Genomic DNA, 144,179 nt, shown 5'->3' with positions numbered 1-144,179 from the left:
ACAGGGGGCAATTGTGATAAAGAACCTTTTTCATCGTAGTTCCGATCACTACAAGTCGTTCAAGTAAGTTAGAACTCTTCATGTGGACTACATTTATTGCCATGGTTTGCTGCCTAACAGTACCGTAATTCTGTAAATACCGTAAGTCAAATACCACATTAATCCTATAATTTATAATTCTAAATTACTGAAATTTGTTAACTATATGCTTCCAACTGTCCCTGGCTTTTTAGTGCTAAGTATATTATGTACAAATCAAAATCTCTCGCCTTTTTCCAATGTGACCCAGGTAAACTAAGAGGTTGGACACACCTACTTTACAGAGCATTTTATAAATTACTCCTTTCTTATGGGATGAGTGTATCAAGTCACTCTTCCATTCTTTTGGGATTTTCCACGTTTTCCAGACTCCTCATACTATTCTGTGAATTTTTGGGGCTGTATTTTTGTGGTCCAATTTTCATAATTATGCAATAATTGTAACTTCGTCACGTGTTCTATTGTTTTTCAAAGATCTCATTCCCTTCACTGTTTATTCACGTGGAGGTTGACTCGAATAAGAATTAAGTGCTGGCTCTGAATATCAGAGTTGTTCAGATGGCAGTTGGCAGTTGAGGAGCTTACTGAAATACACTCCTGGAAATTGAAATAAGAACACCGTGAATTCATTGTCCCAGGAAGGGGAAACTTTATTGACACATTCCTGGGGTCAGATACATCACATGATCACACTGACAGAACCACAGGCACATAGACACAGGCAACAGAGCACGCACAATGTCGGCACTAGTACAGTGTATATCCACCTTTCGCAGCAATGCAGGCTGCTATTCTCCCATGGAGACGATCGTAGAGATGCTGGATGTAGTCCTGTGGAACGGCTTGCCATGCCATTTCCACCTGACGCCTCAGTTGGACCAGCGTTCGTGCTGGACGTGCAGACCGCATGAGACGACGCTACATCCAGTCCCAAACATGCTCAATGGGGGACAGATCCGGAGATCTTGCTGGCCAGGGTAGTTGACTTACACCTTCTAGAGCACGTTGGGTGGCACGGGATACATGCGGACGTGCATTGTCCTGTTGGAACAGCAAGTTCCCTTACCGGTCTAGGAATGGTAGAACTATGGGTTCGATGACGGTTTGGATGTACCGTGCACTATTCAGTGTCCCCTCGACGATCACCAGTGGTGTACGGCCGGTGTAGGAGATCGCTCCCCACACCATGATGCCGGGTGTTGGCCCTGTGTGCCTCGGTCGTATGCAGTCCTGATTGTGGCGCTCACCTGCACGGCGCCAAACATGCATACGACCATCACTGGCACCAAGGCAGAAGCGACTCTCATCGCTGAAGACGACACGTCTCCATTCGTCCCTCCATTCACGCCTGTCGCGACACCACTGGAGGCGGGCTGCACGATGTTGGGGCGTGAGCGGAAGACGGCCTAACGGTGTGCGGGACCGTAGCCCAGCTTCATGGAGACGGTTGCGAATGGTCCTCGCCGATACCCCAGGAGCAACAGTGTCCCTAATTTGCTGGGAAGTGGCGGTGCGGGCCCCTACGGTACTGCGTAGGATCCTACGGTCTTGGCGTGAATCCGTGCGTCGCTGCGGTCCGGTCCCAGGTCGATGGACACGTGCAGCTTCCGCCGACCACTGGCGACAACATCGATGTACTGTGGAGACCTCACGCCCCACGTGTTGAGCAATTCGGCGGTACGTCCACCCGGCCTCCCGCATGCCCACTATACGCCCTCGCTCAAAGTCCGTCAACTGCACATACGGTTCACGTCCACGCTGTCGCGGCATGCTACCAGTGTTAAAGACTGCGATGGAGCTCCGTATGCCACGGCAAACTGGCTGACACTGACGGCGGCGGTGCACAAATGCTGCGCAGCTAGCGCCATTCGACGGCCAACACCGCGGTTCCTGGTGTGTCCGCTGTGCAGTGCGTGTGATCATTGCTTGTACAGCCCTCTCGCAGTGTCCGGAGCAAGTATGGTGGGTCTGACACACCTGTGTCAATGTGTTCTTTTTTCCATTTCCAGGAGTGTATTTCGTTAGAATTTCACGGTTACTTTTAGTATTAGTTTTCAAGGATCTTCGAGTCGTTGGATCCAGAGGCTAGAAGGTTGGTGCCCAGTTAAATTTTCTGTGAAGATGCAAACATTTCGGGTTTGTTCTTGGTAATCTTCTGTTCTGATCCGTTCATGCTGTTATCGTCGCAATTGCTTTTTCCTCGCCGAATAATTTTTGAGACGTTTTAAGGTACCTCTACGAATTTGGTCTCTTTTCTGTTGTTGTATGACTGCTGGAATTATTTCATGATGTAATCAAATATTCAACAGCTTCATCGCATGCGATGTTACACCGCCTATGTTCTCATTTTTTTTTTTTTTGTGGTTAACCTAATTTTACTATATGCTTCAGTTTCTCCACGAGTTCAGACCAGTTTGTGGTATCCACCATACGGACTTCATCAATGATGCTCTTCTTCTCGAGTGCTACGTGTTCGGAATCAGTTCGGAAAATCTGGCTTACTCTTGTTCTTTACCTGTTGGGCTGAAATTGTACCATGATTGCGATATCTGGTGGTGTGACTCTCCTGGTGTTTACGTTGAGAACTTCTTTCGGCTGTTCCTCTATATATACCTCAAGAGGCTGTAGAGGGGACTTACTAGATCAAGTTTTACGTAGAAATCAATGTCCGGAAACGTCATCCGACGATGCTAAAGAGTGTCAAAGCTATAGTCGCCGGCGCCTGTAACGAAGTATGTACACACAGGGTGATTCCGTGATGATGTTACAAACTTTCTAGGATGATGGAGATGGATAAATGTATCAATTTGAGGTAGGTGTCGTTGTTTAGGAAACGAACGAGTCGAAAGTTGTAAGTGAAAACTGCTCTGATACCTCTGTCAGAGGAACACTTGTACCGGTTCTGTTGTTGCTGAGATCGCAGAGTAGGCAACTTTAAGAGGTGGCTGTATGGACCAAAACAAGGAAATAATGTCCAATAAAAATGGGCTTTAAAATGCGTACCTGAGGAGCTATGAGCACTGGTTAATCTTCGTTACTGTGAAGCACGTCTCCTCCAGTAACGAAGGATTAGTTGCCGAAGTCGGCGCCCAATCGTGAGTCATTATGACACACAGAAGCAACAACGAAGCTCTACAAAGGAATGAATCATTTGGAACATCGTATCTTTTCTTGCTTGTTTTCAGAGCTGAAGTGCTTGTTGTACAACCGACACCAGTCACCATGTTTTAAGTGTCTAATGTGAATTGTGGTCTAGGCAGTAAAAGTTTTTGTATAACTTTTCCGAATTTTAATATATTAAGTTAAGAAGTTAAGAAGTTAAGAAGTTTGTGGCACAACTTGACCAGAAGAAGGGATCGGTTGGTGGGACATGTTCTGAGGCATCAAGGGATCACCAATTTAGTATTGGAGGGCAGCGTGGAGGGTAAAAATCGTAGAGGGAGACCAAGAGATGAATACACTAAGCAGATTCAGAAGGATGTAGGTTGCAGTAGGTACTGGGAGATGAAAAAGCTTGCACAGGATAGAGTAGCATGGAGAGCTGCATCAAACCAGTCTCAGGACTGAAGACCACAACAACAACAAGTTAAGACCGCTGTCTCCCTTCCTGATAATGTCAGCCATCGCAAATGAAATACTGTTAGCTCCAAAGCTGCCCACCTAACCTTTCAGATTGGCTTCATAGCCTCATGTGGCAACAGAGTAACTTGGAGCCGACAGTAGCGCGACACAGGAAATGCCGAGATCGCTCCGGGATATACGGCTGCCTACTCAGGTGAGATAACGATGTGGAGAGCTGCCTGTTTCGGAATCCAGACAATTACCCCTTATCGCTGATAACACCGAAGTCAACTGCTATGATATGTGCACGAAGGTCGACTGATGAGCAGTGGTATCAAGATATGATGAGAGACTTCTGATTTCTTCAGCCGGTTACTACCTTCTTGCTTTGTGAGGCTCTCGCGGGACGGTTTGTAAGTAACTTTAAGCGTCTGCAGATTCTTCAGCGTCTTCATAGCGCTCTCCAGTCGGTAAAACAAACCTGTGTCACTTCATACTGCTCTTCGTTGCATTCGTTCAGTATTCCATGCAACTTCTGTTTAATACAGGTCCCATGCAGTTGGACTATACTCTAGGATGGATCGTGCTTGTATAAGCAATATCGTTTGTAGTCATATTGCATTTTCGCTGTATCCTAGCAACGAACGGAAGTCTGCCACCTGATTTATCTACGACGGTGCCTATGTGATTGTTCCATTTCATACCCCTATAAAGTGTTACCTCAAGGTATTTTTATTACTTCACTGCATCTAATAGTAGCTACACATTTTTATATTTCTTGAAGTGCTCCATTTTACAGTTTCGAACATTTAAAGTATGTTGCCAATTGGCAGGTTTTGCACTACTTAGAAATCTTATCAACATATAATTGTATATTTCCACAGTTTTTTCATATAATTCTCCATTACAGCCAATCAAATCATCTGCGAAAAGTCGGAGGATACTATTAAGCGGAGTAATATATAAAATGTACGAAAGTGTCCCATCACACTTCCCTTGGGCCAACCAAAAGTTACATCAATATCTACCTATGACTTCCCTTTCACTTCGGCAATGACGAAGAGGATTTGTACATCAAAGGAGGTCCACAGGACATCAGCTGTAATACATGAAATGTAATACATTAGTCATAAAACAAGTGTAATAGATCAAGTGTAATAATCAAGTGTAACACTTCTTGTGTAATACAACTGTAATGCAACAAGTATAATAGATCAAGTTTAATACTGCAATTGTAATACAAAAGTAAAACAGCACGTGTAATATAACAAGTGTACCATGATCAAGTGTAATACACTCCTGGAAATTGAAATAAGAACACCGTGAATTCATTGTCCCAGGAAGGGGAAACTTTATTGACACATTCCTGGGGTCAGATACATCACATGATCACACTGACAGAACCACAGGCACATAGACACAGGCAACAGAACATGCACAATGTCGGCACTAGTACAGTGTATATCCACCTTTCGCAGCAATGCAGGCTCCTGTTCTCCCATGGAGACGATCGTAGAGATGCTGGATGTAGTCCTGTGGAACGACTTGCCATGCCATTTCCACCTGGTGCCTCAGTTGGACCAGCGCTCGTGCTGGACGTGCAGACCGCGTGAGACGACGCTTCATCCAGTCCCAAACATGCTCAATGGGGGACAGATCCGGAGATCTTGCTGGCCAGGGTAGTTGACTTACACCTTCTAGAGCACGTTGGGTGGCACGGGATACATGCGGACGTGCATTGTCCTGTTGGAACAGCAAGTTCCCTTACCGGTCTAGGAATGGTAGAACGATGGGTTCGATGACGGTTTGGATGTACCGTGAACTATTCAGTGTCCCCTCGACGATCACCAGTGGTGTACGGCCAGTGTAGGAGATCGCTCCCCACACCATGATGCCGGGTGTTGGCCCTGTGTGCCTCGGTCGTATGCAGTCCTGATTGTGGCGCTCACCTGCACGGCGCCAAACACGCATACGACCATCATTGGCACCAAGGCAGAAGCGACTCTCATCGCTGAAGACGACACGTCTCCATTCGTCCCTCCATTCACGCCTGTCGCGACACCACTGCAGGCGGGCTGCACGATGTTGGGGCGTGAGCGGAAGACGGCATAACGGTGTGCGGGACCGTAGCCCAGCTTCATGGAGACGGTTGCGAATGGTCCTCGCCGATACCCCAGGAACAACAGTGTCCCTAATTTGCTGGGAAGTGGCGGTGCGGTCCCCTACGGCACTGCGTAGGATCCTACGGTCTTGGCGTGCATCCGTGCGTCGCTGCGGTCCGGTCCCAGGTCGACGGGCACGTGCACCTTCCGCCGACCACTGGCGACAACATCGATGTACTGTGGAGACCTCACGCCCCACGTGTTGAGCAATTCGGCGGTACGTCCACCCGGCCTCCCGCATGCCCACTATACGCCCTCGCTCAAAGTCCGTCAACTGCACATACAGTTCACGTCCACGCTGTCGCGGCATGCTACCAGTGTTAAAGACTGCGATGGAGCTCCGTATGCCACGGCAAACTGGCTGACACTGACGGCGGCGGCGGCGGTGCACAAATGCTGCGCAGCTAGCGCCATTCGACGGCTGTGCCGTGCGTGTGATCATTGCTTGTACAGCCCTCTCGCAGTGTCCGGAGCAAGTATGGTGGGTCTGACGCACCGGTGTCAATGTGTTCTTTTTTCCATTTCCAGGAGTGTATATCGGTCAAACTGGCCGTTGTTTTAAAATAAGATTCAGGGAGCGTTTGGAGGCACATAACAAAACTGCTTTGCAAATGCATTTAGCATAAAATGGCTACATTATTGGAAATATTTAGAACTGTATGCATATTATACAGAGGGCAGAGAAGGGTCGCGCTCTCGACTTGTTGGAAATTTAGGAAGCCAATAAGCATGTGCTCACCAAGATACTCAAAGACAAAGAGATTTTGTGCCAAACGCCTTCTTTGCTCTAATAACATACTACGATAAGCACTTAATGCCTCGCTTATTTATATCTAGCCTTGTTGCTGATTTATGTATGCATTTATGTATGCATTTGACTCACTTCCATACATTCGTCGCTCTAATCCAGTAACTGATTATACCCTACCTATTCATGGATTGTATGGCCAGACTGTATAATTTTATTGACTGTTAGTAAGTTGCATAAACCTTTTCTGTGAGAGACATGTCATGATGTATGAAAAGCCCTCTAGTGGTTAAGTTACATGATCGCTGCACGCCTACGAAAAATCCTGGCGGTCGAGCCAACAGAGGGCACTGATCATTGATCTGTCTTTTCTTCAGTTATTTCGTCATACAGCATTTTATCTATCATAGGTAATTTATCGGTTGCTATAGGCAGTGTAGAAGTATATTTTATTTTTGATGGTAAATTCACCACAAAAGTGTCAGATCTATTATCTTTATATATTTCCTTTTAAAAATTTTATATGGTTAACTGTATTCGTCTTTTATTTTGTCACAGTTGGTTTGTATAATAGTTATCAAAATTTAAAAGCCTATTCTGAAACTCCTCTATGGTCGGACATGAGGATTAGGCCCTTCAACTATCCTACATACCTATAAGTCCCTCATCTACTCCATCCTATGTTATACCCACCCCACTTGAATCTCCGCCCCCCCCCCCCCCACCTACTACAAATCCCTCCAAATCTTGCGCACCATGCACTCCGCCTCGCTTATCACATCTGTCTCCCGTCCCCACGTGGATCCTTTATGATCTGATTCACTTCCCTCATAGCCTCCTATTCCTTGAACTAATACAGATCCTCTACATCTCCTGCAAACTGGATCCCCCCCCCCTCTCCCACCCTAGCCTGCTGCCGCACCTGTGTCCTGCCTGGGCTCCATCTCCACACGCTCCAAACCCTCGCCCAAGGTGAAGCACCAACTCCCCCTCTCGGATGATGTCCTCATGCCTTCCATCTACCCCTCCTACCAGATCTAATCCCTCCTTCTTCCCCCCCCCCCCTCCTCAGGGCTCCCTCTCCCCCTCCCCCTTCCCTTCTTCCTCCTTTTCCCCTGCCGACCACCTTCTTTCTCCTTTACACCCTCCCCCGGGCTTCCGGCTCCTTTCCTTCTCTCCTCCACTGCCCCCCTCCTACCCCCCTCCTGGTTTCCCCCTACCGTCTCTCCCTCCTCCCTTTTCTTCCCCCCCCCCCCGTCCACCATTCACCCAGTGGTAGGTCCTCTTTGGTGCAGTGATTTTTTTTTCCTTGTGGTGTCAGTACGTCGCCAAGTCTCACTCATCTGTGTTCCCACTGTGGTGTTTCCTTGTTTTCGTGTCGACTCACAGTGTTCATTCTCTGCATGTGTGTGTGGCTCTCGTCTATGTTGCTTTTAAATCTACCATTTATGCTCTTTTATTTTTGTTCTTGTTTATTCATCAATTTATACAATTCTATGTTATGTGTTTTTTTCTCATTTGACTATGTTATTTTTTAACTCTCTTGGCTGAAGAGTGGCATGCTGTGCTGCTGCCAGCCTGCCCCATTTTGGGGGAGTGAAATAACAATAAAGGAAAAAAATAAAAGTCTGCTACATGTATTCTGCCTAATGTGTTTTTATCAGATTATGTTTCATACGCAAATGATGAATACATCTAAGCCCACAGTAGCAACGTCTATGAAGCATATAGGCAGATATATTCCTGGTAGCTATTGCACTTCAGTAACGTTTTGTACAGTAACGCCCGCTGCAGATTGACTGTGTGGACGATGTGGCCTATTTTACACCATATTTTAGTTCTACATGACGATGCTTTGCTGATTGTATTTATATGTTTTGACGAAACCATTATGGCTTTATCACATTGGGACATGGTGTAGAACAGATACAATTTACCTTATTTTATCTGTACATTTCCCCAGTTCGTATGAGAGTATATAGTGATATGAAATGCTGTACTGTTTTGAAATATAGACTGCCCACTAGGTGTACATTTTTTATATTGTAGATGGTCATTACTGACTGAAACCGGTCATCGTCGAAGGACTTTATGTTCTGATCAAAGACTGCAATAAAAAAAAAAAAAAAAAAAACATTTCATATAAATACCTATCCCTCCATATAGGAGTACTGTAGCAACATCATTGGGAACTCTAAACACACTAATACCTACTTATGAGTCACAAGTTGCATCCTAGCCAACAAAAACGCTGGAAATACATCGTATATTTTTTCTGAATGTAGTGCTCATTATCTTCCTTGGACATGGAATCTGAAGACGAAAACACTGACCCGTCACCTCCAGTTTAATCCAGCGTCACTTACTGAGTGTACTGTGTACATGAAGAGCCAGCCAGCCGGAACTTTTCTTTTGAGTGGCGCTCGCGACAGCCTCAAGCAGCGGCCTCGGACGCCGACCCCTCGTGCCCGCTCCTGCTGCCGGCCACGCCGCAATGCGAGAACAGCTGGCGCGACTTGAACTAACTGCAGTTCCACTCTTCACATACACTCCTCAGTTTAAAAACTCCACTTTACCCAATACAAAATGGGGGTGCTTTTTTTCCAATACACCTCACTTTCTTACGCGAAACGCAGATTTCTCCCCATGCGTTGTCACATTTCTACAGTATCATTGTTGTTGTTGTTGTTGTTGTTGTCTTCAGTCCTGACACTGGTTTGATGCACTCTCCATGCTACTCTATCCTGTGCAAGCTTCTTCATCTCCCAGTATTTACTGCAACCTACATCCTTCTGAATCTGCTTACTGTATTCATCTCTTGGTCTCCCTCTATGATTTTTACCCTCCACGCTGCCCTCCAGTGCTAAATTTGTGATTCGTTGATGCCTCGGAACATGTCCTACCAACCGATCCCTTCTTCTAGTCAAGTTGTGCCACAAACTCCTCTTCTCCCCAATTCTGTTCAATACCTCCTCATTACTTATGTGATCTACCCATCTAATCTTCAGCATTCTTCTCTAGCACCACATTTCGAAAGCTTCTATTCTCTTCTTGTCCAAACTATTTATCGTCCATGTTTCACTTCCATACATGGCTATACTCCATACAAATACTTTCAGAAACGACTTCCTCACACTTAAATCTATACCCGATGTTAACAAATGTCTCTTCTTCAGAAACGCTTTCCTTGCCATTGCCAGTCTACATTTTATATCCTCTCTACTTCGACCACATCAGTTATTTTGCTCCCCAAATAAGAAAACTCCTTTACTACTTTAAGTGTCTCATTTCTTAATCTCATTCCTTCAGCATCACCCGACCTAATTCGACTACATTCCATTATCCTCGTTTTGCTTTTGTTGATGTTCATCTTATATCCTCCTTTCAAGACACTGTCCATTCCGTTCAACAGCTCTTCCAAGTCCTTTGCTGTCTCTGACAGAATTACAATGTCGTCGGCGAGCCTCAAAGTTTTTATTTGTTCTCCATGGACTTTGGGAATACCTACTCCGAATTTTTCTTTTGTTCCCTTTACTGCTTGCTCAATATACAGATTGAATAACATCGGGGACAGGCTACAACCATGTCTCACTCCCTTCTCAACCACTGCTTCCCTTTCATCCCCCTCAACTCATAACTGCCATCTGGTTTCTGTACAAATTGTAAATAGCTTTTCGCTCCCCGTATTTTACCCCTGCCACCTTTAGAATTTGAAAGAGAGCATTCCTGTCAATATTGTCAAAAGCTTTCTCTAAGCCTACAAATGCCAGAAATGTAACTTTGCCTTTCTAAGATAAGTCGTAGGGTCAGTATTGCCTCACGTGTTCCAACATTTCTACGGAATCCAAACTGATCTTCGCCGAGGTCGGCTTCTACCAGTTTTTCCATTCGTCTGTAAAGAATTCGCGTTAGTATTTTGCAGCTGTGACTTATTAAACTGATAGTTCGGTAATTTTCACATCTGTCAACACCTGCATTCTTTGGGATTGGAATTATTATATTCTTCTTGAAGTCTGAGGGTATTTCGCCTGTCTCATACATCTTGCTCACCAGATGGTAGAGTTTTGTCAGGACTGGCTTTCCCAAGGCTGTCAGTAGTTCTAATGGAATGTTGTCTACTCCGGGGGCCCTTTTCGACTCAGGTCTTTCAGTGCTCTCTCAAACTCTTCACGCAGTATCGTATCTCCCATTTCATCTTCGTCTACATCGTCTTCCATTTCCATAATATTGTCCTCAAGTACATCGTCCTTGTATAGACCCTCTATATACTCCTTCCACCTTTCTGCTTTCCCTTCTTTGCTTAGAACTGGGTTTCCATGTGAGCTCTTGATATTCCTACAAGTGGCTCTCTTTTCTCCAAAGGTCTCTTTAATTTTCCTTTAGGCAGTATCTATTTTACCTCTAGTGAGATAAGCCTCTACATCCTTACATTTGTCCTCTAGCCATCCCTGCTTAACCATTTTACACTTCCTGTCGATCTCATTTTTGAGACGTTTGTATTCATTTTTGCCTGCTTCATTTACTGCATTTTTATATTTTCTCCTTTCATCAACTAAATTCAATAGTTCTTCTGTTACCCAAGGATTTCTACTAGTCCTCGTCTTTTTACCTACTTGAGCCTCTGCTGCCTTCACTACTTCATCCCTCAGAGCTACCCATTCTTCTTCTGCTGTATTTCTTTCCTCCATTCCTGTCAATTGTTCCCTTATGCTCTCCCTGAAACTCTGTACAACCTCTGGTTTAGTCAGTTTATCCAGGTCCCATCTCCTTATATTCCCACCTTTTTGCAGTTTCTTCAGTTTTAATCTACAGTTCATGACCAATAGATTGTGGTCAGAGTCCACATCTGCCCCTGGAAATGTATTACAATTTAAAACCTGGTTCCTAAATCCCTGTCTTACCATTATATATTATATCTGAAACCTTTTAGTATCTCCAGGGTTCTTCCATATATACAACCTTCTTTCATGATTCTTGAACCAAGTGTTAGCTATGATTAAGTTATGCTCTGTGCAAAACTCTACCAGGCGGCTTCCTCTTTCATTTCTCTCCGCCAATCCATATTCACCCACTATGTTTCCTTCTCTCCCTTTTCCTACTCTCGAATTCCAGTCACCCATGACTATTAAATTTTCGTCTCTCTTGACTACCTGAATAATTTCTTTTATCTCATCATACATTTCATCAATTTCTTCATCATCTGCAGAGCTAGTTGGCATATAAACTTGTACTACTGTAGTAGGCATGGGCTTCGTGTCTATCTTGGCCACAATAATGCGTTCACTATGCTGTTGGTCGTAGCTTACCCGCGCTCCTATTTTTTTATTCATTATTAAACCTACTCCTGCATTACCCCTATTTGATTTTGTGTTTATAACCCTGTATTCACCTGACCAAAAGTCTTGTTCCTCCTGCCACCTAACTTCACTAATTCCCACTATATCTAACTTTAACCTATCCATTTCCCTTTTTAAATTTTCTAACCTATCTGTCCGATTAAGGGACATGACATTCCACGCTCCGATCCGTAGAACGCCAGTGTTCTTTCTCCTGATAACGACGTCCTCTTGAGTACTCCCCGCCCCGAGATCCGAATGGGGGATTATTTTACCTCCGGAATATTTTATCCAAGAGGACGCCATCATCATTTAACCATACAGTAAAGCTGCATGCCCTCGGGAAAAATTACGGCCGTAGTTTCCCCTTGCTTTCAGCCGTTCGCAGTACCAACACAGCAATGCCGTTTTGGTTAGTATTGCAAGGCCAGATCAGTCAATCATCCAGACTGTTGCCCCTGCAACTACTGAAAAGGCTGCTGCCCCTCTTCAGGAACCACACATTTCTCTGGCCTCTCAACAGATTCCCCTCCGTTGTGGTTGCACCTACGGTACGGCCATCTGTATCGCTGAGGCACGCAAGCCTCGTATCGTTACGTATTGTGAAAATCCTTTAACAGTGTGACATAGGCTACATTTCCTGTAAGTATTTTCTCATCAGGTAAAGAAAAACTGTTCTAATCAGCTTAACATGTGTTACGTCCTGCATCAAAGGACTAAAATATGAAACTCATTTTTGGCTCATGACGGAGTGCTGAGATCTACCTAAATACTGCATTTATACTGCATACCACTTTATAAATTAGGTAATACAGGTGATTTTATTACGACGATCATCTCTCCCTGTGTAGGTAGGAGATTGAATTTCGTTAAAAGATATCACCAGAACGGAAAAGCGCCTGATCCCCTCCCCAACTCTTGAATCACATCAATCGTACCCTAGCCCTAGCTTCCACCCGCCAGGTGGCACGTCATTGATATCAAATTGATAGGCCAATTAATTAAATTGATCATGAGAGAGACTTTGCACAGCCAGTAATATTTTTCAGCAGTCTTGAATCGTATCCATGGTGCCCTAGCCCTCACTTCCACCCACCACGTTGTACGTAATTTATATCAAATTGATGGCCTAATCAATTAAATTTATCATGAGAGTCACTTTGCATCACGAGTAGTTTTTCTTCAGTGGTCGAATTACACTCCCCAAGTAGCTCAGACAGGAGTCCCTGGAGGGAAGACGACGTCCTTTCGAGAAACGCTGTTGAGATACAGCATCTGAAGCTGTCTCCAGAAGGACTCTACTGCTGCCAACATACATTCTGCACACAGACCACGAAGATAACCTAAGAGAAATTAGCGTTCATACAGTAGCATATAGACAATCTTTTTGTTCCTCACTCTATTTGCGACTGGAATACGAAAGGAAATGACTAATAGACATGCAGGGTACCATCCACCACGCACCATGCCATAACTTGCGGGACTCGCATATTAGCATTTAGATGTAGATGTAAATTTACTCTACTTATTAAGATGTCACTCCATCCATTTACAGGCACACAAAACTCTTGGAAGTATGCTGTCTCTTCAGAATGAGATTTTCACTCTGCATCGGAGTGTGCGCTGATATGAAACTTCCAGACAGATTAAAACTGTGTGCCGGACCGAGACTCGAACTCGAGACCATTGCCTTTCGCGGGCAAGTGCTCTACAGGTTTGGAAGGTAGGAGACGAGGTACTGGCAGAAGTAAAGCTGTGAGGACGGGGCGTGAGTCGTGCTTGGGTAGCTCAGTCGGCAGAGCACTTGGCCGCGAAAGGCAAAGGTCCCCAGTTCGAGTCTCGGTCCGGCACACAATTCTAATTTGCCTGGAAGTTTCTATGCTGTCCCTTATTTATCGAGAAAACAAAAGACAGTATTTCTGCTACTGATTATCTCTCTGTAGAAACCTTCATATTACCCGCTAATTTTCTCACTGCAGCCACTTCTTGAGATGTATGTGAGATGTTGTAATATGTTTGCCCACAACACTTAGACGATGTGGTATAGAGTTCAACTTCCCTTTCATTAGAATATCGCTTACCTGCCGTGTTCTCACGAATCCTTGTCCATATGATTTCGATGAGATGTCCCCCATCAAGTTACAGCCCCCTGCTAATTATCCCGAAATACCATCATTTTCTGACAGCACTGTTCCATTTGTTAGAAAGCCAGTAGTGTTGCTGTTTCATAAGCAGCTTCATACATCAGTTTTTGCTGTAACACATCCAAGCAGTGTTTGACTACAGCTGTGTACACTGCCATACATTTTGTTTTTCTACCATCACTTCGAAGTCTGTGGCAGGTGCTAAACTGATGTTAACACATTTCGATCTGTTGGCTGTCACAGAAAGCTTGACACTGCACAGTGTACACTAAGCTGCTCCCACAAAACACAGCATGGTAGAAATAAAAGACAAAGTCCATGTTTCTTATTGAAAAAAATAGGGAAGACATCGCAGCACATGGAAACAGGAAGAGTTTTCAGCTTTGTGAAGAGTTTCCAAACAGCTGTTTGAAGGTGATAAACTCTACAGTTAATCTCGTCTTCCACACTGATGGAGTAGCAGGTGTCTCAGTGTTGCAATTTCGATTAGACCCAGAGCATTGATTTTTCACGTTGGTTGGGCATATTTCACCCAGGTAAATGATCGCTGTTTTGGTGTCCTAGATGGTAGTCATCCTGACCTCTAAGTCTTTCATTTTTAAGATGTATAATGCATAAACATGTTTGGCACAAGGGGGTATTCTGCTGAACTTAAACCCATAGAGCACAGATAGTATGCATCATCAGTTGTCAATTCCACCAGAGGAGGAATGGAATGATTTTTACAAACCCATGTAAGTGCCCTCATCCCTCAACATTTTTGTTGCATTTTCATCACTTTTGCATATTCTCCACCTATTTTGCAATTTTACCAGGTTTTTCATAATTTCAAATTTTACGAAATTACTCAAGATCCTAACCAGTTCCTTACTGGTGTAAAGTGTTTTGGGGATGTAATAGACAATTAAGAAGAAGAAGAAATGTATGGTACATGCATGATTGAGCTCCTGACAGAAGCGGTTTGAAATATTTTACATAAATCACTTGTGCTATCAATTCTGTAGTGTTGTTGTAGAGTTTCAATTCTACACAAGAAGGTACTGGGAAGAGAGAAATAATCGTAGAACATATATAATTCTATACCGAAGGAAAAAAATATAGATTCTTTGTGATGTATGCACTACATAGCTTTCCAGAGGTGAATAGAGCCCACTGTTCCATCTGATTACGATTCGGAAATTGTACTACGCTCACATCACTACTATCAAATGATAATCAGCAACGGAAAATGCATGAAACAATTAAATCTTTTGAGGAAATGGACAAAAGCGTAGCAGCTGTGTTTGACATTTGAAAGTACATGCCATGCCTCTCTAATTCTGTGAACAGAAGACAGTCTCTTCCATACACATTACTCAAGCAAATGTGTACACAGGGACACAGCACCTCACAAATCCTTGTCACTAACTTAGAATCACCGCAATTATGAAACTGAAGACTCTATTTATGTCCAAGATGCGGCAGGGGAATGAAGTACGTCACATAAATCTTTATTCATCTGGAGGAGGGAGGCGAAAGAGGTGTTCCTTCGATTTGGTGGCTATGATTCAGCACAGATGCGTTTGAAGTCCTCTGCTGACTGTGGTCTGTGGTATGGAGAGGTTTGCTGCTATTGATCACAGGTAGATAGCGCTCTAAGTCACACACAGAACACGTAGTTGTATACGTATCGAACGCAGGTTATATCACACAACTGACGCAGCCCGTGAGAACAACGGGAAAAATGGTTAAATTTGTGATAAATGACCTGCTACAGACCTCCCTTTCTCTAGGATGGATCATCAGTCCACCATTAAATCATACCTCATTACAGCTCTCGTCAGGCAATTACTCTACTTTCTATCATTCTTTAATGCAGATCCATGTCGATTTAGTGGCAGATGGTTCTCTTTTCCAGGAGATCATCAAAGACAGCAGTCAACTTGCATGTATCCCTACTACCACAATAGACATACAGCAGAAAAACAATGCATCAGACTGCTTATGAAACAACAATACAGGAACCCTCTCTTGTAATCGATAATCTGTGGGATAATATGTTCCTACAGTATGGGTGACGAAACTTTACAAGCGACTTCGATCGCCGGCCGCGGTGGTCTAGCGGTTCTAGGCGCTCAGTCCGGAACCGCGCGACTGCTACGGTCGCAGGTTCGAATCCTGCCTCGGGCATGGATGTGTGTGATGTCCTTAGGTTAGTTAGATTTAAGTAGTTCTAAGTTCTAGGGGACTGATGACCACAGATGTTAAGTCCCATAGTGCTCAGAGCCATTTGAACCATTCGACTTCGATCACTGGTCACATGTTCCAATATTTATTAGGATCGCCTCATATGCTCAATGTCAGCACACAGACAATATTAGTTTTAGATATATCAGAAGAAAGGGACTAGGTAATATCTTATCGATTTGTCTACCGGGTGATGTTGGTGAAGTTTTTGTAGTTCGGAGTTTTTCTCTGTTGGATGGTACAAAATAACGAGGGGGCAGAGAGAGAGAGACCGTGAAGGAAGTCTCTGACACTATTACAAAGTCGTATTTTTAAGGTAGTAATCATAGGAACACTATAATGGAGATCAGAACACGTAGAGAGTGACATTTATAGACCATAATTCGATATCAATGAGTTATAGGTGTCATGCTTTTGTATTTCTTTGTGCAGTCTGCATATTCTGTGCATAGTTGTGAATTTCCTCCAGTGTGTTAGTGTATTTTTCTCATTGTGATAGCTCTCTACCTAGTCAGTGAAGAGCAGAAGACTAGACATGCTTCTAACTAATGGAACAGTGCTATCAGAATTTCATGGAAAGACTGGGAGATTCGGAGAATATGGCTGGTAAGCGATACTCGGACGAAAGGGGAGCTAAGAGTTGAGATCTATACTGCTTCTTCTAAGTGTTTTGGCCAAACATGTTACAACTTCTCACATTCGTCTCGCAAAGTGACTGCAGTGAGAAAATTAGGGGCTAATATGAAGATTTTTACCAACAGACAATCAGCAGCAGAAGTTCCGTCTTCTGTTTTCTCGACATATAAGAGACAACATTCTTCTGAGATTTGTATGCCTATAAATGGATGGAATGACATCTTACTACGTAGACCAAATTTACATCTACATCTAAATGCTAATATGCGAACCTCGAAAGCCATTGTATGTATGGTGTGTGGTGGAGGGTATCATGTCATTCTCTTTCCTATTCCGTTCACAAACAGAGTGAGGGAAAAGACCTCCCTATGAGCGCTAATTTCTGTTATTTTGTCTTCACGCTCCTTTTACGAAATGTCTTTTGGCAGAGGGAGAATACTTCCGTCATCAGCTTCCGATATTGGTTCTTAATAGTGTTTCTCGAATAGAAGATTGTCTTTCCTCCAGGGTCTCCTATTTTAGCTACCTGGCGAGTTAATCCGACTGCTGGAAAAAATTATTTGTCCTGCAAAGTGATTTTCATGATAAATTTAATTAATTAGGCTATAAATTTGATATCAGTGATGTCACCTGGCGGGTGGAAGCGAGGGCTAGGGTACCGTGGATATGTTTCAAGAGTTGGAAAGGTAATCAGAACTTTTTTCGTTGTGGCGATATCTTTTGACAAAATTTCAATCTCCCACCTACACAGGGAGAGAAGACCATCGTAATGAAGTCATAAAGTGATACATAGTATAAACCCGGTATTTACAACTTCACTGTGCTGTTACCTTAAGAAACTTCTTACGTGGCGAAGAGTTTTGTTAATTTAAGGGCGTTTGAAAATGAGGAGGCATCCTATAGAGCTTAGGATTCCGTCATAACCCACAAATGAGTTTGATATTCTAGTTCTGTGATGTAGGATGTGACAGATATTAAGCTGATTAGAACGATTTTTTACTTGGTGAGATAATACTTAGAGTAAATGCAGCTTGTATCATACTGTTAAAGTATTCTCACAAGAAGTAATGATTCCTTAGCGATATGAAGACGCGCACATGTCCTCATTTTTTCTTTCTTCGAAAAAAACATATAAAAGGGAGAAATCTACATTTCGTGTGAGAAATTCGAGGTGTATGATCAACAACATCCCTGTCTCAGATTGGGTAAAGTGAATTTTTTAAACTGTGGGGCGGGGGGGGGGGGGGGGGTATGTCGGGTTGGAAGTGGTTAGAACTACTGTACACATCCAGGCTACAGCTGTTTGTGTCACAATGCGCCGCGACCGGCGGCATGAGTGGTAACGAGGCATCGGCAACCGGAAGCCACGGATTAGCTTGGCCTGTGACATGCTGTTAGGTACAAAGAATGCGCCAACCTGTCCGCTCTTGCCCGCAGCAGGAGGATCTAGGGAAGTGACCGGTGTGCTGGGCAAGCAGAAACAGAAGCTGGAAGATTATTCCCCTCTATGTAAATTAATCGGTTGTCGCTTGGTGACAGTGTCTCCAATCTCTGAGTGTTCGGTTGGGCTGGCATGCGGATGCCAGGGGATGGGCGTGCAGCTGCTAGCATGGTCGATATGTGTGTGGCTGTCACCTCAATGTCACCATGAGACAACGTTCTGACCCGTGAGGAGGTGGATGGAGCAACTGCAGTTCCCAGCAGCTGGCGGACAGAGCACTCTCCACAATCGCTAGTGTGTGTGATTGGTTGGATTTTTTTCACTGGATTTGTTTACTGGAAATGTTGTGGTGGAGGAGGATACCTGTGTTCTCAAATGTCAGTGAATATAAGACCTTAGATATTGTAAGTGTCTATTTGCGGCGTAAATTTAATTACCTGATATGCAAAATGCTTGTGTGTTATACTCAAATGTTGAAAATATGTTTTTATTATGAAGAAGGATTATTATAAGTTAAAGTTGAGTGTTTTAATTTATCTATTTGTCTCCTGTAAATTGTTGAACAATTAATTTGATAGGTTAGTGCAAATGGAATATTTCTCTTTTTTATATATAACGATCTTGCGTCAGCTCTCCCTCTGTCTCCAGCATTAGCCAGCAGGAACACAATATTCTGAATGGAGATGGAAACCTCCGTCTGCATGCTTGGAGACGTTGGCTCACACAACAAACCGGAAATAGCCTCTTAAGAGAGACAGAGACACGAAGCCAGTCTTGAATCTCCCGATCAACGGGATGCCGCTACTTGTTCCTTTGTTTGAGCCGCAAGATGTAAGGACCGTGATATCCAGTCTTTGGTCATTCAGAGAAGCAAACACGTAATTTTTAATTTATTAACTACTTGGCTCAATTTGTTTTTTTAAATTCCAGACGACTGTACAAACTATTCAACTAAAGTTGTAGAGAATTTAATTTTGGAAAAATGATGTAAATAACATTAACTGAAACTGTATGAATGTGTCAGATAATGTGCTTTTATTAATATCATAGCACACGTGAATTCATGTTAAACCGGAAAAAACAAAGGTTAGTGTTAAGGAAGATGTACAGTGTACATACAGTTTCACAATACGTTCACAATAAATGTTCAAAAATGTCTCCACCGAGTTCAATGCATTTAGCTGCACGTCTTTACGTCTATTGTCCCTGTCCTCAAAACTATGTATTTCATCCATCCCCACACACAAAAATCCATTGGTGTTAAATCAGACGATCTGGGTGGCCACAGCTGTGTAGCACCACAACCAATCCATTTCTGGGGAAAATGTTCATTTTAATGTGTAGTATTGTAAGCGTAATAACTGTAATTATAGTTGTAGTAACTGTTGTTATTATGTTACTTCACTGAACAATGCAGAAAACTAACTCGTTTCAAGATTAGGAGACGACTGAAACAAGTCACTAACGGTTGCCAACAATGACATAAACGTTTGTAATGGAAAGTAAACAAATGTTCTTGTATAATAATCTTTGCTTCTGAGACGCCCGCTGGGCAGAACAGGTGATTAGGATTGTGGAAAGGGCCAAATAAGGCTGGGGTCAGTTTCACCTTAAAACTGTAATTTATTGTAATTTAATGACGTACTTACAACCAAAGCGACACATAGCCGAACTTTTACAACTACGAGTTTCAAACTCCAAATCTTTCACGGTTGAAGGCCTCCAAACAAGAAATCTTAAAAATCAACGAGGTAAATTTCAAGTGACTCAAAACAGGCAGTTACAATTACCAATAAAATAATTAAAATATACACTCCTGGAAATTGAAATAAGAACACCGTGAATTCATTGTCCCAGGAAGGGGAAACTTTATTGACACATTCCTGGGGTCAGATACATCACATGATCACACTGACAGAACCACAGGCACATAGACACAGGCAACAGAGCATGCACAATGTCGGCACTAGTACAGTGTATATCCACCTTTCGCAGCAATGCAGGCTGCTATTCTCCCATGGAGACGATCGTAGAGATGCTGGATGTAGTCCTGTGGAACGGCTTGCCATGCCATTTCCACCTGGCGCCTCAGTTGGACCAGCGTTCGTGCTGGACGTGCAGACCGCGTGAGACGACGCTTCATCCAGTCCCAAACATGCTCAATGGGGGACAGATCCGGAGATCTTGCTGGCCAGGGTAGTTGACTTACACCTTCTAGAGCACGTTGGGTGGCACGGGATACATGCGGACGTGCATTGTCCTGTTGGAACAGCAAGTTCCCTTGCCGGTCTAGGAATGGTAGAACGATGGGTTCGATGACGGTTTGGATGTACCGTGCACTATTCAGTGTCCCCTCGACGATCACCAGTGGTGTACGGCCATTGTAGGAGATCGCTCCCCACACCATGATGCCGGGTGTTGGCCGTGTGCCTCGGTCGTATGCAGTCCTGATTGTGGCGCTCACCTGCACGGCGCCAAACACGCATACGACCATCATTGGCACCAAGGCAGAAGCGACTCTCATCGCTGAAGACGACACGTCTCCATTCGTCCCTCCATTCACGCCTGTCGCGACACCACTGGAGGCGGGCTGCACGATGTTGGGGCGTGAGCGGAAGACGGCCTAACGGTGTGCGGGACTGTAGCCCAGCTACATGGAGACGGTTGCGAATGGTCCTCGCCGATACCCCAGGAGCAACAGTGTCCCTAATTTGCTGGGAAGTGGCGGTGCGGTCCCCTACGGCACTGCGTAGGATCCTACGGTCTTGGCATGCATACGTTCGTCGCTGCGGTCCGGTCCCAGGTCGACGGGCACGTGCACCTTCCGCCGACCACTGGCGACAACATCGATGTACTGTGGAGACCTCACGCCCCACGTGTTGAGCAACTCGGCGGTACGTCCACCCGGCCTCCCGCATGCCCACTATACGCCCTCGCTCAAAGTCCGTCAACTGCACATACGGTTCACGTCCACGCTGTCACGGCATGCTACCAGTGTTAAAGACTGCGATGGAGCTCCGTATGCCACAGCAAACTGGCTGACACTGACGGCGGCGGTGCACAAATGCTGCGCAGCTAGCGCCATTCGACGGCCAACACCGCGGTTCCTGGTGTGTCCGCTGTGCCGTGCGTGTGATCATTGCTTGTACAGCCCTCTCGCAGTGTCCGGAGCAAGTATGGTGGGTCTGACACACCGGTGTCAATGTGTTCTTTTTTCCATTTCCAGGAGTATATATATCATAGCTAGGCTGAAAGCCTCAAGGCAAGTGTTGATAGACAAACATAAACAAGATGCAATACAAACGGCTGAAGGCCCACAGTAAAATTTTCAAGATTTTAAAATAAATTACCAAAACTTTTAAAAGGCAGAAGGCCGCAATGTTTAAGCTTGAAAGGAAGTTTCCAAGCCGCAATGTTTAAGCTTGAAAGGTAATTTTAAGAATACAGTTGCAAGGCTGAAGGCCCACAATTAATTTTAAAAAATTTTTAAAAAAATATAACCATAAGTCTTAAGTTTTAAGTAGCTGAAACCGGACTAAAAGAAAAGACAACACAACGGCAATAACCTTTCAGCAAATATCCACTTGCCGGAAATCAAACTTACTTCCATAAAACACAGTAAAACCAAGAAGTTTTTTTATCACTGGCTATGATAGTTTTTAAACAGACAGTTTAACACCGTTGAGAAAGACAGTAAAGAGGGGATATATCGATACGCGCTGCTAGCGCCGCTGACGGTCAGGCAAAGTAGCAACTCAGTGACAGTAGTAATTTAAATTAACGTCGTGAGGTGGAAGTACGTTAAAAAAAAAAGGGTGTAAAATACATGATGGCGGGAACACCAGCCACGCACGGCTCAGCTTCTCTGGATGTTCTGGAAAACTGCTGCAGATATACTTCTGCGAGATGTTTTATTAGATTCACGAGACCAATAACAACAAAATAAATGGAAATCGTGCTTTACTTTAACCTCGTACAGTTTAGCGATGGCTTCATATTAGCGAAGTTGCTGTATTTCAAACAAAATCTTTTATTAGCCGTAACTCCATAACTAAACATTTGCGGGCCAACCTTTATGTGAACTTTTTTCTTTAGTTTTGCTTATAGAGTAATGTATTAAAATATTTGCATATCTTCGCGAATCTCCCTTTATGCAGACTGAAGTGATGAATGAGAATTTTTAGCGAGGCCTGGATTTGAATCCAGGCTTCCTGCTTGGTAGGCAGATGCGCTAACTGCTGCACATCCTGGCGCAATGGCTTTGCATGGACTATCCTAACCCGTCTCCCTCCTCCATAAATTCCAATACACGCCTCAGCACACTTGGTATTCCCCCTAAACTCGAACAGCATTGTAGGACACCTGGGCTCGAATTCCAGTCTTGATACAAATTTTCATTCATCTCTTTGGTTTCCATACATAGGCCATAGGTGTTTGAGACTTGTAAAGATCTCTGGATCCATTTTATTGAAATACCTTTGTCTGGGACTCAGGCAGGATTCCCTATTTCTTTCAATGCTGAGATGCTATTACAATATAGATGGACAGCCTCTGCGATGCTATTCGAAAGAAGGAGGAATGCCAAGTGGGCTGAGGTGTGAATAGGCATTTGGGCTTGGGAGAGAGGCGTGCTACGGTAGTCCATGAAGTTGTGCTACGGTAGTCTGTGAAGTTGTGCTACGGTAGTCCGTGAAGTTGTGCTACGGTAGTCCGTGAAGTATTGCTACGGTAGTCCGTGAAGCTGTGCTACGGTAGTCCGTGAAGTTGTGCTACGGTAGTCCGTGAAGTTGTGCTACGGTAGTCCGTGAAGTTGTGCTACGGTAGTCCGTGAAGTTGTGCGACGGCAGTCCGTGAAGTTGTGCTACGGCAGTCCCTGAAGTTGTGCTATGGCAGTCCGTGAAGTTGTGCTACGGCAGTCCGTGAAGTTGTGCTACGGTAGTCCGTGAAGTTGTGCTACGGCAGTCCGTGCAGTTGTGCTACGGCAGTCCGTGAAGTTGTGCTACGGTAGTCCGTGAAGTTGTGCTATGGTAGTCCGTGAAGTTGTGCTACGGTAGTCTGTGAAGTCCATGAAGTTGCGCTATGGTAGTCCGTGAAGTTGCACTACGGTAGTCCGTGATGTTGCGCTACGGTAGTCCGTGAACTTGTGCTACGGTAGTCCGTGAAGTTGTGCTACGGTAGTCCGTGAAGTTGTGCTACGGTAGTCCGTGAAGTTGCGCTACGGTAGTCCGTGAAGTTGCGCTACGGTAGTCCGTGAAGTTGTGCTACGGTAGATCGTGAAGTTGCGCTACGGTAGTCCGTGAAGTTGCACTACGGTAGTCCGTTAAGTTCTGCTATGGTAGTCCGTGAAGTTGTGCTACGGTAGTCCATGAAGTTGTGCTAAGGTAGTCCGTGAAGTTGTGCTATGGTAGTCCGTGAAGTTGTGCTACGGTAGTCCATGAAGTTGTGCTACGGTAGTCCGTGAAGTTGTGCTACGGTAGTCCGTGAAGTTGTGCATTGCAAGCCACTGAGCCAGTGTAGCATTTATCTAGTGAGCAGGAGACACGGATTCATATCCCAAATTTCCATTTGTCTTTTCGTCTGCATATAAACATTAGTGAAATACTTAGTAATGTTTCCCATGATGTGTATAACACATTAATAGACGTACTAACTTGATGCACCAAGGATACCCAGTTTTTAAAATAGTTCTTTACAATGGACTCGACTGTTGCCTCTGCAGTTTGGAAATGGTGTCCATACATTTTGCCCTTTATCCCCAGAAAAGAATCTCATAGTTACAAACTGAAGGTACTTAGAAGTAGTATGTCACAACGAGACTTTGACTGTTCTTTTCGCCAGTATCTTTGAGTGTTCATGCCATTTTAGTGAACAATCAATATTCATCCTAAAGCACATGTGTTTGTTACATAATCTGTAGCTTTATCATTCATGTTTAATGCAGCAGAGTTTTTATCGTTCTTTACGCTGAAATGGGTGTTGTTTGGTTTCTTTATATTCAATGTTAATTTATTGCACGCTTCCCTATTGTAAGCATACTTGACGGTTTCCTCTGCGTTTTCTAATAGGAGATTCGGCGTTTTATCAATGTCTTAGATGTTGCCGTCATCGACAAAGGGAACTTTTGCCCCATGTCTTACACTGCATGGAAAGTCATTGGCACGTATTAAGAACACAACTGGAGTCAATGCACTGCCCGAGGCATATCTACGTTTACATGTTTTTTGTCTGACTATTGTTTTACCAAAAATGTAGCACCGGTAGAGCGTACACTGTCTGTACCCTTTGGTTTCTGTTTTCTAAGTTCGATAGAACTACTGTTTTGATATTTCTCTCACACCCAGTGCTTCTAGCGAACTTAGTAGTATTTATATAAACAACTGTGTCGCAAGCCTTGGGCAACTCTAAGAGCATGTCTGTAACACAGTCATCCTTGTCAAGAGTTACAGGCACAATTTTGGTGAGCACGGTAATGGTCTGTATTGTGTCTCTCTCAGTTTAGAAACTAAAATAAAAAGATTGCATTTACACTGATGGACCAAAGCGTTATGACCACCTACTTAACAGCTTGTTTGTCCATCTCTGGAACGAAATACATCACTGATGTTGCGTATCAGGGATCCGAGACAGTCTGTTGACAAGTATGTGGACGTATGTGGTATTAGATGTCGACGTACAGGACAATTAATTTGCGTAAATAACGGGCCGCTGATTTGCATACACGGTGAGGACGCCCGATAGCGACCCAGAAGGATTCCACGCGATTTACATCAGGCGAATTTGGTCGAAAAGACTTCATCTTGATTTGATGTCTCAAACCACTGTAGGACGGTTCTGGTTCCCAGACACGCACAATTATACTGCTGAAAGATGACATCGTTGTTGGGGTAGATACACTATGTGATCAAAAGTATCAAGACACCTGGCTGAAAATGACTTACAAGTTCGTGGCGCCCTCCATCGGTTTTGCTCGAATTCAGTGTGGTGTTGGCCCACACTTAGCCTTCATGACAGCTTCCACCCTCGCGGGCATACGTTCGATCAGATGCTGGAAGGTTTCTTGTGGAATGGCAGTCCATTCTTCACGGAGTGCTGCACTGACGAGAGGTATCGATGTCGGTCGGCGTTCCAAAACATCCCAAAGCTGCTCTGTAGGATTCAGATCAGGTCTCCGTGCAGCCCAGTCCATTACAGGGGTGTTAATGGCGTGTAACCACTCTCCTACAGGCGTGCATTATGGACAGGTGCTCGATCGCGTTAAAAGATGCAATCGCCATCCCCAAATTGCTCTTCAACAGTGGGAAGGAAGAAGTTCCTTAAAACATCAATTAAACCCTGTGCTGTGATAGTTCCATGCAAAACAACAAGGGATTGAAGCCCCCTCCATGAAAAACACGACCACACTATAACACCACCACTTCCGAATTTTACTGTTAGCACTAAACACGCTAGTAGATGACGTTCACTGGGTATTCGGCATACTCACACACTGCTATCAGATCGTCACATTCTGTGCCGTGATTCGTCACTCCACACAACGTTTTTCCTCTGTTCAATCGTCCAATGTTTACGCTCCTTACACCATGCGAGGCGTCGTTTGCCATTTACCAGCGTGATGTGTGGTCTATTAGCAGCCGCTCGACCATGAAATCCAAGTTTTTTCACCTTCCGCCTAACTGTTGCAGTTCTTGCAGTGGATACTGATGCAGTTTGGAATTCCTGTGTGATGGTCTGTATAGATATCTGCCTATTACACACTATGACCATCTTCAACTGTGGGCGGTCTCTGCCAGTCAACAGACTTGGTCGGCCTGTATGCTTTTGTGCTGTACATGTCCCTTCAGGTTTCCAATTCACTATCACGTCGGAAACAGTGGACCTAGGGATGTTTAGGACTGTGATAATCTCGTGTACAGACGTATGACACAAGTGACACCCAATCACATGACCAAGTTCGAAGTCCAAGAGTTCTGTGGAGCGCCCCATTCTGCTCTAATGACTACTGAGGTCGCTGATATGGAGTACCTGGCAGCAGGTGGCTGCACAATGCACCTAATATGAAAAACGTATGTTTTTGGGGGTGTCCAGATACTTTTCATCACATAGTGTTATCAAGCATGAAGGGTTTCAGGTGATTTGCAGTTCCCATGGTGTCTTTGATTACTACCCCAGGTCCCATGCACGTGTAGCAGAATTTCAGTAGTGGGGCATAGCCAGTTGCAGCACAGTTTGTTAGTGCAGGGGAAGCACACATTCAGGGGCAAACTTAACCTAATGTTCTGCTAAGTGGTTTATGACCTCCTAAGGGTTGATTTATGACTCCCTGTGGATAATCTGTCCTTCTGACAAACTTCCCACACCTCCCCTCCCCATCCTTCTCCCCCATATCTCTAGGAAATCCCCAACCCATCTATCTCTCTCTCCCCCTCACCAATACTTGCACACTTTTGATATCAAATTAATTGACTAATTAATTAAATCGTTAAATTAATTAACTGCTCCCAATCTGGGAAATCCCCCAGCCCTCCTCTCCCACCCCACACTCCCTCTCCCATCCCCCATCTGGAAATTTGCAGGAAAAGGACTCAGATTATGCTAGAGAGGAAGGATGTCATGATACAAAATTCAAGACAATGTCAATAATTTACTGATGCAGATTCTTTATTTAATCAGTTTGCAGGAGGCAGGGCTCCCCCATCTCTGTAGTGCTCACTTCTTGAACTCCTTGAACATAATAACTGTAAGCACTGAGAAATGGAATGAAGTGCAGTATAGAAACCACTGTTTGGGGGTCTCCTGTGTGTGTGTCTATCGTCCAGGCATCACCACAGAGGTCAAAAATCACGCAGTGCCCTAATTACACATCACAATACTAAATACCACCGACCACAGACCGGTTATCAGCTCCCAATGACCTTGGTGCAGTAACCGAATCAGTTCCTGTTGCAGTGACTTGGGAATGACTAATTGTGAGCAATCCAACTCCACCCCCTTTCTGTACGGAAAGAGCATGTCGGAATTTAAAGTAATGACGAACCAAAGCATTTGGAATTGTCTTGACAGATCTGGGCGAACCAGTGCAGATATACAGCAGTAAAACTTGCAAATCTTGAACCGCTGTTGTTGCCTGGGCGACTTCGTGGTGCATAATTGGGGACTGTTGAAGTGTTGCTACTTCCTCAGCATCCGAAAAGAAACATGGCTCTTCTGATTGGACAAATACTGGAACAGTCCCAAAAGGAAGTCGTGACAATGTGCATTTGAGTGCTCGCTTGTTCAACAGTACAAAATCTCGTAATTATAATTTGACAAAATGAGCGACCAGTGCTGCAGTCTGTGGAATGGAGTGGGATGGGCTGAGCAAAGATGTCAACGCCCTATGATCTGTCAATAGGAAGAACTTGCGCCATACACACACAGGTAAAGGCGAACGCTTCTTTCTCGAGTAGCGAGTATTGTGCTGAGTCTTGTCTAATAGTTTCGACGAAAAAACGATCAATCGACTGGCACCTTTGAAGTGGGAAGACAGAACAGCCCCAATCCTGTAGGAGGAAGCATCGACCGCCAAAATGACAGATTTTGATGTTCTTGAAGGATAATGCACATTCTTTTGACCACACATTCGTAACGTTCCTCCGGTGGAGGCGATGCAGGGGAGTTGTGATCTGATCAGCATATGGAATAAATCAATATAGCTTTTCAGTTTGCCTAACGCAGCCTCTAGTTCCCAAGCATTGTGCGGCTCTGGCAAATCACGTATAGCGCTGAGATGTGCCTGTGCTGGATGAATGCCTTGCATGCTGATTGTATGTCTCAAATAGACAATCTCGGTTTTAAAGAAAGCTCACTTCCTCTTGTCGCAAATTAGACCTTCTGAGCATAGCACCTTAAGCAAGGTACGCAAATTGACAAACTGTCCCGAAACCACTATGTCGTCCAAGTAATTGGAACACGATAGTTCATTGGCCGTTAGCTCTTCCGAGTACTGTTGAAAAATGGTAGGCGCCGAGGCACTGCCGAAAGGTAAATGCAGAAATCTGAATAGACCCACGTGCTTATTTGTGACAAGAAACTGCTGTGACTGCTTGTTTAAGGAGATATGCAGATAGGCGTCTTGCAACTCTATCTTGGAAACATATCTATCAGAATTGAGTCTGTCCACGAGCTCCTCTGGCCTGTGCGTGCGGTGGCCGAGAGGTTCTAGGCGCTTCAGTCTGGAACCGCGCGACTGCTACGGTCGCAGGTTCGAATCCTGCCTCGGGCATGGATGTGTGTGATGTCCTTAGGTTAGTTAGGTTTAAGTAGTTCTAAGTTCTAGGGGACTGATGACCTCAGATGTTAAGTCCCACAGTGCTCAGAGCCATGTCAACCATTTGAACCATTTGGAACTCCGAAAGCCTTTTCATAGCATCCACAAGCTGTTGGATCTGTTGTGCCAGAAACTGAGCGACTTATGTAAGTACTCAGATACAAGTAAACGCGCAGGCGATGACTAATTTTAAGGTAAAGTGAGAGCGATGCGCTGCACAACAACAAAACACACTATATACACTGAAAAAAAAAAAAAAAAAAAAAAAAAAAAAAAAAAAAGAGAGAGTTCAAATGTGTGTGAAATCTTATGGGACTTAACTGCTAAGGTCATCAGTCCCTAAGCTTACACACTACTTAAACTAAATTATCCTAAGTACAAACACACACACAGACACACCCATGCCCGAGGGAGGACTCGAAGCTCCGCCGGGACCAGCCGCACAGTCCATGGCTGCAGCGCCCTAGACCGCTCGACTAATCCCGCGCGGCATACACTGCCACAATTCTGTAAACAAGAACACGTTACTACAACTAAATACTGGTCGGCAACAGCCAGATATCAAACAGACACAAATTCTCTCAAGTTAAACAGCATCCCCAAAATTTCTCTTCACTCTTCAGTTCCAGACGAATGTGTCCGAGTGGTGGACGTGCGTACAAGATACAGTTCTGTTGTGGAAGGTCCACGGCACCTGAAGCATTAATCAAACATGGAATGAATAACCAGCATCACTGTAAACTACACTGAAGAGCGAAAGAAACTGGTACAGGTATGCATATTCAAATACAGAGATATGTATACAGGCAGAATACGGCGCTACGGTCGACAACGCCTATGTAAAACAACAAGTGTCTGGCGTTGCTGTTAGATCGGTTACTGCTGCTACAATGGCAGGTTATGAAGATTTAAGTGAACTTGGTGTTATAGTCGGCGCACGACCGATGGAACAGAGCATCTTGGAGGTAGCGATGAAGTGAGGATTTTCCTGTACGACCATTTCACAAGTGCACTGTGAATGTCAGGAATCCGGTAAAACATCAAATCTCCGACATCGCTGCGGCCGGGAGAAGATCCTGCAAGAACGGGGCCAACGACGACTGAAGAGAATCGGTCGACGTGACAGAAATGCAACCCGTCCGCAAATTGCTGCAGATTTCAATGCTGGGCCGTAAACAAGTGTCCGCGTGGGAACCATACAATGAAACTTCATCAATATGGATTTCGGTGCTGAAAGCCCATTCGTGTACCCTTGATGACTGCACGACACAAATATTTACGCCTCGCCTGAGCCCGTCAACACCGACATTGGACTGTTGATGACTGGAAACATGTTGCCTGGTCAGAGGAGTCTTGTTTGAAATTGCATCCAGTGGATGGACTTGTACAACCCCATGAATCCGTGGACCCTGCACTTCAGCAGGAGACTATTCAAGCAGGTAGAGGCTCTGTAATGGTGGGGGAGTGTGCAGTTGGAGTGGTAGGGGACCCCTGAGACTCCTATATACGACCCTGGCAGGTGACACGTATGTAAGCATCCTGTCTGATCACTTGCATCCGTTCATGTCCATTGTGCATTCCGACGGACTTGGGCAATTCCAGCAGGACGATGGGACACCCCACACGTCCATAATTGCTACAAAGTGGCTCCAGGATCACTCTTACAAGTTTAAACGCTTCCACTGGCCGCCAAACTCCCCATTATTGAGCATATCTGAGATGCCTTGCAGCATGCAGATCAGAAGAGACCTCCACCACCTCTTACTCTTACGGATTTATGGACAGCACTGCAGGATTCATGGTGTCAGTTTCCTGCAGCACTACTTCAGACAGTAGTCGAGTCCATGGGATGTCGTGTTGCGGCACTTCTGCATGCTCGCGGTATCCCTACACAATATTAGGCAGGTTTGCAGTTTCTTTGGCTCTTCAGTGTAGATATAATACGAATACTCAACTGATACACTAAGATGTAGCACAAAGTCGTTTCCCTATTGATGGCGTTGTCGTGGACAGTTGTAAGTCTCTGTACGCCAGTTCTGTTGTGTCTGACTGAAGTTCCACGAACCTTTCACAGTGTAAAAACAATGTAAAGATCTCATTTTAAAAAAAATTAACACTAGAGAATTTCTTTTCGGATTGTGATAGATGTTCTTCTGATTGAAATTGTAATCAGATTTCTAACGTTACTTGTATTGTATTGTATTGTATTTTTATTGGTCCTGTTGTCTACATAGCAGCTTATGCATAAGACATTGGACAAGTCAAGTTATAAATATATAGGCTGAAAGTCATTACAAGGCATACATATTTAAGGTTACAATAATACACTTTACACATAAGTATTTATGTAACACATTTCATAAATTTAAATATTCTTTAATGGAGTAAAAGCACTGATGCTGTAAATATGACTTTAGAGATTTTCCAAATGTATTGACCTCAATGATAGATTTTATGTTTTCAGGAAGTTTGTTATAAAGCTTAACTCCCATGTGAAAAGTACCTTTTTGGCACAGTGCTGTGCTGATTTGAGTCATATGTAAGTTTCTGTTTTGTCTGGTAAAGTGCTCATGTATATCACAGTTTTTTTGCAGTCTCCGGTCCTTGCCTATTACATTTAATTTAAAGAACAACAGGGTTTCCATAATGCATACACATGGTAATGGAGGAATACCAGATTTCTTAAACAGGGGTTTACAAGAGTCTCTAGGCTTGCACCCAAACAAGATTCTAAAGGCCCTTTTTTGTAGTTTAAAAGTGCTATTAGCTGTTTTAGAGTTTCCCCAGAAGGTGACCCCATATCTAAGACAAGACGCATGATATGCATTCAATACTGTTTTCTCACTACAGCATGATTTTAATTAACAAAGAAGGTAACATGTTTTGCTCAGTTCTGCATTGAGATATTCAATATGCTTATTCCATCTGATGTTACTCTGCAGTCAAAGTCCTAAGAATTTGGTTTCAGTATTGTTACCAACTGGTTCGTCGTTGATAGAGCCTGATGAGATAAACATGTCCTTGCTAGGAACATTGTGGAATTTTAGAGCAATTGTTTTCTTACTGTTTATTACAAGCTGATTACTCTGTGCCCAGCTGCTAAGTTGTTTCATAACTGTGTTTACTGTCTGCTGTAACTGTTCATCGTCATCTCCTTTTAGTAGAATCATGGTGTCATCTGCAAATATGATTGTTTTGTGTGCATCAATATTTAAGCTTAGATCATTTATGTACAGAAGAAACAGAAGGGGTCCCAATACTGATCATTGGGGTACATCACATTTAATTTGTTTATAGTCAGATAAGTGATTAGATAGAGTTTTTAGTTCAATATTTGTGTGCTTGATGCACACTGCCTGCATACGATTAGTCAGGAAGGAACTGATCCACTTGTTGGACAGACCTTGAATACCATATCTTTCTAGCTTTGATAGCAGAATTTTATGGTCCACCATGTCAAAAGCTTTTGACAAGTCGATAAAGACTCCTATTGTTTCCTGTTTTTTGTCCATCAGGTTTAGGATGGAATTGATGCACTCATAGACAGCAGCTGACGTTGACCTCTTGTTTCTGAATCCATGTTGTTCATTACATAGGATGTTGTTTTTATTTATAAATTTCATAAGTTTCTCATACATAACTTTTTCCAGTACTTTAGAGATGCAGGAGGAAATTGTGATGGGTCTGTAGTTATTTACATTGGCTTTATCCCCTTTTTTATATACAGGAATAACTTTTGATGTTTTCAACACATCGGGGAAAGTGCCTGCCTGAAGTGAGCAGTCACATAAGTGTGTGAGTACTTCAGTTAGGTTTGATGCGCTCTTCTTTAACATTGTTGCAGGTATACCATCAATACCTGCCGATTTGGAATTTTTAGTCCTTTTATTGCTTTAGCTACTTCATTTTGTGAAACAGAACTAATGTACATTGATCCTCTGCATGCATTTATTTTATATTCATTTGCCTCGGTGCTCTTAAAGTTTGATTGTAACATATTATCAGTAACACCTGTGAAAAAGTTATTAAATGTGTTGGCTACTTCTAAGGGGTTTGTTACTTTTTTATTTTTATGTGATAGTGTTATATTTTTGCAAGGTTGTCTGTATTCTCCACATTCTTTTTTTATAACACTCCACATAGCCTTTGATTTATTAGCTGAATTATAAATGATTTCATCATTATGCATTATTTTTGCTGCTTTTATTACTTTTCTTAATATTTTGGAGTATTTTTTATAGTGTGCATGTACTGCAGGTGAGGAATGTTTTGAGTTACGTATTTCATGAAGTAGTCTTTTCTTCTGGCATGAAAACCTTATTCCCTTTGTGATCCAGCTGTTATATAGTCGAGTGTATGTTCTTGTGGTCATAGGATGTATATTTGTGGAAATAACCATTTGTTAAACAGGAAAGCATCACAATAACAGACAGTAAGACATAAAGAGTTTCCACACACAAGGCTCTTCGGAGCCTACTTAATCAGGTAGCCCAATTAAGGTCTGACAATAATTAATTGCTGAATCAATTATCCGAGTGTAGGTTGACATCTAGTGCAACCCCTCCCATACTAGATTCATCAGCAGCCTCTGGCAAACCAAGCAATGATATAGAAGCATTTTTTGCCGATTTGTTAGCAGCTACTAAAGTTGGTTCCTGGTCAGATGAAGAAATGTTGCAAATTGCAATGTTACGGTTAATTACGGAACGTTAATGGTAACATACCAGTTGTCAGCCGATAAGTATATTCTATGAGAAGCAGAGACTAGGGCCTTAGATACTTTTTGTGAGGATTGCCACCTGAAACATCAAGCTGTGTTAGGGCAGAATTTCTGAAGAACTGAATTGATGCAATGAACATTGCTACAGCATTAGAGGAAATAGATGGCGTGACAAGATTCAAAGAAAGAAAGAGTGTATTTTCCACAGGGGTTCGTTGCTTCAGATGCAGTCAGCAGGGACACATAGCAAAAAACTATCACTAACCACAGTGTACAAATTGTCGAAGGGTGCACCATACATATCATGAGGGTAGCAGTATTGGGAAATTCGCAAACAGGGGTCTGTTAAACAGGAATGGAAACCCCAGAAGTGCCACCAAGTGTTCCCATTAAAATTCCATGCTATTAGAACGCATGCAAAGGTGGAGTCCTCATTACCTGTGTAATGGGACACCCTCCTCTAACATTGCCTTTTTTTTGTAATAGAAATAGTGGATACCTGTGGTATTTTCGAATGTTGTATAGGCGAACATTATCTCAGCTGTTTAACTAAATGAATTTCATTTGATTTTGTATATGATGTATTATATTTCAGGGTGAAATGTATAAAAAGAAATTAATTTGTTACAATCAATATGTACTAACCCTGTATGTAGGGTTAAAATTACTCTTCTTTTAGAAATATTTGAAATTACGAAATATCTGGCATACTTAAAATTCATATTATTAATTGCAAAATCTCATGCTAATTATTAAATTTATTTCTGGACTCATTTATAATTGTGAAGATTCTTGGTGAAGAAAGTTTGTAAACACTTTTTGTTTTGTAAACTCTTTGGAACATTGTTATCATAGCAGAAAGAGTTAGGAGTAGTAGCGATGGCTCTGAAGGAATTGGATGGTTTTTTTCTTTTTAACTTGGCAGAAACAATGTGAATTTGTGTTTTAAAGTGGCGATTGTTAAGTCAGTGTGATATAGAAGAATGTGACATAATAAAAAACAAAAGGTGCAATCAGAAATCATGCAACAGTCTTACTGACAATTTATCTAGTCATCTGGAACTCATAAAGTTGAAAAATTTCAGCTTGAAGAATGTACCACTAGACGTGACAAACTGCAGCCAACAATGAGATAATAAAGACAAGTAACAAAATTATTTCTACATCTCACTCCTCTCGAAATGCTTGAAACAAAGCAATTAATCTTTTTGAGAGGACTGAAAAACTACTGGTGATTTGTGGAACGGTAAGATTATAATTGTGGGTGTCATCCAGGATCAGTTGACTAATAATGAAGCTTTGTTGTTGCACAAGAAGAAGTGACAGTGATATGTGTCATTTGCAGTTTTTGTATGCAAATGAAGTCCCGATCATGCAAAGAGAGAAGAACTGAGGACTGACCAACAAAGTTATATTAAAAGTGACTAGATACTACCAACAGTGACAGACTGGATGAATTGAAAGAGGACTTTACAACTATGATCAGGGACATCAGAAAGGAAAGATAAGTACAAATTATTTGTGAAATTAATTTGTTTGTGGACTCTTGTGATTGTTAGAAAAGTGAATAGAGAAGAGGTTAGTGGTGATTTAGAACTCAAAGCTGTAGGACCCAGCCAGGACATGTTTGAACCAAGTGAAAGCATAGTCAGCAAAGAAACAGTAGAAACTGATATTTTGCAGTTAATTTTGCCAAAACTAAAGGAAATGAAGACAGATAACAATAACAAATTTAGTGCAGTTAATGATCAGTTCACTGAAAAATATGCTTCACTCCACGGGCAATTAAATGACACAAAAACTGAAAACAATATTAAAATGGACAGGGTAAATACCTGACAGACCAACTTAGAAATCAGGTCTCAGAACTAAAAAATGGGTTGTCAGATGGGTTAAAACATATGAACAAAAAAGTCTATGTATTAGAAAATAAATTTACTGTTTTGGAAAATGAGTTAGTTGCACAGTCTGCAAATCAGGAGAAGAATGTTAATGACATCAGTGTTCGGCAGAAGGCCATAGAGGAAAAAAATGGAACAGAACTTTAGTAGTTTGGATGAAAACAAATTAAATGCTGAAAACAGTATACCAACTAATGTAAATGTTTTGCATCAAAAACTTTCAGCAGTTCAGGAAATTGTATTCACAAAATTCTTTATTTGAAGAATGGTATCGTGTGGTCCAACAATCCAGTCAAAAGTTTTCCATCAGACAATTGACATTGAGTGGATTTTCTACACGATTGTGATGACCAAAAGATTAAATTTGTTAAAAGATGTCTCAAAGGCAAAGATTTGTTTTGAGTAAATCTAAATTTAAGTCAGTGGGAGACATATCAAAGTTTTGAAAAAAGTTTTTTAAAATAAATTTTCTGAATAGTCCAAATTATAGGAATAGAGATGAGACACTGAAAGAGTTTTGTAAGAATCAGCTTAAGAAATTAACACATCTTGACAAATCATTTGACGAAATTGATGCAATAAAAAGAAGATTACCAGGGAGATTGCAGTGGGATTTAGTAGATGGATCGAATTATTGTCTTGAACAATTTTTACGATATGTTGACAGGCTGGATAGAGCAGTAGAAAGAAGCATGTACCATAATCATCAAAATGATAGAGATCACAACAGTAATTACTACAGAAACAGAGATAGTTGTAACTTCAATCAGGGTCAAAATGGTAATAGAGACGGAAATTTTGATCATCAGCACAGTAGGAATAATTGGGATAACCATGGAAAAATTAACAGGAGAAACAATCATAGAAGTAACTATTTGGGAAACAGCAGTCTGCCTTAATGAAGGTCCACAGTTTTGGGGCGAGGAAACACAACAAGTATAGGAACCCCAATATACACTTACAATCAGACAATAATAACAGTGTTAATAATGTGGCACGGATATCTGAAGTTGAACAGAAAGAATATCAGATTTCTCATTTATGTTTTGATCAAAAGTTTTGGGATACTATATTTAATTATAGTAATGTAGGTACTGAACACAAACCAGAATATGAGAGTAATGAGAATTTTGATGCAGTATATACTAATGATTTCTTCTCTTGGTCAGAAAACAGTGTTGATATATGTAAAACAGATGATGACTGTATTGGATCTGAACTAGGTGGTGTTTTTTATGTAGATGTGAATGAGAGCTGTGAAATAACTGGGGTTGGTGAGTCTGAGACTGGTAGCTTATTGTAAATGAATGTACATGTGGTGTGTGAATTTGTTGGGGATGAGACTTGTATTGTTAATGATGTTGTTGATGAAATAGTTTTGGAAGAGTATGATGATGATGATGGATCAGGTATTTGTGGAGTTTAAGAGTAATGAAGTTTCAGAATTATTTGTGAATAGAGGTAAGGTAAGTGATGTACGTGATGATGTAACTGAGAGTCATGGGAAACCAGTCCACTCAAAGCAGTTCATCATTAAGGTCATGCAGAGTAATGATCCAAACTGTAAAGGTGAGTTATCTGTAAGCCTAGAGAATAAAGGTGAAAAATTTTTGAAATTTGTTTGGGACCAAATTGATTAATAATAATAATAATAATAATAATAATAATAATAATAATAATAATAGCTTTATTCAACATCGAATGGTACACTGCACATGTACAAAGAAACAGTAATGATTAAAGTTATTTGTACAATACACAAGACACACTCTTCTGAATACGTCATTAATTTACAACAAAATTACAATAAGGTGTTTACTTATTTCTGTTCACATAATTTCACAAAGCATTTATTGTTCTTCTTATAAGTATGGTACTCTTCTAATGTGTAGAAAAGGATGTTTTACTAAAAATTTCTTAAGCTGATGTTTCAGTTTAATTGTAGGAAGAGCCATGACTGCTCTAGGCAGTGCATTAGCTAATTTTATACCTGCATACTGAGACCCCTTTTCGTAAAGTGCTGTTCTGTGGCTGCAAATGTAAAATCTTTCTTTATTTCTAGTATTGTACTGGTGGAAATCTGAATAAGTGTTTGGGTGCAGTCTTTTCACAAGCAATATGGCTTTTAGAATGTGTGTGCTTATAACAGTTAACACCTCTGTTTTTGGAAACAAGTTGCGACAAGATTCCCTATATTTTGCTCCACAGATTATTTTCACACCCCTTTTTTGAAGAATGAGTAGCTTATCTAGATTATCTTTGGTTGTTGCCCCCCAAATTTCGATACCATAGTTCAAGTGAGAGGAGAAAAGAGCATGGTATGCAGTCTTTAGGACTACGATGTCTCTCAGAACTTGCTAATAGTACTGATTGCAAATATATTTTTTGACAACTTAGTTGCTAGAGAGTCAATATGTGTGTCCCATTTCAGGTTGCTTTGGAGTGTTACGCCAAGGAATTTTACACTAGACTCTTTCTTTACCAATTCATTGCCCATGTATAATTTAATTTCATTATTCAAACTACTTTAGTTAAACTCCATCAAACATGTTTTACTGGTGCTTACATTTAAGTGGCTTTCATTAAAAAACTGATCAATTTCTTTTGTCACATTATTACACTCGGCCTCTAGTTCATTACATGATCCCTTTTTACATACAATAGATGTGTCATCGGCATACAGAACAATTTTGGAATTTATAGTACAGTATTTAATATCATTTACATAGATCAAGAACAGAAGGGGGCTCAATACCGAGCCCTGGGGCACCCCATATTTTATGCAAGTGATCTCTGATTTGTAGACACCACTTTCCGTTTTAAGTAGAACAAACTGCTTTCTATTGCTCATATAACACTTTATTAGGTCATAAGCAGCACCTCTAATTCCCATGTTCCATAGCTTGTCTAATAGGATGTCAACGTTCACACAATCAAAGGCTTTTTCCAGGTCTAGGTATACACCTGCCACATGTTCCTTGCTTTCAATTCCCCCTAACACCACTTCAATTAGTTGAGCAGCTGCAGTGCTAGTTGATTTACCTTTTATGAATCCATTTTGATTTTCGAACATCAGGTTGTGTTTGTTAAGAAAGTTTATAATTCTGTTGTATATAACTTTCTCAACTATTTTGGACAAGACAGGAAGGATTGGGACTGGTCTGTAGTTTTCTATTTTGTTGTTGTCACCTTTCTTAAAAATGGGTGTTACCTGTGCTATTTTGAGTCTGTCTGGAAAGGTGCCTGATTCTATTATATTGTTGACTGCTGCAGACAGAGGTACAGAGACATTTTGGCTACAGGCTTTTAAAACATTAGTATTTAGGCCATCATGCCCAGCTGAATTAGAGGGTTTTAGAGAGCTAATGATTCCCATTATTTCTGCACAGTTTGTGGGGGCTAGATATATACTATGGTCACATGTATTATCTTTAAAACTGTAGTGCATGTTTTTATGTTTGTCATTTATGGCTTCCCCTACAGAAGAAAAATATTCATTAAAAATATTTGCAATTTCCAGTTGGTCTTTTATGAGCATGCCATTGTGGTTAATAGTAAAGTCCATACAGGATTTGTCATTGCTGGTTCTATAACTGTTTATGACTGCCCAGATGCCAGTAGTTATGTTGTATGAGTTTTGAAGCTTATTTGCAACATAGTTGCTCCTGGTCTGTGTAAGTAAGTCCTTATAGTGTGCTTGATATATTTTGAAGGATTCCTTTAGCTCAGGAATCTCTCTATTATTCAGCATTGCACTGTGGAGTAGTTTTAATTTTTCCCTCGCTTCAGTGACATTACTATTTACCCAAATATTTTTGTTTATATTTTTTGTTTGTTTCATTTTTGTGATTACAACTGGGCATGTGGTATCAAAGCAGTAATAGAAGTCAGCAGCAAAGTTATCATATGAGAAGCTATTATTTTCAAACCATTTTATTTGTGCTAGCATCCAGTTTAGTCTATTTATGTTGTCATTCTACACTATTCTTTTAGTTACAAACTGTTGCTTTGTGGTGACAGTGGGGGCCTCATGGCGTTCCAATTTAAGCTGTACTGCATGGTGATCTGAGATGGCTAGTTTTAAAACCGATGCACTGTGGGATAGGTGGGTCATGTTTGTTATTATGTTGCCAAGACATGTTTTACTATTGCCAATATCTCTAGTGGGTTCCCAAATGAGTGGGGTCAGGTTAAATTCATCACACAGACGATGTAGCTTTTTGGTGCTGACATCATTTGTTAATAAATCTATATTTATATCCCCTGTAACTATAATATTTACATGACCATTTGGCCCAGAAAATGTTGTGTCTACATATACAAGCAAGTCAGAAAGATTTACAAAAAAGGCGTCTGTATTTGCTGCAGGTGGCCTGTAAACACCAATAACTGCTATGTTATCTCTACCCCATTTCAGATTTATTGCAGCAAATCCTGAGACTTCTTCCAAGCAGAAGGTACTCACATCAATAACATTAAAATTACTTTCATTTACAGTGAAAATTGCTACACCTCCCCCAGTCTTGTCTTTTCTACGGAAGGCTGTGCAGAATTTCATACACAGTGGTTGACTAATGCTAATCAGAGCTTCATTGTACCAATGTTCAGTTACAACTAATATATCGGGTTTGTCAATCCATGAAATTACATCTAGATCATTATGATTATTTCTAAGACTACCAAGATTCTGGTGTATGATTTTAAAGCTGAGTTTTACCTGCTGGACCTTAGAGGATAATTTTGGACTAGCAATGAGGCATAGTTTAATGTGTATTCTGGTAAGTTAGCTGTGGTTAGTCAAAATTTGTATCCAAATTGGTGGAATGAAGTGAAAGAAGATCTAAGTGCAAGTGTAATGTTGGCAGTAATATATTTTGTGTTCCTTCTGTAATAAATGATATTAGTAGTGCTATGGAATCAATTTGGTGTATTCAATCTGTGCCTGAGAACAAGAATAACCAAAGTAATGCTTTGATACCAGTAAAGTTGATAAAACTCTGCAAAAACAGTGTGAATGTAGCATTTGATAAAATTGAAAGTGATCTTTTATGTGAAGTGTCTAATAACAGAGATGATGATTCAGATTTTGGTTGTTCTTACACTAAAACTAAGATTGATCAGTGTGAAGGGAACTGTTTGATTGATAGAGGTAGCCCAGTTTGTGGCATATCTGAAAAAATTTAGAGACAAGATAAAGTATAGTAAGAATTTTGTGGAAATGCCCATTGTAGGTGTAAAGATAACAGGAGCTACAGGTAAGCAACACAAATTGGTAAAATCTCAGATACTTTTAACATTTAGTATAGAAGATGAAACCTTTGAATATGGATGCTTTGTGATCCCTAGCCTGGAAGAAATTTGAAATTCTTGGGCATAATATATAGATAGCAGGCTCAACTGGGAACAGCACATCAACCAAACCCTTAAATGGCTCGGCTCAGCTCAGCAACATTTGCCATTCAGATAATTGCCAAAATTGGAGACACCAATGCCTCAATATCTGCTTACTTTGGCTACTTTCATTCACTTATATTTTATGGAATAATCTTCTGGGGCAATTCACCACTATCAAAAAAGGTTTTAGGAAATCAGAAAAAGGTTTTACGAATTTTGTGTGGAGTGCCTCCAAGAATCTTATGTTGCAGTCTTTTTAAACAAATAGGGATCCTAACCACTACTTCACAATATATCTTTTCAATCATGACATTCATGCTTCACAATCTTTCTCAGTATGAAACAAATGAAATGTACTATCACCATAACACGAGGAGGAAATGTGACACTGCACTGTGACCTCAAAAATCTGTCCGTGGTGCAAAAAGGTGTGAAATAAACAAGCACAAAAATCTTCAATGCACTTCCAAGCAATATAAAGTGTCTATGAGATAAAAAAGTACTGTTTAAAAATAAGCTAAAGGAGTTCTTGCTTGAAAAAACTTTCTATTCTCTAAAAGAATTCTATAGCAGAGATAGTTAATTTTATTTCCCAAATATTATTGTACAGTCTTGCCTCAATATATTTTTCTCAGTTAATCAGATTAATTGGTGATCTGTAAAAAACTGTTTGGACAAAATCAAGAATCAAGAATTTTATTCACCGTAAATCATTTTACAATGATATTGGCTTTGTCATACAAGATGTACTAGTACATACAGAATAATAAAATAAACTTCTGCCAATAAATTATAGAATACATTTGAAGCATGGCAGTGTACCAAATTACAAAGGATAGCTTTTAAAAGTTAACGCAACAAGCTATCTTATAATCTAATATAATATGGAATTTTATTGTTTGTAGTATAAACTTTGTAATTACACACGATTAACCACAGCATTTTATTGTTTATAGTATAAACTTTGTAATTACACATTGTTAACCACAGCACAAAATAATATGTTTAACTACAGACAACTTTTAAGTGCTTATATTCTCCTCAGGCATCTCAAAGAATTCTTTAATGTCATAGAATGGATGATCTGACAGCCAGCTGTACCACTTAATTTTAAAAGAATTTGTATCCATAGACTGAATATGAATTGGCAGTTCATTGAACATTTTGAATGGGTTAACTTTGTGGGAATTTCCTGTTCTCGCTAATCTGTGGCGCGGTATGTCTAAATTACCGTTAGCCCTGGTGTTGTGTTCGTGTATTTCCCTTCTGGCAATAAATTCTGAAATATTATTTTTAATATAGAGTACAGACACATAGATGTATAGATTTATAATTGTAAGTATTCTGAGTCTGGAAAAAAGAGGACGACAGTGCTCCCTATGACCTCTTTTACATATTATACGTATGACTTTTTTTTGTAATTTCAATACGTTTTTGATGTGAGGGGAGTGCCTCCATATAATCAGACCATATGAAATATGTGACTGGAATAGCCCAAAGTATGTCACCCTGAGGTACTCCAAGTTCACTACCTCCCTTAGTTTCAAGAGAAGGTATGCCACCCGAGATATCTTTTCACATACATGATTGGCATGTTCCTCCCAATATAGTTTTGAGTCAATGTGAATACCTAAGAGTTTTACCGACTTATTGCCTACTTCATTTGATGTTCCCATTAAAAATAGTGTTTTGTCAGGGTTGCATAGGAGCTTATTGGCTGCAAACCAGTCCAGGGCCTTATCTAGTATTTCTTTTGTTAGGTTATTCAGATCTGAAATGTTCTGATGTGTGGTAAGTAGTGTTGTATCGTCAGTATAACACACAACAGGGTGAGCTATATTTTTAGGTAAATCATTAATAGTGACAATGAAGAAGAAGGGTCCAAGGATAGACCCTTGTGGTACACCTGTGCTGATTTCCATGATGGAAGAATTTAAATTTCTGACTGAAACGAATTGTTTTCGGTTACTTAAATAAGAATTTATCACAGATAAAGTGCTCCCTCTCACCCCATAAAACTCTAGTTTCCCCAGTAGTATGTCAGCAGGAATGCAATTGAAAGCTTTGCTTAGGTCACATAATACCAGTGATACCATGTTATTATTTTCAAAAGCTGTTAAGGTTTAGTCAATGATTTCCAAGATGGCCCCTGTTGTGTTCTTCCCCTTTCGAAAGCCAAACTGATCGTTACATAGGATATTGTATTTTTCAAAGAAGTTGCTTATTTGTGTGTGTATCAGCGCCTCAAATACCTTTGAGAATATTGGAACAATGGAGACTGGTCTGTAGCTTTGGGGGAGATGTTTGTCTCCTTTTTTAAAAAATGGGACAACTTTTGATACCTTGAGTGCATCCGGAAAAACTCCAAACGCTACACATTTATTAAAAATATAAGCTAATGGTCTGGTGATTGAGTGTATTGTCTTTTTAATTATGTTATTTGATAACCAATAATAGTCCATACTTTTAGAACCTGAAAATTTGGATACAGCTTTTATAACATCAGCAGGTGTGACAGCCCTCCATTGAAATGCCAGGTTAACAGGCAGTGGTGTTCCAACAAGGTTCATTGCAGATGAATTTGTTGCTTTGATACTGTTACTTATTTCTTTAACTGAGTCTAAAAAGTACTCATTTAATTCTTCAGGATCAAGCAGAGTTGTTTCTGTGCGTTTCAGTGTATTCTCTTGTTTTATTATTTGCCAGGCTGCCTTGCATTTATTGGGAGCTCTTTTTATATAGTTCTCCACTGCTTGCTTTTTTGCCAGAAGAAGTTTAGCTTTATAGTATTTTTTGCATTTCAGATATGACCTATGAATGTTCACACTCTGTTCTGCCCCTTGGTCAGAGGCTTGTTTATGCATCTGGTACAGCATATGCAAGTTTCCTCTAATTTCTACTAGCTCTTATGTGAACCAGTTCAGTCTTTCCTTTTTCGTTTCATTTGGATATCTAATTTTTTTTACTGGTGAGCAAGAATACCATAAATCTGTATACTTTTTAAAGAAGTTACCAAAGCTAATTTCAGCTTCCCTTTTTCCAGATTGACAATTATATATAAAGTCCCAATCTGCACTTCCTAATCCATCAACAAACATATTTATGTACTCTTCCTTCTGTCTTCGTACCGCTACTACTTTAGATTCTTCAGTTTTAACTGGCTGCCTCTTACAGAGTGTAAGGAGTAATGTTGTCTATACAGGCATTCTTACGTGTGGCACAGTTATTTGTAAATAGAGGTCTACTGATCTTAGCATATTCAAAAATGTCCTAGCAACTGGTCTCTGTGTGTTGACCATTTCTATGTTGAAATAACCACATATAGCAATTCTCGTTTTACTCTTCAATATTTTTTTAATTATTAATTCACATTTTTCAATAAACAAATTTACATCACCATCTGGCGACCTATATAGACTAACTACCACTATATTTTCATTCATTAGTTTTACACAACTAAACTCCCCAGCTAGCTCTGAGGAGTATGTAGATACATCAATTCTGGAAAACATTATTCCTTCTTTGACAAAAATTCCCGCCCCACCATTCTTTCTCTGTTTTCTACATATCATGTTTCCCACAACATACCCTTGGGGAATGAACATATTTACTTGTTCTTGTGTTAACCAGTGCTCAGATACACATATAACATCTACATGCTCAGTGTTACATAAATGTTCTAATTCTAAAATTTTATTTCTAATACAACATATGTTAACTTGTAGAAAAGTAAGTAGTTTGTCTTTGTCTGTATTCCTCTGAGAGCAATTTGACTTTATATTTGAAGTTGTAGGTTCCGTTAATGTCTTTAATCTTGATGCACTGTGATCATATGTGTTATGATAGTCACATACCTGTTCATCCACTTGATGACTCACTTTGTTAATTGCTTTCGTCTGTGAAACCACTGGTGATCCCACCAAAAATCCTGGTCCCTTGGTTGTGGTTTCTTTTTTCGGGTTGACTGCCGAACTCCACGGTATTCTCATCCCTTGAGCTTGATTTGCTGTTCTTCTTTTTGCAAGTAGGTCTCTCTTCTTATATGGTGCCTTCTTTCCTGCCACCTCATTTGCTGCTTCTTCAAACTTTTGCACTGTCCTCTTGGGTAAGCTTATTGCTTGAGTAATTGTCCTCTCCACACACAGTTCACTTTTAAGGATTCTGTTGTTATTTGTGCTGGAGTTGTGTCAGTAACAATTCTCACTGATTCTTTATCTGAGATTCTGTTTTCCTTTACCTTAGAGATCATCAATCTTTCTCTCTCAAGCCATATAATATACCATTTTCAATAAGGAAAGATGTAGGGAAAGAAATTCAGAAAATGGAAACGTGGTGTAATTGAGTGAAGTCAGAGTGCTTACAATAATCCTTTAGTTGTGCTAAGTTAAAGAAATGGCGGAGTGATAATTATTTTGGACTCTAGACATCTTAATTAATTTCTTATCAGAGAGAATGACCATCCTGAGAACATGGATGAGCTGTTACACGAAGTTGATTATGTAAAATACATGAGTAGTTTGGATTTGACCTCTAAATTTCACCAGATCCCACTTGAAATTTATTCTAGAAAGTATACAGCATTTTTGTGTGGAGGTAAGTGTTTCCGATATTGTGTGGTGCCATTTGGGCTAAGTGTATCTGTGGCTGAACTCATAAGAACTCTGGATTCTGTCTTGAGCTTAAAATTAATTGTGTATGTTGATGACATTCTGGTTACAGAAAAGACTTGGGAACAACCTGTGTATCTGTTAAGAGATGTGTTTTCAAAATTAGAATCAGGAGGTATGACTTTGAAAATAGGTAAGTGTACATTTGGTGTTGAACAAGTTAAATTTTTAGGAGAAAGGAATTGCACCTCATAAAGAGAAACTTGATGCTATTGATAATTTTTTACTCCTCACAAAAAGAACAGCTTAAATCACTTTTTGGGTTAACTGGATTTTATAGAAAATTTTGCAGCAACCAAGCTTTGAATCCTCCATGCTTGTGTGAACTTTTGGGGAAGAATAGCATTTGGGATTGGAATCAGGAGTGTCAGGATGCTTTCGATGAGATCAAACAACAGTTGTGTCAAAGTCAGATATTGTCCAGACCAAATTTGTCTCTTCCTTTTTGTATTATGACAGACAGAAGTGTTGTTGGTTTGGGTGCTCATTTATTTCAGGAGGTTGAAGTTGATGGTGTTATTGAACATAGATCTCTTACATTTCCTAGTACAGTATTGCAGAAACATTAAAAGATATACACTTTAAGTGAGAAAGAACTTTTGGCTGTACATTGGGCATTCGACAAGTTTAAACATTATTTACTAGGTCACAAAGTCATCATCTATATTGATCACAAAATATTATGTTATCTTCAGGTGTGTAAGCTGTACCATAATAGAATTACTCATTGGCCCTAGTTTTTACAGCAGTTCAGTTATGAAATCAGATACATTAAGGGCACAATGTAGTTACTGACACTTCATCTAGATTACCTTTAGAGAGTGTATCATCTAACAGTCTTGAGGAAGGGGAGAATGAGTTTAAAACTACGTAGTTGAAAGGTGTGAAACAGGAAAAAGAGACCTTAAAAATTTGCAGACATCTGCAGGTATCAAAATCATGATTAAATTTGGAAATTGGTTAATAGCATGTTGGGTAAGAAAGGAGAAGAAAAGACAGAACAGTATTATAAGGTATACAGGGGTATTTAGAATTTGATACATATATGCCATGAGACTAAACGAGTAGATTCTTTTACAATTTTGCAATGGGACACTGTTCATAATTTGTACTGTGAAAATGAGGAATAGTATCTTAGTAATCCTCTGTGTATCACCTTGTTAGTTAATTTTTTTTCATTGCATTTTACTCTTTTTATTAATGTTTCATATGTGAACACGTTTTAATCACACCTGTCACATATCCCATATAACTGACTTTGAAAAATTAATAGGAAGAGCATATCTAGTGTGATGTGAAGAAGGTATTTTATGTGAATGCTAGATGTTTTATGTGAATGCTAGACAGGTAGTTACCTATCCACTGAAGCGTGTGATGAGAACTCTAGGGAGGAAACTGAAAGATGTGAGTGGATCCACACCCCACACTGCTCTATGGCTGTATCCTGCTGTAACAGTCAACTTACAAGAGATCATAGGTGCCGAGTAATGTACTCAAGCATCTGTTAACTACATCAGTGTTGTGAGTGAGATTTGTAAACTGTTAGCCAAGACTGCTAAAGACAGTGTTATTCGGCATAAATTCATGTTTTTTTTTTTTTTTTCAAGTAAGAGGATTGACTTTACAATACATTATGAAACTTTAAATCAGTATGTATTTTTTTTTATCAATTGTGAATGGATCTCCTAGGTCTCTATGTACATAGATTAATTTGCCTGGACAGTTAGAAAACATTGTGGGGTGAGGCTAGATGCTTCTTACAATTATTCTTTGCATATGATTGAACTTATTAATATGATTATGAGCTTTATTCATTTTGCTGCCTCAAAACATTTTTTGCTTGTTTGTACTCAGTGTGGTTTGGGTTCATAGGTTGGTCCCCACACCATAAACTCAGGCCCTAATATTTTTTTCATTATTTTGTCCTTTTGTGAGTCAACATATCCCTAAATACTCTGGTTTATGTGGCTGCTTGATTCCCAATCATGACTGAGTATATTCTTCTGGTCTGTACCCATCATTGTGAGTTTTTCAAGTAGGCTCACTTGTCATACACTTAGGCTCTGAAATTTTTTCTCTTCTTTTTTGAAGATTTTGAAGGTTTGATTTTGTGGATGTAAGCTTACAATTTGTAATTCAATTAACTTACATTGTCTCTGTATTCATTTCTATAGTTTAGTGTTGCAATCTGAAAATCTGAATGCCATATCCTGGTAAATGAATAAATAATGACTTGTATAGTAGATATTTTTCTTATGTTTCCTGTAATACGTTATGTATCAGATACTTCTGATATCAATATAATGGAAGGAAACATTCCACGTGGGAAAAATTATATATAAAAACAAAGATGAGGTGACTTACCGAACAAAAGCGCTGGCAGGTCGATAGACACACAAACAAACACAAACATACACACAAAATTCAAGCTTTCGCAACAAACTGTTGCCTCATCAGGAAAGAGGGAAGGAGAGGGGAAGATGAAAGGAAGTGGGTTTTAATGGAGAGGGTAAGGAGTCATTCCAATCCCGGGAGCGGAAAGACTTACCTTAGGGGGAAAAAAGGACAGGTATACACTCGCACACAAGCACATATCCATCCACACATACAGACACAAGCAGACATATTTAAATATGTCTGCTTGTGTCTGTATGTGTGGATGGATATGTGCTTGTGTGCGAGTGTATACCTGTCCTTTTTTCCCCCTAAGGTAAGTCTTTCCGCTCCCGGGATTGGAATGACTCCTTACCCTCTCCATTAAAACCCACTTCCTTTCGTCTTCCCCTCTCCTTCCCTCTTTCCTGATGAGGCAACAGTTTGTTGCGAAAGCTTGAATTTTGTGTGTATGTTTGTGTTTGTTTGTGTGTCTATCGACCTGCCAGCGCTTTTGTTCGGTAAGTCACCTCATCTTTGTTTTTATATATAATAGTATCAGATACTTCTATACATATGTATTCTAACTTTTGGCATCATTTTGTACACCAGCAGATTTGCTGGTCTGACCCAGGCGTACATGCCTGATGTGTTCATTGTGGCACTGTGAGATGCAATGCTGGGTCTGTCCTATATACTGCATCCCACATTCACATCCGATCTTGTACACACCAGCTGCCATCAGAACTAGTGGATACTTGGTTGAACAGAGTAGGTCTTTGATTCTTCCCACTGCACAGAAAACGGTCTTCACTTTATGTTTCTTGAGAATTCTCGCAATCTTGGCTGTTGGGGGACCTGCGTATGGCAAGAATGCACAATCTTGCCTCGTCTTCATCCGGTCTCTCTTCTCTCTTCTTGTGGTCGGTCTTCAGAGGTCTCCTTATTTGGTCTCACTGTATTCATTTTTCTTAAAGGTGTCCTTGAGGTGTTGCAATTCTCCTGGCAAATCTGCCTTATCGCAGATGGACCTGGTCCTGTGCACTAAGGCGTTGAGTACAGAATTGTGTCGCACAGGGTGGTGGCAGCTGTTGGCATTAAGATAGAGGTCCGTGTGTGTTTTCTTTCTGTACACTGCATGTCCTACTGTGCTGTCCATGTTTCTTGTGATCAGGATATCCAGAGAGGGCAAGCATCTGTTCTCTTCTATCTCCATGGTAAATTTGATATTTCCATTGAGGTGTTGATGGAACTCCAGCAGTTTGTCCCTGTCATGTGGCCAAACTACAAAAGTGTCATCAACATACCTGTAGAAGGCTTTTGGCTTGTGTTTAGCAGTGTCCAGTGCTAGCTTTTCAAAGTTCTCCATGTATAGGTTGGCTACACCTGGTGCTGGGGGGGAGCCCATAGCTACACCATCTATCTGTTTGTAGAACTGCCCACCACATTTGAAATAGGTGGTGGTTAGCACATGGCGAAAGAGCTTGATGATATCCTCCTCAAAGTGTTTCGAGTAAAGCCAGGGAGTCTTCTATTAACTTGCTGACATATGTTATTGCTAAGCATTTATCACATATGCTAAAACCCTTGGTGGGTTATGGTCCACACCATGTGAAAAACTTGGCTGAGTTTGTGAAGGTACTACAGGGCATGTGGCTGGAAAATAAAGACCTACTAGTCATCTTCGATGTGACATCCTTATTCACATGAGTACCAATAGAAGACTCCTTGGCTTTACTCGAAGAACACTTTGAGGAGGATATCATCAAGCTCTTTCGCCATGTGCTAACCACCACCTATTTCAAATGTGGTGGGCAGTTCTACGAACAGATACATGGTGTAGCTATGGGCTCCCTCCGCATAGCCAACCTATACATGGAGAACTTTGAAAAGCTAGCACTGGACACTGCTAAACACTAGTCAAAAACCTTCTACAGGTATATTGATGATACTTTTGTAGTTTGGCCACATAGCAGGGACAAACTGCTAGAGTCCCATCAACACCTCAATGGTATACATGGAAATATCAAATTCACCGCGGAGATAAAAGAGAACAGAAGCTTGCCCTCTCTGGAGATCCTGAACACAAGAAACATGGATGGCATGCTGGGACATACAGTGTACAGAAAGAAACATACACGGACCTCTATCTTAATGCCAACAGCTGCCACCACCCTGTGCAACACAATTCTGTACTCAACACCTTAGTGCACAGGGCCAGGTCCATCTGTAATAAGGCAAGTCTGCCAGGAGAATTGCAACACCTGAAGGACACCTTCAAGAAAATGAATACAGTGAGACACAAATAAGAAGAGCTCTGAACACCAACCACAAGAAGAGAGAAGAGAGACCAGATGAAGATGAAGAAATGGGCTGTGCGTTCTTGCCATTCGCGGGTCCCCCAATGGCCAAGATTGCAAGAATTCTCAAGAAACATTAAGTGAAGACCGTTTCCCGCGCAGGGGGAAAAATCAAAGACCTACTCGGTTCAACCAAGGATCCACTAGTTCTGATGGCACCTGGTGTGTACAAGATCGGATGAAAATGTGGGATGCAATATATAGGACAGACGCAGTGTTGCATCTCACAGCGCTGCAATGTACGCTTGGGTCAGACCAACAAATCTGCTGTGGCAGAATATAGTATAGACGAGAAGCACACTTTCGATTTTGAGGACACAAAGAAAATATGTAGTACAAATGGATTTTGGGACTCAGTAATCAAAGAGTCCATAGAAATATGGTTACACGACAACCTGATCATCTGCAACAATGGCTACTATCTCAGCACAGCCTGGGAGCCTGCAATCAAGAAAATCAGAGAAGTATGTTCCGTTCCACCAAGGGCCACAGACGGAGCAGGCAGAGACAGACACTGGGACACAAACCCCGCACACGTGTCCCACCCAACCGGCCGCTCCAGGCTCATCGGGCGATTTCGCGGGTGCATGATTGGCCAGTGGCGGGAAGCGGAGAGCGGTCCAGCAGAGATATCAGCCTGTGACCGACAATATCCCGACACTTTGCCTTAAGATGATGGAGATGCATTCCATCAAAACGTTTTTACGAGATGATGATGCTACTTGGCTGACAACCTATGAAGACTTCATATATGAAATTCACCAAGAAAGCCTGCACTCACTTAATGAAACATTGTCTCGATTAGGTGACATAGCTACCAAGGACACTCTGTCACAAGATCCCTCTCCCCAGAAAGAAGAATCAACTAAACTGTTACCTTGAAGGCAGATTTCAGATATAAAATACCATTTGGTACAGAAAAAGTACTTTGGGCAAACATTAATGCTGCTTTACCCACAAACACACTATGCATAGTGGAACCTTTAGAGGAAAATGATGAATTAGACACAGCATATTGTTTTTTTTGTGCTGCAACAATTGGGGTACAGAACATACTGCTACATATAGATAATTTTGGGACAAACGACAAGGAGTTACAAAAGGGAATGTTATTAGCTAACAGGAGAAACATATCAGAATTGGGCTGTATTTTCGGGTTTAAGAACCTTGCAGAATGCCACCCATGACTGCCTGCTAACAGAAGAATTTTTTATTTCATGCCTCCATTCGTCTTTTCCAATTTATTTTTGTACTCATACTATCCTCACCAGCTGAGTTTTGTTGATTTTTTGCATTTTTTATCGAATAATCACCTATTAAAAACTGTAGATTTTCATTTTGATGTGTTTCGCTGGATTGTTTACATATTTTGATCACTGTTTTGTTCCCCATTGCACCTGTAATTTTGCACTGTTCATTGTACTAATTTTTCTGGATAACCAGTTCAAGTTCACTAACTTAAGATTCCAATGTTTTGAGTTTCTTCAAAAGGTCACAGTTTTCTTTTTTAAGTACATCTATATTTTTTTTTTAAATCAAAATCTCACACTATAATTGCACACTGTTGTCTGATACACATTCATTACAGTACAATCCTGCTTTGTTTTCACTCTTGTAGCAATTGGACTTACATTTTTTTTAGTTTAATGCAGATGCACTGCAAGCACTTACACCTTTTCGACACAACTTTTTGCACCTTACGTGCAAGATACTTGCACTTACACAGTCTTTTGTACATAATTTACAGACTGTATTTTACTTGTCACCATCTTGGATCAGAGAAAATGTCTGAAATGTGGTGTTCTTGGTACTCTGTTAACAATGTGGATCTCGGAATATGCAATTTCCTAACTATTTCTGAAATGTAGTGTCCCCTGCATCTAGCCTCAACTACTATTCTGCATTAAAAGTCAATTAATTCCTGTCATGCAGCCATAATGACATCAGATGACATTTCACATGAATCATCTGAGCACAAATGGTTTCTCCACCAATGTACTGTCACTTTACACCTAGTGTACGCTATACTATGACCATCTGTTTATGTGCATATCATTATCTGATGACTTTTGTCACCTGAGTGTATAATGTTTTAAGGAAACTGTAGCATTTTCTTTTGTGACAAATTAAGGAGACATTATTTCCTTACCTGTAATATGGTTCTACTCAGGATATAACTACTGAAGGCCTTCTTAGACAGAGAAAAAGCATATGACAGTGCATGTAGAAACAAGCTTTGGAAGTCCCTTGGGAACAGGGGAGTAGAAAAGCAGACTACATTAAGCATAAGAGAAATGTATGTATAGTGGGAATGTGAGATGCCTGAAATTTAGAGACAGATCAGAACCAAAGAATGACTTGAAGCAGGGAAGTGTTTTCTCAAAATTGCTCTCATCATTGTGGGGGTGGCTAACGTAATGCCTGGCAGGGCACAAGGAATTGGTGAAGGTAAGATGACTTGATGATTTGGGGAAACAAGAAGTAGGAATTGTGGAACCATTTCAAAGTATGGCAACAAATAGACAAAATAGGGCATGGGATGAAATGTAGTGTAAGTATCCGAGAGTATTTAGAGTCGCAACTGGAACAACAGTTTATGGGAAATGAATGACAGACACAAAGAATTTTAAGTATGTGGGTAGCTTAATACAGGAGAATGGAATAAATGACAGAAATAAATGAGCAGGGGAGGCAATCAGAAACATTCTAGAAGTGTGTTAGAAGCCTGATATGGAGCAAAGATATCCCTCAAGACAGTGTACAGTGTTCCAATTCTGATGTGTACCTTTGAGACCAGGTAATGAAAGGAAGAAGGAGAAGCAAAATAGAAGCCAGCGAGATGAAATTCTTGAGAAGCAGTACTGAGTGACAAATAGGGACAGGTTAAGGAATAAGAGGATCAGGGAGTTTGTGAAGGAGAAATCATTAAAGGATAGGATGAAGGGCTCAAGGCTTAGATGTGGTCAGGTCAAGCAAATGTAGGTGAAGAGGATACTCAGAAAGGTACATCAGCTTAAAGGGAAGACAAAAAGACCAAGTGGAAGACCAAGAAACAGGTGGCTGGAAGGAGAGAAGGACTGCATATGAAAGAGAGAAGACTGGATTGAGGTGGAGATGGAAAGTTTGTGAGAAGGCAGATGGTGATGGAGAGACACCTGTTCCAAACAGACCCAGGCAGCAGTTTAAACTGTACAAGATGATGATGATGATAAATTTGGCTTTTTCTCTGGAGTGGATTTACAGCAAAGTAACTGGAAAATCATAAAATTTCAAATTTTGTCTGAATTTGCCTTGTTCGTATGGTCTTATTTGTATAATACATCTTGTTCTTGTATTATCCATACATAGCAGAAAATAACAACATACTTCATTCTATTTTTTATGATTATTCATATTATTTATTGTGTCCATGGAAAATTAAGAAATAGCTTAAAATGTGTACATCAAATACTTAAGGAAATAAAATTAACATGTCATTAAACTACAAATATTTCTTCAAATAAAACATGTCCATCTCTGATGCTGCTGTGAGGAGGTTCTTCTTGGTGGATGTGTCAGTACAAAATCTCAAAAACATTGAATAGGTTATCTGTGGTCTGGACTTCTCAACACTCCTACAGAATAGATCCCACACCAATGGTGTGCTTCTTGAACTCTCAGGGGCTAAGCTAAGCATTCGTTTTGTGGGTGTGGGCTTGGCAACCCTGGCGTTCCTGAGCTGGGGACTGGTGAGTGCCACCAGTCCTCTGTCGCCACAAGCTCTGGGCATGCTTCAGCGAGTACTGTGTGTGGCACAGTGGTGGAACATGTGTGGGGAAAAAAAAAAAAAAAAAAAAAAAAAAAAAAAAAAAAAAAACACTAATCTCTCTAGGTGTGCTGTGTGATGATAAGATACATGGCTCTTGAGATGGAACAGTCATTAGTGGACAACCTATGTGGAACCTGCCACACTTCAGTTGAATGTGGAGCTCTGTCTAGGTGGACTTTTATTTCCTTAGCTGCTCGCAGGACTGGGATGGAGTGTTCAAAATTTTCTCTTCCTCCTCCCATTAGAGAAGATGGGCCACTGGTAGGCACCAACAGCCAATCAAACAAGAGGTCTCTTGTAGCCAGGTCTCCAGAACATCCAGAAAGCTCACTGCCTTGGGGAGTATGCAATAGAAGGTGAAGTGCACAACAGCCTTGAACTATAGCAAAGGAGTTGTGACTTGCAGGAATCTGGTTGACATTTCCTGGGATGGACTGAAAGCTTGAGTGATCTCAGGAAGGCATTGTTGATGTGCAATACATAATGAAAAGGGTGGATGGTGATCTTGTAGAATCGGACTCATTTATATTGATTTTTAGCAGCACAAAACCTCCAGAGCATATTAAGGTTGGTTTCCTTTGCCTCAGCATGCAGCTTTGTGTTCCGAAGCCAGAATAAGGCTCTCCATGAAGGTGTCGGTTGTTCATCTCATCCAAAGTGTGTAAATTTCTCTGGAGATTACACTGTGTGAGGTAGGGACTGCAGTGTCTTCCTTAAAGGAAGTACAAAAACAATTAACTGTCTCTCATATGGTGAGGCCAAAATGATCTATAAGGCTATGCAGACCTTCAAGCTTGCTATCTCCTTTGCATGTGTTCTTAATCAGCCTGTTCAGAAGACTGATGCTGCTACACAAACAGAAGTTGCTATTGTCAGCACTAATACTTGCGTATGCCAGTGCAGTTGTGCTGCTGTAGTTACTTCAGAGCCTACACCTCCTCCCAGAGCATCAGACATGGCTGTGGTCATTAACACTGTGAAGCTCCCTGCTCCTCCAAAGGTTCAGCATGGTACACCCTCCAGTGCTGCCACTATCGATGCCATGATTCAGGCTCTGAAGCCTACCCAGGGCAAAAAAAATCGGTACCACCAAAGGAGTTGAGAATTAAACAGTTCAACAATGTCGACATAATCCTATCTGATGTCTCTTGATTTTTCTGAAGAGTTAATGCACCTCGATATCAGACTGGGGCAATCATCTCACCGCAAGACTGAGCCTCCATCCATTATGCCCCCCCCCCTCCCCCTGCCCCAAATGGAAAGACAGGGTGATGTGCAACCCTCCTGATATATGGCTCCCATATTACAGTGGAACATTAATGGCTTCAGGACTCATGTGGAGGAACTGAAACTGCTAGCACAGGGATGCCTCCTGTGGCTGTGTTTATGAGAAACACATTTCAAAGTCATTGACACCCCTGTACTACACCGAAGATATCAAAGGGCCTACCTGACTGGGTGTGGCGTCGCAACTAGTGCGTGATCGCCCATTTGTCTATTAAAAGCTTTACTTCAGAATGTATGTGGGCTGCAATGTAAGCCGGTAGAGTATTATACAGTCAGTAATGGACGAGTTGTGTCCTGCAGACTGACATCACAACCATCTGTTGCAGCTGTGCATGTGAAAGCAGTGGAGTAGTGCTGGCAGGCCACTTACATTATACGAAATTAAAAATATTAATAACTAATAAAGGAATAACCTGAGGAATGTCATATTTGATGTACATCCTTCTGTTGTGAAAACAAACAATATGTCAAAGTCTGAGATCAAAAATGGTTGTATTTTAGAAGTTAGTAAAAAAAAAAAAAAAAAAAAAAAAAAAAAAAAAAAAAAAAAAAAAAAACCGTAATTTTCCGACAGTCGAGAATTTAAATAAATACAGTGATGTAATAGTTCACCTTCAGTGACTATGTACAATGATCTGATAACACTTTCAGTGTTCATATATAAATTTGGAAAGTTTTTAGTTTCAGAAAACCTCTGTGACTTTCTATAATAATAATTTCAAGAATTCTAAGTAAATGTGTGTATTGTGTGTTAGGGTGCATGTGAATGAGAATGCGTGCATGAGAGTATGTGGGACATTCGGCATTATTAAAAATCATTCATGTAATTCTCTACAGGAACTGGCAAGTGTTCCAACTCTGTAACATGGGAACCAATCCACTAGTGGTTCCCCTACTAGTGAATGTCGGATGTCCAAGTATGTATGTTTATGTATAAGAAAGCCAGAACATTCGCGACTACATAATAAATTTCCAGATGTAGAGTAAAGCTTATAGTTCATTTTGTTTTGTTTATTTAATTAGAGAGTTTTGTGTTACTTAATTTGATGACGTCAATGAGCCTAGAGAAGTGGTTGGTGCTTGCTAGCTTTTGGGGCAAGCCGTGCCCTAGAAGTGAGTTCTCATTGGTCGTAAGTTCTGACAGCCAATGAGAAGTGAGATGGTTGGCCGCCTAGCGAGGAGAGATAGAGTTTTGAGTGTGGGAGAGTGGGAAGAGAGTCGCGAGCTAGCTTTGATTGGAGGCGGTAATGCTGGATGTGACTTTTCGCATTATGTGTAAGATGAAGTCTTGGGATGACTTCTGCATTATGGTCCAGTGTTAATGGTATCTGGTAGTGACCAGAAACTGTTTATGAAAACTTTAGAGTGTTGTGATAATTCGTTCTGACAAAAATTGCGAGTGAACTTTGAATTATATAGCTTGGCAGTACTGAGTATATTCTTACTGTGTATTTTATGGTGAGCATAAACTTTAACTAAAGATAACCACTGAATATCATGTGCAGAAGTAATTGGCCGATCATTGACTGTATTACAAGTAATTGGTTTTGGAATTTGGGAAGGTAAAAGTTCTGGCTGTTTTAGGTATGGTGATAACTGTGAGCAGAAACTTTAGTAATTTTTGTAAATGTGGGCTGATGATCTTGCTCAACGGCAATAAAGATCTATTGAAGGTTTAAATTTGAACTCATGTTTAAAGTACGAGTGACATCCCCTTTCCAAATCATTTCTTTAAAGTACATAGACAATTTTCAGCAAATTTTACTTATAGTGGCCTCTGGCTTGTAGCTATGAGGATACAGTTTCCTCAAGACTGCTTTTCTGTGATCTCTTAAGTAGCTGCAGTCAGGAGTTTACGTGCGAAGATCTACCACTGTAAAGAGGTAGGTGAACAAAAATTATAAAAGAAATTGCATTGCAGCAGCAGCAACATATAATCTGTCGCAATCGGTGCATTGCACGCATGCACGTAAAAATCCGTCGCATGGGGCAGAGCCAAGGGAGGGGTTGCTATGAGTATCAATAACCCGCATCGCTCCTCTACTCCCCCCCCCCCCCCCCGCCCCCCCCTGACTACTGACCTTCAAGCAGTTGCCGTTGAAGTTCATGTGTGTCAGAGGATCACTGTTTTTTCACTTGTAACAGAGTCTGAGGATCTGACAGACCTTATTGGACAACTCCCATGACTATTTCTCATACTGTGCTCATTATGTCTTGTGGAACTCGAGCTCTACTTACCTGTAGGGTTTAGGTTTTGGGGAGCCTCATGACATCTTATGAGCTGTGAATCCTCAACACAGACACCTACACTCATTTCTGTGCTGCTACTGGGTCATATTCAGCCATCAACCTCTCTTTCTGCTCTCCAGTCCTTGTAGACTCTGTTCAATGGTAGGTCACTGATGACCTTCATTCCAGTGACCACTTCCCACTAACATTCACCTACTATATGGAGCATTCCCTGAAGGAAGCCACCAAAAAGGATGGTGAACAGGGTGAACTGGATGCTGTTAAGTGAGCTAGCAGTGTTTGAAAACCGTGACAGTGCCCAGAATAAGTGGACTACATTACAAAACTGATAGATCATGCCACTGACTTATACATCCCAAAGTCCTCACATCTTCTTAGGAGGCATCCTGTACCTTGGCAGACTGAAGAGTGCCACTAAGCAATGTGGATCAGGTGTGCTGCAGTTCGTCACTTTAAGTACTACCCATCAACAGAGAACCTCACAGCTTTTTGGGTTGCAAGAGCCAAAGCTCGACAAATAATTAACGAGAGCAAGGAAAGGTCATGGCAAGTCTTCCTGAACTCCATCAGTTGTTCCACTTGTTCTACAAAAGTATGGGAAGCCATCAGGAGCATTTCTGGTAAACACTGTCGTTCACCAGTAGCAGCAGTGCTGAAACAGGGGTGTCTCCAGAGACATTGCACAGACACTGGCAGAGCAATTTGCAAAAACTACTGCCAATTCCAGCCAGGATGTGGTGTTTACTATGTGAATGTAATGAGGGGAGAGCTGGACCTCAGATACAACAATTCTGAGTTGTACAAATACCCTCTCTCCATGTGGCAACTGGAATTGCACTGTCTAAGACTCATGATACTGTACCCATTTACAACTAAATCTGGTACTGCATGCTTTGACATTTGTCAGTAGTGTCAAAAGAAATCCCCCTTGACTGTCCTAATTTGATATGGCAGACAAGTCACTTCCCCAACTTATGGAGAGAGGCAATACTGATACCTCATCTCAAACAAGGATAGGACTGCACATGTCCCAGTAGTTACCAGAGTATTGCCTTGAAGAGCAGTGTAAAAAGACCCTGAAAGGAATGGTTAACTGTCATCTGGTCTAGTTGTCAGAGACAAGGCAACTCCTTACCAGCTCTTAGTGTGGTTGTGGTTTCTGAATTCATTCCACTGTCAACAACCTGACTCTGCTAGAGGTGGCTATTAAGCTGGCTTTCCTACATGAACATCACTGTACTGGCATATTCTTTGATGTCAGTAAGGCATATGATGCTACTTAGACACACAATATTCTTGCAAAACTGCATCAGTGGCTCTTTCATGTCATATGGTCTTTCCTGTCTCAGCAGTTTTTTAGGTCCCAAATTGGTCAGATCATTTTCAGCAGGAGAATGGTGTCCCTGAGGGCAGTGTTTTAAGTATTACCTTCTTTGCTATAGCCATCAATGGTATCATGTCTATCGTACAGAGTCCTGTACAATGCTTCTAACTTGTGGATGATTTTTCTGTTTCCTGTTCCTTCTCCAGTGTTGCAACAGCAACTGATCAGTTGAAATTTACATTATGGAGGTTATAGCAGTGGGCTATGAAGACAGGTTTTTAGTTTTCTATAGGTAAGTGTGTGTTTGTTCATTTTAAATTTTCTCATAATTTTTTAAACTTCCCTGACTTGCATATGAGGGACACCATTCTACTTTTTAAAGACTCAGTGAGGCTTTTGGGCCTAACTTTTTACTCCAAACTGCCGTGGTTACCACAGCTGAGAGACCTGAAATCCAGAACCTGGAAGGCACTGAATATTATAAAATGCTGCAGCCACAGGTCTTGGGCAGCAGACAGGGCCATTGGTGCAGTTTTATAGGTCTTTTGTGCGTTCATGGCTAGGCTATTGATGTGCAGTGCACAGGTCAATAAGGCATTCTTATCTGAAGATTATTGATGCCGCTGTCCACCACGAGGGGATTTTGCTGGCCACAGGGCCAGCCCCATACCCAGTATCTGTGCTGAGGCTGGGGAACCACCGCAGCTCCTCATGGCACATTAGGACTGTAAGTTCATTGCAGCTCCAAATTCATCTCCATACCATACTGTTTCTTGTCTGTCTCTCGAATGCTTTTTCTCCCATTGTCCATGAGCAACAGTGCTGTTTGGGATTAGGGCTCAGCATGTGCTGGACTCACTTTGTATGGAGTACATCCAACAACAAATCCAGGGATTTATCTGACTGCCACCATTGTTACTAGAGAGGCCCAAGGTAATTTTAGATTTAGTGCAGTACAGGAGAGATTTCACTCCCTAATATGTTTTTAATACTTTATTTTATGACATATTGAATGACCACAATGATTTGACAGTGGTCTCTATGGATGAGTCAAAATAAGCGGATTCCATTGGTTGCTCTGTGATTTTTCCTGATTGTGTTCTCAATGTCTGACTACCTCGAGACTTTATTATCATTGACACCAAACTGTATGTGATTTTTTGGGCACTGGAGTAAATGAGATGTGCATCAAGTGCTAAATTCCTTGTCTGTTCTGATTCTCCAAGTGCCCTTCAGTCTCTACAACACTTGTACCCAGCAGATAAAATAGTCCACTATATCCAGGACACCCTCCTCCAACTACAACAGCTGGGCAAGGAGGTGTTTTTCTGGTGGGTACCAACGCCCATGGGTATTGTGAAGAATGAAAGAGCAGATGTAGCAGTCAAGGATATGTGTTGTGATCCTCAGTTAGTTCAGTGAGTCATTCCTTTGTACACTGTCTCCTCACTGTTAAGGTACAGAATCGTGCCTCGATGGGAAGATGAGTGGCTGAAGTGACAGATAATAAGCTGCATATAGTAAAGTGCACTATGTGGCCACGTCATACATCCTTCCAGCCGTGAAGATAGGATGAGGTCCTCCTTACTTGTCTTTGCATAGATCACAGTTCTGCGACACATGGCTTCTTGATCCAGTGTGAAGAAACTCCAATGTGTCGGGCTTGTGGCGTACAGATAACAGTGCCCCACATTTTACTAGGCTGTGTTTCATTTTTGCGTCAGAGGGCAGTGGCAGATTTGCTGGTGGATCTGCCCTCTATTTTAAGTGACAATGAAAGAAATGTGGCTACAGTTTTAAGGTTTTGTGACATGTTCAACTGGTTTTTGCAAATTCTAGAGAGATCTTAATGTGCTAACAGGGTAACTGGCTCACTCATGTTCTTTTGTAAGTGATCATCCAGTAACATTTCCCTGTGGCTTTCTTTTTAGTTTTTCTGTGGTTTTACTTCTGTTTTAATGCCAGGTATACCACATTTCACCCTTCTTCATTGTATTAAAGTTGGTGAGCAGAGTGATTGTGTGGGTCAGTGCGAGAGAGGTGGGATTGAGTGAATGAATGCCATTTTATAGGTTTCCTTCTCACTCTGTGACAACAATTTTAGTCATTTTATCCACATTTGTTCCTTTTAGTATGTGTAATAGTGCTGATAACCTTGATGTTGAGTGCACACACACACACACACACACACACACACACACACACACACACACACACACACACACACACACACCTACCTCCAGTTCTTGAGACTAACTCTGTGTTTTTATGATGCTGAAATGAAATCTATAAAGGATCTTGCCAATTAAATAATGTTATTTTCATGTAGGAAGAAGTTCTTCATGTAATATCACCCACTGATAAAGATAATGAGCCATAGCTTGTCACATTTCGAGTCCAGCCTGCACCCGTGCTTTTTTCTTTATTTATTTTTTTAATTTTTTTTTTATTAAGTGTCTACTGGTCTAAGGAAACTGTTTCTTGATTTAAACCATCAGCATTAGGAGGTGCTGGTCTGGGGATGTCTGTGCTGTGGTGGTTTTTTTTTTTTTTTTTTTTTTTGGCAGCCTGTGGCAATCTGTCATATGCAAGAATTTTTGGAGATGTGGCTATTCATTGCAAAAGGAGAAACCTCATAATATTGGCCAATATCAGTCCATGCTCAATCCTTTGGCACATAGCATCTACTGAAGATAAGGGAAGGGCATGTACATGAAGTGCTGGAGGAACACGTCCTCTTCATCCTGCACAAACTGTGTCAACCTCGTACATACCATTGGAGGGAAGGAGGATATAGTAACTTTGGCACCCCTGTTGGCAATAGAGGGGTATTTTCAAAAACATGCAATTCAATGGTGCTAGATTGTTCAACATCCAGTGATCATTACAGTATTTTTATAGAAAAGTCAGAAGATGGGAAGAACTGTACATGCAGCGAGCCTCCTGAAGAAAAGTTGAACCTGAAACAAGCTAACTGTGACAGTTTAAGGGAAACTATAGCAGCCTCATCACACTCAAGTGACTGGTTAAGACATAGACTGCTGGGTACTCATTTTAATTAACTGCTGCAGAGGACAGAGTGGGAAGCCATCCCTACTATGTGTCCACATCTGTCTTAGTTACCACGGACACATGCATTAATGTATCTGAGGGGAAGGACAAAAATTTTAAGATGCATGTATCAGAAAGCACCACCTGTCCAGGAATGTGACAGTTTCAATGCTACAATAAGCAGCAAGCTACCTTTAAAGCAGAGCTATTCAATGTAAGACATGAACACTCGAAGAACGACCTTTGTATGGAGGTTGTGCTAGAGCTTTGGGGCAGGGTCTATAAACTCCTGTCAGGGAAGATTAAAACACCGACAGTTTTGTCAACACTTATATAAGACAATGGAAGTATGACTCGGGAATTGAGACAGCAGAATTTCTAACAGGAAGATTCTCTCTAATGATAAACATACACAAATGAACCACAACATCATAGACTAAGAGCAAATCTGGAGGATGCTAACACTTCAGATTCTTGCTAGTCCTGAGTCTTGGGCAGTGCACTTACAGGGCAAATAGGTCTATAAGGCTTACAATCCATATCTTCAGACTTCTTAATAATGACTATGCTTGAAGTTTCCTAGAATTCTGAGACCCTTACCAGTGTTATACAATTACTGAATAATTCTATAAGAAAAGGGGTGATTTGCAACAGTGCTTCATGCAAAACTTGTTGGTGAATGCCATCAGGAGCTGGGGTCTTCTTAGCCTCAAGTTTTTCCAGTGCATCCACAACATCCTTATGTGGCAGTTCCCAATAATAATTAATATTTCAAATGCCCTTGGTGACTGTGATGGCCTGCAGTATTCATCTGATTAAGCAGAACTGTTGTATTTTCAGTTTGCTTCCACCACTTCCAACCAGATGGGTCTACATGCCTTTGCACTACGAGAATCTTATAGTTTATCATAGACAGAAGTGTCAACTCAATTACAATTTAACAGATTATCATCCCAATTACAGCTCAATGAAATACCTAAGTACCTGTGGAACTCCTGTAATATTTGAATTTTATCACTCACCACCTTACACTGCAGATTTCTGTTTACATATACTCATTGTCAGATCTTCCGGCTTTATATCACCATATTACAGATTTTTATTTCCATTTCATGTTATTCTAGTTGCCCACTCCTCCTTGAACTTCTGCTGCTCAGCTGCAACCAACTGCTTGACTGTAATTTTTTTCTGCCTGTACTGACACCTTCTCCTCTGTTACACTTGAATCCCCCATTATTTTTGATTAATGCAGAGTTAGTATTGCACAGCTCTGATTGCTTAGAGACTTTTTAATATTTTTGTTCTACCAAGCTGTTTATGTAGGTTATCATATTTGATGTTTCTGAACATCTTTTCAATTTATATAGAAATAGATATGTGTTGAACTGAATCCATACTGATAATAATTTTTGAAATATATTCAACTGTTACACCAACAACTGGCACAAAAAGCTGGACCTGCCTTTTACATATGCAAGCGAAAACAAGAAATTTTGGGAAACAAATGTGGGTTGAAGGTGGGGATAGCTGGACCAGTCATTTAAATTTACCTATGTAAATACTTAACAACAAGTTTATTAGTAATAAGTACAAAACTTTCATACAGTCTTAGACTTCTTAAAAATAACGTATAATGTTAGTTATTGAAAGAACCTTTAAATAAAAATATTTTTCAGTATGTCAAAGATGTAATTATTAATCATTCTTTTTACTCTTCAATTTCTTTGACTGAGCAGAATGTTTTTGACCTGTAAGCATTCTAAGAAGATATTTAATTAAGCCAACACTTGCTAAGCATATTAGTATTATTACAGCCAAAAGAAAACCAACAATATCTAGCAACATGTACTGATACCATGACAGATCGAGAGCTGCAGAACGAAGATGGTGAGCACCATTGTGTCTTAATACATATTCAGTCCAATAAACTGCTTCCTCCAATGGTTTAATTGGGCGATCGTGGAATATGCGGTTTCATTTCAGTACATTTTCCTTGTATCTGAAACCATTCAACAGTTTATTATGATTATTGCTCATGAATTCAGCATATGAAATATTTCTGCAAATTTAATTATGTCTGTAATCACTAAAAACGTTAGTGAGGAAATACCCAGAAACTGTTTTCCCAAATGAGTGAAAATTACCACCTCACTGCATACAGCTCATGAGGCTATTTCTGTCCATTTCATTTATTTGAGGTCTTGGCTGTGAATGAATTTCTCCAGCAAGTTGACTGCAGGAACTTGCATGTCACAGAAAATCACTGGTAACTGTCTGCTGTAGACTATAGTTGGCTGATGAGACCCAGGGGATAAAAGATACCGTTTTTTTAGTGGCAGTATTTTTTTAAAGACTGCCAGATGAGTGTTCATCTTAGAGGGGTCAATCGTAATGTTTCAAATGATAAAAATTCAGATTTGATGATGTGCAGAGGCAGTTGTATTGAGATTGATAATGACATCATTTGGGAATGTCTTCTGTAAATAAATATAAACTGAATTGAAAAATAGATTAAAATGAATGAGATTAAAATTAGATAGATCTGTAATTGAGCAGTGGTAACTCAACTCTTGTGATTTTGGTGCATCATCCACATACACGATAAGAAGGGGGAAGGGTAAATTTATACTGCCTCTGGCTCACTACATACCACCCACTATACATTATCCTTACAGATCACATATGCAGATGTAAAAAGAGAAAGCAAGAGCGACTGTGGCATATGTTACACCATGTGGGTGATAAAATACATGTTAGTGGTACTGTAATCCATGCTATTGTCTTAATACTCAGTTTTTCTTCCACAGCAACAGCTACCCTATCACATTCTACATAATCATTTTCTTTCTGGTATGCAAATCACAGTATGGATAAAATATAAGTAAGATAAAACATGGTACAGCAGATTTACATTTTATTGAATAAATGCATACACAGGTAAAGACACACAGCTGTATAACATTGATAGTAAGACTGAAATGAAGTCTCTGGTCGAGTCACATATACTGCACTCATGGCACATCAGTGATGTATTTGTAGTGGGTGTCCAGTGCACAGGCTATGGTTACACAAATGGGTCACAAGTATCCTGGCATCAAAAGGCATTGGTCATATAATGAATATTACCACAATTTTTTACTGTTAAAGCACTTAATATTCAGGGAAGGTATTCTGCAACTTTCCAGTGCAGTGCATAATTTATTTCTGCTGTTTTTGAAGCATGATAAGTAGTTTTTACTGGGTTTTGGGGCAAAATGATCTCTCGTGCAACCAATGTTCTAGTTTATCTCGAAGATGTCTGATATCTCTTGCTTTGCGGATGATACAGAAAAGATCAAGGTCTAAATACTTGTCTGACACTGTTCAGATTGTTTTCATGATTACTGATCTTATCTCTACATACTGAAACTAATAGTCTGATCACATACCAGGATAAATTATCTCATATCATTACATCATCTGCATTGAATTTGACTATCTCCACAGTGCCCAGACAAATCACAACATCCATGTAGGATGATGTGAGTGCCGCATTATGCTCATTGACCCATTGATCCATAAATCCTTTCTCTGTACCTTCAGAGACCAATGGCAGCATTGTTGGCACCATCATAATCCCCACTGCAGTCGTCTGGATGATCTGATGTGGTCCACCCCAACTTCCTCTCCTGTGCCAACCTGTTCATCTCAGAGCAGCACTCACACTCAATATGCTCAGTTATTTGTAGGATATAGTCCAATCTCTGTCTTTCCCTACAGATATATGCTCTACTGCTCTCTTTAGTAATCATGGAAGTTATTCCCTGATTTTTTAACAAATGTCCCATAACTCTATTGTTTTCCTAGTAGGTGTTTTCTATATGTTTGTTGCCTTCCTGTTTGCACAGATAAATTCTTAATTCCTTTTCTTATGTCAGTGTACTTCATTTTCAGCATCATTCTGAAAGCACATCTCACATACGAGGGCCGTTCAGAAAGTAACCTCCGGTTGATTTAAAAAAATACACCAAGTTAAATAAAAATATTTTAATATATACATCTTACAACTACATCTTTGCACTATTTTTCTACATAGTCTCCATAGCGATTGAGGCACTTATCGTATCTCTTCACAAGCTTTGAAATTCCTTCTGCATAAAAATCACCCGCTTGTGCCTGGAGCCAGCCTGTGACCGCATCTTTGAGCTCTTCGTCGTCATCAAACCGCTGTGACCCGAGCCATTTCTTCAAATGCATGAAGAAGTGATAATCACTTGGCGCCAGGTCTGGGCTGTAAGGTGGATGGTTGATAACGTCCCACTTGAAGGACTCAAGAAGGGCCGTTGTTCTGCGAGCAGAGTGAGGACGGACGTTAACGTGCAAAAAAACGATACCGGAAGTCAGCATACCACGGCGTTTGTTCTGTATAGCCCGTCGTAACTTTTTTATTGTTTCACAGTACATGTCTTGATTAATGGTCATGCCACGTTCCATGAATTCAACCAACAACACCCCTTTGGCATCCCAAAACACCGTTGCCATCAGTTTTCTGGCAGAAAAATCTTGCGAGGCTTTTCTTGGTTTGGTAGGCGAATTTGAATGTGCCCACATCTTTGATTGTTCTTTTGTCTCAGGGTTCACGTACTTAATCCAGGTTTCGTCACCGGTCACGATTCTGTTTAACAATGGTTCTCCTTCGTCTTCATAACGTGACAGAAAGTCTAAGGCAGAGGCCATTCTTTGAGTTTTGTGGTGGTCGGTAAGAATTTTGGGCACCCATCGTGCACAGAACTTACGGTAACCCAATCTTGCTGTCACTATCTCGTACAAGAGAGTCTTAGAAATCTGTGGAAAACCAGTAGACAACTCCGACATTGAGAAACGTTGATTCTCACGAACTTTTGCATCAACTGTCTGAACGAGTTCGTTAGTCACCAATGATGGTCTACCACTCCTCTCTTCATCATGAACGTTTTCTCGTCCACTTTCAAATAAATGTACCCATTCATGGACAACTCCTTCACTCATAACTCTTGGTCCGTACACGGCACAAAGCTCACGATGAATAGCTGCTGCAGAATATCCTTTGGCTGTAAAAAACCTTATGACAGCATGCACTTCACATTTGGCGGGGTTTTCTATTGCAGCACACATTTCAAACTGCCACAAAAACTAAACTAACGCAGGTACGACGTTCACTCGAGCACAGCTTGATGCCGACTGAACTGTTGAGTGCGTGAACGCACAGATGGCGTTGCTACTCCCCCCACAACCCGCACTGTGACCAATTGGAGGTTACTTTCTGAACCGCCCTCGTACTTTGGTTCTCTTCTTCCCAATTTTCCAACAGTCCATGTTTCATTCCATACAATGTTGTGCACCAAATGCTCATTACCAGAAATTTCTTCTCAAATTAAAGCCAATGTTTTTTACTAGATGACTTATTTGAGTGAGGAATGCTCTTTTTGCTTGTATTAGTTTGCCTCTTATATTCTCCTAGCTAGAACCTGTGATGAAGCAGGCTGGCTCCCACTACCCTTCTTTGAGTACATTGCCATATCAAATATTAAATCTATATAAAATTTGGTAATCAAAAGTTGTTGCAATTATAAAATTTCATACAAATAGCCATAGGGAAAATCTTATGCACTAATAGGTAAATTTGGAAGGAAAGATCACTTTTGAATTAAAGAGTTGTTTTTCCTCATTTCAGTAACACATTTACATTAGCCCAAACTTAATTGGTTTAAAAGCATTGATAATGAAAGATTTCACCTTGTCTGAACTTTAAGCGCCACTTATAGCCAAACTGCTGTACATTTCCAGGATATGTTCATATATTTATTATCACTTTAATTTTATGAAGCCAATGACACCCAACTTGAACAACAAGAGTATCTAACTAAAAACTACCAAATTTTCAATAATTAAAATTTAACATATAAGATGGCTCCCATGATCATAAACCCATGATTCCCACTGCATAGGCATACTTAGTACTGCATTTTAATAAATGCAGCTTATGACAATATAAAAACAAAATATAAAGATTCAATAGCCAATAAAAGACAAACTTTCTAACCTATAAACTTTATTAACCTTTACAAATTAACAAAGTTCATTAACATCATGGTGCAAATATTTATAACACCAGCACTAGCGCCATTTCAGTTAGTCTGTTTTTAGTCTGCCTCTATTCTGCTCTGTCATTGTTTAGCACAGCTTCAGTCTATCTAATTTGCATTTTAGCCCAGTCTCGAGAACCATTCATTTAGTTCAAACTGAGAGACCATATTTTATAGTTATGAACAGTAAACATCAAAATGTGCAAGTTATGATTCAGTTGAATAATATTTGTAACTGTAGTAACAGTTTCATGACTTTGTTGTTTACTCAGTTGCATGTGAACCAATTTACAGTCTGTACTGTGAGCACTTTTGCTTTTTGAAAAGATAACTATTAAGCTCCACATATGCCCATACTAACTATCTTTTTGTAAATATTGTTGGAGACTGCACAAGACCTGGTCATCACTGGTAGTTTCTGAAGGATATGATTAAAGATTAATGAAATTCCAGTTTAGAACTTAAATATAGAAGCTTCTGGCTATTCATTTTAAGGATAAATCCTACAACAACAATTTCAGGTGGCTGCTGCTGCTGAAGGCTTCTACCATAACAGGTAGGTTTAGTTACATGATAAACAGCCATGCATTACTGCAGGAGCGTTCCTTAATTTCATCCACTACATGGTCCCCAATTTTGATGTTAAGTTTACCACTAATCTCAATTCTATTACTCCCAATTACTTTCATATTTCTTTAAGTTAATCTCAGTCCATATTCTGCACTCAAAAGCCTGATCATTCAATGCAACATGTCATGTAATACTTCTTTGCTTTCACTGAGGATAATACTGTCATCAATTAATGTTATCACTGATATCATTTCACCCTGACTCTTAATGCCCCTGCTGAACCTTTCTTTTGTTTCTGTCATTGTTTCTTAGGTCTACATGTTCAAGAGTAGGGGAGAAAGACTGTATCCCTGTTTTATGCCCTTTTTAATCGAAGCACTTCAATTTTTTGTCTTCCATTCTTACTCGTCCATCTTGGTTCTTGTACATACTTTATATTACCCATCTTTCTCCATAGCTTACACCAATTCTTCTGAGAATTTTGGACATGTTACTCTATTTGACACTGCCAAACACTTTTTCTAATGAAATTTTCACTCTGCAGCAGAGTGTGCGCCAATATGAAACTTCCTGGCAGATTAAAACTGTGTGCCAGACCGAGACTCGAACTCGGGACCTTTGCCTTTCGTGGGCAAGTGCTCTACCACTGAGCTACCCAAGCAAAACTCACAACCTGTCCTCACAGCCCTACTTCTGCCAGTACCTTGTCTCCTACCTTGCCTGCAAAAGGCAAAGGTCCTGAGTTCAAGTCTCGGTCCAGCACACAGTTTTAATCTGCCAGGAAGTTTCACTTTTTCTAATGTCATATCCTATGAAGGTGTCCTGATTTTTCTTCAAGTCACTTCCATTATCATGTGCGATGTCAGAACTTCCTCTCTGGTGCCTTTACATTTAATAATAGGCATTGTGTTGCCACTTCCTCGAACACTTTTAGAAATTCGAAAGGTATGCTATCTGTTCCTTCTGTCTTATTTCATTGCAAGTCTTCCAAAACTGTGTCATACTGTGACTACTGGATCCCCTGTGTCTTCCAAATTGACATCCATTTTTTCTTCTATGAAATGAGGAGACAGTTCATCTCCACACAGAGACCTTCAATGCACTCTTTCCACCTATTCACTTTCTCATCTGCATTTAACAGTGGAAGTCCTTTTGCATTCTTAATGATGACATATTTATTTTTAATTTCACAGAAACTTATCTTGATTTTCTGTTACTGAATGTGTCTTTCTGGTGACCTATTTCCTTTTCAGTTCCTTCATATATTTTCTGTAGCCATTCTGCTTCAGTTTCCCTGGAGTTCTTACTGATCTAGTTCCAAAGTAACTCATATTGCTGTATTACTTTCTTTTCTCAATCATTTTTATATTTCCATCTTTCATCAATCAGTTGAATTATTTCTGCTGTTCCCCATGTTTCTTTTCAGTTATGGTACCTCCCTATGCATCATTATAGCCTCAAACTTTTTGCACATGATGCAGTTATCTGTAGCAAAATACAAAGTGAAACAGCTGCGCAAATATTCAGTCTGATCTTTGTAATGTTTCACACTGCTGCAAACTTTGCAGATCTGCTTTAAATGCCTAGAAATGTAAAATGTTAATTTCAAAAAGTTAAAATGTGTGATATTTCATGTCTACAATATCAGTGAGCTACAGATGGAGTCACTCTACTCAAACGAGTTCCTGGGAGTAACAATTTGTAGAGATACAAAATGGAATGATCACAAATACTCAGTTACAGGTAAAATACAGGGAATACTTCCATTCATTGGTGGGACAGCAGCAAATGAAATCAGTCTGTAAAGGAGCTTCTTACAAAACACTATTGAAGCCCAAATTAGAATATTACTCAAACTCAAATGTGTGGAATCTACACCAGATATACTGAATATATATGAAGAAGGGCAGTGCAAATGATCACAGATTTGTCTGATGTTTGGTAGAGCTTCATTGAGGGAATGAAACCTGCCTGAACTGGCAGGCACTTGAAGATGGACACTTCCAAAGTTTCAAGAAGCAGCAATAAGTGAGGAACATAGGAATATACTACAACCTCTTATGTATCACTGCTGTAGGGATCACATAGGCAAGCATGCAGAGAGACATTTAAACAGTCATTCTTCCCAAACTCCTCACATGAACAGAACTGGAAGAAGTCCTGATAAGTGGTACAGTAGGAAGTACCCTCTGCCATACACTTCAGTGGTGTGCAGAGGGAAGATGTAGATTTGTATTCTGTGTTTACCCTTGTGATCAGTAGTTTCTGGAGAAAAGTGCAACATGAAAATAAAGTCCCATGATCGATCAATTGATCATTGCTACTGACCTCTGTACATGAGTTGTAATAAAAGTTCTCTGCAGTAGTTGATAAGGATATTTGTAGATTCATTTGTAGACTGGTCTTTGGAATTCAGCAGTCTGATGTTACACATAGTGCATGGCCCATCAGTTTACAATGGCTTCAAAGGGTCATATCATTATAAATGCAACACAGAGTTAATTTGGCATTGAAATCTCATGTATAACTAATTTAAAATAGGTATTAAGGACTCCTATAGCCTTGTTTTGCTAGAATCTTAGAAGTGGGAAAACAACCAGTCCTGAGAAGTGTCAGATCTTTTATATTTAATATTCTTTCAGTAGGATGAATTTAAACTAAGGAGCATGCTAAATGATGGTTAGACAATATGATGCAAAATTTGTTTCCTGTGTGGGTATGCATACCATGCGGTCAGTGCTTACTGCACAGCACACATTGCACTTAATTTAAAAGGAAAAGAGAGTCAGGAGTGGAGTGAACAGAACACATATTTTACAATTTTAGAAATTTAGCCACATGATTATTTATGTACAAACTACTCACAATCAAAAACTACTTTTAAATTGTTTAACCATTTGTTTACTACTGTTCTTGTCCTTGTTGGCAAGGAATTTACTGTCTTAGTATCTGAAAAGGGGGCCTACAACAACAAGATGTTTGTGTTTAAATGGGTAACTGCACATTTGAGTCATGCCGGCAAGTACGCCACTGGTCCTGTTCGATAAACGAGGTGCCTGCAAGTTATTTGCAAAATATGATGCAAGGCCAGCTCACCAAAGTATGGCCCTGCACTGTCATTGGGAAGCCATCAGGTTGTAACAACCACAAATCTTCATACTGCACCCAGGTCCTCATTAAAAACACTGCAAATTCACTGAGTTTGCAGGTGACACCCAAGCATAGCTACTGTTGCTACTGATCAGTGCATGCACACACACACAAGAACGATATCATCTCTTGCTAGCAGAAAATCCAGCAGAAGCACCTGGTTTTGCATGTGGTGGTGGGGAAGGAAACATTCCTGTTGGCAGTTGCCAATTGGACATGGGATCTTTGGAGAAAGTTCAGGTGCAGCTGGACAGATAAAGCTGTCTGCTAGGGCAGACTGTATGGGCCTTAGAATTTGTAATTTAGAGGCACCATACAGTTCCCCCCCCTTGCAAGATGTGGATGCCAGGTTGGTCATGTATGAGTGCAGCTCCAGGCCATCAGTCACCGATGACACGGGTGTCGGTGATAGAGATGCACCGAAACACTGGTCTGACATTGGGTTACAGAGGCAGTTCCCACTGTGTTGGCATAGGGGCGAGGTGTTGTGACATGCGATGGAGAGAAGCAGCTGGGCCACTACGGCGGCCACAGTGGTGGGTCAGCGGTGTCGGGCGGGTGGTAGCGGCAGGTCCACAACCTTGGCAGCCACTGCATTGATGCCTAGGTGTGTTGGTGCAGCATGTGGGCATGTGGCAGGGGAAGGCAGCTGCAATGGCCAGCGGCTGGTGAAGTGGGGCAGCAGCAGCAGCAGCAGCAGACGAGTGGTCGCAGCTAGTCCGTGACCTCAGCAGCCAATGCAGGTGTGCTAGCACGGTGTGCAGCATGGCACGGTGCTGCCCATTACTGCATGCCAGGGTGGTGCCATAGCGATGGGGGCATATGTCTGTGGTGGGTGAGCAGCACTGGGAGTTGGTCTGGCCTGTGTGCTGTGTGTGACAGTGGTTGGTGGCCCAGAGCACAAGACAAGCAGCTGGACTTGCAACTCAGGGAAGAACGCACCGTGTGGGGCGACAATGGATGTGGGAGGGGGACTAGGTTGCCTGAGGAGCTGCTCTGTGATGCAGTCTCACTGGATATGGGGCAGCAATAGCTACTAGCAGAGGCAGGCTATTGACCGCCAAGCACAATGTGGCCAGTGCATTTGGTGTAATGTGTGCCAGAGTGTGTGGGCATCAGTGAGTGCTCCTGCTGTCTCTGCCTTCTGATAGATACCCTGGTGGAGTGCTGGCAGGGCAGCGGGAGAAGGCACTGCTTCTCAGGTGCTCGAGGCTGCGTTCTGAGCAGTGGCGAGGGCCACTAGGGTGCTGGAGGAGTGGCACCCGTGGTTCTATCGGTTGGAGTTGATGAAGCATTGAACTCGGTGCCATGCATTGTGCCTTCAGCGTTGGGTTTTTCACGCTCAAGAACAACGGCAGGAGGGTGGGGGTAGCAAATGGGAATGATGTGGCTGCATCTGCGTTTCAGGCACTAGTGGTATCAGGGTGAGCTTTGGTGTCAGCAGTGACATCTGTGGCATCTGTGGTCACTAGGGATATCTCGACCAACGATGCTTCATCGGCATCATTGATGGTGAACATGTAAGCTTGTCTTAGTCTGTTAATGGACATCACTGACGGGACACTGCAGATGTGCACAGTGAATGTTTTGTTGCCTTACTGCAGAATGAGGTGAGGACCCGAGTACCATGGACAGAGTGGGGGCTGACAGCCATTGACCCACACCATCACATGAGTGAACAACGTGAGATCATGGTGCAAGAAAGTTTTGTGCTCCCATGTAGTCTTGCAGCTACTGGGATACACAATCTTCTATCACCATGGCCGTGTCATTATCTTTATGATCCTGCTCAGTATGGATGGCCGCCGGCAAGCGAGAACTCCAGTTGTGGATGTGGAGTTTGTCCAACAAGATGTGGGGTTCACCTAAGGTGCAGAGGTGCTGAGGTGCTGCAGGAGCTGGGTGGGACTCACATTGGAACAATCAGCTAATGAAAACAAAGGCCAGGAACCCTCTATTTCTGACAGTGCAAAGTGTGTGATTAGGCACTTTTTCAGTTAATTATAGTTGCCAGACAGTGGGGCGTAGACTATGAGTCTGTGCTGAGCTATGGTAAGGGTGAACTTCATTGTGTTGCTTATAATTGCAGACACGGTGAAGATCGCCTCCAAGGATGCAAACCGTAGACGTGGGTCACGGACATCGAATGCAGGGAAGTGTGTGGAGGATCTGCCGGTTGACTTGTCAGCACTGGGGCCTGTGTGAGGGGTGCAGTAGTGCTCATGAGTAGGCAAACTGCATGAGGACCTAATTAAAGCTGGCTGCCTGTGACTGTGGGTCAGGAGGCCCATTTGCAAGGACGTGATCAAAGGGAATGCTTTGCGCCATGGACAAGGTTCCATAGGTGTGCTGCATCTTGTTAATAAGTCTGGCAGTACAGATGAGAAGAGGGGAAGACAAGGATTGCACAGTTGGTGCTTGCACACATGCTTTGGGGCAGGGAGTTATACAGCGGGCACTCTAAAGGAGAGATGTGCTGCATGGAAAAAATTCAAGAATTTGCATCACCAGTGTGGGTAGGCATGCTGTGCTCTCAGTGCTTACCACACAGCATGCATTTCCACTTAATTTAAAAGGGAAAGTAATTGGGAGTGCAGTGGAATGGAATGGATATTTTAGAAGTATCACGCGGTTAGAAATTTAGCCACACGAATATTTATTTATGCACAAACTACACACAATCAAAAAATACATATAAATTCTTTAACTGTCTGTTTACTCCTGTTCATGTACTTGCTGGCAGGAAATTTACTGTCCCAGTTTGTGAAAGGAGCCTACAACAACAAGGTGTTTGCATTACAATAGGCAGCTGCACATTCTATTCATGCTGGAGGCTATGCCACTGGTTATGTTTGGTAAACAAGGTGTCTGCAAGTTATTTTCAAAATATGATGCAAGGCTGACTCGCCATAATATGTCCATTCACTGCCATTGGGAATCTGTTGGGTTTCAGCAATCACAAGTCTTCATACAGTGCCTTGGTCCTCATTAAAAAATACTGCAACTTCATGTGATGGTGGGAGGAAAGACACTTCTGTCAGCAGTTGCAGCAGCTCTTTGAAGAAAGGGCAAGTGCAGCTGTGTGGGTAGAGTCATATGCTAGTACAGATTGTGGGGCCTTGGAATTTGGAATTAAGAGGTGCCACACCAGCAGAGGAAAGTTTCTCATTTTAATTTGACTTTGTGCAATTCAAAATAAATTAACTGGTCCCTGAGTAAGATTCTTTGTTTCTTTTCATGCTTATGTTATTTGATTTAAAACATAAGATATAAATTTATTTCTCACCACCAATCAATTCTTTTCAAGTAGGGGCCAGAGACTGTTAAATCACCAAAACAAATACTCCAGGCACAGAACGCTTGGAGCTTGAACTGGTTCTGGAGCAGAACATTTATGTTATAATACTTATAATATCATTTTCTTTTTCATCTTTTTCTTTTTCTTCTTTCCCTGTTTGCAATCTGAGGAGCATGTTAATTCATATCAGTTTCATTCCTTCTGGTCTTTTTCCATGTCTGATATTCTTTTGTTCTCATACTTTGCAGCCTCCTTCACTTTTCTGTACATGATGATTTTGTACTGTTACTAGTTCTGTCCTGTAAACCTGTGGCACAGTGAATTTTTTATTTAAATAACTCCCTCTCTTGTTCCTGCATTTCAATTTCTTCCAGATCCCTTTCAACCTCCTGTATTCAGTATCTATTAGTTCTTTGCTCATCGGAAACTGTATGATTTGCTGTATTAACCTCCCTTGGTCCATTCTAAGTATGTGTCCAAAGGACACACTTCTTCTGTTCTGGATTATGTGCAAGATTCTCTCTACTTTGGTACACAGTTCTTGGTTTGCTTGTATTACAAATTGTCCATCTTCTGTGATTGCAGGCTTTGTTGGCGTATTTCATCTATGAAATCTTCACGTGTTATCACCCGAGTGGTGTCATCTTCTAGTCGCAAAATTTCAATGGATTGCGTATCCATCGTCTTCGCCTGATGATGATGTATACACAGTCCATTGAAACATTGCAACTAGAAGACAACGCCACTCGGCTGATAACCCATGAAGATTTCATAGCTGTCCATCTTCTGTTCTTCGGGGTCTCAATAGCCTCCTGACAATCTTTCATTCCAACAGTTGGATTGGATTGAATTGTTTTGGGGAAGAGACCAAACAGTGAGGTCATTGGTCTTATTGGATTAGGGAAGGTCAGGGAAGGGAGTCAGCTGTGCCCTTTTAAAGGAACCATCCTGTCATTTGCCTGGAGCGATTTAGGGAAATCATGGAAAACCTAATTCAGGATGGCTGGAAACGGGATTGAACTGTCATCCTGCTGAATGTGAATCCATTGTGCTAACCACTGTGCCATCTTGCTCGGTATTCCACCAGTTATAGTCTCTTAAGTACTCTTGTTCTTACTAGGATCAGAGTTTGTGCTGTGTATAAAGTTTTAGGGTGAATCAGTGACTGGTAATGTCTGAATTTTGCATTGATTGATATATTCTTCTCATTGTAGATGTTCAGAGTTAGTTTGTACTTTTTTTGTGCTCCAATTGCTTCTTTTTCTGACAGACCAGTTTCTATCTGTTCTCCCAGGTATTTAAATCTCTCTACCTTTTGAATTTTTCCTTCTGCTGTTGTCATCCATCTAGAAGCTGCCTCAACATTTGTCATATACTGCGTCTTCTTGGTAGAGATCTGTAGAACCGCTTTAATCACTCATCCCTGTAGTTGCATGGTTTAGTTAACTGCCTCATTTAATGATTCTGACAATATCACAATATCATCTTTGAATGCTAGACAATCTGTCTGTATTCCTTTTTTCTTGCACCCCAGCCATATTCCACCCACACCTTTCGTTTCTTGTCACCAGTCACTGATCACCTTATTGAGTACGCACTCTGGTTTTCATTTTGAAGGCCTCAGAAAGCATTCCTCTGATTTAACCTTGGATGTTGTGTAGTGTAAGGTCTGTTTAATCAGTTAATAGGATTTTCTGTCCAAAGTCATTCTTATTTTGATGTCTCCTTGTTACTCACCAATTTGTGGGTTTAATTGTTTTTCCACTCTGTTCAGCATTGCTTTTGAGAAGACCTTATAGTCTCTGGTATTAACGATATTTTTTCTTCAGACATGTGAAAAATGTGGTGTCACCACCAGACACCACACTTGCTATGTGGTAGCCTTTAAATCAGCCGCGGTCCATTAGTATACGCCGGACCCGCATGTCGCCACTGTCAGTGATTGCAGACCGAGCGCCACCACACGGCAGGTCTAGAGAGACGTCCTAGCACTCACCCCAGTTATACAGCCGACTTTGCTAGCGATGATACACTGACAAACACGCTCTCATTTGCCGAGACGATAGTTAGCATAGCCTTCATCTACGTCATTTACTACGACCTAGCAAGGCGCCATTACCAGTTTATACTGAGATTGTTAATAATGTCTAAACAAGAGCAATGTTCTCCAATTGTGGATTAAAGTTAAGTATTCCAAGATCTTCGTACTTTATTTGCAATTCTCAAGACATTGTCCTGTTCCAGACCTCACGCCAGTCTGCGTGAGCTTAAACGCGTGCCTTTCGGCTACCGGTCATAGTGGATTGGCTGTCTGGCCAGTCCACTACAAAAAACATACTTTATTTGTGCTCAGATCCTGCAACTGACTGGTTACTATTACTCTGCTGGCCATTAAAATTGCAACACCAGCGAGGACACAAAATCACCAAATTTTACGTATTGTGCATACACAATATAGTAGGAAGGAAACACAATTAAATTTGTAGGTGATCAGGGGATACACAGTGTGCTAAATTGATTGGCTATTATCAGTTTCAGATTCAAAACCTTCTTATTATGATGTCTCCTAGTTACTCACTGTGTAATACACAGTGCTGCCACCTCTGACAGCATAAATAGCTCTAACCCAGCTGGACATTGAGTCGAACTGAACTCGGGTGATGGATATTGACTCGTAGGCAGATTTCCAGTTTATGAAAGGCAGTTGTCGTAACTACTTTTGCTATTTGTGTGCACTCTGTGGATTTGAACTTCTGTATGTACATTGGCTACATCCTTATATCATGGTTCACTGAATTCAGAGCTTAATGCTCACTACATTACTTGGATTTCCACAACAGGAAGAAAGATGTCAAGAAGTGAGATTGATGCTTTTATCACTGTATGCCTGCCTAGGCTTGTAATACTTTTGTGGTGTCTGAATGAAACAGACATTGTTGATGATCCACATCTGTACAAAATAATTCAAAATTAATTTGCTAATTGTGAAGTCCTCGACATCAGCTCTATAGGTAATAGACCTACAACCCAATAGTGATGAAAATTCTCACACCTCACTGTTGGGTAGTAGATCTTTACTTGATGCAGCTGATGTTGAAGGAGTCACATTCAGCAAATTAATTTTGAATCAAATGTGATGATGTTGTGTGTCCAGTAGCATCTCGTATCATCACATCAGGTGTTGGGTCCATACAATGATGACTCATACACTCTAGCATCATTTGTTCTCATCTGAACCTCCACAATTAGATACATACATTGTGGCACTGTACACAGAAATGGGAGAGTGTGATAACACCCCTTCTCATGTGGCTACTTATCTTGCTGGAACTGAGCCCGTTTCCTTATTTGGAGTACGTAACATAATTGTAACCCTGCCCGGCAGAGTGAACGACACATCTGTCCTCAAAGCCACTAGTTGTGTGCGGCTCTTGAGATCCTGCATGCCATCAAGTATTGGCCTCCTGGACCCCCTGACTCCATATTTGCTTTACAGTCATGGGATCTGAATAACCCGAACAGCAATATCATGGAATGATAAACTGCTGTCCTAATAGGGCACAATTATGCCACTGTTGAATTGAGATATGTGCTAGTAGAGGCCTCTCATTCTTAAGTGAAGCATAACATGATGTTCTTACAAACAGCCAGCATTCTAATTCAGTTTCTGAATGAGAAACCTGCTCTGTAATTCTTCCTTACATGAAGAATATAGATGGTGTCACTCTCGTCTACTTTATGTGGCTGTGCTGAAATGCTTACATTTGCATATCTGAGCATGTATAACAGTTTTTGCAAGTACAACATTTGTTGCAGGCTGCCTTCAGACTGATGCAATTTAAGGGGCTGCTGTGTTATTGTGAGTTAATGAAGTCATAAGTAACAGTAGAGGACCTTACCTGTGATTGTTGAGAAGTTCAGATATAGCCCAGGTTAAGGAAACCTCAGTAATATTCTGAAAGTCGAGCTGTAGCCCAATTCCAGCTGATACACTCCTTTTCACATTTGCATGTTGATCAGCCATTATAGGTATTCCGATGATAGGAACACCACGGCTGATAGCTTCTATTGTACTCATAAGACCTCCGTGAGTAATAAAGAGCTGAACATTTTTATGAGCTGGAATATTAACAGGTAGTTTTAATATTATCAGTACAATAAAGTCATATGAAATAGTTATATTTGAGACAATGATGTTTGAAACACAGGGAAAAAGTGTTGAGACTGTTCGAGAATATGTTTACATGTTAAATAAGCATTAATTACTCCAAAGAAAACTGATAGCAGAGTTATTATTTAAAACGGCAAGGATAATAAAGCATATATATAAAACCACTTTGATCAAACCAACGTTTATTATCTTTTATGTTGACTCAGTCATGTCTTAGTGTTGTTGCAACATCATTAGTACTTTTTATTTTTAATTGTTGTCATTACTTTAAGAAAGTAAGTTATTTTGGAAACAGGTTCACACTTATATGAAGATGCTCTTAATATTTGGTGAAAAGTTTTACAAATCACTAACTTACATTCCAAATCTGGTTTTTTATGTAGCTTACACTACAGTTTGGCATCTGCTGTCAATAAGGGATTTACGTTAACACATTTTTTGTGAAGAAAGTAATGTCAAAAATTAAGTTAGTGGAACATGATTATTTGACATGATTTTATACACTGTGGGCTGCAATTTAGAATGAAATTTTTTGTGAAGATACTGGGGACATTTAGCTATACATTGAGCGTACTCAATGTAGCCTCCATCAGCTGTGACACATTTGGCCCAATGTTCTTTCCATGGTGTAAATGCACTTTAGTAAAATTCTGGGGACTGACTTTTACACCGTCCCTTAACACAGAAGATAAGGTCTTTCTCACTAATAAATGTTTTACCACACAGGTGGGCCTTCAGACAACTAAAGAGGTAAAAATCAGATGGAGCCAAGTCCAGACTGTAGGGAGGATGGGGAACAATTCTCCAACCCATTTTCCTGATTTCTTCCTGCATCATAAGGGCAGTATGAGGTTTGGCATTATCATGGCATAGTCTGATGAGCTGACCCTGACGCTGTGGTCTGTGGGTCTTGATGGCATGTCACAGCTTGTTCAATGACAAACAGTAACGGTCCTGGTTAATTGTGGAGCCAGGTTCCAAAAAAGTCAATGAAAATGACACCACACTGATCCCAGAAGAAGGAGGCCATCACCTTTCAGGCTGCTGTTCATGAAAGTCTCGCTTTCTTCTTCCAAAGGGAGCCTGGACAACGCCAATCCATGGATTGGGTTTTGCTCTCAGATTCAGACAAAAACAAACATGTTTCCTCCTGGGTAATGACACCAGCAAAGCACTATTCCCACTCTTCAGTAAAGGTCTTCATGAGACCCTCACACACATTATTCCTCATCGTTTTCATTTCTCTTGTTAATAATCTAGGCACCCAACATGCACAAATTTTTCTGTACCCTAGTGACTGTGCCAGTGGTACCACTTTTTGAATGCCCTTTGTAATTGGAAAAGCAGTGTATATCTTATCCAAATGCTGTCTGTTTCATGTGGCTGTCTCCAGGTTTGCAAGACAGTTTGTAAGTACTCTTGCTGGTAAGTTGGAAATATATCATTTAAAGTTAAATAACTAATGCCTCTATGCTCAGGCCTCATGGGAAAAGCATTGACAACTACTAGTCATGTGGCTGAAATCAGTATGATGATGCATAGTGTTAGCACACCACTTTTCTTCCCTTCAATGTTGGTTTTTAAGATTTGTGTGAAGTTAAAAAGTATGTGCCATATTGAGAGTCGAACTAGGAACAATACCTTTCACAGGAAGTCCACTATTGGTTGTATTATTTTAACATGCCTCCGGGGCCAGTTCAAAGTTTCAAGTTATCTCTTGTTTCTCACAATATTTTTCAAGCTCAACAGAGGTTAACACATTGTGATGTTGGATATCATTTCTGGGAGAATGGATACATTGGAGGGTTTTGACTTAACCACATTCTCAGGAGCATTACTGAGAATCTTAGTGTTGACTTTCCCATACTGAGACCTGTACTCCTCCATCGAGTATTTTCTCAGATGTATTCTCAAGGCTGAGTGTGTTCTATAAGAGCTCTACCACCAAGAGAAAAATCCTTGGCAGTACCACAAATAGAAGATAATGTGAAAGAACTCATAAGAAATATACTGATGAGGTGTAAAAGAAAGTAGTAATACAATCATGATGAAATTGTAACACTCAGATGTACTGTGATGGTTATTTTTACATGTATTTAAATTCTCACAAAACTGTGACAATATAAAACCTATACCCCAAACAAATTAATAATAAAAAAATAGCAAATGGAGGAAAATATTTACAAAATTCGAAAAAAAAGCTCATATTGGATGTAAAGAAACAGGAAAGTTCCCCACTGTAGAGGAACTGCACTATCCCTTCCTCTTCCCCACTCCCTCCAGACTGCTGCTGCTATCCCATGTGATAGTTGCATTCAGGCCTAAGCTGCTGGAGTTGGCGGTATGTGTATGTGAGGTGTGCTTGCATGTGTCTATGAATGGTGTGTGTTTCTCTTTTGCTGATGAAGGCTGTGGCCGAAAGCTTTGTGTAAGTGTCTTTTAACTGTGCCCATTGGCAGCTTAACATGTCTTCCTTATGGTAAGTAGTAATCAATATTTTCCTTGGTAGTCATGTGTACATGAGGTGTGCTTGATGGGTGTTTTTCTGTTTCTCTTTGCTGATGAAGTCTGTGGCTTTTTGTAAGTGTCTTTTAACTGTTCTAGTCTGCAACTTAACATGTCTTCCTCTTGGTAAGTGGTAACCTATATTTTCCTACAATACTGATATTTCTATGTGGAGTTTCCTTTGTTAGATATTATGGTTTATTAGTTGTGTAGGTGCTGTTTATTGTATTTTATTTTATTTATCCATCCGTTGACAATAAATATTGTATCGATGTTGTCAAGGGTACATGTAAGCCATTTCAAAGAAATTGGACACAAACAATATATACGTAAAAAAGTACAAAACAAAATAATACAATGAAGTTAATAATAATGCAATGAAATTAATATAGCCTATATACATCCCTGCTTGTTATTTTAAATGCATAGTCTGTTTTTCATAAGGCTTTAGTTTTGTCCTCCCTAAACGGCTAGTCCTTATATACACAACACTGCTCAAGTATATATTTATTGCCATGTGACCTGATTTTTGACAGATCTTTTGGAAAACACATTTCAAAATATCCCATGAAAATGGAAGAAAATGTGTTATATGCATCATTTGTATTTGTTAGGGATAGTCCTTCTGCCCAAGCCTCATTAGTTAGCATATTTATGAATTCTACACAGTTTTCTGTAGAAAAATTTCTTTTATACATGAAGTGTGTTTTTTTCTCTTTCAGTGGCCTTGAAGGAATTTTGAGAACAAGAGCACTGTGGTCTGATAATCCCAAATCAGTATTTGTTACTTCAACTTCTGTGCGTCCTACATTTGAAAATATATTATCAATAATACTGACTGTATTATTTATATATAAAAACAAAGATGAGGTGACTTACCGAACAAAAGCGCTGGCAGGTCGATAGACACACAAACAAACACAAACATACACACAAAATTCAAGCTTTCGCAACAAACTGTTGCCTCATCAGGAAAGAGGGAAGGAGAGGGGAAGACGAAAGGAAGTGGGTTTTAAGGGAGAGGGTAAGGAGTCATTCCAATCCCGGGAGCGGAAAGACTTACCTTAGGGGGAAAAAAAGACAGGTATACACTCGCACACAAGCACATATCCATCCACACATACAGACACAAGCAGACATATTTAAAATTGGTCTTTAAATATGTCTGCTTGTGTCTGTATGTGTGGATGGATATGTGCTTGTGTGCGAGTGTATACCTGTATTTTTTTCCCCCTAAGGTAAGTCTTTCCGCTCCCGGGATTGGAATGACTCCTTACCCTCTCCCTTAAAACCCACTTCCTTTCGTCTTCCCCTCTCCTTCCCTCTTTCCTGATGAGGCAACAGTTTGTTGCGAAAGCTTGAATTTTGTGTGTATGTTTGTGTTTGTTTGTGTGTCTATCGACCTGCCAGCGCTTTTGTTCGGTAAGTCACCTCATCTTTGTTTTTATATATAATTTTTCCCACGTGGAATGTTTCCTTCCATTATATTGACTGTATTATTTGTTATTCTTGTGGGTGTGTGTATGTGTGGAAGCAGGTTGAAACTACATAACAGATTTAGGAACTGGTCTTTTAGCCTACTTTCACTCATAAGATTAATATGCAAATGATAAGCGGAAATGTGACATAAAGACAGTAATAGTTGATAATTACACAATAATTCCTAATCTTCATGACAAATGAATTTGATTTCAATACAAATATTAAGGTGCATAATCCTGTACAAAGAAGTGTATAGCAGAAATATTCTGAATCAATAAATGTTAGTTTTTAAATAAATTTCATTCCCTCTCTTGCTTTAGTTTTTGCCTTCAGACTATAGTACCAACATTTATGTACTACATCTATATTTCTATATTAAAAATGGGAAGTAGTTGTATAGAAATAGAAGAAAGAGTTAACTGAATTAAAACCAAAGTTGAGAATTATGCTAAATGCATAAACTAATGTATTTTTAATCTTGAAAACTGGTCATCTTCCTCAAAACACGTGTATAACCTTCTTTGGGCAGAAATTCATTAGAAATATTTTTTATTGTAATACTTGTCTTCAGAAATGAAGTGTTTATTGTAAATACTGAAAAAAAGGTAAAAAAATTGAATTAAGTGGAGGGGTGGGGGATACTCACCCACTTGTGGAGGAAACTTTTCCATTTATAACTACTACATCCACTATAAGTTTTTCCTTACATCCACTATAAGTTTTTCTCAAAGTTTTAAAACTTTGTACATTATTCCCCCGATTTTTTCTAGTTTGCTTGGCTACTGTGTAAGCAGCAAAATTAATTTTGTGTGTGTGTAGAACATATCTGAACAATTTATACAAAGTATAAGTCAACACAAGTATGGACATTAAATAGTAAATCAATTATTGTTCTTACCTAGTAAATCAGTCTGTGGGAGCCACTTATCAATTTTTACATTCTTTGGTTTTCCCGGGATATTATCTGTTTCGTATTTCCAAAGAACACATTGCTTCAACTTTGAAAATACATTAAGAAAAATTGTTCTTTTCTCTTCTGGGAAATCAGCACTCCTTAAATTCGAACCCATGCTAAAATACACAACTCCTTGTGTGCATGTATCAAGATAATTCTGAATATCCTGCAAAAGCCATATGAGCGTCATTAAGTGTTACCAACCAATGCATTAGTGATCCATCTTATGCAATTAAGGTTTATTTGCAAACACATATTGCACTGCTAGATCTCAAATACAAGTTTGAAAGAAAGCTAGAGAATTTCGAATAGTTAGCATATCATATTGACAATCAGTGGTTGGGCTTCCATCCTTCAATAAATGAAGCAGTGTATGGCTGTTACCAATATAGTGTTCAGTGGCCCCTTTATCTCCTGGGTACAGAGCTGTGCCTATATTTCTTATGTGTGTTTGTTATCCAAGACATTTACACAACATCTTTCCAAAGTAGCCATAGATATTAAAAAAACCTGCATGGTAGCAATCTGAATTTTAATGAGCACATGTTTCCATAGAGATTTCTTTAATTTTCCTATGGGTGGCAATTCTATAGTTATGCATGTTACTACAGGTTTGCAGTCCTCCTCTAGCTATTCCTGCTTTGGCATTTTGCATTTCCTGCAAATCTCTTTTTTAGACCACTATAGTCCTGTTTGCTTGCTTCACTAGTTGTGTTCCTGGTTTCTTTCTTACATTCAGTAACTCATTTGTTATTCAAGGATATTTCTTGGACATTGTGTTTTGCCTATTTGATGTTCTACTGCCTTCAGTATTACATTTCTTGAAGCTATCCATTTGTCTACCAGCCACAATGGCCAGAGACAGTGGCTATTTGTGTGTGAGTTGTGCTTATGTGAATGTGCATGTGTTTTCTATTTACAAAGAAGGTCTTTTGGCTGAATACTTATTTATCAGTCTTTTAATTGTGCTTATCTGTGACTAAACACCTTCTCTATGTGGTGGCTAGCAGTCTATCCTGTTCATAATATTGATGTTATTCCATCTTGGACTTCCCATTGTTTCACTTGTCTTGTACGGTATTCCTGCCTCCTGTTGCATCCTTTGAAATTGTTGAAAATTTCTGATTCTTTCAATTTGTCCAGATTCTACATTTCTACAACTTCTTTAGAATTAATCTGCAGTTCTTATCTAATAAATTATAGCAAGAGTTCATATCTGCCACTTGAAATGATTTTCAGGTTAAAATGTGATTTTGAAATTTCTGTCTTCCCATTATATAACCTATATGAAAACTTCCAGTGCTGCCAAATCTCTTCTATCTATACAACTGTGATTAATGATTTTTAAACTAAGTGTTTCTGGTTAAATAATACTCTGTTTATAGCATGTTAATCTTTGTACATATATATCTGGCTAGTTAATGTAAATAAAGCTGTAAGAATGATATATGTTGTCCTGTTAGTTATTGTACAGTATGTAAAACAGTGCCAAAACCCGGGAGTGCTGTGACTATTGGTGAAGGAACCAGCTGCTAGACAGAAAAGGAATGAAGGAAACAACATCCGCTTGTTTCACGTTCTAGCCCTACAGCAGGGCAGTCTGTAATCATGTTACCTCATCACCCGCAATTGACCAACTAGAAAATTATTTTGAACAATTACTTCATGAGCCCACTCAAAGTGTAAATGGTTGTGAAAGCATACTTGACCTTTTAGCAACAAATAATCCTGGACAAATAGTGAGTATCATGATGAATACAGGGATTAGTGATCACAAGGCAGTAGCTGCTAGGCTGAATACTGTAACTCCTACAACCATCAAAAAGAAATGCAAAGTATATCTATTTAAAAAAAGCTGATAAAATGCCCTTAACGCCTTTTTAAGAGACAGTCTGCACTCCTTCCAATCTGATCATGTAAGTGTAGAAAAGTTGTGGAATGATTTCAAAGAGATAGTATCAACAGCAATTGAGAGATATAGACCACATAAATTAATAGGTAATGGTACTGATCCCCCATGGTACACAAAATGGGTCAGATCACTGTTGCAGAAGCAGCAAAAAAAGCATGCCAAATTTAAAATAACACAAAATCTCCAAGACTGGTAAAGTTTTGCAGAAGTTCAAAATATAGTGCGTACTTCAATGCGGGTATCTCAATAATTCCCACAACGAAACTCTGTCTCGAAATCTGTCAGAAAACCCATAGAGATTGTGGTCATATATAATGCACACCAGTGGCAAGATGCAATCAATACCTTCACTGCATGATAACAACGGTGAAGTCACTGATGACAGTGCCACTTGACAGTGCCACTAATATTAAACACGATTTTCCAAAACTCCTTCACCAGAGAAAATGAAGTAAATATTCCTGAATTCCAATCAATAACAGCTGACAAGATGAGAAACATAGAAATAGATATCCTCAGTATCACAAAGCAGCTTAAATCACTTAATAAAAGCAAGGCTTTCGGTCCAGATTATACACCAGTCAGGTTCCTCACAGAGTATGCTCACTCACAGAAAGATCCGTACCTAAAGACTGGAAAATTGCTTAAGTCACACCAATACCCAAAAAGGGAAGTAGGAGTAATCCATTGAATTACAGGCCCATATCACTAAAGTTGATTTGCAGTAGGGTTTTGGAACATATACTGTACTCGAACATTATGAAGTACCTCAAAGAAAACGTTTTATTGACACGTAGTCAGCACGGATTCAGAAAATATCATTCTTGCAAAACACCACTAGCTCTTTATACTCACGAAGTAATGAGTGCTATTGACAGGGGATGTCAAATTGATTCCATACTTTTATATTTCCAGAAGGCTTTTGACACCGTTCTTCACAAGCATCTTCTAACCAAACTGCGTTCCTATGGAACATCACCTCAGTTCTGTGACCGTATTCATGATTTCCTGTCAGAAAGGTCACAGTTTGTAGTAATAGATGGAATGTTATTGAGTAAAACAGAAATAATATCCGACATTCCCCAACAAAGTTTTATAGGTCCTCTATTGTTCCTGATCTATATTAACGACATAAGAGACAATCTCAGTAGCTATCTCAGATTGTATGCAGATGATGCTTAGATTAGATTAGTACTTGTTCCATATATCATGAATACAACACTTTGTAATGATGTGGAACGTGTCAGGTTAATAAAAGGTGTCATTTACCATCTTGTAAATTCATCAGATGACCAAAACAAATTGCAAAATGATTTAGATAAGATATCTGTATGGTGCAAAAAGTGGCAATTGACACTGAATAAAGAAAAGTGTGAAATTATTCACATGATTACTAAAAGAAATCCGCTAAATTTCGATTACACAATAAGTCACACAAATCTGAAGGCTGTAAATTGAACTAAATACTTAGGGATTACAATTACAAATACCCTAAATTGGAATGATCACATAGATAATGTTGTGGGTAGATCCAACCAAAGACTGCAATTCATTTGCAGAACGCTTAGAAGGTGTAACAGATCTACTAAAGAGACTGCTTACACCACACTTGTCTGCCCTCTTCTGGAGTATTGCTGTGCAGTGTGGGATCCGCATCAGATGGGACTGATGGATGACATTGAAAAAGTACAAAGAAGGGCAGCGCATTTTGTATTATTGGGAGTAGGGGAGATAGTGCCACAGACATGGTACATGAACTGGAGTGGCAATCATTGAAACAAAGGTGTTTTTCATTGCAACGGGATCTTCTTAAGAAATTTCAATCACCAGTTTTCTCCTCCAATTCTGAAAACATTCTGTTGGCACCCACCTACATAGGGAGAAATGATCATCACAATAAAATAAGAGAAAGCAGGGCTCGCACAGAAAAATTTAAGTGCTCGTTTTTCCCACACGCTGTTCAAGAGTGGAACGGTAGAGAGACAGCTTGAAGGTGGTTCATTGAACCCACTACCAGGCACTTTATTGTGAATAGCAGAGTAATCACATATGTAGATGTTGAGTACCTTTTTCCTGGCAGGCACAAATTAATGGATGCACATACTAACTCATATATAATAACAAAGACTGAATGTTACCTGCAAGGGTAGTGAGTAGTGACATTTTTAACATTATACATTTTTTGTTGTACTACAATCTTTGACTGCTAGTCTGACAAGAATCTGCTGACAGCAAAATGTGTCAAAGGGTGTAGGACAAAGAATATGCCATAATCTGTAACTGCTTTGAATGAGTGTTTCATCACAACTGTTTACATCATGGCCAACCAGGGATAGTGGCCTGGGCACTGCGAGCCATCTTGTTTGTAAAATAGGCAGAGTAGAGCTGTGGCTGTATGTTTACATCCTTAACTGAACTAGCAGGAAAATAGGTGCAAAAATGTGAAGTGTCTTAGAAAACCATAAACGTCTGAAATCTGATAAAAAGCACATATTTGGTATTGTGTTATTAGTTCTGATAATTTCCACCTTAATAATACAAAAGAAGTATTGTTGACAAATACAACCGATGTAAATGTTAAGAGCTTCATTACAGATACACAGTTCATGCAGTTGTGAAGTGTGTATGTGAACATAGTACCACATTTGCATTTTTTAATAATGTGGACAGATTCTAAGACTACTATCAAAATTATGGAACTTAACCTTATGATTAATATTAATCATTATAATGTCGCTAGTCAGTTCTATAAGAAGGATGCCATAAGTCGAGGAGTTTGAATATTTACTAAATCTAATGATTAATAATGTTGAGGGCTGTAACTCAAATATCTCAAAAGAATTATTTTCTCTGTATGTCCCTTTTTGTTGGTAGCTCAATGATATTAACTTTTAGATTCTGTTGTTGATACATGGTAGCCAAGTGTTACAGTGACTTGCGGTTATTCATAAGTCAATAATAGCTAACAGAACTCATCAAGTAAATTATTATTGTTGCATGCAAATTGATGGTTTGTATGCCTGAAGAATACCCACAGTTCTCTAAATTTATCAAACACAAAAGTAAGTTTGAGTACTGAAAAGTATTTTGTCCAAGTGTGTGGGGAGCTGGGTAAAGTAATAATTATAGATCACCTACATGGGACATAGACACTTTCAATAATAGTCTCTTCTGGACATTACGTTTACAGAAAAAGACACTGTTATTGGCTGTGTGGACTCCAGTATAAATCATGTGAATGAATCTGCATCTAAGGAGCTATTTCTTAATGTATTGCACAGCTTCAGCATGTTTCCTCTCATATATAGACCCACAAGGATAGTGAACAGAAAAGCAAGTTTCATAGGTAACATTAGGCTTCTCTACTGGTTAATTTGTTACTGCAACCAGGTTTTCTGCTTTCATATTCATTAACTTCACCAACTCATTTTTATGTATAGTCCATATATGTAACATTGTTCTCTCAACTAAATTTAGAAAAAGTTGTGTAGATAAAAATGCCAGGCAATAATATGTAACTCTAGTAAGTAAGGCTCTGACTTATCCAGAAGACTGGAACAAAAAAAACTTTTTTTTTGTAATCAGTTGATGTTGGATCAAAATAAATAAATAAATAAACTCTCAACCAAATTGTTACCTTCCAACATAACCTAGACCTTGAGTTGCACTACAGATCAGTCTATCATCACAACCAAGGTTTCAGGTTGGGGGGATCCAGTATGTAACTTTAGCTTATAATGAGTAATGAATTCTAGTTAAAAGTGAGTTCACAATCAAATAATAGTGCTGCTTGTAATAATTTCTCTTCGGCATTCATCATTAACTTTGAAATGTGCTTTCCAAACAAACTGACAAGTTTCCATTCATGTAGGAGAACTAAATCTAGTACCTGCATTATGCCAGCCATTAAGATTTCCTTTTGGGGTTTAACAGGGATTAATTATCAATTCAAAATATTAACAGATCTCCAGTTTACAGAGTATGTAAAGACTTATAAGAAAATATGTTGTTTGTGGTTTTGTTAACATACACTTTTTCTTCACCATAAGCCCAAGAGAAGAAATCCATTTGTGTAAGTACTGACCTGGGTGACATTTTTGTTGCTCCTCACAATCCAATCACTTTTCATCAAATACCTCATCAGTGTAGTTATGCACGGTTGTTGTGTAATGTGGTAGGGCTCCATCATGTTGAAAGTAAAGTGAGTTTAAGTTGTCGATTATTTTCAGTCCCCTAGTAGCATATCTTGTTCACATTTCCAGATAGTTCCCTCCATCTTAAGTTCCAGCAATCAATCAAGACCCAAGTACTCCACAACATGTGATACCACCACAAATGGTAACACCAGGATGATTTAATTGCATCTCAAAACAGGTCTCTATGTACCAATAGGTACAACTGTTTCTGCTTGAAAGTTGCATCACTCCAACTTATCTTAGAAAAATCTCACTACCACCTTCTCTTCATTTAACATTGTCTCACAAAATTTAAGCCTATGATTGATATTGACTTCCAATAGCCTGTGTACAAGACAAGGTATGTAACATTCGAATTTTGCCTTATGTAAAATTCTCCACACAGAAATTTTAGAAATATTCTACTTGAGAGATAGCCTTTGAGTAGACTTTTAGGGCTCCGGATAACCACATGTATAACTGAAACCTATAGATGATGTAGCTGACCTGTGGCTATCAGCTGCAGAACCATGTTTCTAAAAATGTTTCTCTGAATTGTAGACAGCCTTCCTTGTAGGTTGAACAGTGTTGAAATTATTAGTTCATGCTCTTATTATTAAGTTATAACCACCTTTGTATCACATTTTAAAGTAAAAACTGTTTCACCATCAGAAAAAATCTTCGCAACCTATTAGAATCAACAATGGCCAATGTCAGATATTTGATTTAATAGCAGTACACTCTGGTATTTGTATCAATTATCTGGAAAAGAAATACAGCAGTGCACTCTGGTGTTCAGCTCTATAATTATCACAAATAAATGAGATAACATTAATATTTTCAATGGGTACTGAGTTTTTGCTGGCCACGTATTCTTTGTCATTTGGATATGGACTGTGAAAGGATGCATAAAGTGTACATTTTTTCGTGTGTGACAGGCAGTTCACCACTAATTTATTACTTTCATCAACCTATCCCAACACTGGGCAAGAGAAAAGCCATCATAAATTTAATACACAAGTGATGTGAGTATCATATACATTGGAACAGTTTGGGAAGAATGTAATAGAGCTGTTTACAAGTCTATTACAAGAAAATGAATGTAATTTTGTTTGCTTTCATCAACTGAGCAGCCCAATCAGATTTGGCATCAACTCTCCAAGTTTCTGGAAGTATATTACACTAACTGGCCAACGCTTCCTCACACATTCCACTGCTGAGCAAGTACAGTTGCTTACCTATGGTTTGTGTACTTATGAAATTCACATTAACTTCAGTCATGTGCGTACTTCCTGCAGTAGACTAGAGAGATTAGATTAGATTAGTACTTGTTCCATAGATCATGAATACAACACTTCGTAATGATGTGGAACCATTTGCCATTGCTTTTACAGTGAGGTTCACTGTGGAAAATATGATGACCAAATTGACAAGGGAGAGGAGCTAAGCAAACTTCTCATTTCATCTAAAGTTAACTTCATTTATTACCTAATTAATGGGAAATGTATTATTCTCAAAATACAGTATTCAGAACAATAGACTAATAATTGCTAGGAAGGATACCTACTACAACGTTTATCAGCAAGCAGCTTATTTTGAATTAAGATAGGAACTTCAAACAAACCAGAAAGCATCAGCACAACTAAAAGTGGTACAGGTCCATTGTGTTTAAAGATGAACACACACACATGAAGTAAACACATTATTTTTTGTGTTTATCTGACAAGATCATTCAGTGCAGGGGGCAATTTATTTGTACATAGGATCTATTACCTTTGTACAATAGTCTTCTTTTGAAAATCAATTTGTTTGCCAAGATATTAAATTAACACAATTACCAGATTACTAGATTTGACAATATGAATTGTCAACCTCAGATCCATAAAACTGGGCAGCAGGAGTTACATCATACAATGGTTGCACAACCCTTTCTACATGAGGACTGTACCACATGCATAAAAGGTTGAAGCATTATAGTGACATACCAGGTGTTCTATCACAAAGTATGTACTCCAAGCTGTATATACTTCATGGCAGAACACCTGACACATCACCCTGCCATAAAGAAGTAGTCTTTTCTACCATCACTAAAACTTTCATATCTTAAGTGAAGATGGGTGTGCTTTGTCACGTTTACAACTATATTAGATATCCTTAGTCAACATCACCTATAGCAAATATGTCACTGTATTGGACTGTTTGCAGTGAGGCTGAAGCCACCATCTGTAACTACATAATATGAGGCACGATAGTCAGAGCCTATACAGTTTTGCACCAGTACATAAATATGAGGGGGATCAAAAAGTTTGTAGCCTAACAAATTAAGAATGACAGAAATGTCATAATACCATTATTTTTTTTATATAAGACCCATGTACACTAACACACTTATGAGCATGCCAAGGTAACTTCTGCAAACCATTCAAATAAAAGATCTTCAATTTTGAATATTACCAAGTGTTCACAGCGCCAATCACTACATCAGCACTGTCAAATCGTTGTCCTTTGAGATCTTTTTTAGGTTTTGGAAAAGAAAAAAGTCTGATGGAGCCAAATCTGGAGAAAATGGCAGATGAAGCAACAGTCCAAACCTGCAGTCATGCTGAGTTTCCAGTGTTGTGAGGGCTTTGTGCACTGGTACATTATGCTGATCAAAAGAACTCCTTTTTTTTCTTTATCTCTTTTCTCAAACGATGCAGGAGTGTGCAACAGTATGATCCATTGATAGTTATGCCCTTTTGCGAGTAATCCAGCATAATTACACCTTCTGCATCCCAGAAGACCTATTCCATCACCTTACCAGCTGATTTTTTGCATCTGGAATTTTTTTGCTGTAGGGGATGATGGATGTTTCCATTGTTGTGACTGTTGCTTTGTCTCAGGATCAAAGTGGTGAACCAATGTTTCTTCCATTGTCACATACCTTGCAAGAAATCTGTCTTCATTTGCTTCAAATTGGCAGATGATTTCTTCACAACACCACACATGCTCCCATCTCTGATCTACATTTAAGTCTTTTGGGACCCTCCAAGCTAAAACTTTCCGCATTCCCAAAATATTCACAACAATGTCATGAGCATGCCCATGGGAGATTCCAAACATGGTTTCAATGTGCTGCAACATTGTTTGATGATCTTGTAAAATCATGTCATGAATTGCAGTCACTGTTACATCAGTGGCAACAGCGATAGGCCGTCTAATCCTTGGCGCATCTTCCACATTCGTTCTTCCAGGTTTGCAATTGGACACCCAGTTTTTCACTGTTGCATAAGAAGGAGAACTCAATTCTGCATGTCCTCTACACTTTCCTTGGGCATCATTCCCCTCAAATGAAGATATTCAATCACAACATGGTTCTTGATTTTCTCTGTATTTGTCATTTGGCTTACACAATGCATCCAAGTGGTGAAACAAATGAAGCTGGAGCCACGAAATTTGACTTGTATACACAGACAGGGTCACTATAAAAGTAAGTGATGTTGTTTGTGAAAGACATCATGGTAACTATTTTGGGCTAGAAACCATTCAACCACCGCTCATACCTATTCAGCTCTTAAGCACATTTCAAATATTGAATTTTCAAATTAATTATTTCCTTGTTAGTGACATAATTTGTGTATCATGACAAAAAACAGCTATAAATGATTTAGTACAACCTTGCAGGAATGTTATGTGCTTCAGCTGAAAGAAAAATTTACACATTTAATTTGTTTTATTTTTAAGGCAGTTTCAGCAGAAACTGTAAAATGGCATTTGAACAAATCTGCACACCAGGAAACAGTTTAGAAATTTCTGTGATGTCAAATCTAAATCTTAATGGACGGTATTGGCACATGTTTCAGGCACAAAGTAATTAAACTCAACAAATGGTTCTGTGTCACAGTGTAATAAGTGAATTATGGTAAAGTACACTGCAAAAAGTGAGATTCTAGAACAGTGATATGCGTGATGATATTGAAACATCATTAATATAAAAGCAAATCATGCTTTCATAAGCATTTACACTAATATTTCACTGATTACTTGATAAAACAATCAAAGTGACCTCACTGAATAAATAAATAAAACATAATTCAAAAAGTTAGTAACACATACACAAATTTTACAGCAAATTTTGCTTCTTTGGCAGAATCAACTCAATATTTGTGAAACTGTTGTAACAAAAGGGAAAATTGAAAAATTGCAATAAAGAAACCAAAAGTGATAGAGATCTGAATTTATTTTCAATAAATACTTTGTTCCCAATCTACGGGCATGATTAATACACACACACTTCAGAGCTTTTTTTTAAATACATAAACTATGAAAACTTGTAATTATGTTTTGAAAATATGAATTGTCACAGGATGTTAAGTGTCTTGAGAAATGATAAAGTGCAAGGACTGCTAACTGTCAGCCATGACATTAATGGATGAAATTCTTAACCCTTTATTTGGCAGTGTTGCTCTCAAGCAACACCAAATTTACGTTGGCCTTATGGGACAACAAACACTTCCCAGTGCATTTTACTGGCATTGTTGTCTCCAGGCAACGTTCCTTTACACACTGTGAATGCCAGTTGCTGTAGTAGTTCGAGGTTTTCCACATGAGATGGCAGTTTGTGCAGTGGTGTTACAAAGGTCTCCTCGTGTGAGCAACAGGGGTGTCTTATTTTGATTCTGAAGGAGTGGATTTCAATAAATTGGCAGTAATCTTAGCAGATTATCTTCAAGAAAAACCCAGAGGCGAGTTTACAGCAGAAATATTTAAATCTAATATTGTTTTGAATTACGTAAATAGTATAAAACTTTTATGTTGCCTGTGAGCAACATTTCCCATAGTTGGGTCATGTGCCATTAGTATATTACATATGCTTACGGTGTGACAGAGTATACATTTTTATTTTCAGGGGCTTTTTAGCTATGGATTCCAAAATATTTTATGGAATTAAAAAGGTGAGAGGAATAGTAGTTCCATCAGAAAACCCGGCTTCGTCTGATCTAAGTGAATCTGAAGACTCTGAACTCGAAGTTTTGGCAGACTGTAGTGATGATGATCCAGAGTGTCAATCTCAGTTCTATAACCTAGTTATACCAGAAACTGATTCTGATTCAGGAAGTGAAATCTCAGAAGCTGAACATGTGCAAGGACCTTCTGCAGTGAATCCTCCTAGTGCAAGTGCCAGTCAAGTGAAAAAGAAAATTACAAAAGCAGTCACTTACACATGCATAAAGGAAGATATAACTGCTAGGGCAGAAAGTCTCTCTCCTGTGTTTTCTGATGAAGGCAATACACCACTGGGCTATTTCAAAAGATTCTTTGATTCAGAACTAATTGACAAAATTGTGCAGGAAACGAACTTATACTCTGTGCAATGAACTACCACGTCAGTAAACACCAATATAAATGAAATGGAACAATTTTTCGGTGTTCTGACATACATGGGTCTGGTTTCTATGCCTCCGTACACTGACTATTGGTCTCAGTCAATGAATTGTGAAAAAAATCACCAGCATTTTCAGTTTGAAGCACTTTCAGAAACTCTGTCGATACCTGCATTTTACGAACAATGAGAATGCTGTGAACTCTTCTGACAGACTTTTCAAAATAAAACCTGTTCTTGAGTCAATTGTAAAGAACTGCTGTGAGCAGAAACAAGAGTCAGAATTTTTTATAGATGAGATGATGGTTCCATATAAAGGTACAAGAGCAGGTAATGTGGGCCAATATATTCAAAACAAGCCACGCAAGTGGGGTTGTAAGGTTTTTGTTCGTGCTGGTGTGTCTAGAGTTGTCTATGATTTTCTTCCCTGTTCTGGCAAGGGGATGATAACTAATCTTGCTGATGACGAGAAAGTATTTGGAATTGGAGGACAAGTTGTGGTTACACTTTGCAAAAGTATTCCAAGAGATATTTCTCCCAGAGTTTATTTTGCAGCCTTGAACTTATAACATACTTTTAAAAAAAATCAAAAGATTGAGTCCATGGGCACCACAAGGAAGAACCGAATAAAGAACTGTCCTCTACAAGACAAGAAGCAGTTACTGAAACAAGGATGAAGCAGTTATGACTACCTCATTTCAGGAAGGTGGGCAGACAAAAAAATCGTGATGCTTACAAGCACATTTTATGGTGTCCAACCACTCTCAACAGAAAAACGATGGGCCAGGAAAAAAAAAAGAAGAAGAAGAAGAAGAATTGATATGCCCTGTCCCAGTATTGTACGTCAGTACAACAAGCATATGGGAGGAGTTGATCTTGCTGGTATGCTGGTAGAGCTCTACAGAGTACCAATGAAAACTAGGCATTGGTACATGAGATTGTTTGGATTTATGCTAGATCTGAGTGTTGTAAATGCCTTGCTGGTATTTTGAAGAGAATCTCTGGACAAGAAGACCTCATTGAAGTCATTTAGGGCAGATATTGCCAATGGTTTGTTGTTTTCAGGGAAGAGGAAAGTTGGAAGGCCCTCAATAGACATAACACCACCACAAAAGAAGAGGAGGAAGCCAACAGCTCCAACTGTTACACAAGATGTCCGGTTTGATAATATGGAGCATTGGCCTGTATACGGTCAAAAAGGTCGTTGTTGTTATTGTCCATCTGGATATTCTACAGTCATGTGTTCAAAATGCAATCTAGTATTGTGCTTCGTTCCAAATAGGAACTGTTTCTAAAAATTCCATTGCAAGAAGAACTAGAAGCGAAAATGAAACAGTTCTATTACATAGCAGGAATGTATAAATGTGTTTATAAATTAAATTATTCCCATACAGGAAACCATTTGCTTGAGGTTATTGGCAAACACTTTTTTTCTACAATATGTATAAATGTGGTCTACTGCTGGCAATGTTGCTTGTAAGCAACATTTCATAATTTTTGTCAAAAATTTCTAAAACTGACTGAATTGCATTTCTTTAAGCATAATAAATAAATATAACCACTGAAAATTTTTATTTTTTTTTATTTTCACCATTTGCCAAATAAAGGGTTAAACTGTCAAAATATTTGTAGGTAAAGCTGAAAGAATCTGAAATTTTTTGTTATTTACAAATTATTTTCTTCAAAATCCCCATCCTAAATGTTCTAAAAATTTCATGGTACGTTAGTTGGTCATTGTACAAAATAATATACAATCAGAGTGTGCAATACTTGTCTGTACAAAATGTGAGAAATTTTTGGGTAGACCTTGCTCTACTATCGAGGTCAAAAAATCATGGACACTTAAATATTTAAATTGATCACTGATTTTAAGTAAATGTCATGCAAAACTGGTATTTTTTAATCAAAATAATTACTTTGCAGCATTATAAGTGAGTAGGAAACCAATTCATAATTTTACAACAAAAATGAGAGAATTTATATAATATTTATACCCATTTTCATTTTATGATATTATTCACAAATTATTATTGTCTTCTGTCTTGATTTTACTTCTTCATGACTTCCCATGAATTAAATTTGCCTACAATGTAACAGTCAACACTGCACTGTTGATAAGAGCTCTTTTTTTCCCCATCTGCTTCTCATTGAACTTGTATAGCTGAGCCAAATTTGCACACGGACAAGGATGACCCAACAAGAGAAGTTCTTGGGAAACGAGAACTGCACAATGATCTTTTGATGATGGCCATTTGAAAACATTAGCAGGACCATGAGGTGCCATAAAGGAGACAGAGATACCTTGCAACTAATGAGAGACACTTATTATGTATTTCACCCACCACTGATTGTCATAACACAAGAAATGAAGCGGCTCACCACAAAGTCAACTAATATATACTGTGGTCTCTTCATTTCACACACAGCAACAGCCTGCATTATGGGGAGAACCATTCTTGCAACGTATGTCCCACTCTGGGATCCAACCCTGTAATGCCTTGATTGGATTCCTACCACAGGCTTCATAGCAGACCAATTTTCTCCCTTTTTTAAATGGAATTCCCTCAACGTACTTTCATTTAGAAATCAGAGTATCATGTTTGTTACTAATATAAATTAATAGGGAAACATTCCACGTGGGAAAAATATATCTAAAAACAAAGATGATGTGACTTACCAAACGAAAGCGCTGGCACGTCGATAGACACACAAACAAACACAAACATACACACAAAATTCAAGCTTTCGCAACAAACTGTTGCCTCATCAGGAAAGAGGGAAGGAGAGGGAAAGACGAAAGGATGTGGGTTTTAAGGGAGAGGGTAAGGAGTCATTCCAATCCCAGGAGAGGAAAGACTTACCTTAGGGGGAAAAAAGGACAGGTATACACTCGCACACACACACATATCCATCCACACATATACAGACACAAGCAGACATATTTAAAGACAGCACAAACAAAAAGAGAAAATAAGATGACAGAAAAGATTTAGAAATGCAACAATGACAATAACAAATGTAATTGTTGGGTTCAAATTAATTATATAAATTAATAGGGAAACATTCCACGTGGGAAAAATATGTCTGCTTGTGTCTGTATATGTGTGGATGGATATGTGTGTGTGTGCGAGTGTATACCCGCCCTTTTTTCCCCTTAAGGTAAGTCTTTCCGCTCCTGGGATTGGAATGACTCCTTACCCTCTCCCTTAAAACCCACATCCTTTCATCTTTCCCTCTCCTTCCCTCTTTCCTGATGAGGCAACAGTTTATTGCGAAAGCTTGAATTTTGTGTGTATGTTTGTGTTTGTTTGTGTGTCTATCGACGTGCTAGCGCTTTCGTTTGGTAAGTCACATGATCTTTGTTTTTAGATATATGTTTGTTACTAATGTTGATATGGTGTGTACAAATCCAGTAGTATCTCTTATAGCATCAACAGCTTCATGCTGGAGAGTAGATCTTGTTGCAAGATGTTTACAGAGACCTCCTACCCCATTACATGCACTTTTTATATGACTTGTTGCTAAAAATATCATTTTTTTAAAATGCTGTACTACAGTGTTGACCATGCTCAAAAAGCTGAAAGTAGTTTTTAAAATGAGATGCTGCACCATCAGTCACATATACACATGTTTAGGAAATGCGTGGCCTCTAGATGCTATGTCATCAGTTATCATGCTGACAGCATAGCATGCATGTCCACTGTCATGAATGAGATCATCACTGACAAAGCAAACCAATGTGATGTTCCAAGGAATTGAGCAATACATGTGAATAATGATACCTGTGATATGTGCCAATGGTAACTTTGAATTTCACTCTGCAAACCAACAGACCAGTTCTTAGCAAAGTTGAAATGAAGAACTAATGTGTCAGTATTCTGGGATGTGCCTGATTTTATTTCTGCTATGGCCTGTCCCTGAATTCTCTGGATGATCCAATGCCTATGACTACAACAAACTTCTCTGGCTCTACTGTCACCTTCACCAACTGTTCTCCCTCCCACAATGCATAGGTTAAGCCATTGTCAGCATCCTGAAGGTGTAGTGCTTCAACAGTCATCACTTCAGCAACGGACATATTGCACACTCCTGCAACCAACATTTATGTTGCGGCTCTTGTGATATACACAAAAGCATCAGATCCATCTCTGTGTACTTATTTCCAGTGACACTGCTTGTGGTGAAACAAACAAGTTTCAAATTAGTGCAGTAAATAAATATGTGTACATACTTCCTCCACTGGCTGGGATTTTATCCATCTTGGTTGTAAGGAGTAGAATTTTGTGAGACCAATTTTTAAATTTGGGTTCTCTTCTATCATTAGGAGATATGCTTCTCATTTTGATCTTATCATGTATCTTTTTATCTTTTTCACCATTTTCACTAACAGACTTTGCCTGCTGCAGTCTTTGTCATCACTTAGGTAAATTCCAGAACAACAGTAAATGTATCATGTTGCTTCCAGTAATTTTCAGGTTTCCAGCCTGACCCCATCTACATTCTACCACAATATTTCGGCCCAGAGATGTCCGGCCAACCTCAGGTGAGTAGACGAAGTACTGAAGACTCCTGATGCAGTCATGGTATTTATAGCAAAATTCACAAATACGAATCATACTGGCGGTTTACAGTACATGTGTTAGAGGTGACATGTGTGAGGCAGCCAACTTGTGTGTACTGCCCTCACTGGTGAAGTAAGAACAATCTAATCACTGAGTATCGACTGAGCATGTCAATTTCATTGTGACTGCATAATTTTAATAATTGGATTCCAGTTTCTATCCAGCTGAAAGCCATTATCACAATTCATTAAATTATCAGTAAGACATATTTCCACAGATTCTTTAATTACAGAGACCCATAAGCTGGAAACTGGTGCTAAAAAATAGACAGAGTACTAAGTTTAATCGTCTTGCAACATGTAAACTGCAAGAAGCCCCTTCTGGATGATCCATTGTGAATCTCACGGAGAAATCGTTTGACACTGCGATAATGTCGGTGCTTGTGAAAGGTTTAAACTTTGCTCCTACACCTTCTTCATGACCTTTAATGGATTTCATGTCTGCCCCCAGTAGCTGAGTGGTCAGAGTGATGGATTTTCAGTCCTCTGGCGCTGGGTTCAATTCCCAGCCGGGTAGGGGAATTTTCTCCAGCCAGGGACTGGGTCTTGTGCTGTTCTCATCATCATCCTATCATCCTCATCGACTGCAGGTCGCCTAAGTGGCATCAAATTGAATGACCAGCACCTGGCAAACTGTCTGCCCAAAGGGGGCCCTAGCTATACGATTAAATAAATAAATAAAATGGATTTCATCAGTTCTATTGAGGAGGCTATTAGATCTCTTTCTGTGGATTCTGCAAACAAAGTTTGACAGGAATCATGTCGTACCTTGCTGAAATGTGTACCGCAATGGAGTAACATCTTTCTAGTGGAAAGAGCTGCTCTTTGCAACCTCCATGAAGATATTGGTACAGTCGTACTCCCTGCTGATAAGGATAATGCTACAGTCTGGTTGACAAGGGAAGCCTACAACGAGAGGATACATAGTCAATGAAGTGATTCTGTGTACTTCAAAATCAATAATGACCCAACAAACCATATATCCAGAAAAATTGCTGCTCTTTTGAAGGATAATTCTTTACCTGAACAAGTTATCAAGAGGCTGAGACCACACAATGCTGTTTCACCAAGAATGTATAGGCTGCCTAAGACTCACAAGGATGGCATTCCACTATGACTGATAGTGCATAATATTGGTGCTTCTACTTATTCGACTGCAAAACATCTGGCCTCCTTACTCCAGCCATATGTGGGTAGGTGCTGCCACAGTACATGTAATTCGAAGGATTCTATCAATTGTTTGAAGACTGTTAAGCTGAGCATCTCAGATTTACTAGTTAGCTATGATTTGGTCTCACTTTCTACCAAAATGCCTTTATTTGACTCACTACATCTTATTGGTAACTTGTTCAGGGTTGACTTGAAGGCTTCGTTTGAGCATACTCCCTCCTCAACTTATTTTTTATTTAATAACGAATTTTTTGAACAAATTGATGGTGTCACCATGGGGGGTCCCTTGTCCCTTGTGGTGGCCAATCTTTTTATGGAAGACTTTGAGGAGAAAGCTTTGGAGTGTGCCGTCTTGAAGCCAATGGTTTTTTGGCATTATGTAGATGATACTTTCATTGTATGGCCTCATGGCAGACAAGAACTGGAAAAATTTCTTTGTCATTTAAACTCTTCACATGAGAACAACAAGTTAACTATGGAGATTGATAAAAACAGGACTTTACCCTTTCTAGACGTGTTGCTATGCCATAAGAATGATAGGTCTTTGGGACATTCGGTGTACAGAAAACCCACATATACAGAACTATATCTTCACGCATCCAGCTGCCATTACCCCGTACAAACTGCTGGTGTCCTTAGTGCTTTGATTGATTGGGTGCATGTAATATCAGATGCTGATAGCCTTCATGAAGAATGAGTGCATCTGGAGAGGGCTTTTAAAGAGAACGGCTATACTTCGTGTCAAATATGGAAGGCCATGCACAATTATAACAACAAGAAGCAACACTCTGAGGAGACTGATGACGACTATAAACCAACTGCATTCCTTCCACATACCGGGAACATGTCTTCTAAAATAGGCAGATTGATTAGGAAGAATAATATTAATGTCATCTTCCATCCCCCAGAAAAGGGGAGGGCCTTAGTCACATCCGTTAAAGACAGTTTACAATTGAGGAAGGTGTGTATTAATAAAAGTTCCTGTGAGTGTGGCTCTGCATATATAGGTCAGACCACACGAACAGACCAGGAATGCTGTGTAGAACATGAAAGGTACACCCATCTGTGGCGACCTTTAAAATCAACAGTAGCAGAACATTGCATTTCCATGGGACATTCAATGGAATACAATAATACCAAAATTTTAGCACCGCATTCCAGCTTCTGTGTAATTACAAAATCCATGGAAATACATGTTGCTGATAATTTAATGAATCATAATAATGGATTTCAGCTGGATAGAAATTGGAATCCAATTATTAAAATTATGCGGTCACAATGGAATCGACATGCTAAGTCGAAACTCAGTGATTAGATAGTTTTTACTTCATCTCTGAGGGCAGCGCACTCAACTTGGCCGCCTCACACATGTCACCTCCTAACACATGTGCTGTAAACCGCCAGTATGATTCCCATGCGTGGATTTCACTACAAAATACCATGACTGGATCAGGTCCCTTCAGTACATCATCTACTCACCTGAGGATGGCCAGACGTCTCTGGGATGAAATATCATGGCAGAATGCTGATGAGATCCAGCTGCAAACCTGTAAATTACTGGAAGAAGAAATACACCAGGAAAATTTCAGAAGTCATGTATCATCTGGCAACGGATGCCCACAGTAAGGAACTCAGCATGCCCAAATACCTTTCACATTCTTAATTTATGAGATTTTGAAATCAAATAATGCAAGGAAGTGGGTATATATTACTGTATCTGCTTCTTAGAGTAGCTGCCTGGTTTCAGTGTCAGTAACTGTACCTTCTCAGTGGCTGCTGAGATAACAGGATTTATCTTTTGAAACTACACATTACTTTTCGTGAACATATCACTATCTCCTGGTTTTGCACCAAGTACATCTACATTATATACTTCACAAAGTTTTGAAGATGTTGCTTGTATAAATGTTGTTTCAATTTCTTCCACTTTTCTTTTTACATACTGCTTTCTTCCTGTGCTTCTTACCTCTCCTGGGTGCTTAAGGGGTTACATGGTAGGGGCTACAGCAGAAATGCTAACATTCAATGCATCAACGACTTCACACCCAGGAATATAAGCATCTGCACTGTCTTCTTCTTCAATTTCACATTTGGGTGATGGTGACCATTCAGCTGGGTTGTCACTAAATTTCTTCTTGTAGTAAGTGTAGCAATTCCTGCACAATGGATATGATGCTAATACCATTTACTTGAGAACCAAGCTATTTCTGCAATACCTCTGACAGATTTCCAACAACTGTGAAGTGTTTTCCTCTTTTCTTAAACACCATGTTCTTGTTTTCTTTCCCACAGTCCACACACCTCACTCTTTCACTACTGTATATCCTCACTGACCTCATATGTATAAAAAAGTTCAAACCACACACAAAACTTGATGCAGAACAGTTTATATACAAGTTCTCACTCATCTGTTATACGGAGAAGAGCACTGGAAACAGTGTTTCCAACATGCATAATTTACACTAGAAATTCAGTGGTGTGAAATATGCAGAATGTTGAAAAATTTTTAACATTTTACAAATCAAAATATTGCTCACTGTGTTTGCACTGATGACTAACATTTTAACCAGATAATATGTTGTGTAATTCTCAAAAGTTTTTGAATAGGTGTTTTTATGTAAATATTCCCCCCCCCCCTCCCCCTCCACCCATAAACCATGGACCTTGCCGTTGGTGGGGTCGGCTTGCATGCCTCAGCGATACAGATACCGTACAGTAGGTGCAACCACAACAGAGGGGTATCTGTTGAGAGGCTGGACAAACATGTGGTTCCTGAAGAGGGGCAGCAGCCTTTTCAGTAGTTGCAGGGGCACCAGTCTGGATGACTGACTGATCTGGCCTTGTAACACTAACCAAAACAGTCTTGCTGTGCTGGTACTGCGAACAGCTGAAAGCAAGGGGAAACTACAGCTGTAATTTTTCCCGAGGGCATGCAGCTTTACTGTATGGTTAAATGCTGATGGCATCCTCTTGCGTCAAATAGTCCGAAGGTAAAATAGTCCCCCATTTGGATCTCCGGGCGGGAACTACTCAGGAGGACGTTGTTATCAGGAGAAAGAAAACTGGCGTTATATGGAACGGAGTGTGGAATATCAGATCACTTAATCGGGCAGGTAGGTTAGAAAATTTAAAAAGGGAAATGGATAGGCTAAAGTTAGATATAGTTGGAATTAGTGAAGTTCAGTGGCAGGAGGAACAAGATTTCTGGTCAGGTGACTACAGGGTTACAAACACAAAATCAAATAGGGGTAATGCAGGAGTCGGTTTAATAATGAATAAGAAAATAGGAATGCAGGTAAGCTACTACAAACAGCAAAGTCAATGCATTATTGTGGCCAAGATAGATATGAAGCCCATGCCTACCATGGTAGTACAAGTTTATATGCCAACTAGCTCCACAGATGACGAAGAGATTGATGAAATGTGTGATGAGATAAAGGAAATTATTCAGATAGTGAAGAGATGCGAAAATTTAATTGCATGGGTGACTGGAATTCACTAGTAGGAAAAGGGAGAGAAGGAAATGTAGTAGGTGAATGTGGATTGGGGGGAAGAAATGAAAGAGGAAGCCGCCTGGTAGAATTTTGCACAGAGCATAACTTAATCATAGCAAACACTAGGTTGTATACATGGAAGAAGCCTGGAGATACTGGAAGGTCTCAGATAGATTATATAATGGTAAGACAGAGATTCAGGAACCAGGTTTTAAATTGTAAGACATTTCCAGGGGCAGATGTGGACTCTGACCACAATCTATTGGTTATGACCTGTAGATTAAAACGGAAGAAACTGCAAAAAGGTGGGAATTTGAGGAGATAGGACCTGGATGAACTGAAAGAAACAGAGGTTGTAGAGAGCTTCATGGAGAGCATTAGGGAATGACTGACAAGAATAGGGAAAAGAAATACAGTAGAAGAATAATGGGTAGCTTTGACAGATGAAATAGTGGAGGTAGCAGAGGATCAAGTTGGTAAAAAGACGAGGGCTAGTAGAAATCCTTGGGTAACAGAAGAGATATTGAATTTAACTGATGAAAGGAGAAAATATAAAAATGCAGTAAATGAAGCAGGCAAAAGGAATACAAATATCCCAAAAATGAGATTGACAGGAAGCGCAATATAGCTAAGCAGGGATGGCTAGAGGACAAATGTAAGGATGTAGACACGCCTATCACTAGGTGTAAGATAGGAAAATTAAAGAGACCTTTGGAGAAAAGAGAACCACTTGCATGAATATCAAGAGCTCAGATGGAAACCCAGTTCTAAGCAAAGAAAGGAAATCAGAAAGGTGGAAGGAGTATATAGAGGGTCTATACAAGGGTGATGTTCTTGAGGACAATATTATAGAAGTGGAAGAGAATGTAGATGAAGATGAAATAGGAGATATGATACTGCGTGACGAGTTTGACAGAGCACTGATAGATCTAAGTTGAAACAAGGCCCCAGGATTAGGCAACATTCCATTAGAACTACTGACAGCCTTGGGAGAGCTAGGTCTAACAAAACTCTACCATCTAGTGAGCAAGATGTATGAGACAGGCGAAATACACTCAGACTTCAAGAAGAATATAATAATTCCAATCCTAAAGAAAGCAGCTGTTAACAGATGTGAAAATTACCAAACTATCAGTTTAATTAGCCACGCAGAACTGGTAGAAGCAGACCTCGGGGAAGATCAGTTTGGATTCCGTAGAAATATTGGAACATGTGAGGCAATACTGACCCTATGATTTATCTTAGAAGCTAGATTAAGGAAAGGCAAACCTATGTTTCTAGCATTTGTAAACTTAGAGAAAGCTTTTGACAATGTTGACTGGAATACCTTCTTTCAAATTCTGAAGGTGGCAGGGGTAAAATACAGGGTGCGAAAGGCTATTTACAATTTGTGCAGAAATCAGATGGCAGTTATAAGAGTCGAAGGGCATGAAAGGGAAACAGTGGTTGGGAAGGGAGTGAGACAGGGTTGTAGCCTATCCCCGATGTTATTAAATCTGTATATTGAGCAAGTAGTAAAGGAAACAAAAGAAAAATTCAGAGTAGGAACTAAAATCCATGGAGAAGAAATAAAAACTTTGAGGTTCACTGATGACATTGTCATTCCATTAGAGACAGCATAGGACCTGGAAGAGCAGCTGAACGGAATGGACAGTGTCTTGAAAGGAGGATATAAGATGAACATCAACAAAAGCAAAATGAAGATAATTGAATGTAGCCAAATTAAATCAGATGATGCTGTGGGAATTAGATTAGGAAATAAGAGGCTTACAGTAGTAAATGAGTTTTTCTATTTGGGGAGCAAAATAACTCATGATGGTTGAAGTAGAGAGGATATAAAATGTAGACTGGCAATGTCAAGGAATGTCTTTCTAAAGAAGAGAAATTTGTTAACATCAAGTATAGATTTAAGTGTCAGGAAGTCATTTCTGAAAGTATTTGTATGGAGTGTAGCCTTGTATGGAAGTGAAACATGGATGACAATCAGTTTAGACAAGAAGAGAATAGAAGCTTTTGAAATGTGGTGCTACAGAAGAATGCTGAAGATTAGATGGGTAGATCACATAACTAATGAGGAGGTGTTGAATAGAATTGGAGAGAAGAGAAATTTGTGATACAACTTGACTAGGAGAAGGGATCGGTTGGTGGGGCATATTCTGAGGCATCAAGGGTTCACAAATTTAGTATTGGAAGCCAGTGTGGAGGGTAAAAATCGTTGAGGGAGACCAAGAGATGAACACACTAAACAGATTCAGAAGGATGTAGGTTGCAGTAGGTACTGGGAGATGAAGAAGCTTGCACAGGATAGAGTAGCATGGAGAGCTGCATCAAACCCATCTCAGGACTGAAGACCACAACATCAACAAAATGTAAATAATTTGTAAAGCCTCATAAAAATGCAATTATTTACATTTTTAGTAATAAATATTTACATAATACAGATAGCTGGAGTGGAGAAGATACTGTTTATAATTACATGAGCAGTATCCGGTAATATGACAGAAAACAGCATTCTGTAACATTCCGAATTATAAAAAAAATGTTTAAGTGGAAAAATTAATTTAAATTTCATATTTTTATCTTAAATTTGTAAGTTAAAAGTGGTCATTAAGCAACTAAATTTCAACACAGTAGAAGGGAGCTTTAATACAATACATCTGCCAGGTCTCCAGTATGTTTTGGTTTATTAGTTATATTTTTTTTTGTTCTCTAGTGTTTTAAGAGTTATTTACAAACTATACATTTTTCAAAAAATATACAAATATTAAGGTAAAACAAAAATTACAATTATGATGTACAGGTCTAATATATATTTTTCCAGAGAAATTCAAGGCCACAAGTTGGCATGACCTGTATGATTTGAGATGATATCACCCACATTCAATTTTTTTGTTACCTGTTCCCTGGAAGTGGAAGGAGCAGCAGAATAGATTGCCACATGTAAATATTCTGCCTTCTTTACTACAAACTCCAGAGAAGAAATAAATTCCTTCAGTGCTTGTGCTCCTTGATGACTTTCAATTGACTTCACAATTTTTGTGAAATACTAAATAACCAGCATTTTTCCTGTCTGCAAATCAGTCATGTATTTCAATGTAGTGCATGACATATCTTGTAGGATGATTTTCTCATTTTGTAAGCAGTCTGCATTATTTTTTTCAGTAGCTCATTTCATTTCATTTCATTTATTAACATCCTTTGCATGATATAGGAGTTGTCATAATACTGTCCAGAAAATGCGCAGCAGAATATTACAAATTTCTATCAAACACATAAAATTAACATTATAAAATATGTTGAAAATTAAAACATTGAATTAATGGGTTGTTCTTTTACATGCTCTTTTAACATGTACCGTATGTGATGAATACATTTTGGAAAACACGTATTACACATAATTTAGAGTTTAGAGTTAAAAGAGTATAAATGAGACACAGAACCAACAATGAGAACAACATGATATTGACAATACAACTATCAGTTAGTGATAGTGCAGAGTCATGTGGGTTCATTGCATCAAAGACTTCAATGGACTGGCAAACAAGATGTATATGGTTGCTTATGTTCCAGGCAATCACTGGATCAGTACAAATGCAATTGAAACTGTGTAAGCAATCAGTCAATGCATCGAAGGTTACAGCTACATTCAGTTTTCTGCACTGAAATAACATACAATTCAGCTGACTTCTCTGACATGACATTCCAACAAACACTGTCTACCTTGCAGACAGAATTTTCAGACATTCCTCAGACCTCTGATGTCTCAGTCTTAAAGCAGATACTTTCTTTGTAATTTTGTCTCTGTGAACAATAATATGTTTGTTGGATTACGTATCCCTCAAGAATTTCATCAAAGCATAAATGCTCTTATCCAGTCTTTTAATCTTTTTGGCTTTAAGACAGATGTGATTCAGATTTTTATGCATATTTTCAAGTACCATGTTTGTATTAACGCCAGCATGCATTCTGTAGCAATGACCCCATTTTGAGGCACCATGAATAAACTTTTCAATATATTTTGCAAAATTTACTGTCAGGTCACTGGCATATAGTTGTCAAGTAAATTTTTTCCATGATTTTGAATGAAAAAGTGTCTCTCTCGTACATTAATATTTTTTTTTTCCTCAACCTGCATGTCTTTTTCTTTTATTTTATGTAAAATTTGGCTCCAAGCACAGTCTACATGCCAATCACAATAAAGTTGATTAGTTGTGCTTTCTGGCTGTAAAGACATTCATGCACTAAAAAAAAAACTTTCTGCCATGTCAGACACAAACCATTTAGGTTTCAACTCGGAATCACAGCAGGAAAGTATTGTCTTATAAAAAAGTTACATAATTACTGTATCATTTCTGTTCAAAAACATGAAAGCACAAGGAAATCCCTGATACATGTCACCTACAATTAATAACATGAAAAGCTCAAAGTTATAATCATTCTGTCCATGTGCCCCATCAATACAAAGATGATCACTTCCAAATCTTGAAAGTACATGAAGTTGTGTATCATTTGCAATCAAGGCAAAAGTCTTTATTTTGCATTGTGGATAGCCAGCCACAGCTAGGCCTTGAGTGTTGTACAGACAAATAACATTTGAAGTATGTTTCATCTTGTTTACCTACACATCAACACTGACATAAACATTACTATGAGACACAGCATTGCTATTTAAATTGTGCTGTTGGACGATGTTATGTAAATCCTTCCTGTTTGCAAGATGCAAATGAATTATTTCATTACCAACCACAGAATCACGAATACTATCAAGAGTAGCATCCATAGGCACTTTCTTTTCTATTTTTGATGCAATTTTATATTTATTATCCACCAAATGACACATTCTTGCAACATCAAAACTGTGACCCACATGGGTGATATATTTTCTGTTTGCATTATTCTTATGAATGATGGGCAACTATTTTATTGGAACCTGATACTCTTATTACCCTAAAGTTTGCACCCTTAGAACATAACTGCCCATCATGATTGACAATACAGATATGTGACAGTTGCTCCATTTATATTTTTGCTAGATGAGCATCATTTTACATAAATTGATTTGGTGTCACAGTCCAAATTTTTTTCCACTCACAGAACTGATCCATACCTGGGAACAGGAAATACTTTTTTGTCCCATTCAATATTGTGAGTAACGGTGAAGTGTTCACTCATTGTTCCCCACAGTCGTTTTTAATTACATGGTGGACAAATTACACCAAAGGATTGTGTCTTTTTGCCACTATTTTTGTGCACATTTTTTTGTGCCTTTTCAGGCTGAACAAGTCCCTGAAGCACTTGTTACAAACATCACAACTGTACTCTACTTTTGCTTTGAGCTTGAGTTTTGAATGAGATTAAAATGTTCCCCGATTCAAAAAATTCATCACACTTAAACAGTTCATCTTGCGTAAAAGATAATTTATTTGGAAAATAATGCTACCCACACTACTATTCACACATATTTTCCCATGACTAATAAGCAGTGTACTAAACAGTTGTGACACTGTGCTCATCCAAAGCAGTTAGACATTATGAAGTCTTCATCCTAATGCCTTTGACACATTTTGCAGTCAGCAGATACTTCTGCTAGTCCATAAAGGTAATCTGAGACAGCACAATATTTACAGTTTCTTGTCTGCTTATGTGTTAGTGTATGACATCAGTTCAAAGTACAATGGCAGAGACAGATATAGAAATATGTTTACACAACTTGAAAAGGAAATGAAAGACTGAATGAACACAAGTAACATGATTCAGTACAGCAATTAATGAAGGAGATACATGAGAAGAAACAGATTACGAGAGCTTTCAGACATGACTCCAAGAGTCATAAGATCATTTGGGAGTGCTTGACAATCCAATTTATGATCTGCTTTCTGACACAGACTATGACACCAATGCCAGTAGGTGTGAGGAATATGTAGACATTGGTAGAAAGGCAATTCTGAAGGCACCTAGGAGGACTAAGGTTAGTTTATCATCATCAAATACAAACACGACACCTGCTTCATCAATGACAGCATCTCTGACACCATCAAATCAGAGCTGTTTTCAGGCAATGTGGAGAAGTGGTCTCAATTTTGCGAACAGTTTCAGTAATCCATTGACAGCAATGCTTTGATTTCTACTACAAACAAACTTGTCTTACTTCAGGGATATTTAAAATGTGAGCCAAAGAACTCGGCTGAAAGCACCCCCATTACTGCAGATACGTAAGAGGAAACAAAAAGTATATTAGTACCTCACTATGGAGACAAAAACAGTATAATTCAGGCTCTTTTTGATTAGCTTGAAACTATGAAACTGATCTCACATACTGGGTTATTCATGCTAGAAGAGAGAGGATTGCTGAATGCCACATCATAAAGCTAATGGAATTTTTGAACAATGAAGTAGAAGGCCCTATGATTACCCACAGAATTAGTTTGTAGCATTTTAGATACATTCACATCTGCAGTTGTGGTTCTGCAGGTGAATACAAATGGGGGAAGCCGCGTAGAAATACGGAAAATTAACTGTCAAAATACTGCATGTTTTGTAATTCACATCTCCACTGGGCACAAGAGTGTATGAAGAAATTGAATGTCAAGGATAGGGTCAACAAATCGGAATCCTCACATCAATGTTTCTTGTGTCTAAATGGAGGGCATAACATCAGGAAAAAAAAACTAGTTTGTTCTGGATGCAAAGGATCCCATCATGTATCTATCTGCAAAGAAGGAACGCAAGTCTCAGTGAGAAAGGTTGATGTTCAACATCCTCTCTCCATGTATTTTCAAACTGCCTCTGTTTGGATCACAGGTCTGACTGGATTGAAAAAATGTACCCACTGTTTACTCATGCCGAGAGCCAATGCACCTTCATCAGCATGAATTTGGTCAACAGCTTGCAATTACAAGTGACAACCTGCCAACCATTAGCTGTTGTAGGAATTGAGTCAACATAATACAACAAATTGCGGGCTCCTTCACTTCAAGCTGCAAGAGTTTGTACAAAAAATACATTCACTTTCTCCACCTTCGAAAGTAGGAACACATATTCATCAATTTCAGATGTTCCTCAAGATATTAACATCCATAAGCTGCAGTTTGCTGATCCAAATGATGATGAACACCAGTACCCTATTGAAACCGTTAGAGGTGCAGACCAGTATTGGAAAATAATAAAGAATGACCCACCAACATGCCTTACTGATTTGACAGTTCTCCTTCCTTCTAGATTTGGATGGATTTTCAGTGGGTACAGGTCAAGTATTATTGTTAGGCTTATTATTGATAGCCATGTGCACCTCAATGAAGATTCTGCATCCTTAGACAAGGACACACGTTGTATCTGGGACTTAAGCTGGGTCCACACAATCAACAATAGTGCCACCACAGGTAGTGGCATACTGCAGTTTCATTGCAGTTGCATGTGTGAACTCCCAGTTTTTTTGGCACAACTTAAGAGATGCAACTTTTGTCACACCTCAAAAAGTTCAGCTTGGTTGTACTTTGTGTTATTTTGTCAAAAACTGCCACTCTGAGCCTGTGGCTGTGTACAAAACATATGTCGCCTCTTACATAGAAGGTTACAGCAACCAACCAATTTTTAAAATGCTGTTTTTTTATTTAAACAGCGCAACCCGGTTTAGCCACCTGAAGATGATCCAGTTAGTTCGAAACTGGTAAACGCACTGTTTAAATAAATAAATATCATTATAAAAAATGACTGGTTGGTGTAATCTGCTATCTAAGAGTCAGCCTATATTTGTTTGTACTTTGTTGGGCCACTTTCCTTCTGCCACTGCTCCCAGGTGGCAGTATTGTGAACCACACGAGCATTTTGTCACAGTTATAGCACAGTAATTGCTGCTGTAATCCATTAAATTCCAGAATATTTTTATTTTATTTCTGTAAAAAGGGAAAACACTGTATGGGAGGTACACTTTCACAGCTTCTAGAACTAGAAGAACAGCAACCAATGTTTGATTTTCTCCAGCAGTACACATGTGTCTGTGTGTGTGTGTGTGTGTGTGTGTGTGTGTGTGTGTGTGTGTGTGTGTGTGTGTGTGTGTGTGTGTGTGTGTGTGTGTGTCTTGGAAGAGTGGCATGTCTGTAGATGACATTCACATGCTAGCTGTTTCTCTACAGCAAGTCACAAGCTGTGGCACCATGCTACATGTATGTGCGAATCTGGCTTTAGAATTGATGGGGATGAAAGAACAGCAAGAATGATCACTCTCATCGAAACATGCCACTGTTTTTCAGAACTTCCATGATATGTTCCAAATGATGAAAGGCAGAAGGTTAGTTTCATTATTAAGAAAGAAAGATATGATCCTGTCTTCCAATCGTCACAATGCAGAAACATGTTTTACATCATTACAAAGAAAATTTTCTGCTAATGTTTATTTTTGTGAGATGTATTACTCACAGATGTTTTTATATATCCAGAGTGAGCACACTGAAATGATCAATATGCAGGATACCTTAGATGGTGTATTTTACCTTCCTCATCATGCAGTGAAAAAGGAAAGACTGGGAATTACAACATGGAGACTTGTATATGACATTTCATCATGAAAAATTGATTCACCATCACTCAATGACACACTAATTTAAGGACCAAAACTGTTGCCTGAAATATAATAATTTCAATTTGTTTCAGGATGTATCAAAACGCCATTTTTGGAGATAGCAATCAAGCATTCTTAAAATGTCATTGAATGAAAAGGATAGAGACTGAATTCGACTTTTCTGGTTTTGTGTTGGTATAGAGAAGATGCGAACTGGTAAACTACAAATGATGTTGTTATTTGTAGATTTACTCACTTACCATTTGGCCTCACATGCAGCCCATTTCTCCTATCTGCAACACTGTGTGAATTAGCTACAAGGTTTCAAGGCACTTATCCTATTGCAGCAGAATTTGTAGATAAGAGTACTTTAATGAATGAATTTGCCACCAGCTGCAAAGACAACAGTACAGTCACATCTGTATACTATCAGGTGACAGGTCTGTTGCAACAAATAAAACTTACAATGGCAAAATGGGCTACAAATTCTAAAATACTAAACAGTATATGGAAGAGCAATCAGTTAAAGAACATACCACAATTGTAGGTTTCGACTGGGATAATGAATCATATTCAATCCTCTTTGATCACCATCTCATTACCAACAAATTACAAGAACATCAGTTACTACACACAACAGTGAAATTTTATGATCATGTTGGCATCTTTTCATTGATATCCATAACAGGAAATCCTCATTCAAGACATGTGGTGTAAGGGCATACATAGTAATGAGATCTTGCCTCCAGACTTAGCCCCCCAACGGAAGTTTTAGACATCGCAACTCATTCATCTGCAGTCATTCAGATTACTCCAGATGGAGAGGCTTCCACAGTCAAGAACAGAAAGTTTCGTAAATTCACTTTTTTTGTGATGCCCCCAAAAGGGCATATGGAGCAGTGTTGTACATTCAAACATCCAACACCAAAAATATATTTGTCTGTTTGATTGTGAGTAAACACAGAGTTTCTCCTATCAGAATGATAACACTTCCATGACTTTAATTACTAGCAGCTCTACTGGGTACACGCCTTCCAAGATATTTCTGCCAGGCTTCTGGATTTGACGTCACAAACACAATAATGTGGAGCAATTCTAAGGTGGCACTTGGCTGGATATGATGCAACCAACATCACTGCATGCATTTATTTGTACAGAGTAACTGAAGTCCATGGTTTTTAATGCCATCGTAGTGGAGACACTGCCATACCACAGCCAATCTTGCAGATTTGCTATCACAAGGAATTTTGATACAATCTTCCACCTATGGTGGCATCTCAGTGTTTACAATGTCATATCTTTTAACTATGTGTTGTACAATAACATATAAGCATGGGCACATTCAGCAGCATATGTGAATACTGTCTGCAAAATAAGATGCAAACGGGGTTAATAGCAAGGAAGTAACAAATTTAAACGTCATAATGCATATCTCATTGTTTATGATGTCATATCTCCTGATCTATGATAGGTAGGAGATTCTTACCCCCAGAGCAATTGTTGCCTGACAGTAAGGGGTATGTGTAGGTACTAAGTTTGAAATCAGTCCAATGGATTAGGCAGAGATGGGGAACATACAGCCATTTTTATAACATGTGTAAATTATATAATACACTAACAAGAATTAGGAGTGATTCAACAAAGAAATATGAGATAAGAGAATTACAAAACATGTCATGTTGATTCTAGTCTTGAAATGCACTTATTTCATTGAGTAATTGTTAGAACAATTTGTCACTGCAGATTATAGGGATATTCACAAATGTAACACACACACACACACACACACACACACACACACACACACACACACACACACACACACACACACACACACACACACACTGGCTGATATGTAAGGTAAATTAGAGTCCTGAGGCTTAAGAATCAATTCAGAGAGAAAAATATTATTTGTTTCCAACCAACCAACCTGAAAATAAAAGAATACTATCATATATACAACACACACAGATGCACTATCTTAGCCAAACTAGATACAAAGCAGACACTCACAACAAAAGTCCAAGTTTATATACCTACTAGGTACACAGATGAGGAAGAGATTAAAAGAATGTATGATGAGGTAAAAGAAACTATCAGATCATTAAAGAAAAAGTAATTGTGATGGTGGACTGGAATTCAATAATACCACTAGCAGAAAAAGGAGTAGAAGAAAAGTTGTAGGGGAACATGTATTGGAGAAAAGGAATGAAAGTGCTGAATTTTGCACAGAGCACATTTGTATCATTGCACTTGGCTTTGTTTCCCTTCACAGATCCATCTGTACACTCAGTTCATGACCTGTGGTTACTGTAGTTAACTGTTCTTCAATTAAGAAAAGGCTTGGTGTCAGTACACCTGATTCCCCAAATGTGATTTGTTGAGAGTTGATGGTGGTATCTATTTCTTCATCTACTAGTGATTTTTCCAAAATCTTCTGGAGACAACATTTCATAGTTCCTACCATGCATTCATACCAGCCTCCCCAGCAAGCTGTTCATGGCACAATAAACTTCAAAGAGACACCTTGGTGAGTGAAGTGCTGGCTAACCCATGTGTCTCTGAAGAAATGAGTGATGTCTTTCAATTCTGCATTTGCTGCTTGAAATGCTTTTGCATTATCTGAATAAACAGTATTTTATAGTCCTCTCTTCATAGTAAATCTTCTGAAGCCCATCAAAAATTTATTTGTGCTGATTTATAATGCAAGTTTGAGGTGCTCTTGTAACAGCACATGTATATAGTAACTTATATTTTTGTTTAAGTTGCTGAGTTTGATGAAAACTGATTCTATGAAATCTGAGGCTGTTACTGCAAATAGGTTAGTGAATTCAGTGAGGTCAGATGGTAGAGGAGGTTATCTATCACATCTTTGGGCACTTCTCTTTTGCATCCTCAGGCACTTCTGGCTATTTTACAAGGGAGACACATGTGTATGACTCCTTTTACTGTTTGTCTTCCTCTTAAAATCATTCCATAATTCAGCTAATAGTGTAGCAGTTCCTGGGTAGTGTAAGCATATGTGTGTTTGCTGAATAAGTAACTTTGTAAATGGATGAGAACATTGGAAGAGTAGTGGATGCTTTTCCAGTATACTCAAGTCCACAAAGTGAAGTCATTCTCCAAGTCATATGAGCAGGAAACTCAGTCTTGTTTTTAAGCGTGTAGTGTTCCATGGAAAGCTTCCCATGTCCAACGTCGTTTTGATGATTGTAGTTCATGGGCAGTGAATTTACCATTTATCTTTTCTGGACGTGTAATATTATGGAAGAAACAAAGAATCCATGTCATTATGTGTAACAGTTTTCAATAATAACTCTATTTTGATGTGTCAGTGGGACAAACCCACGCATTAATAGCTAAGGTTTGTTTGTATATCTTTCATGTCTCTGGTAATGGCTCACAATAGATTTGTTGTTGAGACCAGTTTCAGGTTTCTGAGTTAGCCGTTATTGAATTCCAGTCCACCATAACAATTAAATTTTCATTTTCTTTAATGATCTGATAGTATCTTTTATCTCATCATACATAATCTCTTCATCACCTGTGTATCTAGTAGGCATATAAACTTGTACTTTCATGGTAGGTGTTTGGTTTGTATCCAGTTTTGCTAAGCTAGTACATCTGTTGTGAATCATATGCAAGATAGTATCCTTTTATTTTCAGATCTTTTATTGGTTGGAAACAAATATATTTTTTTCTCCCTGATCAAATAAGTGCATTTCAAGGGTAGAATCAAGATGACATGTCCCATAAATGCTCTTAACTCATCTTTCTTTGTTCAGTCACTGTTAGCCCATGTTAGTATATTACATAATTCATACATATTATAAAAATGGATGTATGTTCCACATCTCTCCCTCATCCACTGGACTGATTTCAACCAAACTTGGTACCTACACATACCCCTTACTGTCAGGCAACAATTGCTCTGGAGGTAAGAACAACCTCCCTATCAGAGATGATATATGTAATTTAAAAAAAAGTGGTGCATTATGACATTTAAATTTGTTAGTCCTTGCTGCTAACCCAGTTTGCATCTTACTTTGCAGGCAGTACCCACATATATGCTGGTGAATGTGTCCATGCAAATATATCACTGTACAACAAATAGTTTGAAAGATATGGCAGCATAAACACTGACATTCATGGAAAAATGCTGCATCATGCATGAAGTTTTTAATACCATCCGTTTTTCTTTACTACCAAGATACTCATATAGTCAAGCTGAAGGAAATACAGTCAAGTCAACTTAATGAAATCCCTGACATCTGGCAACACTTTTGAAAGCTTTCAACTATGAAGCACAAATAGCTGTAGGCAAAAACAATAGATAGAGCTATGAAGAAATGTTGCTATAGAGATGTTTACATAATCACATTGCAGACACACAAAACAGTTGTACCCAGCATACAAAAACTCTTTCATAATTTCAAAAGTGTTTTCATCAATATACAGAAATGAATTTTTTTTTTTTTTGGTATTGCAGTACAAATACACTTCATTTTCTTCATTTCATTTCTAATAGAAAACTGACAAAATGGACCATCAGAAATGCCATGTTTGGCACCTAGTATTATCATAAATAAGTTATAGTCCATGGATCCTGAGGAGAGAAGTGCAAAGAGTTCAAAAGTACACATTTTACTTAAGTGTAATACAACAGAAGTCTTATTCTGACCGCAGGAAGTACTTGAAAAAAATTATCATATGAAAACCTGCTACAAACTGAAAAGTAAAAACAGTACCTCAGTGACTGAATTCCCGAGCCACTTAAAATGTTACTTTACAAGAATGTAGCTAGAATTTTGACTGAAAGGAAACTAAAAATGTACTTCAGCATTCTTCTGTGCTTACCTGGAAATGAGATCTATATTGTGAATATTTTATACATATATGAGACTGGAATTCTTGGATGGAATGTGAATAATGGAAGGAGTAAAGTTAACCATTCATCATATAGTTGAGAGAAACAGTTTCAACCACGTTTATGTGTCTGTAAACCATCAAACATCTTGACTATATGGTTAATGGTTATCTTTATTCCTTCCATTATTTATGTAAGTGTTAATTTCACATAATTCAGTGTTCCAAACATATATAAAGTTGAATAACATAGAATTTCTGTTTGCAAAAAGATGTAATAATTTTGATATTCGAAACATACAATATTAATCAAAACCTAAATCTTTCAGCTGTAATGAAATGAAAAGGAAATTAAATTAATCTTATATAGAGACTAAGCAACTGATAAAAATACTGTGCCAGAAGATACGGCATAGAATTTTTGGAACTGATACCAATGGAAAGTATTTGGCTCTCAAAGACTACATTCTATTCTCAGGTTTCTCTCAGTTTATATAATAATTTTGTATTATGCCATAATTTGTAAGATTTATTATTAAATTTATGGGTGTAAAAATGAAATGAAATAATATTCTAAAAAAAATAGTAAAATTATAAATGACAAATACTTAATGGAGATGCTCTGTACTCTTGTTGCTTTGGCTCACCTTTGGTAGCTTCTCTGGTGGAAATATGTGCATTCCACCTACTTCAACCCTGCTGGGTACATTTGGCCGTGGATATCCAAAACTTATGTGGCTGTTAACCAGGATGAGAGAGGTGTTACATTCAATATCTGCTATGCTTGGTATATAAGGATCATTGAAATATTTCCTTACAATAGCATCTGCTTTTGGCACAAAGTAAAAACGACGTGTTATTCGTTGGTATGTAGCCATTAACGTGTTTGTGAGACGTTCAGAAAATGTCATGTGGTCTGTTACAGCTGAGAGACCTTCAGAAATATATGACAGAGGAGTTGGATTTCCCACACTATCAGATGTCCAAATAAATCCTGGACCTGATGGCATTCCAACTATAGGTATGTTAAATTCGTGTGAAAAAGCAAGGAAACATTCATCAACAAAAAGCTGCATGATCAGTAGATCATATGTCTTCTGTTCAGTGTGTATAAGCCTTTGAACATTTTCTTCTTTCAGCACATTTTCACACATTTCAAGTCCAACATCATACAGCAGAAAGATCATACGAAGTATACTGGAATATGGACTTTGATTGAAAATACCTGGCCTGAGGGCACCTGTTGAAAACAAAATAGTTTTATTTTATGTTCTGTTTTTGCTTTTTTGCCGAAGCCATATTCTAAATAAATTTATGCATGACAAAAGTATATAAATCTGTGATAGTATACAAATCTAATGATTATACTCACCAGTGGTAGACAAGTGGTAAATAATACATTAAACAGAGATCAGCGTTGAAATAAGATTTTTTGTGTAGTGTCTGCATCAGAATTAGTAAAAAATGTATGCTTTGCTTGAAATAAATAATATGTTAGTAATGCTGATATACAATACTAAAACTTTAACACTTAATGCAAAGCTGCTAACCTCCCATATTCCAGTGTTTCCCAATTAGTACTGTCTCCCACGTATCTGGCATGTTCTTCTCATCAAAAGGAGTTACTACTGTTAGGTTATGACCCCTCTTGGCAAGTTCAATGAGAAGAGGCTGCATAGCGGTCCAATGACTTCTGGCAGGTATAGGAAATACTGCCAATATGTTTGCACCTTCAGAATATGATAGTAGCCTTAAACTGCTTATCAAAAAGGGAACCAGTAGAAACTTCCAGTGTAACATCTGTGAAAAAAGTTTAAATATTATTCATAAAAGCTCTATATGAGCTGCAGTTCTAATTAAGCTTACTGATGAATGATCTTACGTACTTTTTATCACTAAATGATTAATTATTTGAGCACAGTTAGTGAAGCTCACTTTATAGGTGCTAACACCTAAAACTATTTCAAGATTATGAGCAGTGTTTGATAGTAAACTACTTCTGTTGCTCTTTTTCCAGGGAATTGCCAAAGAACGGCAGTTCCACAAATAAAATGAACAACATATCACAATATTTAATCTTCTTCTTTTTCTTTTTCTTTCAAGAAATAGGTGAGTAGTCTGTTTCTGGCACTCAGGAAGTTATCAACATTTCATTGGTATTTGAGTGTCTTTTCTACTGTGTTTGTTTCCATTTCCATTTGGCTTACAAGTGAAATTGCTTGTTATCCAAACTTATGTCAAGTTGCTTTTCTTCCTTGGAAGGCAAAATTTAAGAGAGTAGTGATATTTGAAGACTCACTAAAGGTGATGATGGATATGTTGCCTTAGGTCATTTAAAGAAGGGATTACTTTTTATTTAATTATGTTGCTGCTAATTATAATGTAAATTTTAGATAAAACACAATGTCCAGATTATTCAGCATACCTACATGATTCTTCATATCATCACCAAAAATATATGTAGTTTACTGTTCTACAATTACACACTCATGTTTAAAACATATGACTGTAGTGAATTATCTGCCTTTCATTTTTTACTGAGTGGCCAGAATGTATTATCATGTGTCTTGGATAGTTAACAAAATAAATCTGAGTTAACTTACCTGCTTATGAAGTCATTTACAAAATCAAAATGTGTAATACATACCTTGCACATGTTGTTCCTCTTGCTCACAACCAAAACATACATAGAAGATGCTTATATGTTATCTCTTGAGTTTTATCCATTACAGTATAAAACACCTCTTCAGTTTTATCTACTCCAGTGTCAATACGATAAAAGATATGAAGTGATCTTAGATAGCAAACAATATAAATGATGACAGCTAAATGCAATACTTACTGTGTTTACAGGTGAAACACAAGCTTTATTTGTGTTGAATTTTTGCTTTTTCTGTGTCTGAGTTTAGTAACACCAATTTTTTATACTGTTTTTTTTTTTAAGAATAAAAAAAGAAATATTACTGTTATCCATAAATCTGTGTGCAACATTTTAAAGGGTCTGCCCACATTGAAAAGTAAAATCCACAGCTTATGGAGGAAAAGCTCATTTTTCAGTAATTTAGTAGCACCTAAAGTCCAGCTGATAGCAGCATGCAGTACATAACCTTATGAGTAAGCATCTACCACAAAAGTTAACATAAAAAATATGTAAGCAAGATCTGAATAAACACTGAGTGATTATGATGAAACTGGTGGTGTTCTGAGCGATGCAATGTGGACTGTATTCATCTCAGGATGCTGAAACATCATTTTATGTTCATTAACTGTTGTGCGCACACAATGGTAATGACAGTGGCACGTAAAGTGCCCTCCATCACACACCATTGGGTGGCTTGTGGAGTATAAATGTAGGTGTAGAATATACTGAAAAAAATAACAGTTCGACTCTCCATCACCTGGTTATAATATGGCGCTGTAAGCAGCGAGAAAGTGGTAAGGATGCAGGAAAAAGGTAGGGTTCTGGCAAGTTTATTTGGACATGGTCAGAAGTTACAACATATGGGGTTCAGTATGGTCTCCCAACTCAGTAACATGCTGCATCCATAAGATGGCAGTCTACTGTTGCTTGTAGTGTATCTGGTGTAATTAGAGTGATATGTTGTTGCATGCTATCCTTCAGATCAGGATGAGTCCAGATACATTCCTGATAGACATGACCTTTCAGATATCCTGACAACCAGAAGTCATGCAGGTTTAGGTTGAAAGATCTGGAAGACAACACATCCTGAAATTGATGTGGTCACTATCAAAGGTTTCTTTAAGTAAATCTTTAACCTGGCAAGTGACATATGGTGTCACCCCATCTTTCATGAAAATAGTGGTGTGGATACTGGTGCAGTCTTGCAAAACAGGAGTCACATGTAGCATATGGATGTCCTTGTAATGTGTGATATCACTGTACACTTAACAGGGCTGCAAGGTGTCATCTTCTCAAAGAAAAACTGACTCAGAATGAAGGAGGTTGTGAAACCACACCACACAAGCACATAAGCTGACAGTAGGTGATGTTCCTGCACAACATGTGACTGAGTAGAACCCCATATGCTATAGTTCTGTGTATTCACTGCACCAAGTAAATTGAAATGTGCCTATTCCATCCAAACAATATTCTCCGGCCACATGCCACTCGCTGCTAAAAAAACAAAAGGCAACTCATGGAACTTCATTTGGTGCACATTCTGAATCATGTAGGGATGCCAGTGTAAAATGAGCTGCAAAATCTTTTGAACTTTTGAGCAGATGAGAGACAATTCTGTGAGACAGCTTGAGCATTGCCTGCAGAATTTGAGGCATGTGCTGGGGGTTGACTATAGCTACAGCAACATCAACAACTGCCATGGGAATAGGCTGCCTCCCTCTCCCTGCTGCTGCATTTAATTCACTTTTTGTTCAAATTTCTTGACGATATTCTTTAGCCCATTTATTGGCATGGAGCCTCTTCACAGCAGTTTCTGTTGGCAATCTTCGCACAATTGCAGTGCTGCTACTGCTGACATTTTGATAAATCAACTTTAACAGCAGTGCACAGGCTTTCTTCTCAGTAGGTGTTGCATTTCATACAGAGAACTTCACCTTATTAAAGCTTTGATACCAAGAATCACCTCACAAAAGAAATCAACACACATCGCCTAGCAATAAACAGAGTACAGATTTTTTTTTTTTTCAGTACATTCCATGAATGCACTGATTAATGAACATACCTATTGTTGTGACTTGCTGATCATTCAAAGTGCCGCCACACAATTACGCGCATCCTCTACATGCAGCGCTGTCTGCCAGCCATGCAGCAGCCGCGCCACCTAAGCGGTCAGCCAGCCAGCGGCCGCTAGACTTGGACTCGGTGCTCATTTGAATGTTACCGTGTTCACATGTCTTGCTTTGTCAATTTGCTCAGTGACTTATATGTGTTGTGTCGTTTTGAAATATATGTGTTCAACTTGATTTTATAACAACTGGTGACCCACATGTTTCCATGGGTACTTTAGAGCAACTATTGGAAGGTCTCATTGAACAGCAAACGCTTCTAACATCGGCGATTCACGATTTTGTTGCGGCATCAAATGCAGGGCATTTCTCACCATTGTCTATACCTCTTTTTCCTCCTTATGATGAGACGGCGGAAGACTGGTCTGATTATGAAAAACGTCTTCGACAGCACTTCTTGGCATTTCATGTCACAGATGAACAAACCTGTAAGTCTCTGTTCCTTTCATGGATTTCACCTCAAATGTATCGGTTGTTGTCACAATTGGCTCCTTTGAAAGATCCTGCGTCTTTGTCCTTTGCTGAAATGTGCTCACTTCTGTCTGTCTATTTTCAAAGGCAAACGCATGTGGTAGCCTCTCATGTTGCCTTTTATCATTGTCAAAAACAACCACATCAATCCTATCGCGTTTGGGCTGCTGAACTTCACGGCCTCAGTCGAAAGTGTCAATTTGTTACTGACGTTCACAAAGAATCCTATGCCAATTCCATGGTACAGGATGCTATTATCCCGGCGGTGCCCAACAAAGAAGTGAGGCAACGTGCCCTTCATTTGGCAAATCTGACTCTAGATAAAGTCCTATCCATTGTGCAGTCTTTTGAAATTTCTCGCGCCGCTGGGGTGCAAATAGAGGCATGGGGTGACGTCGGGGAAATACAACCTCTGTGCACTGATGACGATGCGTGCGGTGCATCCCCGCCGGCCGACGTGGCTGCAGTACGCTCCCATGTGCAGCCTCGGCCTAACCGCAAACAACCCCCTAAGAAACTGCAGCAAAACACCCGACAGCTTCCTTCATGTCCGCGGTGTTTAACGAAACATTCAAGGGAGGATTGTCCCCAACGTTGGGCCATGTGTCACAATTGCAAAAAGAAGGGTCATGTGTCTGCCGTTTGCAAATCCAACCACATACATGATGTTCATGACCATGACGCTGATTCTGCTTCTGTGTTGTCTGTCAATTGCACTTCTTCCCTTTCAGGGAAGTTATTCCTCACTGTCCAAATCCTTGCTCGGGATGTTCACATGCAGGTGAATACTGGTTCTGCTGCCACTATAATTAATTCTCAGACATATCTTCAGTTGGGTTCTCCTATCACCTGTCACTCAGCAATTATGGACATACAATAAACAGAAGATTTCTCTCGTGGGACAATTTAATGCTGAGGTATCTTACAAATCCGTCGTTCGCACTGTTCCCATATTTGTGGTCGACCAGAGTAATGCAGAGAATCTTTTTGGTTGTGATGCCTTTTGCATTTTTGGGTTCTCCATAGATGACTCTGTCAATATCGTCTCTGATACTATTCCTTATGCTCAATTGGATTCCTTGTCGACGACATTTTCGTCCCTTTTTTCTCCTGGGTTAGGCCGTGCAAACGACTTTAAAGCTCATATCATGCTCAGACCCACTGCTCAGCCTAAGTTTTTCGGGCTCGGCCCATTCCTGCGGCCCTTTGTGATTGGGTAAAATGGGAGCTGGATCATCTCACTGCTTCAGGGGTCTTGCTTCCTGTCACTTCCAGTGAGTGGTCCTCTCCTGTCATTTTCGTTGCTAAGCCCAATGGTGATATTCATCTCTGTGGCGATTTTAAAGCCACTGTAAATGCGCAATGTCTCATTGACACTTACCCTATGCCTCGAACTGAAGAATTGTTCACTAAACTTGCGGGAGGCCAGTATTTTTCTAAAATTGACCTGTAAGAAGCTAATGATCAACTTCCTCTCGACGCTGCTTCCCGGCAGTTTCTGGTCCTTAACACGCCTTTTGGCCTCTATCAATACCAACAATTGCCATTTGGGGTTGCCAGCACCCCTGCTCTCTTTCAGCAATTCTTGGAACAATTATTGCTCCCTGTCCCTGGGTGTATAAATTACATGGACGACATTGTTGTCACTGGCTCCACCACTGAAGAACGTCTTCAGAACCTGTGCACACTTTTTCATGTCTTACAGACTGCCGGTCTTTAGTGTAATCTTCAGAAATCACAATTTTTTCAGGCATCTATCACATACTTGGGGTTTCAACTCTCTCAGGATGGTATTAGTCCGCTTCAGCAAACTGTCGCTGCAATCAATGCCCTTCCTCACCCTGTCTGTTAAGGAACTGCAGGCCTTCTTGGGGAAAATAGCATACTATCACAAGTTTTTACCGTTTACTGCTTCGGTGGCTCAGCCGTTGCATTGCCTGTTGCATAAAAACGTGCCTTTTCACTGGTCCGCGTCATGCGATGTGGCTTTCCAGAAATTGAAGACTATGCTGAAACAGGCCCCGTGCCTGGCTACTTATCGACCTGGCCAACATCTTGTTCTTGCCAAGGACGCCTCTCAATACAGGGTCAGTGCAGTCCTTGCACACCGTTTTTCTGATGGCTCTGAACAACCCATTGCTTATGCCTCCAAAACGCTCACGGATGCCCAACAAAAGTATTCTCAAATTGAAAAAGAAGCATTGGCCATTATTTATGCTCTTCATAAGTTTGGTGTTTTTCTCCATGGGTCCAAATTTCATCTTGTTACGGATCACAAACCACTTGTTTCCTTGTATCATCCAACAACATCACTTCCTGACAAGGCTGCACACCGCCTCCAGTGTTGGGCTCTTTACTTGTCCCGTTTCAATTATGAGATTCATTTCCAGCCGATGGCTCAATATACGAATGCTGATGCACTGTCTCGCCTTCCCATGGGTCCTGATCTGGCATTCGATAGGGACGAACTTTTGTGTTTCCACCTGGATGTCGCCGAGCAGCGGGTTGTGGACGGATTCCCCGTCACCGGGGACTGGCTGGCGGCTGCTGCGGGATCTGATCCTACCCTCTCCCGGGTTTTACGCTGTATTCAGAAGGGTTGGCCAGATTGTCCGTCCACTAAGACTTCTGACCTTTTGCGGAACTACTGTGCTTTGTGCCACCGCCTCACGGCTAGGGATGGTGTTATCCTCCTTTCCACCGACAATGCTTCGCCGTGTGTTGTGGTACCTGCGCCATTGCATGCTTTGGTCTTGCGCCTCCTTCACCAAGGACACTGGGGTGTGTCTCGCACAAAATCTCTGGCACGCCGTCATGTGTACTGGCCTGTCATCGACTCTGAAATCGCACACATGGTTGCTGCCTGCGGCCCTAGTGCATCACAGGCCGCCGCCCCGAAGTCATTTTCGTCACCGTGGCCTTCGCCTGAGACGCCCTGGGAGCGCATTCATGCTGACTTCGTGGGATTTTTTTTAGGTAGTTATTGGCTCCTCATAATTGATGCCTACTCTAACTTTCCTTTCATTGTCCGTTGCACGTCGCCTACCACTGCAGCAACCACAAGTGCTCTTGCCCACATTTTTTCTTTGGAAGGCCTTCCCTCTACTCTTGTTGCTGATACTGCTGGTCCGCAATTTGCCTCTTCCGAATTTGCAGATTTTTGTGTTTGTCACGGCATTATGCATGTCACGGCCCCTCCGTTCCAGCCACAATCAAACGGTGAGGCTGAACGACTGGTCCGCACATTTAAGGCTCAGATGCGGAAACTCCTGACTTCTTCTGCTGCTGATGATGCACTTCTCCAATTTCTGGCTTCTTACCGTTTCACCCCCATGGGTGACCACAGCCCGGCTGAGCTCTTACATGGCCAACAGCCCCACAGGCTACTTCATCTTCTGCAGCCTTCCACCTCATGGCCGCGGGTGCCTTCGCTTGGCCGGTTCACCGCTGACGACCTTGTCTGGGTATGGGGATATGGCAGGTGGCCAAAATGGAGTCCGGGATGCATCTTGCAACACCGTGGCCGACGCCTGTATGAAATCCAGACGGACACGGGTGTTGCAGTGGGTCATTCGGACCAGCTTTGGCCTCGGGTGCCGGCAACGCCTGTTCCGAATGCCGCTACACCACCTTCGGCTCTACCTGATGCTCAGGATCTTGGCATCTCTCATTACTCACAAGGCAGCCCTCTCACTGTCATCTCAGTGTCAGTACAAGAATGGACGCCACCAGGAGACGTGCCCATGCAGGAACCGGATGACCATCATGTGTCGGAGCCAATCTACTCGCCTCTTTCTCCTACGGACGCCAACACATCACCCATGTCTCCTGTTATATCAACTGGGCTTGCCACAACGGGCAGATTGGTGCACGGGGCCCCAGCAGATTCGACCCCTACGTCTCCTGTCGTCTCGACCCGTTATCATCGGGGACACTTCCGTCCATATGGGAAGCCTCCTCCTCGAGACTTTATGGCCAGTCAAACAACGCCTATCGATGTTAGCAATCTACAGGCCACCTCCATCAAGACCAGTGCAAAACTTTCAAAGAGGGGAAAAGTGTTGTGACTCGCCGATCATTCAAAGTGCCGCCATGCAACTAAACGCGTCCTCTACATGTGGCGCTGTCTGCCAGCCATGCAGCAGCCAGGCCACCTAAGCGGCCAGCCAGCCAGCGGCCGCTAGACTTGGACTCGGTGCTCATTTGAATGTTACCGTGTTCACATGTCTTGCTTTGTCAACTTGCTCAGTGACTTAAATGTGTTGTGTCGTTTTGAAATACATGTGTTCAACTTGACGTTATAACACCTATGATGTTTCAGAATCCTCTAATGTACATAGCCCACACTGCCACAATGATAACATCTGCAGTTTAATAATAACCACCTGGTATACCAGAAGATGAAGGGGAATGACATTTTAGAGGAGTCATATACAAGTATGAAATGAATATGAACAGTGAAGGGCACCCTTAAAAGAAATTTAGAAAGAATAGGTAGTTAAGAGCTATGAGAACATTGGTCAGTCAGAGAATGAATAATCATAAGCAAAGGCAGTGTCATGTACAAAGAAGTGAGAGGAGATGTTAGAAATGAGGAGAAAACAGTAATAAAAATAAATGCAGGTATCTGAACTGAAAATTTTAAAAACAGTCCTTGCTTTGAGAATACTGACTCACCAAAAGTGGCAGTCGTGACAATGCTGACACTAACAAGAAACAGTCACATGAGATTTATAAATATCTGGATACAAAGGTTGCCTCTTCCAGTCACAAAGAATGAAATACGTAGGAAAATATTTCCAATTGTAGGGAAATGAGGAAATAAAAGAATATAAAGCATTTATTGGGACAGACATTGAACTAAAGGGATGAATACAGAACAAATCTGTCATAAATCTTTTCAATTGCACTCAAAATAAGGAATTAAATTTAGTTCAAAAATCTCAAAGTAACCTTCAGCTCATAATGGAACTGATAAATAGGTCATTTTTACTATGTGTGGCACTTCTTGATAGACTCAAATAAATCGATCACTCAATATATAGACTTCCTTCATAATTGTTTTGTTATGATTAAAAATGCATTTTTTACCTATGTACAAATATAAAAATATGCGATAAGAAATCCTTTCAAAATAAGATTCAAACCAATAAATGTTGTGTTAAACATGTTTTGCTTTAATCTTTAACACTGAAGAAAACTTTTGAAATTATAAAATTATTATCATTATTTGTTGTATTCTCTCTAGCCACTTTGAAGTTGTCTCATTTTCTCAGTAGAGCTGTATCATGGTGAGTGAGGAGAGGATGTTGGTTGGTGGCCAGTATCCTCAATCTATAACATAAACTGCACACAATGAATAACTGGGTTCTTTATTCATAAACAAAGAGGTACTTAACGTAAGTTTCCAGATGCTGTGGTACAAGCTCTCTTCCGTATATACTGTTGAAGTAGAAGTCTGCTATGTTCACTATGAGGTTGCTATATGCTGCCTGTCTCTGTGCTAGAGGTTAAGTCCACAGCTCAATCTCAGTGACACTCTGGAACTCCACGATGTACGGGACTAAACTAACTGATGTAAGAGGCTCAAACAAACTGGCTAAACTGGCCGTCCGGTCCATGGGGGCAATCGTAAATACTGTTGGCTGAGAGGGCTTTGGTGACACATTTCCAGTGATTCTTCTCATTGGCCTCTATTGATACTCTCATAACCTCTTGGCACATGGTGTGCTGGTGCCATCATATGCTAGCAAATAATTAATATAATTTTTTTATTATAATTTGAAAATCATGTGCAATGTAAATTTTATAAGACATTGATCATATACATTGAGCCTTTGGTTCTAAAAATTGATATGTAAATATAGATTGCTACTTACTATAGAGATGACACATTAACTTGCAGACAGGCACAATTATAAGACACTTACACAAAACTTTCAGCCATGGCCTTCACCAGAAAAAAAAGAACACACACAATTCACACACATGAGCAAGCACACCTCATGTCACCGCCAACTCCAGCAGCTCAGGCCTGAATGCAGCTATCACACGGGATGGCAGCAGCAGTCTGGAGGGTGCGGGGAAGGGGAAGGGATAGTATTGAATTGGTCGGAAGGCAGAGGAATGTTGTCAGGTAGAGTGTGCAGAGTTTAGAATCCCAACAGGCACAGCATCAGGACGGGGCAGGGTGGTGGGGAAAAAAAGGAGCGGAAAGGAGAGAATCAGGGAAAGATGGGTAGGTGTGTTCACAGAGGGTGGCAAACAAAGAGGTTGGGAGGTGGGAATGGGGAGGAGGTGATAGGACAGAGGGGGTGGAAACTGTTGGGTGGAGGGTGTGGGGATGGTATATTACTGTAGGTTGAGGATGAGATAATTATGCAAGTGGACAATGTATCATAAGGATAACTCCCATCTGTGCATTTCAGAAAAACTGGTGGTGAAAGGGAGGATCCAGATGGCTAGGATGGTGAAGCAGCCATTGAAATGCACCATGTTATGTACTGCAGCACCTTTGATTGATTGATTGATTGATTTTTTATTGTTCCAGTCATATCATGCAGCACAAATTGTACAATTGATAGTGGACAGGTCAATGAAAGTTGAGGTAATACACAGTCTTAGCAAACAGTAGCAAATTACAATTAGGTACATATTCTTGCAATTTAACTTTTAAGTAACTTTTTTGTCTGCATCCTTAGAAATACTTTTACATGACAGAAACAGTGCTTTATTATAGAAACAGTGCTTTATTATAAATTCCGTTAGTTCAATTTTAAATTCTGGATGCATAGTAAATTTTATTTCCTCCGGTATACACTAATGTTAAGTATGCTCCTCTGATACACTGTAGTTCTATGATATTTCTGGTGAATATTTGATTTCCCTCTGGCACAATAGTTGTGTATATTTTTGTTTTGTAGTAGTTTGCCTGTTTTCAGGAGGTAGTATCTAGCTAAGCCTACTTTCCTTTTGGGCACAGTTTGGTGATGGATGTTGATCCTGGTGGACAGCTGGTTGGTAGTGATACCAATATAAAAAGTTGTGAAATGTTGCAACAGATCTGGTACACAACACGGCTGCTTTCACAGGTGGCCCAGCCTTCAATAGGGTAAGATAAGCCTGTAACAGGACTGTAATAGGACATGCTGCATAGGTGGATTGGACGGGTCTTGCACCTCGGTCTCCCAAAGGGATATGATCCGTGTGCCAAGGGGTTGGCACTGCGAGTGACATATGGATGGACCAGGACGTTGTGGTGGCTGGGTGTGTGATGGAATGCCAATTTAGCACGGATGGGAAAGATCTTGGGTGGGATGTCCCTCATTTCAGGGCATGATAATAGATAATCAAAGTGCTGACAAAAATGCAGCATTTCATGCACCAAATTCCTCCTGCTGACATATCCTTGTGTATTTTCATGTTTTATTTTCCTCACCTACCTGTGTCCCATGAGCTCCCTTTCCTCATGCGTTCCTTTTTCCCTTGTTTTTTTTAACATATCACGTATCTGTACTTTGCATATCCATGTGGTTTTTGCATACCTATGCATGTTTTGTGCGTATCTGTGCTTGTTTTTGCATGCATGTACGGATATTTATCCATCTTTTTCTGTTGTCCCGCTCCTCCGAACCACCCAACACTCTCATTTATCCATTTCCCATGTCATTACCCATTTCTCTAAAGTCATCCCTGTCACAATGGATCCCTGCTCTGTCATTCTGCACCAGTTCAGAAAAGTATTCCGTTTCTTGGCTAAAGCTCAGTGACACATGCTGTTCCTTAAATGCTGCCTGAACTATGGAATTATACACCACCCCTCCACCCCCTCAATGGCCCAACCATAAAATTTCCATTCTCTGGATCCCACCCCCACTTTGACATTGAGCTCCACCTTTTCATATTCTGCCAGTACCTATCCCTCACAACACTGAACCTTGCCTCTCCCAGCTCTTATCATCATCCAACTTTGGTCCTTCCCCGAGTCCTTTCCTAAGAACACCAACCTTTCAGCAGAGGAAAGGACTGCTACACAGACTCATAATAGTCCCTAACCTAATCATTCTCCCTACTGACAAAGGCTCCACCACTGTCATGATGGGTCATAGTGACTACCTGTCAGAAGGCCACTGCCAGTTGTCTGACTCATCCACCTATAAACTCTGATTGAGTGATCCTATTCCAGAAGTTCAATATAACCTCCATTCTCTGTCTAATGCCTTCAGACCTTCCCAGAACCACTCCCCTGAATCCATTTCCCTCCTCACCCCTGTGACACTTTGCACACCCTCCTTCCACATACTCCCCAAATTCACAAACCCAACAACCCTGGATGTCCCATTGTAGCTGGTTATTGTGCTCCAAGGAATGCATTTTGGCCCTCATTGATCAACATCTCCAACCAATTGCCCATAGTCTACCCTCCCACATCAAACATAGCAACTGCTTTCTTCACAAACTCTTCACCATCCCAACCTCCTGGTTCTCTACTGGTCACCGTTGATGTCACTTCATTATACACCAACATCCATCATGCCAATGGCCCTACTGCAATTTAACACTACCTCTCTCAATGCCCTCTAGACTCCAAAACCACTACCTACTACATCACTCACCTAATTAACTTTATCCTAGCTCACAACTTCTTCTCCTTGAAGGGAAGGTATACAAACAAATCCATGGCACAGCTATGGGCATTCACCTGGCACCCTTCTATGACAACCTGTTCATGTGTCATCTAGAGGAAATCTCTGTGGCTTCCCAGAACCCCAAGCCCCTGGCCTGGTTCAGGTTCATTGATGATATCTTCATGATCTGGTCTGAAGGCCAAGACACCCTATCCTCATTCCTTCACAACCTCAGTACCTTCTCTCCAATCCACTTCACCTGGTCCTTTCAATCCAGCGTGCCACCTAGGATGTTGATCTCCTCCTCTCTGATGGCTCCATTCACACCTCTGTCAACATTAAACCTGCCAACCACCAACAGTACTTACATTTTGACAGTTGCCATCCCTTCCACATCAAAAAGTCCTTCCCACACAGCTTTGCTATCAGTGGTCAGCATATCTGCAGTGACAAGAACTCCCTTCTGTAGCAGCCCATTTTCTGTTTTCACTTTTTTGTCTAATAGGTGAAAGTTTGATTTTATTTTTTTACACATTGACTGTCATTGAAGAGTTTTACTTTTATTTAATATTTTCCTGGTTAAGGATCAGTTTGATTACTTTTAAAACCCAATGTTAAACGTGGGTCACTATACATATAGTCTTCCCAACTCTGAGAGAAAAAATCTTCAGTAGCCTTACTACCAACGTTTACAGACGACCTTTCATTCAATTGTTTTAGTTAGGAATCGCTAGTTTGTTCTTGGCCTAGATCATGTAACCTTAACGTTTATTAATCTAAGTTAAATTAATGTTCAAGACTTGTATTATGTTTCAAATTAACAGTGTCAGTTTATTGACAAGAATTATTAATGAATAGGTTCACTCATACAATCTCATTCAAAGAAGTTATTTAATTAGATGTCTAAGTAGGATTCCTACTAGCATCAGAGATGTTAGATAATATCCTGTCACTTTCAGTAAATAAGTTATTTCTATTTAATATCCGCAAACTGTCATTAACTATGACCACTAGTCGCATGAAGTTAAAGTTTCCCACTATCACAATTCAAAGTCCGAATCCAGTTAAAATTCTCAATTCAGTAAAGCATTTAAATAGTCACACAAATTGACATTAAAGCCTACGAGATTACTATTCACCTTCCCATTTATCTAATCTGATAAATGTCCAAATTAAAGTCTTGAATTGACAATCCTCAAAAACAATCTAGTCACGATCTATTCTTGATCCCCATTTAATTAAGTCCCAATTGTTGTTCTCTAAAGCTGTATGTCCTAAATAACTTCTGAACTAGAACAGACTAGAGACTGGAGTATCATAATTACAGCGTATGGCTAGTTATACTTTAACAAACACTATCTCTGGTGTCCCAGACCTACATTCTATGACTATAATACTGATTTTCTTACATATTGGAATAACTAATATTTTAATATTTTCACTGTTTTTCCCCCTTCCCATGTTTCTAAAATTTATAATTAAATTTTCCTTTTCTTTTCTTTTGCTTTCTGTACTAGATATTTCCCTTTATTTGTTTTTTATTTATTTTTCGTAATTACTGCTTGTGAAGGGACTTGGGTCATTTTGTGAATTGATATTTTAAGGACATGGGAGCTAATTTGGGAGCTATTTTTGTTTTTTCAACTCCGAGAGGCGCTGTATGTGTTACACTTCCCAGTATACTGATAGTCTCACTAAGGCCTTCACAGACAGAACTACCCCTTGGATGTAGTCCACAAACAGATTTCCTGTGCCATTTCCCCTCACACCCCCAATTGTGCCCACTTTGTCACCCAATATCACCCTCGACTGGAACAAGTGAACTACATTCCTTGTCAGGACTTTGATTACCTACCATCTGTAATATAATGTGGGGAAAATGTTTTTTGTTTGTGGTATTGCACGTCATGCCCTGAAATGAGAGACATTCTACCCAAGATCCTTCCCAGTCCTCCTAAAGTGGTGTTCCATTATCCACCCAACCACCACAACATCCTGGTCCATACCTGTGCCACCCCTAATCCCAAACCCTTGGCACAGGGATCACATCCCTGTGGAAGACCTATGGGCAATACCTGTCCAATCCACCTACCCAGTATGTCCTATTCCAGTACTGTCACTGGCTTATTTTGCCCCATCAAAGGCCAGGCCATCTGTGAAAGCAGCCATGTTGTGTACCAACTCTGCTGCAACCATTACACAGCTCTTTACATTTGGTATGACTACTAACCAGCTGTCAACTAGGATGAACGGCCACTACCAAACTGTGGACAAAAGCAAAGTAGACTACCATGCAGCACAACATGCTGCAGAACATGGCATGCTTGATTTCAATGGCTGCTTCACATCCCAGACCATCTAGATCCTCCCTCCCATCACCAGCTTATCTGAACTGTAGAGATGGACGTTATCTTACAATACATTTCCACTTCCAAAATTATCCTGGCCTCAACCTATGGTAACCTACTGCCCCCACCCTTCAACCAACAGTTTCTGCCTCCTTGTCCTATCACATCCTTATCTCTCACATTCCCTCATCCTCTTTTTGTACCGCCCTCTGTCAATGTACCTGTCACAGCATCCAGATGCTGTCTAGGCATCCTTTCTTTCCCATTTTCCACTTCCCTCCTTTTCTGCTCCTCTCCTTTTCCACTCCCCTCCTTTTCCTCTCATCTCCTTCCTTGCTCCCCATATTCCCCCCCTTCCTCCACCTCTTGATGCTGTTCCCGGTAGTCTCTAATCCCTGTATTGCTTACCGGACAATGCTCTTCTCTCCCTCCACCTTTACCCTGCTATCCCTTCCCATCCCTGCCCCATTCCAGATTGCTATTCACATGACAGTTACATTCCAGTCCAGAGAGTGGTGGTGGCAGCCGAGCGTGCATAAGGTGTGCTTGCTTGTTTGAATGTGTGTATGTTTTCTTTGCTGAGGAAGGGTTTGCCCAATAGCTGCATGTGTGGTTTCATTATCCCTGTCCACCACTCAATGGTACATCTTTATGGTGAGTAGGAATCTAGCTTATTTCTTCCTTAACCTGGAGTTTCCATTGTAAGTAGCAATCAATCTTTTTCACATTGTTGATCTTCCTATCTGGAGCTTACATTGTTTGAATATAAATATCTCTCTGTTGCTAGTTGAGCATTGCTGGTCTGTAACTTTCTGGCAGGTTGAAAGTGAGTACTAGTTTATGTCGACGTGATATAGAAGATGCCAATTCACATTTTACACAGTATACTGCACTGTTAACTGTGTCTGTTTGTATTGTTTAAAAAATGAATATAAACTTCTGTACTTTTTGGTACTAATGTTAATACACAAAATGAAATGAATTGAAAGAACCCTTTGCATAGTGTATGAACAATTCATACCTCAGGATGACTGTGCCAGTACTAGGAAGAAGGTGTAATTGACATCATAATTATTTATTATTTACAGCTTTCTGATTGACATTACAATTTATGTTCTAATCCATTTCCTTTTGTCTTGAGCTCTTTAAGCAGCTGAATGACAGTGGTCCAAATCAATTCGATGATAAAGTGACGTTTGCAATAAATGTTATACTTTTATTTTTACAAGAAAAGTGAGCAGGTTTAGAAGCTGCCCCACACAGTTTCAAATACTGCTGCAGGCTTATGCTTTCTTCTGTTTTCACTTACCAAAGCAAAAACAGAAACTAAATGATATACTCAAAATATGGCACCAGCTCATTTTTTCATGATTTGATTCAGTACTTTGTCATTACTTACTTGATCTACCCACCAAGACTTCAGCTTTCTTCTGTAGCACCACATTTCAAAAGCTTCTGTTCTCTTGTCTGCACTTCTTATTGTTCATGTTTCTCTTCCCTACAAGGTCACACTCTATTCAAGTACTGTCAGAAAAGACTTCATAACATTTAAATTCATATTCAATGTCAGCAAATTAATCATTTTCGGAGATACTTTTAATGCTGTTGCCATTTTGCATTTTATGTCCTTTTGGTTTAATTCAACTACATTTCATTACCCTCTTTTTACTTTTGTTGGTGTTTATCTTGTAATTTCTTTTCCAGACATTATCTAATCTGTTCATATGATCTTTCAAGTATTTTTCCATCTTCAACAGAATTACAATGTCATCAGTAAACTTAAAAGTTTATTTCTTCTACTTGAATAACTCCTTTTCCAAATTTCTCCTAGCTATTCTTTACAGCTCTCTCAGTTCACATATTACAGAACATGGGAGACAGGCTGCTGTCCTTGTCCTATGACTCTTACAACTGTTGTCTGTTCTTGGTACAAATTGCACTTAAGGTACAAGTTGCAGTTAACTTTTTGCTCTTCATCCCCGCTACACTCAGAATTTTAAAGATTTTGTCCCTATCAGCACTGCCAAAAGTGTACTCTAAATCTACAAATGATAAAATGTAGGTTTCAAACATGGAAAATCCAGGATGAAATAATGACAATATTAAGTCCTCCTTCTGAATTAGACAACTTACACACACACTCATGCAGATGAAACCCACACACTCATGCCCATTGCCCCTGGCTGCCAATGCTGGAGGAGGTGGTGTTGAAATTCTAGAGGAATGTGAATGGGGTACCCTCCCCTCGGTCCAGGTCACGAAGCTATCATCAATGAATCTGAACTAGGTGAGATGTTTTGGATTCTGGGTGGTTAGGAATGATTTCTCTATATAGCCATATAACCCATGGACAGGTTGGCATAAGAAAGGCTGGAGCTCATTGCAGTACCACAGATTTATTTGCAGGTGATGCCTTCAAGGGTGAAGTAACTGTGGGTGAGGATATAAATGGACATGGTAGCTAGGAACAGGGTTGTAGGTTTGAAATCAGTTGTATGTTGGTAATGGCGGTGTTTAATAATGGCAGTGCTGAATAATAGTAACGCTGGGAGCATTGGGGATGTTAGTGTAGAGTGAGGTGTCATTAGCAGTGGTGAGCAACAGAAACAGTGAAGAGTCTGTGGGGGTAAATAGTTGGCGTCTGTGATATAAGAGGGTAGGTTGAAGATAACAGGCAAAGATCCTCTCACTGGGAGTGTAGAAACTGGTTTGAGTTTACTTGAGGAAGCATACAGAAGGTAAAAATGTGAAGAGTGGTATGGGTGAGGAGAGTGACTGACTCTGGGCAGAGGTTCTGGCATGAGTGTGAGGATTTCAGGAGTCAATGGAGCTCCTATTGTATTTCTAGAGTAGGTACATTGTGTTAGGGTTTGTAGATGGACGAATCTGACAGCTGGCAGAGTCCTTCGACCAGCTAATCCTCCACAGTGGTGTAATCTTTGTCAGCAGGTAGGATGATAAGGTTGGGATCATTTTCTAGATGGTGGATTGCGGTTGTTACTCGATGCGTAAGGTTCTTCCATGTTGAGGGATTTAGCTTCTATGCTGAGGTATTTGGAAAACTATGGAAAGCTGAGGTTTCGGGTTAAGAAATTCTGGAATGTGAATAGGGGCTGATTTGGGGACAGTGTGAGTCGATCTCGGTTGAATGGATGAGAGCACTTATTCAGGCAAGATTTAGCATTGGCTTTGGGTTGAGTTTGATTGGCAGGGTTGCTGGCAAAAAAGTGTTTCCACTGTGGGGACCGGGAGAAGGAGAGAAGATCTTTAACAAGTCTGGCATGACTGAATTTGGGAGTGAGGCAAAAGGTAAAGCCATTGGAAAGGACTGATACTTCTGTGAAACTAAGGCTTTTGGAGTAAAGGTTCAAGACTGTGTTTCAGATCTGGGGAGGGGGTGGGGGGGGGGGGGGGGTAAGTATAGTAGGTCAGCTAGGCTGGGTTTGTTGACTATGAGAGGATGTGAGGAAGGTTTGGTGGCTGTTGTAGAGGTAGAGGACAGTGGTACTCTGAGAAGAGAGTAAGAGGTGAACAAGTCGTACTCTGGGAAAGGTAGTGTTCAGTTGCGGCAAACCGTGGACATTAGGAATGTTAATTTAGAGGGAAATGGCATTAATAGTGTTGAGCAGGGCAGCCTGTGTTGAAGGAACTGTGGAGGAAATGTTTGGTGTCTTTTCACAGAGAAGAATAGTTATGGGTAATAGACTGAAGGTTTTGGTCCATGTGAGCAGAGATTCTTTCAATGGCAGAACAGTACCCACCCATAATAGGTTTCGTGAGTGGTTAGGTTCATGGGCATTAGCAAGCTTGTAGAACGTGGGAGTGCAGGGAGTAGTAGTGGTGAGGGGGGTGGGGAGGGAGGGGGGGGGGGGAGGGAGAGAGAGAGAGAGAGAGAGAGAGAGAGAGAGAGAGAGAGAGAGAGAGAGAGGTTCTGGGATGAGCCTAAGGTTTTGAGGAGATAATGGAGGGCTTGTTATATCTCTGGAATGGGATCATTGTGGCAGGCTTACAAAGATGAATCTGACAGCTGGCAGAGTTGACCCTGAGGTCCAAAACCACAGTGTTGGAGTTTTTTTTGGCAGTTAGGATTATAGGTTCAAGATCATTTTTTAGGTGGTGGATTGCGGTTTGTTCCCAAGATGTAAGGATAGCTTCTATGCTGAGGGATTTAGCTTCCATGTTGAGGCATTTGGGGAATGAAGGTGAGGCAAGGTTTAGGCTAAGAAATTCTGATATTTGAATGGGGGTGATTTGGGGGCAGTGTGGGTCATTCAAGGTTGAATGGAGGGGCAGGGTTCAACATTGGCTTTGAGTTGATTGGCAGGGCTGGTTGCGAAAAAGTTTTTCCACTGTAGGGACCAGTAGAAGGAGAGGAGGTCTTTAATAAGTTCAACATAACTGAATTTTGGAAGTGGGACAGAGGGTAAGGTCTTTGCAAAGGACTGATACTTCTGTGGGACTAAGGCTTTAGGAGTAAAGGTTCATGACTGTGTTTCTGGTCTGTTTATGTTCTGGAATCTGTACAGTGGTTAAGGGAGTTTCTAAGGGTGTGGTAAACTTAGCAGATCTGTGAGACAGGATTTGTCAGCTATTTGGAATGTGACGAAGGTTTGGAGGCTGTTGTAGAGGTGGATAACAGTGGTAGTCGAAGATGGGAGTAGGAGGTGAAGAGGTTGGAGAGTTTTCTGATGTGAAATTGTGCATGTTCCTCTAGTTCCTGGAGAGCAAGAGTTTCATTGTGAGTGATGAGATACCAGATTTTGGACTGCTGAACAGGTGAATTTTGTGGATGGAAAGGAGGTATTGCGAAGAGGTTTGGGTCAGATTTATGTTTTTTGCAGGAGGAGGTTGGTGAGTATTATGGACATTCTGAAATGTGAATGGGAGGTGATTCAGAGGCAGTGTTATTCGATGAGGTTTGAATGGAGGAGAGAACTGAGTCAGGCGGGGTTCAACATTGGGTTGAGCTTGACTGGTAGAGTTGGTAGCGAATATGTGTTTCCCTCTGCAGGGACTAGGAGAGCAGATGAAGGTCATTTTGAAAGGAGGAGTTGCAGCTGGAGAAGGGGAATTTGATGCTAAATCCATTTGGGTGGGATTACTTGAGCCAGGTGACAATGCAGGAACAGTATGTGGGACTGCGTTATGGCTATGGGTAAGGAAACTTTCCCGTACTGACGCAGATGGAAGGAGGTAGTATCCATGGTGGATGACAAAAACAAGTAAAGGTAAGCAAATTACATACACTCATAAAAATACACAAAATACATGGTAAAAAGTCATGAAAATGACAGAACAGATGAAGTGCAGAGAGGAAACGTGAAATCTGAGGGAGTAGGACCAATAGTGAAACCCAGAAATGAACTGAAACCGACATGAAAGCACGATGAGATCAAAGAGAAAAATAAATAAGAAGACGATAACATGGGATGCAAGTCACTGGATGAATATGTATGAAGAGAGTAACAGCAGATGTGACTGGGTTAGGTGAAGTTAGTATGTGTGTACTAGAATAAGAGGAGAGAAAGAGAGGATAACATGGGATGCAAGTCACTGGATGAATATGTATGAAGAGGGTAACAGCAGATGTGACTGGGTTAGGTGAAGTTAGTATGTGTGTACTAGAATAACAAGAGAGAAAGAGAGGAGGATGATGTTGGGGAGTGCTGATAGGTCGATTTTCAAAAAGTTCATGTGGTACAGGAACGTACAGAAAAGAAGACGCAAAAAATACGTGAGAGTGAGGCAGCAAGAGTGATGAATTTGAAGGTCTAGGATTAAATATAGGTGACAGTAACGTGGGACAACCGATGCTGCTCTGACAAACAGTGCGGTAACATGGCCATGTGTTGTTCACGGACATAAGTGTGACATTTTGGAAGATAACAGGTAAAACACAGGAAATAAAAGAAAGTAAAGGATGGACATACGTACAGTAATGCATTAGAGTATAGTAACAAAGGAAAACAGGAAAAAATGGAAAATGGTAGTGGGATAACACCAATACTATGAAAAAGATAGATTGCCACCCACCATACAAAATAGGTGTTGAGTTTCAGAAAGGTACAACAAAAAGACTACTATAAATGTGAGCTTTCGGCCAAAAAGCCTTCTTCTAATGTAGAAAACACACGAATACTTCATTCATTCCTTTTTTTAATTACTTTTCCCACATATTTTTATGAATCTTGCATATTTTTACGAGTTTTCTCACACAGATTTTTGCATAACTTGCATATCTTTACACGATTTTATAATTCACTATAGACCCCCACTCCTTCCATCTGCACCAATACAGGTAAGTTTTCTTATCTGCAGCCAGAACACAATCTGACATATTCCTACTGCATTGTTGCCTGGGGCATGGAATCCCTCCCAAATGGCTTTTCCTTTCTCTGGATGTAACCCCTCCACAATGACCTTCATCTGTTCAAATTCCACCAGTTCACAGTCCTCCCAAACTTATTCCTGCAAAACTATGTGAATCAGAGTACGACTGGACCAAGGGTGAGGACACACCATCCATATTCCTCCAGATCCTCAGCATCTCCCACCCCTCTCCCACTTTCATTCGCTTCTCCTGGTCCTCCTCAACCCAATAAGACAGCTTCCTTGATGGTGACCTCCACCACAAAGAAGGCTACATCAGTAACTCCATCCATATCAGATCTACCAACCACCAGAAATACTTCCACTTTGACAGCTCCAACCCACTCCCTATCAAGATGTCCCTTTCATGAAGCCCTGCTACCCATAGCTGTCACATCAATAGTGGTGAGCAGTTCCTCTTCAAACATAGCAAAGGTCTAACTGAGGCCTTCACAGGCCGAAATTACTCTCCTAATCTTGCACAGAAACAGATCTCCTACACATCATCTCTCCACTCACTGACCACCTCCCACATTCCCCACTACCCTTCTCACCCCTCCCTCAATGATTATTCATCACTCACTGAAACTACAGAATATACTTGTCCATCCCTATTCAACCCCTGGTCTCATCCTCCTGCATCATGACCAATGTCCTTCTAATAGACCTAAATGCAAGACCTGTCTGATACCTCCTCCCACAACCACTTATTGCAGTTGGTCACAAGCATCACATATCCCATCAAATGCAGGGATACCTGTGAAAGCAGTCATGTGGTCTATAAACTAAACTGCAACCACTGTGCTGAATTCTATATGGGCTTGACAACCATCAAGCTGCCTGTTCACGTGAATGGCAACTGTGCCCAAGAGACTACTGGATCACCTAGTTGCAGATCATGCTGCGCCATCTGCATCCTTCCTACCAACACCAGCTTCACAGAATGACTCCTTCACAGCCTGTGACATCTGGATCCTTCCTACCAACACCAACTTTTCTGCACTGCACAGGTAGGAACTCTTCCTGCCACATATCCTACAGTTCCGTAATACCCCTTACGTCAACCTTCGCTACTCCCTGTCCTTCACCTACCTATCGCCATCCCTACTCCTACTCCAGCACTAGACAATCTTCTGTTCCACCAAAGAACCCACTAGTCTTTTCTTTTTTTACCCTCCTCCAATTCTCTCCTTTTCCTCTCTCCTTCCAACCATTCCCCTCAAACCTTCTGACTGCTCATAGGAGCTCTAACGTTGCCCTGGCCTGCTCAATTACCAGATCTGTCTCAAATCAAGCACATGTGGGACACACCTGTACAACACAATGCATGCACATTTGCATGCTTGTATTCAACATTCTGATGGTTACACCATTCATTAATGCACCAGCATTTCATATTTGCAATGGCGCATATCACGCTTACAGCAACATATGATTTATGATGTTAAGCACTTAAATGCATTACCTAGAAAAATATATTCTCAAAATTGCATTACTCTACATTAATTATTTTTTGGTGTTGTGATTTTTTCTGTCAGCATAACTGTAGTTGATATGATGATAAAACAAAATACAACAAATGAAGTAAGTACAGTGCCAAAAATTCCACATATGAACCATCCAGTTACATTAATCCCAGCAACTGATGCAGAAGTTTCAAACCTAATAAAACAAATAAAAGTCAAATATTCATCTGGCTTAGATAGTGTTTACATCCTTTTTCATAAAGGAATGAGGGAAATTGCACTAAAGTCCTTAAACATGTGGCAAATGCCATAATATGAGAAGATATATTTGCACATTTATTAAAATACAGAAAACTAAAGCCAGCATTTAAGAAAGGTAACATTCACTGATCAGCCAGAACATTATGACAACCTACCTAATAGTCACTATGTCCACCTTTGGCACCAACAACAGAGGCAACGCATTATGGCATGGAAGCAAGGAGGCCCTGGTAGGTTGCCTTCCAGGAACACTTAATTTTTACCAGCATCATCCACCCCATTCAAGGTCTGTTAACTGCAGCATTGTCTGGTCCTAAAATCAATGGGAAAGTGCCAATCATGGGGACAGATGCTATGAAATCTGCTTTTGAGACAACTAAACAAAGTAGAGTGAATGGAGCATTCCTCACACAGCCTGGATTAGAAGCACTTATCATGCTGGTGGAGGATGCAAGAAACTGCTACTGGTGCAGCATTGCAATAGCACATAGATGGTGCATGACAGCCACTAACAGTTTATTCATACATAGTCTCTGTCACAGCAAAAATGGAGGGTGTTTGATCATGAACTTCCTGCTGTGTTTGAAGCTATTAAATATTATCACATACAGCAGGAGGCAAGAGAGCATACGCTTTTCACTGACCACAAAACAGAATAATGGTTAATGCTCACCTTAGTAGTTCAATCAGGTGGAATTTATTACCTGGTCCAGCAAAATCTTAAGGCAAGATAACGAATCAGCATTGGTATTTTTGCGCCATCGACCAATAATGGATCTGATAATGATAATGGAAGAGTGCACCACTGCAAACGATGTGCTGCCTTGTCTGGCACAGTAGCCGAAGGATTAAGAAGACCAACCAGTGGCTTGTAATCTTTGATCAGGTAAAATGATATGGTACTATGCTACTTTACCTAAAAATACCTGCAGATCCTTAATAGAGTTGGCCATGGAAAAGCTGTAATTGTGTCGACATGGTTACACAATGGCTTGACCAATGTGCAATAAACCTCAAAACCTAGATATTCAACTGATGGCAGAAATAAAAGAGATTTCGCAAGGCTGCACTTAAGATCTACACACTGCATAGCAAAAACAGCAGTCAGAGATTGCTAAAGTGGTCTTCAGGGAAAGAACCAAAAACAACGATATTGTTGAAGTAACTGATGCAGCTGGGCACTACATCGAAAAATTGTGGGTGCACTAGCAATGCCAAAAGGTAACTGTTGATATTGGTCTAGGTCAGAAGGTATATTGAAAATGACAAGGTGCCTAGTGGTACCATCCAAGGGGAGCTGGAGGTAAGCTTCCGACAAACAATCTCGGAAATGTAGTGGCTACCAGATAATTTTGCGAGTAACTTGTCAGGGCAGAGCAAAGTGTATGTATCTACCACAGACTGTGCATTAACTGTTACACTGAAGCTGCCGCAGAGGTGAAGCTTACCTGTCAGCTTCTTAACAATGACCAGTGATGTAGCCCATCACTGGAGTAAATAGGTCAAATGACATTGAGTGATCTCAAACTATCTAATTTGAAATCGACTGAGTTGCACAATGCGACAGGCACCTGCTGCATGAGAAAAAGAGGGCAGGCGGCTTCTTTCATGGTAATGTGGGACAGAAAACCAGTAGCATAACTCAGTCCAGGCGAAAACAGTATGAAAACTCAAGAGCAGAGGGACTCTAGTTGTTGAGACAGAACTTGATGTGACACTAAATTTACCTCATCAGCAATGGAGA

General features: G+C 40.0%; 1 protein-coding gene across 1 annotated transcript; it reads right to left on the bottom strand.

The window, feature by feature from the left end:
* Positions 1 to 63,553: 63,553 nt before the first annotated feature.
* LOC126419224 (UDP-glycosyltransferase UGT5-like) lies at positions 63,554 to 119,922 on the bottom strand. The gene is made up of 5 exons (XM_050086360.1): positions 119,677 to 119,922; positions 118,774 to 119,366; positions 83,913 to 84,135; positions 78,756 to 78,975; positions 63,554 to 63,733 (listed from the first exon to the last, which is right to left on the bottom strand). Exons 1-5 carry the CDS (start codon positions 119,801 to 119,803, stop codon positions 63,709 to 63,711), a joined length of 1,188 nt encoding a protein of 395 aa, XP_049942317.1. The 5' UTR covers positions 119,804 to 119,922; the 3' UTR covers positions 63,554 to 63,708.
* Positions 119,923 to 144,179: the final 24,257 nt, after the last annotated feature.

This window comes from Schistocerca serialis, chromosome 9 (genome assembly GCF_023864345.2).
Source record: "Schistocerca serialis cubense isolate TAMUIC-IGC-003099 chromosome 9, iqSchSeri2.2, whole genome shotgun sequence".
Taxonomy (NCBI): Eukaryota; Metazoa; Arthropoda; class Insecta; order Orthoptera; family Acrididae; genus Schistocerca; species Schistocerca serialis.
This window is presented reverse-complemented; position numbering and strand designations above follow the sequence as displayed.

Bases quoted from the DNA above. Each gene is read 5' to 3' on its own strand.
- LOC126419224 (XM_050086360.1), bottom strand. From the start codon at position 119,803: ATGCAGCCTCTTCTCATTGAACTTGCCAAGAGGGGTCATAACCTAACA. The intron at 119,367-119,676 runs GTTAGCAGCTTT...TGTTTTCAACAG, and splicing joins GAAACACTGGAATATGGGAG to GTGCCCTCAGGCCAGGTATT. The intron at 63,734-78,755 runs GTAAGGTCCTCT...GAATGGTTTCAG, and splicing joins GAACTTCTCAACAATCACAG to ATACAAGGAAAATGTACTGA.